The sequence below is a fragment of the Rhineura floridana genome, chromosome 5 (assembly GCF_030035675.1).
Source record: "Rhineura floridana isolate rRhiFlo1 chromosome 5, rRhiFlo1.hap2, whole genome shotgun sequence".
Classification (NCBI taxonomy): Eukaryota; Metazoa; Chordata; class Lepidosauria; order Squamata; family Rhineuridae; genus Rhineura; species Rhineura floridana.
The window spans coordinates 134,090,292-134,234,470 of record NC_084484.1 but is presented as its reverse complement, the minus strand read 5'-3'; the positions used below and the strand labels follow the sequence as shown (position 1 = coordinate 134,234,470).

Below are 144,179 nucleotides of genomic sequence, written 5' to 3'. Positions count from 1 at the left end.
AATAAATCCCAGTAGAATATAAAGATCAAATAAGGAACAGATTTGAGGCTTTAAACTTAGTTGACAGAGAACCAGAAGAACTATGGATTGAAACAGACATTATCAGGGAAGAATGCAAAAAAAATAATACCTCTAGTTAAAAAGAAAGACCTCAGTGGATGACTGACAAAACTCTTAAAATGGTTAAAGAGAGAAGGAAAGCAAAAGGAGACAGAAGCACGGCTAGAACCCTAAATGCAATAACACAGCAACTAGTACTTAGGGACAAAGAGAACTATTACAATAGTTATTGTATAGAAATAGAAGACAATAACAATAAAGTTACAACAAGAGGCCTATTCCAAAAGATTAGAGAAATGAAAGGGAAATTTAAACCAAGAGTAGGGATGTTGAATAATCAACAGGGAAACACACTGACTGACTGAGAAAAAATAAAAGGAAGATGGAAGCAATATACTGAAGAACTCTATAAAAGAGATGCAAGGATGACAAATTCACTCATATGATGAAGAACCAGAAATGTTAGAATATGAGGTAGAAGCTGCTCTTAAAATACTTGGAAGAAACAAATCACCAGGAATAGATGGCTACAAGTTACTGAGACTGAATCTGTCCACATTTTGACAAAAATTTGTCAACAAGTATGGAAAATAAAACAATGGTCCACAGCCTGGAAGTGTTCAATATACATCCCAGTTCCAAAGAAAGGGAATCCCAGGGAATGCAGTAATTATCAAACGATTGCCTTAATATCCCGTGCAGTAAAGTAATGCTCAAGATTCTACAACAAAGGCTGTTACCATATATGGAGTGAGAAATGCCAGATGTCCAAGCTGCATTTAGAAACAGAAGAGGTACCAGAGATCATATCGCAAACATATGTTGGATAATGGAACAGACCAAGGAATTTCAGAAGGAAACCTTGTGATGTCCTTCCCTGGCACCACCTGTGAAGCTCTCACTTTGTGGCTACCAGCAGACAGGAACGTCAGGTTTATTCTTACTCTTTACAGCACTAGCACAGATCTCAACAGATCCCCCTGCTAGGCCTTACTACCCAACACTCTGTATCTCTTATAACCTTTAGACTGTGCCTTAGTCTCTGCCAGGCTATCTTGATACCTTGTGTCTATGGGTATAGGTAATTCCCAAAAACCCCTGCAGCCTCTTGCACTGAAGCTTACAGCCCTGGGTTTCTCTGTGATACTGGCTACAATATCTTTTCCTCCGATCCACTGCTGCCACCATTCGATACAATTACTTTTCAGCCTTGGTTACTGTGCTATTCCCCCTGGTATGTGTATCCCAGCTGAAGGAATCAGGTTTTTATTTAACCAAGAAATATTTATTAAGAAGTAGAAATAACAAGATTACTTAAGGAATGTTTCACAAGCATATGGTTTCATCTTTATTCTGTTATGTATTTGACTTCTTACTAATTGCCATACAACTCCGACTCACTCTCAACAACAACAACAACTTCCAAACACCACCTCACAGCCACCACCTCACAGTCACCACCTCAATTCACCACCAAACCTCCACCCAGATTCAACTGTCATTCTTCCATTTATACTCCCAGCCATTCAAACGCTCAGCCAATCATCCAGCATTCTACTGCTCATGTACTCCCCCTCCTCTTTCACTCCACTTACCATATATCTTCTATATAACCAGCACTTACCATATTTACAATATAAGCAGGAACATCACATCCCCCCCTTAAAATAACAGCAAAGTATTATTCCTGATCTAGGATTCATACGTCGCGTTAATAAAAAAATAACTCCCAGCCACCTGCCTTGAAAGTCCATCGGCCAATACATTGTCCACCTGGTATTCTTGTAAAGCCCAGGACCACCTCTACAACATGGTATTATTATTTCTCATGGTCTCTAACCATAGCAACGCTCAATGATCCATTGTCACTGTGAATCTTTGTCCCCAAATGTGTGGGCACAACTTTCTCAGTCCCCACACAACCACTAGACACTCCTTTTGGACCAATGAATAATTCTTCTCCCGCTATGTCAGCTTGCGACTAAGATACGCCACTGGATGTCTGGTGCCTCCCCTCTCTTGCAGCAAGACCACTCCAAGCGCTAGGTCTGACGTATCCGTAGCCACGATGAATGGTTGCTTGAAATCTGGTGCTATCAATACAGGCCCTTGGCACAAGGCTTGCTTTAGAAGGTCAGAAGCCTTTTGACATTCATCCGTCCACACCACACACTCAGCACACTTTTTCCTTGTTAGCTAATGCAAAGGGGTTGCTATCTCCCCAAAATCTTTTATAAATTTACAGTAGAAACCAGCTACACCTAAAAATGCCCTAACTTGCTTTTTAGTTAAGGGGATGGGCCACGATTGCATTGCTTCAACTTTGCTCCATAAGGGGGTTATTTTCCCACTCCCCACCTTATGTCCTAAATAGATCACTTCATTCAAACCAAACTGGCATTTCTTGGCTTTTATAGTTAGCCCTGCTTTCTTAAATGCCTCTAACACTGTTGTCAGGTGTTGGACATGCTCAGGCACCGACTTGCTGAAAATGGCCACGTCATCTATATAGGCCACAGCAAAGTCTGACATGCCTCGCAACACAGTGTTGATTAGTCTCTGAAAAGAACTTGGTGAGTTCCTTAGTCCCATGGGTAAAGTCACAAACTCATATAACCCATCTGGTGTACTGAAGGCAGTTTTGGCTCTGGATTGCTCGTCTAATTCCATCTGCCAAAATCCTTTACACAGATCTATGGTAGAGATAATGGTTGCTGCTCCCAAAAGCTCTAACATTGCGTCCACCCTAGGCATAGGATACGCATCTGGGACAGTAATTTAATTGATTAATCGATAATCAATACAAAACCTCGTGGTTCCATCTTTTTTCGGAACCAGGACAATACTTGAGGCCCAGGGACTGATGGATTCCCTGATCACCCCTAGTTCCAACATGTCTTCAACCTCCTTTCTAATTTCATTCAGAACTTTCCCATTCACATGGTATGGAACAGATCTGATTGGGGCATGATTTCCAGTATCAATTGAATGTCTGGCTATACTGGTTTGGCCAGGTTTGTTGCTGAAGAGATCCCCATAATTTATTAAAACTCTTAGAATCTCTTTCTTGACTTCTTCCTCCACCTCCTCCAACCATTTAAATTGATCTACCCCTCCTTTTGCTTTGCTTTCCTGTACCAAATCTGGAAGTTCGGGACCACTACCCTCAGGCAACAAGGTGACCTGTAAAACTTTAACATCCCTGGTGTGATATGGTTTGAGCATATTCACATGCACCACCTTCTGTTTAACTGGTTCACATTCATTCTCTCTCTCAGCAGGCATCCACAGTCTGTACAATATCCCATTCTCAAACACAATTTGATCCCTCAGATTGTCAGTAAAAGGAATCCTTTGTATAAGGGCTTGGTCCTTCATTTGCTTCAAACTTTCATCCTTATCCAGCTCTTCTCTGAACTGCTGTGCCTCTGCAGTAGAGACCATTCGAAACAGTGTGTCTCTCTCAGCAGGCCTGCTAGGGGTTGCTATGGTGACCTCAGTCTCAACCACAGATTCTACCCTGTTTTGTTCAGAGCTGGCTAAAATGGCTTCTGCTCCTTTGTTCATTTGGTTTCAGGTCACAACATATATTTTTCCTTGTGCCCCCATAACATCTCTTCCCAGTATCACTGGTTCTTGTTGTTGGGCATTAATACCCACTTTACAGATCTCCTCCTTTCCTCTCCACTTTAATTTTATCAGGGCCATGGGTATGCTTTCTGGTTCACCCCTCACTCCTTGGATTGTCACCATTTCCTGAGGTAATATTTCCTCAGATTTTATCAAATCTGGCCTCAGTAACATCTGAGCAGCACCAGTATCCAGCAATGCCCAATAATTTGCCCCTTGCACACTCACTTCTTCCCTCAGACTTGAATCAAAGTCTTGTATATTTGTCCAGTTTATCTGGCAGAACTGAACTTTCTTTGTTGCTAACTCCCTTGGTTCTGTTTTCACTGCCCTTCCCTGAGCAGGATTACCAATGGGGTTGGCAATCTCACATTGAAAACGTAGGTGCCCCAGTTTACCACATTTGTAAAAGAATTTCTCCTCAATTTTGGGGTACACAGATCAACTCTGGGGTGTCCTGTGCCCTTCCAATTTTATTGGAGGGCTCACTCGCTGTGGTACCACATCCTTTCTGCCACCATTATATGGCCTGGCTTTAAACTCTCTTGTGGTTTTGCTCACCCAGCCAGTTCTATTTGAGGCAAAGTGATCTGCCAACTCTGCGGCCTCTTGAACAGATTTAGGGGGACGGTCTTTGACAAGGAGCCTTATTTCTGGTGGTAACTGATGATATAATTGATCCAGTATCATGAGGCTTTTCACCTCTTCTACTGATTGAGCTTTGGCACTTCCCATTCACTTTCCAAATATGTCCTCCAATTTTGCTCCCAGTTCAACAAAAGAACTCCCTGCCTGGATCTGGCAGTTTTGAAATAACTTTCTGAAATAGTCAGGTCCCAGTCTGAATCTTTTGTACACTGCCTCTCTTTAAACTCGGCATATGTGACGGGCCTGTCTGAGGGGAAATATTGGTATACCTCTGCCAATTCCCCTTTGATAAAATTTGATAAATATTGCATATATTTATCCTCCGGTAGCCCCCACATCTGAGCTGCCTTTTTGAAGGTGTTGAGGTAAATTTGTGGCTCTTGTCCAGGTTCAAACACCGTAAAATCTTTTGATGTAACCTTTATCTTTGTTTCATCCGACTGAAATTTCTCTCTTTCAAATTTTAACTTTTCCACTTGTATTTCAGCATCCACCCTCATTCTTTCAGTATCCATTCTCATTCTCTCAATTTCCAACTCCCGCTGTTTTTCTTTCTCATCAGTCTTCATCCTCAATCTCTCAGTTTCCAACTTTAACTTCTCTCTCAAATACTCTATATAAGCGGGATTGCTTGAATACCCTTCTGGGTTCTCTTCTCTGACAGGTTGTTTGTGTTGGATTGATGTGAATGCTATCAATGCTACCTGCAGTTTATTTACCCCTTTACCCTTGTGAGGTAAATTGAACGTGATCCACTTCTCCACCAGCTCCTCTCTTTTCATCTTTATATATTCAGCCATGTTTTTAGGAGTTCACTCACACTTTGCCACACACTCTTTGCCAGTTACTCTCACAAGTAATCTTTATTTGTTATTTCTTTTAGCCACACCACTTTTAGGGACTCTCTGTTGTTCGTATCCCACTGCTACAGCCACCACATGTGACATCCTTCCCTGGCACCACCTGTGAAGCTCTCACTTTGTGGCTACCAGCAGACAGGAACGTCAGGTTTATTCTTACCCTTTACAGCACTAGCACAGATCTCAACAGATCCCCCTGCTAGGCCTTACTACCCAACACTCTGTATCTCTTATAACCTTTAGACTGTGCCTTAGTCTCTGCCAGGCTATCTCGATACCTTGTGTCTATGGGTATAGGTAATTCCCAAAAACCCCTGCAGCCTCTTGCACTGAAGCTTACAGCCCTGGGTTTCTCTGTGATACTGGCTACAATATCTTTTCCTCCGATCCACTGCTGCCACCATTCGATACAATTACTTTTCAGCCTTGGTTACTGTGCTATTCCCCCTGGTATGTGTATCCCAGCTGAAGGAATCAGGTTTTTATTTAACCAAGAAATATTTATTAAGAAGTAGAAATAACAAGATTACTTAAGGAATGTTTCACAAGCATATGGTTTCATCTTTATTCTGTTATGTATTTGACTTCTTACTAATTGCCATACAACTCCGACTCACTCTCAACAACAACAACAACTTCCAAACACCACCTCACAGCCACCACCTCACAGTCACCACCTCAATTCACCACCAAACCTCCACCCAGATTCAACTGTCATTCTTCCATTTATACTCCCAGCCATTCAAACGCTCAGCCAATCATCCAGCATTCTACTGCTCATGTACTCCCCCTCCTCTTTCACTCCACTTACCATATATCTTCTATATAACCAGCACTTACCATATTTACAATATAAGCAGGAACATCACATCCCCCCCTTAAAATAACAGCAAAGTATTATTCCTGATCTAGGATTCATACGTCGCGTTAATAAAAAAATAACTCCCAGCCACCTGCCTTGAAAGTCCATCGGCCAATACATTGTCCACCTGGTATTCTTGTAAAGCCCAGGACCACCTCTACAACATGGTATTATTATTTCTCATGGTCTCTAACCATAGCAACGCTCAATGATCCATTGTCACTGTGAATCTTTGTCCCCAAATGTGTGGGCACAACTTTCTCAGTCCCCACACAACCACTAGACACTCCTTTTGGACCAATGAATAATTCTTCTCCCGCTATGTCAGCTTGCGACTAAGATACGCCACTGGATGTCTGGTGCCTCCCCTCTCTTGCAGCAAGACCACTCCAAGCGCTAGGTCTGACGTATCCGTAGCCACGATGAATGGTTGCTTGAAATCTGGTGCTATCAATACAGGCCCTTGGCACAAGGCTTGCTTTAGAAGGTCAGAAGCCTTTTGACATTCATCCGTCCACACCACACACTCAGCACACTTTTTCCTTGTTAGCTAATGCAAAGGGGTTGCTATCTCCCCAAAATCTTTTATAAATTTACAGTAGAAACCAGCTACACCTAAAAATGCCCTAACTTGCTTTTTAGTTAAGGGGATGGGCCACGATTGCATTGCTTCAACTTTGCTCCATAAGGGGGTTATTTTCCCACTCCCCACCTTATGTCCTAAATAGATCACTTCATTCAAACCAAACTGGCATTTCTTGGCTTTTATAGTTAGCCCTGCTTTCTTAAATGCCTCTAACACTGTTGTCAGGTGTTGGACATGCTCAGGCACCGACTTGCTGAAAATGGCCACGTCATCTATATAGGCCACAGCAAAGTCTGACATGCCTCGCAACACAGTGTTGATTAGTCTCTGAAAAGAACTTGGTGAGTTCCTTAGTCCCATGGGTAAAGTCACAAACTCATATAACCCATCTGGTGTACTGAAGGCAGTTTTGGCTCTGGATTGCTCGTCTAATTCCATCTGCCAAAATCCTTTACACAGATCTATGGTAGAGATAATGGTTGCTGCTCCCAAAAGCTCTAACATTGCGTCCACCCTAGGCATAGGATACGCATCTGGGACAGTAATTTAATTGATTAATCGATAATCAATACAAAACCTCGTGGTTCCATCTTTTTTCGGAACCAGGACAATACTTGAGGCCCAGGGACTGATGGATTCCCTGATCACCCCTAGTTCCAACATGTCTTCAACCTCCTTTCTAATTTCATTCAGAACTTTCCCATTCACATGGTATGGAACAGATCTGATTGGGGCATGATTTCCAGTATCAATTGAATGTCTGGCTATACTGGTTTGGCCAGGTTTGTTGCTGAAGAGATCCCCATAATTTATTAAAACTCTTAGAATCTCTTTCTTGACTTCTTCCTCCACCTCCTCCAACCATTTAAATTGATCTACCCCTCCTTTTGCTTTGCTTTCCTGTACCAAATCTGGAAGTTCGGGACCACTACCCTCAGGCAACAAGGTGACCTGTAAAACTTTAACATCCCTGGTGTGATATGGTTTGAGCATATTCACATGCACCACCTTCTGTTTAACTGGTTCACATTCATTCTCTCTCTCAGCAGGCATCCACAGTCTGTACAATATCCCATTCTCAAACACAATTTGATCCCTCAGATTGTCAGTAAAAGGAATCCTTTGTATAAGGGCTTGGTCCTTCATTTGCTTCAAACTTTCATCCTTATCCAGCTCTTCTCTGAACTGCTGTGCCTCTGCAGTAGAGACCATTCGAAACAGTGTGTCTCTCTCAGCAGGCCTGCTAGGGGTTGCTATGGTGACCTCAGTCTCAACCACAGATTCTACCCTGTTTTGTTCAGAGCTGGCTAAAATGGCTTCTGCTCCTTTGTTCATTTGGTTTCAGGTCACAACATATATTTTTCCTTGTGCCCCCATAACATCTCTTCCCAGTATCACTGGTTCTTGTTGTTGGGCATTAATACCCACTTTACAGATCTCCTCCTTTCCTCTCCACTTTAATTTTATCAGGGCCATGGGTATGCTTTCTGGTTCACCCCTCACTCCTTGGATTGTCACCATTTCCTGAGGTAATATTTCCTCAGATTTTATCAAATCTGGCCTCAGTAACATCTGAGCAGCACCAGTATCCAGCAATGCCCAATAATTTGCCCCTTGCACACTCACTTCTTCCCTCAGACTTGAATCAAAGTCTTGTATATTTGTCCAGTTTATCTGGCAGAACTGAACTTTCTTTGTTGCTAACTCCCTTGGTTCTGTTTTCACTGCCCTTCCCTGAGCAGGATTACCAATGGGGTTGGCAATCTCACATTGAAAACGTAGGTGCCCCAGTTTACCACATTTGTAAAAGAATTTCTCCTCAATTTTGGGGTACACAGATCAACTCTGGGGTGTCCTGTGCCCTTCCAATTTTATTGGAGGGCTCACTCGCTGTGGTACCACATCCTTTCTGCCACCATTATATGGCCTGGCTTTAAACTCTCTTGTGGTTTTGCTCACCCAGCCAGTTCTATTTGAGGCAAAGTGATCTGCCAACTCTGCGGCCTCTTGAACAGATTTAGGGGGACGGTCTTTGACAAGGAGCCTTATTTCTGGTGGTAACTGATGATATAATTGATCCAGTATCATGAGGCTTTTCACCTCTTCTACTGATTGAGCTTTGGCACTTCCCATTCACTTTCCAAATATGTCCTCCAATTTTGCTCCCAGTTCAACAAAAGAACTCCCTGCCTGGATCTGGCAGTTTTGAAATAACTTTCTGAAATAGTCAGGTCCCAGTCTGAATCTTTTGTACACTGCCTCTCTTTAAACTCGGCATATGTGACGGGCCTGTCTGAGGGGAAATATTGGTATACCTCTGCCAATTCCCCTTTGATAAAATTTGATAAATATTGCATATATTTATCCTCCGGTAGCCCCCACATCTGAGCTGCCTTTTTGAAGGTGTTGAGGTAAATTTGTGGCTCTTGTCCAGGTTCAAACACCGTAAAATCTTTTGATGTAACCTTTATCTTTGTTTCATCCGACTGAAATTTCTCTCTTTCAAATTTTAACTTTTCCACTTGTATTTCAGCATCCACCCTCATTCTTTCAGTATCCATTCTCATTCTCTCAATTTCCAACTCCCGCTGTTTTTCTTTCTCATCAGTCTTCATCCTCAATCTCTCAGTTTCCAACTTTAACTTCTCTCTCAAATACTCTATATAAGCGGGATTGCTTGAATACCCTTCTGGGTTCTCTTCTCTGACAGGTTGTTTGTGTTGGATTGATGTGAATGCTATCAATGCTACCTGCAGTTTATTTACCCCTTTACCCTTGTGAGGTAAATTGAACGTGATCCACTTCTCCACCAGCTCCTCTCTTTTCATCTTTATATATTCAGCCATGTTTTTAGGAGTTCACTCACACTTTGCCACACACTCTTTGCCAGTTACTCTCACAAGTAATCTTTATTTGTTATTTCTTTTAGCCACACCACTTTTAGGGACTCTCTGTTGTTCGTATCCCACTGCTACAGCCACCACATGTGACATCCTTCCCTGGCACCACCTGTGAAGCTCTCACTTTGTGGCTACCAGCAGACAGGAACGTCAGGTTTATTCTTACCCTTTACAGCACTAGCACAGATCTCAACAGATCCCCCTGCTAGGCCTTACTACCCAACACTCTGTATCTCTTATAACCTTTAGACTGTGCCTTAGTCTCTGCCAGGCTATCTCGATACCTTGTGTCTATGGGTATAGGTAATTCCCAAAAACCCCTGCAGCCTCTTGCACTGAAGCTTACAGCCCTGGGTTTCTCTGTGATACTGGCTACAATATCTTTTCCTCCGATCCACTGCTGCCACCATTCGATACAATTACTTTTCAGCCTTGGTTACTGTGCTATTCCCCCTGGTATGTGTATCCCAGCTGAAGGAATCAGGTTTTTATTTAACCAAGAAATATTTATTAAGAAGTAGAAATAACAAGATTACTTAAGGAATGTTTCACAAGCATATGGTTTCATCTTTATTCTGTTATGTATTTGACTTCTTACTAATTGCCATACAACTCCGACTCACTCTCAACAACAACAACAACTTCCAAACACCACCTCACAGCCACCACCTCACAGTCACCACCTCAATTCACCACCAAACCTCCACCCAGATTCAACTGTCATTCTTCCATTTATACTCCCAGCCATTCAAACGCTCAGCCAATCATCCAGCATTCTACTGCTCATGTACTCCCCCTCCTCTTTCACTCCACTTACCATATATCTTCTATATAACCAGCACTTACCATATTTACAATATAAGCAGGAACATCACAAACCTCCTTGTGCTTTATAGATTACAGCAAAGCCTTTGATTGTGGAGATCACAAAAAACTATGGAATGCTTTAAAAGAAATGGGAGTGCCACATCATCTGATGGTTCTGATGCGCAATCTATACTCTGGACAATACTGTAAGGACAGAATATGAGAAACCAATTGGTTTCTCATCTGAAAGGGTGTGAGACAGGGCTGTATGTTATCACCCTATTTCTTTAATCTATATGTAGAACATATACAGTTTAAATTTTTAAATTGTGCTTTAAATTGTTTTTATAAGATCTATTTTAAATTGTATTTGTTTTAATGTTTTTAGTTACTGTAAACCGCCCAGAGAGCTTTGGCTATGGGGCGGTATACAAGTATAATAAAATAAATAAATAAAATAAATAAACATATCATATGGAAAGCAGGATTGGACCAAGATGAAAGAGGTGTGAAAACTGGAGGGAGAAATATCAATAATTTAAATTATACAGACGATACCACACTACTAGCAGAAGCCAGTAATGATTTGAAATGAATGCTGATGAAAGTTAAAGAGGAAAGCACAAAAGCAGGACTACAGCTGAACGTCAAAAAGACTAAAGTAATGACAACAGAAGATTTATGTAACTTTACAATTGACAATGAGGACATTGAACTTGTCAAAGATTATCAATACCTTGTCATAGTCATTAACCAAAATGGAGACAATAGTCAAGAAATAAGAAGAAGGCTAAGACTGGGGAGGGCAGCTATGAGAAAACTAGAAAAGGTCCTGAAATGCAAAGATGTATCACTGAACACTCAAGTCAGGATCATTCAGACCATGGTATTCCCTATCTCTACGTATGGATGTGGAAGTTGGACAGTGAAAAAAACGGACAAGAGAAAAATCAACTCATATGAAATGTGGTGTTGGAGGAGAGCTTTGGCCATACCATGGACTGCGAAAAAGACAAACAATTGGGTGTTAGAACCATTTAAACCAGAACTACCACTAGAAACTAAAATGATGAAACTGAGGTTATCATCCTTTGGACACATCATGAGAAGACATGATTCACTAGAAAAGACAATAATGCTGGGAAAAACAGAAGGGAGTAGAAAAAGAGGAAGGCCAAACAAGAGATGGATTGATTCCATAAAGGAAGCCACAGACCTGAACTTACAAGATCTGAACAGGGTGGTTTTTAACAAATGCTGTTGGAGGTTGCTGATTAATAGGGTTGCCATAAGTCATAATCGACTTGAAGGCACATAACACACACCCATCTTAGGTGCTTGGAAAGGGTTGATACAAGATGAATATATATTAGAAACAGCAAACAAAATGTCTCACTTTGAAAGGTAAAGATGCTACCAGGCTTTCATTCCATCATTAAAAATCCATCATCCCTTTTTTCTCTTTTTGCTAGAGGTGTCCCCTGGAGTATTCAGAGAAGCAAACAGAGTGAGTGGAATAAAATAATGATAGCTGAAAAACATGCATTTTAAACATTAACAAAAACATTCACAAGCAAATTGTTTTGCTGGCCTGCTCAAAATGTCTATTGTACCAATGAAGAAGCATGGTGGCTTATTGTGTCACAAGGACATTTTCTGTTCATTGGGCCATCACAACATATTTCAGAGGATTCCTGAAATGCCATCAACATGACCAGCAAAACGTTTGATTGGGACGCACAAGAGCAAAGACAGCGAATAAGAGGAGTGAGCCAGGGCCTGGGGTTGAGTGGGACAAACCTTACATATTGATGATGGAGCAAAATTGTCCATAGTTGAGGATAAAATAGAGTTAAATGAAGAAACAGCTACATCCAGGGAACCTGGAGAAATAGCAGAGGGAAGAGGCCAATGCTTGAGGAAAAGCCTCATTATTAATAGAATGCAAGTCCTGAAAAGAATGAGAAACAGAACACAAAGGAGGTGGATTATAATCAGCCATAAAAGAAATGAAATGATGATCTGACAAAGGAAATTCAATAACAGAAAAGTAAAAAATGGAGCAATTCTTGGTAAAAACAAAATCAAGACAATGACCAAGAGAATGTGTAGATGAGTTAGACCAAAGCCTGAGATTGAAAGAAGATAAAGAAAGTGTAAAGCAGCAGAATCCAAGAGGTCATCCACATGAATATTAAAATTCCCTAAAATGAGAATGGGAATATTATCGGACAGAAAGAAAGTCAACCATGAATCAAAATAAAAGTTGAAAGTTGGCCAGGTGGATGGTAGATAACTGCAACACGCAAATGTAATGGGGAGAAAAGCTTCACCACGAAAGACAAAAAACAATGTGATGGTGGAGTAGAAAGGGTCTGAAACCAGCATGAACTAGATAATAAAAGGCCTACCCCACCCCCTCAATCCTCAGGATGACTTGTATGAGGAGAAGAAAGGCCTTGAAAGGAGGGGGTAGCTGAAATAGCGGTAAAATGGGCGGGAAGCCAGGTTTCAGTAAGAGCAAGAAGGTAAAAGGATCTAGAAAGAAACAAATTGTGAATAGTGGCAGCTTTTGAGGCATAGAGCAACAATTCCATAAGCAGCAGAAAAAAGGGAGCTGAGAAGGAGGAAGACAACAAATAGGTATAAGATTAGGAGACGGAGTTATGGAGGGAAGGCATTAAGGAACAAAGAGAAACAATAAAGTTAAAAGAAAAGAAATAGCCAAAAAAGAGATAACCAAGACTGAGAAAGAAAAACAAACATATTAAAAAAAAAGAACTCCAGAAGCTCCAGATAGAATGGCACAAAATAGATTAAAATAAGCACTGATGTAAACTATGAATGAGGCTAACTTTATGGTCTTTGATGTCCATCATCATTTTGACATGACTTCACATTAATGATCCATCAATTCTTAGAACCACCCACTTTTAAAAAAAATGGGGGGAAAGAGTCAAGAAAAGTTGTGCCTTCAGAATGTGCAGTAAAGGTGTCATTTCCCCATCATGCCAAAGTTACCAAGTAGCCTATGGACTGACACTTGTATCTCTACAGCTTTCTTATAAACTAGTGAAATGAAGCTGATGGATGCAAGTCAGTTTATCATTCATGGTACCACTCATCAATTTAGCTGTACCAAAATCAGCTTACATGCACTTAAACATATGTAATTGAATAGTACAACTGTTCATTTTTAACAAGAAAAGCACACTCAACATTGAAAGACAATCAAAATGCAAGACCTCAGGCCTCTGTTTGTGTGCAATCAATACAACACTGGCAGAACCAATATCATACTTTTGTTGTTTAGTTTACAAAGGAATGTTGCGGTTGTTATGTGCCTTCAAGTTGATCACGACTTATGGCAACCCTATGAATCAGCAACCTCCAACAGCATCTGTCATGAACCACCCTGTTCAGATCTTGTAAGTTCAGGTCTATGGCTTCCTTTATGGAATCAATCCATCTCGTTTGGCTTTCCTCTTTTTCTACTCCCTTCTGTTTTTCCCAACATCATTGTCTTTTCTAGCGAATCATGTCTTCTCATGATGTGTCCAAAGTATGATAACCTTAGTTTCCTCATTTTAGCTTCTAGTGACAATTCTGGTTTAATTTGTTCTAACACCCAATTGTTTGTCTTTTTCGCAGTCCATGGTATGACCAAAGCTCTCCTCCAACACCACATTTCATATGAGTTGATTTTTCTCATCCGCTTTTTTCACTGTCCAACTTCCACATCCATACATAGAGACAGGGAATACCATGATTTGAATGATCCTGACTTTAGTGTTCAATGATACATCTTTGCATTTGATACATCTTTGCATTTGATACAAAAGAGTATGTTGTAGTTTTCACTCACTGCACTTAGTCAGTCTAATCTAGCCTTTCCCAACTAGTGGGCCACCAGATGTTGTTGGACCACAACTCCCATCAGCCTCAGCCAGCATTGCCAATGGTCAGGAAAGATGGGAATTGTGGTCCAACAACATCTGGTGGCCCACTAGTTGGGAAAGGCTGGTCTAATCCAACACCACTGCATATCTGGAAGTGCCAGTGCACACACAGAACTCCTGCCTGTGTACAAATGTATCTGTTAATTGCAACAGAAAGGGCAGACTCTGCTTATGCATATGCTCCTCTGTTGAAGTGAATAGGTAGCCTTCTTCCATGGGAATTGTGTCTGTCCTTTGGATTTCCCGTAATATTCTAGAAAAGGAAATAGCAGGTGCTACCTATGGAGTTTAATGAGGTGCTTTCTTCTTCTGTAGCTTTGGTGCCAGATTGCATCCTGGTTTGTAATTGCCTAAGAGTGATATAGAGGATGCATGTACTCCAGTATATTTCAGCCAATATCATATGTGTATGTTAGAACTTTGCCTGTCCAGTCCTGCTGCCTCTCTGCCCATTTCCGTTTAATGGCCCTTATCCAGTCAAACCTTTTTTGGGGGGTGTACGTGTGTGAAAAAATCATTGTCTCTACATTGGGTATGAATGGGCACTTAAATACAGCTTAATCGCACAACTGTAAATGTGAACTTTTGCAAGGTATCACTCATTCTTACCATAGACAAAGATTGTTCAAGTAGATGCAAAGAAATGGTGTTGGAGGAGAAGGTAACAGGAGACAGGAAAAATTTATATATATATATATATATATATATATATATATATATATATATATATATATATATATATATATATATATATATATATTTGTTGTTGCACCGTAAAACTAACCAATTCCAGGCAGTAGGACTTAGGAAGGATGATGATGATCATTACATTAATGCACTAAGTGATTCAGACTCAGGATTTAAAGGGAGATGAAGAATCCACAGAGTGGCTAAGAGGTAGGCAGCTCTTCTCTACAGCCTGTGACTTTTGGTTAGAATCCAGGAAACTGCAATTCCTCTTTATTTCTGGCCATCTCTTTTTTAGCTTGCTTTTTCTTTAATGAAAATTACAAAGCTGCAATGCCAGTAAGATGCCAGCACTTAACAAACAAGAAGCCAAAGAAAGAAAGAAAGCTTGAGCCTTGCCACCTTAATGCTTTTGTGGAGGGGAAAAAATCCAGGTTATTTATTTCTTCCACAGAGTTATTAATGTAAAAATTGAAAAGGAGCAGGGGCAATAAAACACTTCAAAATACTTAGAGCACCTTCCCTTACCAGAAGGAAACACTAGGCAATCATCTAGGCCAGTATTTTATTTATTTATTTATTTTATTAAATTTCTATACAGCCCCAAAGCCGAAGCTCTCTGGGTGGTGTACAAACTAAAACTTCCATCTACAATTAAAACACATATTTAAACAATTTTAAAACTACATCCAAATTTCAAAATTGTAAACATTTTAAGACAGACAAAAACACATATTAAAATACTAAATACTAAAATGCTAAAATGCCTGGGAGAAGAGGAAAGTTTTAACCTGGCGCCGAAAGGATAGTAATGTTGGCGCCAGGCGTGCCTCGTCAGGAAGATCATTCCACAATTTGGGGGCCACCACTGAGAAGGCCCTCTTTCTTGTTGTCATCCTCCGAGCCTCCCTCTGAGGAGGCACCCGGAGGAGGGCCTTTGATGTTGAGCGCAGAGTACGGGTAGGTTCATATCGGGAGAGGCATTCCATCAGGTAGTGTGGTCCCAAGCCGTGTAAGGCTTTATAGGTTAAAACCAGCACTTTGAATCGAGCCCAGAAACATATAGGCAGCCAATGCAAGCGGGCCAGAATCGGTGTTATATGTTCGGACTGCCTTGTCCGTGTCAATAGTCTGGCCGCTGCATTTTGCACGAGCTGCAATTTCCGAACTGTCTTCAAAGGCAGCCCCACGTAGAGCGCATTGCAGTAATCTAATTTGGAGGTTACCAGAGCATGGACAACTGCAGCAAGATTTTCCCTGTCCAGATAGGGTACTTAATGTGAGTTAACATTTTTGCTCAAGCAACAGTGAAAAGAAAATCCCTTGCTAGTGCCAGTGTGCCATAGTGGTTAGAGTGTCAGCCTACGACCTGGGAGACCAGGGTTCTAATCCCCACAGAGCCATGAAGCTCACTGAGTGACCTTGGGCCAGTCACTGCCTCTCAGCCTCTGAATACAGTTTACCATGAAAACCCTCTTCATAGGGTCGCCATAAATCGGGATTGACTTGAAGGCAGTCCATTTCCATTTAGTGCCGGCATTAACACAACTGCTTCTGTTGTTGTAAAACAGAAGAGAGCCTTGAAATAACAAAGGTTGTTATTAGATGCTAGTTGAAAACAAGGAATTGTCAGTCCCAGACCCCAGTACATCAGAGTCAGCATTAGGTAGATTGGTCTTGATATTCAGCCTTATTTGTTAACATTCATTCAGTTCCTTGCCATACCCTTGTAAATAATTCCTCCTCTCCAGCTGAGGAACTTACTCTTCAAATATTTGCTTGGCTCAGAGCCAGTCAATCAAGCTCACTATTATCTATGGAGAACAGCTTTTGAAATATTGATAAATGGCTGATGAATTATTAAACCTCTACAAATTATAACATATTTGAGTCAATTTAATAATGAGAAGCTTAATACAATAAAGATTTTCAGAAGCACTATTAGTGTTCACACAAGTGAGGCTAAAAATCAATATCTCTTGTTAATCTTTAAAATAAGGTTAATCAGTGGAACATTCACCAAAAGATCTGGTTCCCCTTGGATGGTACTGACTACCTTGTAAATTTCCTACCCCACTATCTTGCTGCATAAAAAAAAATAAGAGTTTGGCTGCATCTGATGCTGCCAATCAGGTTGTGGATTGTATTGTTCAAGGCTATCTGTTTTGAATAAATGGAATAGTTTTAGTTTTTTTAAATCACACAGTCAGTTCCGTGCACCCAAGAGTGCCTTGAGCCTGTGTTTCTTTAACAAGAGCCTTCTATGGCGCATAGCAACAAGCCTTTTAAGTTGAGACCTATCCCAGTCTGTGTCTGTGTTGGAATTGCTTTTTAATATGTTCTTAAACCTTCTTTTAAAAATGTTTTTAATCTTAGAAGGTTTTTTTTAAAGAAACGTTTTTAAAGATATTTTGTTCTAATGTATTTTAAAGTTTGTTTTTATGATGTTTTAAAGTTTTTAGTGCTTTTGTTTGCCGCCCTGGGCTCCTGCTGGGAGGAAGGGTGAGATATAAGGCAAATAATAAATAAATAAGCAAGCCCCTTTTGATACTGAAGGGATTTTCAAAGGCAATGTGTGATATGGTATGAAGAACTATTTGAAGCATATGTGCGGGGTGGAGGTGGGGGGTTAAAAATCACCCCGGAAACACACATGGAACTCATTAGAGCCATCTCAGTGTGTATTATGCAAGCGCAATCTAAATTTTAGTGAATGCTGATCTTGTGATACATGTTGCATAAATCAGTACTTTTGAGCCATCAGAAGTAACCACAGTCATACAAAGATGTATTCATTTGGGGGCATTTTCTCCCTGCCCTCCCCTTTTATTAAAATCCTTTAATTTCATGTTATAGGGAAAGAAAAGAAAAAGGACTGCCAACTTACTGAGTTGGAAAATGTCCAGCTATATGAATGTGTAAGAGAAAAGGCAAATGAGTGGGGGAAATAATTAGAAGCCTTTAGGTATGAACTTCTAAAATTGTGGATATTAAGGGCTACCCATCTTCATACTCTGATGATGGGTTTGGGCCATTTCTTGATGCAGTTTTGACTGGTAGTTTTTTGCCTCTTGATTTGGTCCTCTTAGGCTTACCTTCCTTCTAGGTTAATATACATTATGGACATATTTTCTGGAGAGCCATTCAGCTATATTAAATCCAAAAGGTGCAGTGGAATAAGGCTACAGTGCTAAACATTAAGTATGAAGGCTCACTGAACATAAGGCTTACTAGACATAGCCAAGGCTAGTCATCAAAAGCCACCACTGGGAAAGGTTGGGAATGAGGAGAGGTTTGTTCTCTCCTCCACAGCATTGTTTCCAGCAAAGTCCTGGGTCACTTTTCCTTGCCTCCCTCATCCTGTCCAGACACTCTCATTGGATACCACATTGACTAATGCTTTCACTACCTCTACAAAGAAGGCTAAGTGCTCCTTGAAATCTTTTCACCAAGATGAAAGTGAGATATTTCATCAAAGTGCATGCTGTGGAAGATGTGTTTAGGATGGTCCAGCAACACAGAGAAAGCCCTTGTGAGAAAAAGCCACCAGAGATACCAGGGTCAGTCTCTGAGAGGAAACTGACACTTACCCTCTTATCTCACCAAGAGGCAGCAGCCAGAAAAACACAGTATATGTCCCTGTAGAATGCATCTAGGGTCACTTGTGCCACCCTCTCTAGCAGCAACTGGATGTTTTCAGCTGTTTCCCTGAAGATGAGACAAGGACAAAATCCCCTCTTTTATATAAGACCACAACAGTGTAGCTAAGGGAGGAGATCCCCGCTCAGAGGCAGCCCACATGTTTGGTCCACAGAAGCCTGTCAGTTCAATTCCAACATCTCAATTTATATAAAGCTTTCCTAGGGCTTGGAAGGACCTTTGTTGTGGGCCTTGAAGAGCTGCTACCCTTCAGAAATGGGCAGTACTAGGCTGAATGGACATGTGCTCTGTCTTGTTCACATGGTCCTGTGCTTCTGGTCACTGGACAGCCAGCCAGAGTGTAGGAGGTTTTAAGTATTACTGAATCTGGATACCTCTCCCCGCCTCCCTCTGCACTTGGGGGGGGCAGTTCTGAATTCAATCAGGGATAAACTGCCCAACTGCTTACTTTAGTGTCTTGGTCTGCAGACTCACTTGGACTCAGGGTGCCAAAGGGTCAAGTGACAGGTCCACCAGCATATGCAGCCTGCAGTTTCTCTGGCACCAGTCCCTGAAAAGCAGATGAGAGGATGCACACATCACCCCAGACAGTGGCGGCTAGCAGCTCCATGTCAGTGGGGCAGTGGAATCCCCTCCAGGTTTTAATCCAAACTTTCAATGAGCTGTCCAAGGCTCTGAAATCTATTCTCACAATAGTTTCAGAACCTTGGACAGCTTCTTGAAAGTTCGGACTAAAGCCCAGGGCAAATTTCACTGCTCCACTGACATGAAGCCATCAGCTGTCACTGCCCACAGAACACCCCCATACTTGGTTGCGAATCACAAAGACTTCAATATATATGTGGATCCCTCTCTCCCCATTTTCAGATCCTGTTTCTGTGACTTGATGGCAGTTGGAATCCTCTTATTATCTTCTTAAAGTTTTTTGAATGAATAGATCATAGTTAACCTTAGCTAGCCATTTCAGATCCATTAAAAATTTATACTTCAAAGATGTGATGGGCTTATTAGCGGATATTAAACAATATCTTACTGCTATGCAAAGCATCTCTTGCACAAGTGCATGAACATTAAAAAGCCATTGTTTTTGCTAGCCATGGGAGAGAGGCAAGGAACACTGCATGGCACAAAAGCCCTGCCCCCTAGATCAAGATGCAAGTTAAAAGACATCAGTGAAAACAATTAGAAACACATTTATTTATGCCCTCAATGCAGAGCGGGGCAAATTGGGAACGCAAGAATAAGAGTAAGAGAGAATATTAGGTTATAAAACCTTTTTTGGTTGAAAGATTTACAAGTGTGCCATGGCCCATAGGGCAAGGATCTATTGCTATGGCAATTGTGAATTGTGGGTAAAATTCCTTTCCAGTCCCATCAAGTGGCAGATAATATCTGTCCATAGCAAGGTGATGGGAACAAAGGGTGCATAAATGTGATTCTAGCAATAATCTTCTTCTTCTTTGCACAGTGCAATTCATTGATTCCAATGTTAATGCACCTACACAAACCAGAAAACTGTGTTAGATTAGTTGCTCCTGCTCCTGCTCCTCCTCCCTTCCACTTCAGTCTATTCCCAGCTGAGTTCACTGCAGGGTCCCAGTCACTAAGACCCATTCCACTTTGGCCAGATTTCACAAGCCATCTGCAAGTGATCTGTTCAGACTACTGGAATGAGTGATCTGTCCCTCCCTGTATAGGACCCCTATGGAAATTTATTCCGCTCACTTTCAAGCAGAACCATTTTTCTACAAGGAGATTATCTATTGTGTCTCTGCTTCACCTTCAAAGATCCCATTACTGAACATCCCTTCAAGAGCAACCAGAGGACTTCCATTCTTAGGGATGTGTGTCTGTATATTGGTCTAATGTTGCTAACCCAAACCTCAGCCAGCAGAGGCATTTGTGCTTGCCATGTCCCACTGCAAACCCTCACAAGCATGACAAGCATAGATATTCTCATCAGTGAGAATGCTGCCTTTCTTATGGATAGAGAGACCATGACAAAGAAAAACATAGCCAACTCCATGAATGGTTCCCTGTTCACTGAGTGAAAAAACAAGCAACACTTCTAGGGACACACATGTTGCACTGAAGGGAGCAAATTGCAGGTTTACCCAAACAGGATAATGACTCCAGCAAGTGTTGAAAAGGCCAGTACTCTGATGGGCAGAACACATCCTGCTACCATAAATCCTCTAGGACAAATCTGGAAACTACACCCTGAAATGCTGTTGGCTGCCCACTAAGAGGAACCCAAAAGTTGTTTAAATTACCACTGAACATGGTGGTCATTCTCCTCCCTTAAGCCTGCTTGCTGTAGAAGTAGGAAAAACTGTTGTATGCAACTCTCTTCACCTCTGACTCCAAATTGTGGTGCTGAATCTAAGATAACAGTCTCAAATGCTAACTTTTTTCTTCTTCTGTATTTGGTTATCTGTGTAGTCGGCTATATCTGTGTTTGGAGTTGTAAGAGGGTTGTTTTTAAAGAAATTTAAAGAACAACAGACAAATTCTGTATACTCTGCACATAATGTGCCAAACATGCTCCATGCTCTTGCTTTTGAGTGAGCAGTGCCTTTGAGGCAGAGAAAGGTTCTTATAAGATCTTGGCAATCATATGGAGCAGCTCCTGGAGGTTGTAAGCATCCCCTGCCAGAATAAAGACTCCAGGGTGCCATTTGGAGGACCCCTGCAAAATTCTGCAAGGTATTCTCTGCTGCCTTCAAAAGAAGAGGACAGAAAGAGTGAGAAGCCCTTGGAGGGAGAATGGCCTCCCCAGCAAGCACCTGACAGTATTCAGTTGGCTGTACCTTTGTTAATTGTTGCTCCACTAGATCCAGGGAATGTGTGATGGAAAGAATGATCCTGATATGGTCTCCAAAACACTGCAACCTGGGAGTGGGCAGTTAGGCTTAGGGAAGACACAACATCTTACAGATGTGGGTCTTCACCTCTGCCACATCTTCATCCTCCACATGCACTAACACCACATTGAGGACTTTGAGGGTTTGACTTTCATCTTCTCAGTGTTCTTGGAGATTGATAAGATCCAGGTAATTTTTTAAGGCTGCCTTCCTGATTTTCACTCTTATGAACAACAAAGAGCAGCACTTATTTTGCTGTAGCCTAATAGTGCTTGTTTGCCTGTCTTCTCTGGGGGATACCCAAAGAGCAGGTCACCTGGGGAAAGTTTGGTTCCCTTCATCTCCAAGTCAAACAGAATTTGGGTGATGGGCCACATCATCCAGTTAGTCATCCGTTCCTACAGGTGGGTTGATGTTGTTATGTGCCTTCAAGTCAATCATGACTTATGGCACCCTATGAATCAGCAACCTCCAACAGCATCTGTTATACACCACCCTGTTCAGATCTTGTAAGTTCAGGTCTGTGGCTTCCTTTATGGAATCAATCCATCTCTTGTTTGGCCTTCCTCTTTTTCTACTCCCTTCTGTTTTTCCCAGCATTAGTGTCTTTTCTAGTGAATCATGTCTTCTCATGATGTGTCCAAAGTATAATAGCCTCAGTTTCATCATTTTAGCTTCTAGTGATAGTTTTAATTTGTTCTAACACCCAATTATTTATCTTTTTTGCAGTCCATGAGCAAAGCTCTCCTCCAACACCACATTTCAAATGAGTTGATTTTTCTCTTACCTGCTTTTTTCACTGTCCAACTTTCACATCTATACTAGAGATAGGGAATACCTTGGTCTGAATGATCCTGACTTTAGTGTTCAATGATACATCTTTGCATTTGAGGACCTTTTCTAGTTCTCTCATAGCTGCCCTCCCCAGTCCTAGCCTTCTTCTGATTTCTTGACTCTTGTCTCCATTTTGGTTAAAGACTGTGACAAGATATTGATAATCCTTGACAAGTTCAATGTCCCCGTTGTCAACTCTAAAGTTTCATAAATCTTCTGTTGTCATTACTTTAGTCTTCTTGACGTTCAGCTGCAGTCCTGCTTTTGTGCTTTCCTCTTTAACTTTCATCAGCATTCGTTTCAAATCATTGCTGGCTTCTGCTAGTAGTATGGTATCATCTTCATATCTTAAATTATTGATATTTCTCCCTCCAGTTTTCACATCTCCTTCATCTTGGTCCAATTCTGTTTTCCGTATCATATGTTCTGCATATAGATTAAACAAATAGGGTGATAAAATGTGAAAATTTGCCTGGGAGAGAGGACTCAGAGCCAAGTGGGGAGATTTGAGGGGGCCCCCATTAGTGTAGTGATGGGTAGAGAGAGATATGGTGTTGTGAGGAGGACTTGCCAGGTAAGGGGAACGCGGCCCAGGCAGTTAATGGCTGTGCCTTGTTCCGGTCCTCCCCACACCCACAGGTTTCTTGGTTGCCCTATCAGCCAGCTCGCAGGCCTCTGGATGCTGCTGCTAAATGCCAAATCGCTGCATAATAAGATCTCCCTCATTCACAATTTAATTGTGGATGAGGCAACCGATCTGGCATGTATAACCGAGATCTGGGTGGGTGAGCAGGGGGGAGTCAGTCTCTCCCAGCTATGTCCACCAAGGTACCGGGTCCAGCATCAGGGTAGACCTGAGGGTCAGGGAGGGGGGGTTGCTGTGGTCTATAGGAGCTCCATCTTCCTCTGCAAGCACCCTGTCCATATGACTACTGGTCTGGAGTGTATGCACCTTATGTTGGGTCAGCAGGACAGACTGGGGATTCTGTTGGTGTACCGCCCACCCTGCTGCCCAACAGACTCCTTAGCTGAGCTGACGGAGGTGGTCTCGGGTGTACTGTTGAGATCTCCCAGACTGTTGGTTCTGGAGGATGTCAACATCCATGCCGAGGCCACCTTACCCGGGGTGGCTCAGGATTTCATGGTCTCCATGACAACCATGGGACTGTCCCAACATGCCATTGGCCCAACACATGTAGCAGGGCATACTCTAGATCTGGTTTTTGCATCTGGACATGGAGTTGGTGATCTGAATGTGGGGGGCCTTACATCAGTCCCTCCATCATGGACAGATCACTGCTTGCTGGAGTTTAGACTTACAGCGGCTTTTCAACCTATTAAGTTGGTCCGCCCTCAGAGACTAATGGATCCGGATGGTTTCCAAAGGGCTCTGGGGAGTTTTCCGGCTGATAGGACTGGCGCTCCTGTCGAAACCCTAGTTGAACTGTGGAATACAGAGATGACCCGGGCGGTTGACATGATTGCTCCTGAGCGCCCTCTCCTGTGTAGAGCTCATACGACTCCATGGTATACCCCAGAGCTGAGAGCGATGAAACAATATAGGAGATGGCTTGAGTGCAGATGGAGGTGAACTCCTAGTGGATGCAATTACATACTGGTAAGTGCCTATGGTAAGCTGTATTTAGGGGCAGTGAGGGCAGCAAAAAAACAGTATTTTGCTCCCACTATCAAATCATCAATCTGCTGCCCAGCGGAGCTCTTCAGAATTGTCCAGGGGCTATTACACGCTGGCCCCAAGGACATGGTAGAACCATATGAGGCCTGCTGAAATGAATTTGCTAGGCACTTCCAGGATAAAATCTTTAGCATCTGCCAGGACTTAGACTCCAGTGTGCAGCAGGTAAATCAAGTGAGGTATCCAGAGCACAGCCTTGTCCCGATTTCTTGGATGAGTTTCAGTTGGTACAGCTTGAGGATGTTGACAAGATGGTTGGACAGGTTCGTGCAACCACTTCTGTGCTGGATCCTTGCCCTTCTTGGCTAATACAAGCTAGCAGGGATGGAACAGCCGGCTGGGCCAGAGAAGTGATTAACGCCTCTCTGCAAGAGAGGGTGGTCCCTGGCTGCCTGAAAGAGGCGGTAGTGAGACCACTCCTGAAGAGGCCCTCCCTGGACCCAGAAAATCTTAATAATTATAGGCCAGTAGCAAATGTTCCATTCCTGGGCAAGGTCCTGGAACGAGTGGTGGCAGGCCAGCTCCAGACACTCTTGGATGAGACCGATTATCTGGATCCATTTCAGTCGGGTTTCAGGCCTGGTTTTGGCACGGAAACAGCCTTGGTTGCCGTGTATGCTGACCTCTGTAGGGAGGGACACAGGGGGAGTGTGACTCTGTTGATTCTCCTTGATCTCTCAGCAGCTTTCAATACCATCGACCATGGTATCCTTCTGGGAAGACTGGCTGAGTTGGGAGTGGGAGGGACTGCATTGCAATGGTTCCGCTCCTACTTGGCAGGTCGCCTCCAGAAGGTGGTGTTTGGGGAACATTGCTCGGCACCCTGGACGGGGTTCTGCAGGGGTCAGTTCTGTCCCCCATGCTGTTCAACATCTACATGAAACCGTTGGGTGCGGTCATCAGGAGCTTTGGAGTGCGCTGCCATCAGTATGCTGATGACACGCAGCTCTATTTCTCCTTTTCATCTTCTTCAGGTGAGACTGTCAATGTGCTGAACCAGTGCCTGGCTGCGACAATGGACTGGATGAGGGCTAATAAACTGAGGCTCAATCCAGATAAGATTGAGATGCTGCTTGTGGGTGGTTCTTCTGACCGGATGGTGGATGTCCAACCTGTCCTGGATGGGGTTGCACTCCCCCTGAAGTAGCAGGTTCATAGCTTGGGGGTTCTCCTAGAACCATCTCTGTCAATTGAGGCTCAGGTAGTCTTGGTGGCACAGAGTGCCTTCTACCAACTTCCAAGCTACACAGAAAGTGGATTGGACTGTGAAAGTCCGACCCAAATTGTGTTTGCATTTTGACAAATTTGTAGGGCAGTACAGTATCTCAGAGAGGAGGTCAGGTCTCCTGCTCCCCTGGTGCATCCACTATAGCTGCCCAATTTCCCTGCTTGTTAAAGTTGGATAGAAATATCTTTGAACTATAGTTACATTCTTACAAGGTTTTTTGCCTATTAGTGAATTTCTCTGCTTTTTAATCTGGGAGGTAAGAAATGGGATCCTGTGCAAGCTTGCCGAGAATGGATTGATCATTTGCATGCTTATTGAGTTCAGTGGGATCTACTCCCCTGCAATCATGCTTACGATATGTGAAACTGACCACAGGGGATGGGGAGGGGAGGGAGGGATGGCTAGAGTGGGCAAGGAAGTAGGAAGTGGGGAGGGGAGGAGGGAGAGGAGAGGGAAAGGTGGGGAAAGCTAGGTCTGATCATTTGCATGCTTATTGATTTCAATGGGATTTACTCCTATGTAATCATGGTTAGGATAGGTAAAACTGACCATGGGGGAGGAGCAGGGGGAGGAGAAAGTGAGGGGAGAGGGCAGAGGAAGGAGGCGATTGGAGGGAGAGGGGAAAGGAAGGGGCAGGGGTGGGCAGGTTTGATCATTGGTATTTACTCCTGTGCAATCATGCTTAAGATAGGTAAAACTGACCTTGGGGAGGGGGAGGAGAGGGGAAGAAGGGGATTAGAGGAGGAGGGGGAGAGAAGAGGCAAGAGTGAGGGGATAGGAAGGAGGAGAAGGGTGGGTGGGTTTGATCAGTTGCATACTTTTTGAGTTCAGTGGGATTTATTTCTGTGCAATCATGTTTGAAAATGGAAATGGACTTCCTTCAAGTTGATCCCGAGTTATGTTGACCCTATGAATAGGGTTTTCATGGTAAATGGTATTCAGTGGTGGTTTTACCATTGCCTTCCTCTGAAGCTGAGAGACAGTGACTGGCCCAAGGTCACCCAGTGAGCTTCATGGCTCTGTGGGGATTCGAACCCTGGTATCCCAGGTCATATCCAACACTGACCTGGGGGAGGGGAAGGGAGGGGAGGTTGAGGGGACAAGTTTGGATGGGTGGGTACTGGACAGAGGGGAAGCCCCTTTCTTTTCCAAAAGGAAAACATTGTGAACAGTATCATTGCTTTTCAGCGTTTCCCCAACCTTTTTATTCTACAGTAGGCACATGTAGATTCCCATACAAATTTAAACCAAAGGTGTCCCTGGCCACATTCGCACCAGACCTTTATTTCACTTTAGAAAGCCATAGCTTCTCCCAAAGAATCCTGGGAAGTGTGGTTAGTGAAAGGTGCTGAGAGTTGCTTGGAGATGCCCTGTTCCCCTCACAGACCTTCAATCAGAGCAGCTGACTGTTAAACCCCTCTGGCCACTGGTCCTTTGTCAGGGGAATAGCAGTCTCCTCTCAGCACCCTTCACAAACTACATTTCCCAGGATTCTCTGTCTCACGTGAAATCAGTCTGGTGTGGGTGTGGCCCCCTGATTAGGGAAGCACAGCAGCTGTGAGTCTGGCTTTTAGAACACTGACAGTTGGTTCTTAAAGCATGCCCGACATTGTCATTCAGTTCAATGCAAAATTTCTTAAATTAATTAAAAATCAACCAGTCATTTTTTAACTTTTAAACTGCAGAAGATGAAGGTCTGAGTATGGGGCAAGGTCCGTAACAGGATTACAGGTACTCTGTGAACATGGGTGATTTTTAATTAATTGCAACAGATTATGAGAACTCTCAGAGAAAAAAAGTCCAAAAGGGGTCTGGGTTTTTTCTCTCTCTTTAGACTTTGAATTCTTGATTCTTTCTGGCTGTTTTGTTTATTGCTATGAAAATTGAGAGGGTTGTTAAGCAAGCGTTTCTGAGTTCAGGACAATAAGTTTTGTAAGGTTTTGTTTTGAAATGAGCTTATGGGAAGCATCAGAATGTCATGGACCAAGTTCAAGGTTCTAGTTTTGGTGTACAAAGCCCTATACAGCTCGGGACCAGGATACTTGAAAGACCGTCTTATCTCTTACATACCCAGTTGATCACTGCGCTCTGCAGGTGAGGGCCTCGTGCAGATACCATTTTATCAGGAGGTTGGTTCTGCACATTATAGGAAATGGACCTTTAGTGTGGCAACACCTACCCTGTGGAATTCCCTCCCCTTGAATATTAGGCAGGCGCCATCTCTGTTATCTTTTTGTGCCTGTTGAAGACTTTCCTCTTTCAACAAGCCTTTTAAGTTGAGACCTATCCCTGTTTGCATCTGTGTGAGAATTGCTTGTTAATATGTTACTTTAATAATATTTTAACCCCTTTAAAAAATGTTTTAAAGCTTTTTAAAATGTTTTTAACATTGTTTTGTTTTAATGTATTTTAAGACCTGTTTTTATGATGTTTTAAAGTGTTTTTAGTGCTTCTGTTTGCTAAATAGATGGGGGGTATTTTCAACTTAACAGTGCAGAATGTGAAAAATCCACGCTGGCTATAGTATACAGCCACTCTCGTGGCTGTATAATCCCAGTCTGTGTCTGTGCTAGAATTGCTTTTTAAGATATTTTTAAAGTTTTTTAAAAGGTATTTTTAAGAACTTTTGTTTTAATATGATTTTAAAGTTGTTTTGTTTCAATGTGTTTTAAAGTCTTTTGGTTTTAAGGTGTTTTAAAGTGCTTTTAGTGTTTTTGTTTGCTGCTCTGGGCTCCTTCTGGGAGGAAGGACGGGATATACATCCAATCAATCAATCAATCATCAGGGATGATGGGAGCTGTAGTCCAACAACCTCTGGGTACCCAAGATTGCAGGAGGCTGGCCTGAGGAACAGAAGCTGCATTTTGTAGTGGGGAAGTATGAGTGGTGAAAGAAATGGAGGTACTGGGCAGTGAAGGATGGTGACTGGGAGGCAGGACGGATGACAGAAGGAGTGGCACCAGGTTTTTCCTTTGGCTCCCCTCCATTTGTGGTAGCAGTCTTGCCCTTTCAGAAGCACAGGTGTCACTGCTGCTATTGAAGAATGGCAAGCTTAGGAGCAAAGATGTGCTAGAATTCAGCCCAGTTTAGATTTGTACCAAATTTTCCATTAATTCGCTTATTCTTTATCATTGCAGATCAGATTTTTATGTAGTGATTTTTCACTGCAATTGTTGGATATTTTTTTTTAAAAAAATGCCTCTAAGATATTGATATTAAACATAATAAATGAAAGGAAATACTGATAAAATTATGAATATTACCTTTAAAATTATTGATATTTCCATTAAAAATATCAATATTCACATCAATAATATTTGAGAGGGGAGAAAACCACATCAGTAAAAGCAATGGCTAGTGGACAAAGAAGGAACTCAAATCGATACTGGTCTGTTCGGTGTATGGAATGCTTTCAAACTGGCACTGGCCAACAGATCCTGTCCTTATTTAGGAGATAACCTGCCCCACTCCAGACAAGGACACACGTTGAAATGGTGGATAGATACTAGGCTGAAAATTGCTGTGAAGAAGAAAAACTGTTGGGCTCTATTTTTATTTATTTTAAAAAAAATCTTTTCCTGGGGGCGGGCTGCCTGCTTGCCTGCCTTCCCGCTTTTCTTTCCTATTCCAGCCAAGACCTTGCTGCCCTCTGCTCCCTGGACTAAGTGCTGCTACCACAATGGCCTTCTACCTCCAGTCTGCTTACCTTGCATCATAAATTCTAAGCACACAGGAAGAGTTTCTGCCATAGCCGGCAAAAACTTTAAAGACAGGAAACATGCTTTCCTGAAAGTTCCTTCCATAAAGGAATTAGAAAAAATAATAAAGACTTTTAAATAGTATCTCTCTTCATAGGAAGCTCATACTATACTTCTAGGGAGTCTAGCTGAGTTGGGAGTGGGAGGTACTGCATTGCAGTGGTTCTGCTCCTACGTGACACATCGCCTCCAGAAGGTGGTGCTTGGGGAACATTGCTCGGCACCCTGGACTCTCCAGTATGGGGTTCCGCAGGGGTCAGTTCTGTCCCCCATGCTGTTCAACATCTACATGAAACCATTGGGTGCGGTCATCCGGAGCTTTGGAGTGTGCTGCTATCAGTATGCTGATGACACGCAGCTCTATTTCTCCTTTTCATCCTCTTCAGGTGAGGCTGTCAATGTGCTGAACCAGTGCCTGGCTGCGATAATGGACTGGATGAGGGCTAAGAAACTGAGGCTCAATCCAGACAAGACTGAGATGCTGCTAGTGGGTGGTTCTTCTGACCGGATGGTGGATGTCCAACCTGTCCTGGATGGGTTGCACTGCCCCTGAAAAAGCAGGTTCATAGCTTGGGGGTTCTCATAAGAACATAAGAAGAGCCTGCTGGATCAGGCCAGTGGCCCATCTATTCCAGCATCCTGTTCTCACAGTGGCCAACCAGGTGCCTGGGGGAAGCCCGCAAGCAGGACCCGAGTGCATTCTCCTAGAATCATCTCTGTCACTTGAGGCTCAGGCAGCCTCGGTGGCATGGAGTGCCTTCTACCAGCTTCGGTAGGTGCCCCAACTATGTCCCTATCTGGACAGGGATAACCTGGCTTCAGTTGTCCATGCTCTGGTAACCTCCAAATTAGATTACTGCAATGCACTCTACGTGGGGCTGCCTTTGAAGACGGTTCAGAAACTGCAGCTTGTGCAAAATGCAGCGGCCAGATTGGTAACAGGGACCAGACAGTCTGAACATATAAAACCGATTCTGGCCCACTTCCACTGCTGCCTGTATGTTTCCGAGCTTGATTCAAGGTGTTCGTTTTGACCTATAAAGCCTTACATGGCTTGGGACCACAATACCTGATGGAACGCCCCTCCCGATACAAACCCACCCGTACACTACGTTCAAGATCAAAGGCCCTCCTCCGGGTGCCTACTCCAAGGGAAGCTCGGAGGATGGCAACAAGGGAGAGGGCCTTCTCAGTGGTGGCCCCCAAATTATGGAATGATCTCCCCGACGAGGTGTACCTTGCACCAACACTGTTATCTTTTTGGCGGCAGGTCAAGACTTTCCTCTTCTCCCAGGCATTTTAGCATGTGTTTTATACTGTTTAAATTTTTAAATTTTTAAATTGTTTTTATAAGATGTTTTAAATTGTGTTTGTTTTAATGTTTTTAGTTACTGTAAACCACCCAGAGAGATTCGGCTATGGGGCGGTATACAAGTATAGTAAAATAAATAAATAATACTATTGCTGTGCTGAGCACCTTTTTACATGTCATTAAAAATATTCATTCCTTGATATACTATGGTGCCATGCTCTCAGTGCTAGTATTCCTGTAGCATTAATATTAGCTTAATAAATCTCAACGTTCAGTTTCCATTTTTTCTCTTATACTAATTGCTCTCTATTTAAAATTAATATAAATATGTTTCATTATGTATTTGTAGCAAACCATCTGGGGACCTAATTTAGGCCTGCAATTCAAGGTGTTACTATGGCAATAGTATAATAAACTGGGAATCTGCAGCCAAATATTTGGATTTTTAGTTCAAATCAAATGTGAATTTTAGACCTCTGGCTCACCCCTTTGGCTGCTCAGCCAAAACCCTACTCTAGAGCTTAATTGCCTTTTCACTCCTTCTACAGTACACAGCTCCTCCTGTAAGGTTTCCTCTAAACTCTCTTCCTCAACTCTATGCCTCTTCCACTCCTGTCTCTCAAGTCTATATGAGCTCTTCCCACTCAGCTTCCTCTCAAACTTCAGTTTCCCTGGTATGTCCCCACCACAACTCTTCTTGTCCCTAAATCCTGTGTTTTGACTTACCACTTTCCTCACAAAAAAGGCAGTTTTGTCAACATTCTATAGTTTCCCCTTTAAATAGCTAAGAATATTTGTGACATCATAGCAGCTCAGCCAATGTTTATGGATGGCTTAGGGATGGGTAACAAGAAGGAATTAGCCAGATATGGGTTTTGTTAAGCACCGTACCTCAATGTTGTGAGAACGGACACAAAAATGTGTTGGCAAATGAGTAGAATTGTCCAGTAACTATATCACCAAGAAGTCTAACACATACTCAGTAGCCATAGTTGTTGGAAGTGGGGCAAGAGCAACTCCTGTTGGGGTTCTTTTGTTTGTATTCCGAAAGGAAGATAGAGTTAGACCTTTACCTGTGCTCTTCTCTACGTAACATCCTTCTGTTGTAAACTGATATGCTCAGGAAGCTGACCTGCTCCTCCTTCCTTTGTCTTCTTCTTTGACTTTCTGAGGAGAGAGGAGACATCTCTGTCTTTGTTCTCCCTCCTGAGCCATGAGGGCAATACCCAAGTCTGGGCATTGCGCCTCCAACTTAGTTAGAACTAGGTATGCCTTTCCTATCTACGATGTATTTCTATAAATAAAGTAGCTTTTCTTATTTTACTAAGTCTTAAGGCTCAATGATCTAAATCCAGGGTAAAAGCCTGCTACCTAGGTAAATACACACACTGGCACACACGCAGCTCAGACCTCTGAGTATCTCTGCATAAATATTTCCATAACAATAGTTAGCTGTTTTTAAATATATATACAACATTTTCCAGATTTGTGCTCAAAGCGGTTTATAAAAAAAAGTCTAAAGACAGCAGCCATAATACATATTTAAAATTATAACATCACTACAACACTAATAGTTCAACAGTTAACAAGCCATTTAAATATATAAGCATAAAGCTTCCCAACAGGTCAATTAATATTCCAAAGTAGCCTTAAAGCTAGTGACAGTAGTAAATAGCAAACCCCCTTCCCACTTTTATTCCTAGACTCAAAATATCAGAAACCCCCTCACACTTCTTCTGACAGCTGCTCCCTTATGAAGGCTCCCAGTACAAGGAGACTGGGGTATGGCAGGTGCAAACAGCTACCCTCTGATGGCAAACACAGCCCCCCTGCCCTTTGAGTTCTTCTGGCAGCTTACACAACATCTTTTTGAGAAACAAGGATGTGAAGGAAATAATAAACAAAGCATCTGTATGAACTTTGTATCTGAACAAACAAGATATTTCACTAAATAGACAAAAGCAGCAATAAATACACCATCAACTTTCTGACGGAAGGCTGTGTGCATAACCCTTGTATTACAGTTATGCAGAGCTCAACAAAGGGGGGAAAGTAGGATGGATCAAGACTTTCTGTGAGCTGAACTTTGCTCCTGGGATGCTCCCACTACTGGAAGGGAGGTGGTGATTTTCACCAATTCTTTCTTTCTCTCCCCACCCAGGCAACCCCAGGCCCCTTGAAAAGCTGGTTTGGAGGGCTGGGGGACCCCCACAAACAGTATGGGATATGGCAATGGGAAGAGGAGGATTGTGACGCCCTTCCCTGGCTCTCCCTGTCAGGTTCCTACCTGCGCATGGCTACTGCCTGTCACTAGGCACCACCAGGGACTCCACCAGTCCGGACTGTCCTTTATTTTATTTTTTCTCTCCCCGCTCTAGCACAGATCTCAACAGATCCCCCTGCTAGGCAACCACCAGTCACGTCCTAATACTAGTATTCCCAGAGACTCTGAATACTGGTATTGTTATTCTCTTCACCGCTGCCACCATTTGTTACAGTTCCCCTTCAGCCTTGGTCATTACCTTACCCTCCCTTCTGGTCTGTGAAACCCCAGCCAAGGATCAGGCCTTTGGTAAACCAAATTAAGTATTTATTAAAGATAACAAAGCTAACAAGATTAACAAGATTTCTTCTTAAGGCACATAAGCATATGGTTTTACTCAATACTAATCCGAACTCCACCCCCCTCCTTCTCCACTCTCTCCTGGCAAACAACTCTCTAAACCCCCACCAAGCAACCCACTCAGTTCACCTCATCCACCACCACTCTCACTCTTCCTTTTATACGTTCAGCCATTTTAAACACTCAGCCAATCATCTAGCATTCTACTGCCCATTCACTCCCCCTCCTCTTTCACTCCACTTACCATGTATCTTCTAAACAACAACACTTACCATATATACATTAATATAGGAACATCACATTTCCCCCCCCTTAAAACAACGGCAGAGTATTATTCCTGTTCCAGGATTTATACGTCGCGTTAACAAATAAAAGTCTCTATGGGGAAAATGTCTTTCTTTGTTCCTCAGTCTGGTCACGTCACTGCAGTCCCAGCCACTTGCCTGGAAAGTCCATCGGCCAGTACATTGTCCTTGCCTTTTATGAACTGGAAGTCCACTTGATAGTCCTGTAGGGCCCAGGACCACCTCTGCAGCATAGTGTTATGGTTTTTCATAGTCTGCAACCATAACAAGGCCCGATGATCCGTAGTCACTGTGAATCTTCATCCCCACATGTATGGGCGCAACTTGTTCAGTCCCCACACGACTGCTAGGCACTCCTTCTGGACCGACGAATAGTTTTTCTCCCTCAGCGTCAGCTTGCGACTCAGGTACGCCACTGGATGTCTGGTGCCTTCTCTCTCCTGTAGCAAGATGACTCCCAGCGCCAGGTCCGACGTATCTGTAGCCACGATGAATGGTTTCTCATAGTCTGGTGATATTAATATGGGTCCTTGGCACAAGGCTTGCTTCAGTAGATCAAAAGCCTTCTGACATTCATCCGTCCATACCACACGCTCAGAACACTTCTTCTTTGTTAATTCATGCAAGGGGGTTGCTATTTCCCCAAAATTTCTCACAAACTTCCTATAAAATCCAGCCACACCCAGAAATGCCCTTACTTGTTTTTTGGTTAAGGGGATTGGCCACGCTTGTATTGCCTCCACCTTCCTCCATAAGGGGGTGGTTTTCCCACTTCCCACCTTATGTCCTAAATAGATTACTTCCTTTAGTCCAAACTGGCATTTCTTAGCTTTTATTGTGAGGCCTGCTTTTCTTAAGGCCTCCAATACTGTTGTCAGGTGTTGGACATGCTCAGGCACCGACTTGCTAAAAATGGCCACGTCATCGATATAGGCCACTGCAAAATCTGACATGCCTCGCAACACAGTATTGATTAGCCTCTGAAATGAACTTGGTGAGTTCCTTAGTCCCATGGGTAAGGTCACAAACTCATATAACCCATCTGGTGTACTGAAGGCAGTTTTGGCTCTGGATTGCTCGTCTAGTTCCATTTGCCAAAATCCTTTACAGAGATCTAGTGTAGAGATAATGGTTGCTGCCCCCAATAACTCTAACATTGCGTCTACCCTAGGCATAGGATACGCATCTGGGACAGTAATTTTATTGATTAGCCGATAATCAATGCAAAACCTTGTCGTTCCATCTTTTTTCGGAACCAGGACAATACTTGAGGCCCAGGGACTGATGGATTCCCTGATCACTCCTAATTCCAGCATATCTTCCACCTCCTTTTTGATCTCATTCAAAACTTTCCCATTCACACGGTACGGCATAGATCTAATTGGGGCATGATCTCCAGTATCAATGGAATGTATAACTATACTGGTTCGGCCAGGTTTGTTGCTAAAGAGATTCCTATAGGTTTTCAAAACTCTCAGAATCTCTTCTTTTACTTCCTCCTTCACCTCCTCTGACCATTCCACTTGATCTACCCCTCCTTTGTCTTTGCTTTCCTGTACCAAATCTGGAAGTTCAGGCCCACTTCCCTCAGGGAATAAGGTAACTTGCAACACCTGTGCATCCCTGGTATGGTAAGGCTTCAACATATTTACATGAACCACTTTGCTTTTGGTTAATTGGTCTGTTGTGATTACATACGTCACTGTGTCAAGCCTTTCTCTGATGGTATATGGTCCTTCCCAGTTAGCCTGTAATTTGTCATGTTTCCTGGGTATGAACTCCATAACCATATCTCCCACATCATACACACGTTCCCTGGCTGTTCTGTCATACCAGTAACGTTGCTTCTGCTGAGCTTGACTCAAATTCTCTTTCACCACTTCCATCATTTGTTTCACTGGTTCACATTCACCCTTTCTCTCAGCAGGCATCCACAGTCTATATAAAATCCCATTCTCACACACAACTTGATTCCTCAGTTTGTCAGTGAAAGGAATCTGTTGGGTCAGAGCTTGTTCCTTTATCTGCTTCAAACTTATATCTTTATGCAGCTCTTCCCTGAATTGATCTGCTTCTTTATTATCAGAGACCACTTGATACAGTTTGTCTCCTTCAGCAGGCCTGCTAGTGGCTGCTATGGTGACCTGAGGCTGGCTAACAGATTCCACCCTGTTTGTTTCAGCCCCCCTTAATATGGCTTCTTTTTCTCTGCCAATTTGCTGTCTGGTCACTACATATATCTTTCCTTGAGCTCCCATTACATCTCTTCCCAGTATTACTGGTTCTTGTTACTGGGCATTAATGCCTACTTTATATCGGCCCTCTCGGCCTCTCCAAGTCATTTCCACCAGGGCCACAGGCAAACTTTCTGGTTGACCCCTCACTCCTTGGATAGTCACAGTTTCCTGAGGTAATATTTCCTTAGATTTTATCAAATCTGGCCTCAGTAATGTCTGAGCGGCACCAGTATCAAGCAATGCCCAATAATTTGCCCCTTGTACACTCACTTCCTCTCTCAGACTTGAATCAAGGTCTGTTACTTCTGTCCAGTTTATCTGGCAGAACTGAACCTTTTTCGCTGTTTCTAAAGCCTTGGGATCTGTTTTCACTGCCCTTGTCTGAGCAGGATTACTAATGGGGTTGGCAACCTCACATTGAAAATGTAGGTGCCCCGGTCTACCACATTTGTAGCATAATTTCTCCTCACTTTTAGGGTACACAGATCCACTCTGGGGTGTCCTGTGCCCTTCAGATTTTACTGGAGGACTCACTCGCTGTGGTACCACATCCCTTCTGCCAGCATTATATGGTCTGGGTTTAAAATCTCTTGATGTTTTCCCCACCCAGCCAGTTCTGTTGGAGGCGAAGTGATCCGCCATCTCTGCGGCCTCCTGCACCGATGTAGGGGAACGGTCTTTGACCAGGAGCCTTATTTCTGGTGGTAACTGATGGTATAATTGATCCAATATCATGAGGTTTTTCACCTCCTCCACAGACTGAGCTTTTGCACTTGTCAGCCATTTCCCAAATATGTCCATCAGTTTTGCCCCCAGCTCCACGAAAGACCTCCCTGTCTGTATCTGGCAGTTTCTGTAAAGCTTTCTAAAATAATCAGGCCCCAGTCTGAATCTTTTAAACACTGCTTCTTTGAATTCAGCATAGGTGACGGGCCTGTCTGAGGGGAAATATTGGTATACCTCTGCCAATTCCCCTTTAATCAGGTTTGATAAATACTGCATGTATTTATCTTCAGGTAGCCCCCACAACTGAACTGCTTTTTCAAAGGTGCTGAGGTAAATTTGAGGATCTTGACCAGGCTCATAGACAGCAAAGTCCTTTGGAGTAATTTTTATTTTTGCTCCATCTCTGTCTTTCCTTGTCTCCTCAGAGTGAAATTTCTCTCTATCAAATTTTAACTTTTCTACTTGTAATTCAGCATCCAATGCTCGTTGCTTCTCCCTCTCCTCAAACCCCAATCTCATTCTCTCAATTTCCAACTCCCTCTGTTTTTCCTTCTCTGCACCTTCCATCCTCAATCTCTCAGCTTCCAACTCCCTCTGCTTGTCTTTCCCATCAGCTTCCATCCTCAATCTCTCAGCTTCCATCTTCAACTTCTCTCTCAAGTACTCTATATAAGCAGGATTGCTTAAATATCCTTCTGGGGTCTCTTCTCTGACAGGTTGTTTTTGCTGGGCAGTTGCAAATCCTATAAGTGCTACCCTCAATTCATCTACCCCTTTACCCTCGTGAGGTAAATTGAATGTTATGCACTTCTCCACCAGCTCCTCTCTTTTCATTTTTATATATTCAGCCATGGTGTTTGAGTTCACTCACTCTTTGCCACACACTCTTTGCCAGTCACTCTCACAAGTAATCTTGTTTTGTTATTTCTGTTTGCCACACCACTGTTAAGGATTCTCTAGTATTCGTACCACTGCTACAGCCAACACCTGTGACGTAGTCTCCTTTGTTCGTATCTGGATTCTCTGTTGTTCGTATCCCACCGCTACTGCCACCACCTGTGATGCCCTTCCCTGGCTCTCCCTGTCAGGTTCCTACCTGCGCGTGGCTACTGCCTGTCACTAGGCACCACCAGGGACTCCACCAGTCCGGACTGTCCTTTATTTTATTTTTTCTCTCCCCGCTCTAGCACAGATCTCAACAGATCCCCCTGCTAGGCAACCACCAGTCACGTCCTAATACTAGTATTCCCAGAGACTCTGAATACTGGTATTGTTATTCTCTTCACCGCTGCCACCATTTGTTACAGTTCCCCTTCAGCCTTGGTCATTACCTTACCCTCCCTTCTGGTCTGTGAAACCCCAGCCAAGGATCAGGCCTTTGGTAAACCAAATTAAGTATTTATTAAAGATAACAAAGCTAACAAGATTAACAAGATTTCTTCTTAAGGCACATAAGCATATGGTTTTACTCAATACTAATCCGAACTCCACCCCCCTCCTTCTCCACTCTCTCCTGGCAAACAACTCTCTAAACCCCCACCAAGCAACCCACTCAGTTCACCTCATCCACCACCACTCTCACTCTTCCTTTTATACGTTCAGCCATTTTAAACACTCAGCCAATCATCTAGCATTCTACTGCCCATTCACTCCCCCTCCTTTCACTCCACTTACCATGTATCTTCTAAACAACAACACTTACCATATATACATTAATATAGGAACATCACAAGGATCATCTAAAATCACCTCTCTTTCCATGAATGGAGGAAGGCCTTCCTTTGACAGAAAGGTAACTCATGATCCAACCCTCAGTGTTTGCATCTGTGACATGACATTTAAGAGTACGTAGGTACAGTTTTCAAGAATAGGTGCCCTTGTTGTGCTGTATTCGAATTTTTCTTCTTCTTCTATTCTTGTAGAAGTAGTTGGCAAACATTTGTGATGAGTGGCATATTTGAAATATAGCTGAGACTTGGCATTGTTAATAAAGTTATACATACTTTGTATAAAAGCAAAGAAAGGTACCAGTGCAAGTAGGTCAAGGAAGAGGAACCTGTCGCCCTTCAGAAGTTGTTGGACTCCAGCTCCTACCAACTGGTTTCCACCCAGCATGACCCATGGTTAGCAATGGTGGGAGCTGAATAGAGTTTCAGTCTGAGAGATTTACAGCGTCCCATTTTCAGATTTCTCTAGTCACTAGGGTGACTTGGAAGGTCTGTGTATCAAATTCCATTCCTAAGGGGAAAGTACCTTAACAATTTTGGGGCATACATTGAGGTCTCCAGTTTGAGGAAATCATTCAATCCCCCCCCCCATTTTTAGGTTTTTCTAGTAATTGGGATGTCTTGGAGCACATTTCAGCTAAGACATACTTAATACCTCCATGTGTGAGTATCAGGCTTCTTTCACACATGGGGCCGATTGCGTTAGTTTAACGGATTTAAAAGGTAGTGCTTCTGTGTCAATTTCTAAAATTCCTTTCACACTGCAATACCTGTTGTGTTAAGGAATAGTAGCTTTTCCAGCCGATATACCAGCATTTTGAGCAACTGTCTTTCACATGGCTGCAATGAATGTCTTGTTTTTGTCCCTCACCCATTATACACATACACACTAGTTCCCCACTGTGTAGGAGGTCTAAGATCTCATCCTGTCGCCATGCAAGCCCTCTCCCTTTAGGATTTGACTTTTAAAATTGTTTTAATTGTATCAACACAGGGCTGTGTGTGTAAAATGCTGCTGCTATCTGCGCCGATGCAGGAATACCGGTAATTTTCATCAGGCAAAAAAAAAAAAACCCTTGTGACTAAAGGGTTGGAATGCACTGTGCATGCTGGGATGCCTGTCACGTGAGTGGCTGCAGCTAGTGAAAAACTCCTGCAATCTTCTGGCTTCCAAGCCTTGCAAATGGATTATTTCTGATAGTTATCATGAAAATTTGCACTAAACTCACACTATATTTCACTAGAATTCCAGGACTAGCTTGTAGTCATGTGAAAGGTCAAATACAAATAATGACAGTATAAAGTGCGGTGTGAAAGCAGCCCCAGTCGGTGAGACATTTGTGTCATCACATTGAGAGAGACCAACCTTTGTCAAGCCTTTGGCTAAAATACAGGCATACCCCACTTTAACGTTCGCAATGGGACCGGAGAGTATACTTTAAGAGAAAATAAACTTTAAGTGAAGCAATTGTCTTCACTTGTACTGCACGCAATCACCACTAGATGGCAGTCGCGTCATGCCAATAAAGTGTACGTTATTGTGAAGCGTGTGAATGTTAAGCAGGGTATGGGGACGTATGGAGCATGTACGTTATAGCGAGGCGACGTTAAGTGAAGCGACATTAAGCAGGGTATGCCTGTATTAAAACACACACTGTTGATGAAGTCTTCAGGCATGTCACTATCACAGCCTTTCCATAAACCAATTAAAAAGTCCCCCACCTCACCCCAGACACTATTACTAGAGAGAAGCTTTAGAAGACAAGACTAGCATCACCCTGTTAGAGAATGAGATACACATTTTAGGCCAGAGCTGGAAATTTATATTTCTACTGTTCTTATTAATGGATTTTCCTCTCAATGCCCTTCTGAAGAGTGGAGAATGGCAAAGTATCAATAGAAACACTGGTTTTGACTTGAACCTCGGGTCACTCCATTATCCTCAGTACCACATTGTCCTCCTAATGGGGGACACTGACACAGAGTATATTGGCACAAGAATTTACAGGTCCAAAAAGCATCGATTTATTGTTACTGATGTAGTATGCGACACTGACATATGCCAGACTTCTGTGATTGCAGCTAACAACTTTCTGCATTCATTATCAGGGGAAGTTATTCAGCAGGCTCGTTTAAAAAAATAAATTCTGCTGTGTCTTATAGCTGCACATACTTCGGTGCAGATTCAGTGACATCAAGGCAAATTTAGCTGTTCATTTTAGCTTGAAGTTAAGTAACAATCCTGTGAATTCTGATAAAAATGTTCTCTGCTGTTCCACAGTTATGATGTATCACTGCAAGTAATAAAATGGTACTTAATTGAGTACCAAGAGATGTGACCTCAATGATCCCTTATGGCAACATTAGGTGGACTGAGTAAGGTTGGGAGGGAGAAATACCACTTTAATATATCATGGTTTTTAAGACAACATCTCCAGAAGGCTTTATAATTTTAACATAATGTTCCAGTATAAGATTTCCTCCTCAGGGAAATGGCGATTAGCAAAGGAATTCAGAATGGATTTGAACATTACTTGATGCAGCACACAAGCTCTGATGAGGCAAGTGTTGAAACTATGAACAATCTATATCTTCATCTCTGTTTTATTTCAATAAGAACAAATAAAGTGTGCATCTAATATGTTCCTTGAGACATCCCTATTGAAATGGGCTGATTGAAAAATGAGAAATTAGTTTCCTTGTTTACTTGAGTCTATTTGATCATTTATGCAATACTACTAAATAAAACTAAACAAATAATTGGGTGTTAGAACAAATTAAACCAGAACTGTCACTAGAAGCTAAAATGATGAAACAGAGGTTATCATACTTTAGACACATAATGAGAAGACCTGATTCACTAGAAAAGATAATAATGCTGGGAAAAACAGAAGGGAGTAGAAGAAGAGGAAGGCCAAACAAGATGGATTGATTCCACGAAGGAAGCCACAGACCTGAACTTACAAGATCTGAACAGGGTGGTTCATGACAGATGCTCTTGGAGGTCACTGATTCATAGGGCCGCCATAAGTCATAATCGACTTGAAGGCACATAACAACAACAAGAAGCTTGCCATTTCAGTATTTGTCCAGATTTTTCTGCAAATCTAAGTTGCCTGTTTCTCAGTGGCTCCATTTCACTAGAGTTTGCCATTAGAGGAAGTGATAAGGTGGTTCTCATAAGCAACAAGATTCCTAGCTGAGATAAATCATTGCCACCTAATTCCTCAAGCTAGTAGTTGCCCTGAATATATAATTCAATTTCTGAGTAATCTAATCTTTGAGATAAACTTCTATTCATCATTGTGTGGAGCATTACTTTAAAAAAAATCACATCCAGTTCTTACACTTGTAACCTAGTTCTCAAAAGCTGTGGGTCATGACTCACAGGAGTGACCTGCTATTTCTGGAATAAGAAAAGTGGTTATAAACACCAGGTGTTTATAAGGTGCCTCCCGCCAAGACTGATCATGCATCAGACTGATCCAATACTGTGCTCTGAAACTGACGCCCTGACTTCCTACTGCTGGATACTGTGGCTTTGGTTTGACATCTAGCAGCTATTCCCCCTTCTACCACACCAATACAAAGTTTGCAAGTAATGAAAAACCAAACTCTACAGTCTCAAACACATCAATGTTGGGAAAAATATGCATCATAGAATAATTCTCAAGTATATAAGGCTTTGGGGGGTTTGTGCGCTTTCTGGAGTGGGAGTCTTCCTTCACACATCTTTCATAGTAGTGTAGTATCTTACTTTTGAATAAGATCAATGGAATATATATGCTCAGATCGCACGTTGTTCCACTATTCACAGAAGGAGATGATTTCCACAATTGCCCTGTCCATCATCACCAGTCCCATGGGTCCCCTGCCCCACACCATCAAGTTTTTGGGAGACATGGGTCTGCAGAGAAAAGGGGAGGCAGGAAGTATCTGTCCTGCACTTCTATTCACAAAAGAAAGTTAGTTGTATCCTGAAAGATTGTCTTACTCCTTATATACTGTCATAAGAAAAGCCTGCTGGGTCAGGCCAATGGCTCATCTAGTTCAGCATCCTGTTCTCTCAGTGACCAACCAGATGCCCATGGGAAGCCCACAAGCAAGACCTAAGTGCAAGGGCAATCTCCCCTCTTGCAGTTTCCAGCCATTAGTATTCAAAAGCATGCTGTCATGAATTTGTCTAATTCGCTTTTAAAGTCATCCAGGTTGGTGGCCATCATTGCCTCCTGTGAGAGCAAATTCCATAGTTTAACTATGCGCTGTGTGAAGAAGTATTTTCTTTTGTCTGTTCTGAACCTTCCAACATTCAGCTTCATTGGAAGTTCATGAGTTCTGGTGTTATAAGGGAGGAAAACTTTTCTCTATCCACTTTCTCCATGCCATGCAAAATTTTACAAACTTCTATCATATCACCTCTGATTTACCTTTTCTCTAAATTAAAAAGCTCCAAATGATGTCATCATAGGGGTCACTCCATCCCCTTGATCATGTTGGTTGCCCTTTTCTGAACTTTTTCCAGCTCTACAATACTCTTTTGGGGGTGAAGCGACCAGAACTGTACACAGTATTCCACATGCAACTGCACCATAGATTTATATAACAGCCTTATGGTATTGGCACTTTTATTTTCAGTACCTTTCCTAATGATCCCTAGCATGGAATTTACCTTTTTCACAGCTGCAGTACACTGGGCAACATCATCTATCTATCCACTATGACTCCAAGGTCTCGCTCCTGGTCAGTCACCGCCAGTTCAAACCCCATGAGCGCATATGTGAAATTAAGATTTCTTCTTTACACTGCATTGCCATTTCACCACCCATTCTCTCAGTTTTGAGAGGTCCTTTTGGAGCTCTTCACAATCCCTTTTTGTTTGAACCCTGAGCAATTTAGTATCATCAGCAAGCTTGGCCACCTCACTACTCACCCCTAACTCGAGATAATTTATGACTAAGTTAAAAAGCACAGGTCCCAATACCAATCCTTGGAGGACTCCACTTTCTACAGCCCTCCATTGGGAGAACTGTGCAGTTACTCCTGCTCTCTGCTTTTGTTTCCTAGCCAGTTCCTGATCCACAAGAGGACCTCTCCTCTTATTCCATGACTGCTAAGCTTACTCAGGAATCTTTCGTGAGGTACCTTGTCGAAAGCTTTGTGATACACTGCGCCCACTGGATCACCTCTATCTATATGCTTGTTGACACTCTGAAAGAACTATAATGGGTTAGTGAGACAGTATTATACAGTCAACCACTGCGCTCTCAAATGAGGGCTTCCTGCTTATACCATCTTATCAGGAGGTCCATTCCGCACAACATAGGAAGCAGATGTTTAGTGTTGTGGCACCTACTCTTTGGAATTCTCTCCCCTTAAATATCAGACAAGTGCCATCTCTGTTATCTTTTTGATGCCTACTGAAGACCTTCCTCTTTCAACAAGCCTTTTAAGTAGAGACCTTATCCAGTCTGTGTCTGTGCTGGAATTGCTTTTTAATATGTTTTTCTAGACTTTCTAGAAATTGTTTTTAAGATGTTTTGTTTTGGGGATGTTTTAAGATGTTTTTGGTGTTTTTCCCGTTTGTTGCTCTGGGCTGCTTCTGGGAGGAAGGGCAGGATAGAAATTTAATAAATAACAACCACCACCCTATTATATCTTTGGGGAGAGAATGAAAGAGAGGGAGAGAGAATACCATTGTAGCATACAAAGTGTGTTAGGGTTGGACCAGGAGCCCTTACTTCAATGGTCAAGATCACTGGTGATTCTGGGCCTATTGGAAGTCTTTTGGCCTAAAATGAATTCCACATATATCTTCTATATGAACTTCCCAGGCACCATATAAGCATGCTATAGGCCATATCTCTCTCCAATCTTCCATCCACGTTATAGGTACTTGGTGGTCAGGTTACTAATTCAGTTTCTTGACTTTCAAAATATTTTCAAAATGTGCTGTTATGTTTTTGCTTTTTTTAGGATTTTATTGTTTTATTTGGTATTGTAGATTTTTTTAGTTTCATTGCTTGGGATATATATATATTAGTTATTTTCTGTAAACAATTTAGAGACTGTTCTGGTATTAAGCAGTATATAAATATATGAACGAATAAATGGATGGGTAAACCCTGAAGGACACAAGGGCAGGATGCTAATGTGGTAGCTAAATGTGTTATCTCCCAAATCCAATAAATAAATAATGTAGTATCAGCAAGCTAATGTTGCATAATACTTGACAAAGGAAAGTAAAGGCAGAAAATGTAAGAAAGTGAAGTGGGAATTCAGAGAAATGCTTTAAACTTAATTGTCTTAAAGCAAGCGGAGGTAGGGGGAGGAAGAGATCCATTAGCAGAAAGATGAAAGCAGGCCAGGCTGAATTTTTATAAATAAAAACACATCAATATACACTTCATTATTTTGTAGCTCTTGCCAGTAAAGAATTTAAAAAATGGCACCAGAATCCTAGCAAGCTTTTGTATTACAAATGCCACTATGCTGGAAAAGTTCATAAAAAATTATCCGTGTTTACCATGTTGCTTAAGTTACAAGGTGTGCCTACACTCCTCATACTTTACATTTTTCATTATACAACATAGCAATAGTTCCATCTCAATGTAGTCTGAAGCATGAGGTGAAACAAATTCTGAATTTTACAGAAATCAGAATTGTAATGGTTGGGATCATCAAGACAGCACTATTGCTACCACCAGGGATTTTACCTTTTAAGGGAAGAGGCCTGCAACCTCCAAATTCAAATTGTCTCCAAAAGGCGTTTGGAAGTATCTAATGATTGTGGTCAATGCTTTGTTGATGGTCTGTTTTGAACTGTAGAAAAGCAGACTGACCTTTGCCATTGGCACAATAATTTTGTGAGGTTCAGACCTTCAATGGGATATCTACAACAGAAAAAAGAAGAGACCCTACTGTTTGACAATTATTGTCCAAATGTATACAATACTAGATGGAAAATAGTCTAATATCTCACTATGTTGAAAAGATCATGCTTCACTCTTCAAAACTGCAGCATAAAACAGTATCAATGCTACAGCATATTTGCAAAATATTGCTCAGCATGGTACTCACTCACTACATGCTGTCTTCACAAATAATAAGACATCTGTTATCTTTTCGGTGCCAGGTCAAGACTTTCCTCTTCTCCCAGGCATTTTAGCATGTGTTTTTAAATTGCTTTTTAAAAATGTGTTTTTAAATTTGTATATTTGTTTTTAATGTTTTTAATTGTTGTAAACCGCCCAGAGAGCTTCGGCTATGGGGCGGTATACAAATGCAATAAATAAATAAATAAAATAAATCTCTCCAATGAACTTTGCACCAACTTTAATGATTGTTTGCATTTGCTTTAATGTGGTGCCCCAAACCTTTAACTTAATACTTGGGATATGAGAAATTACCTTGCTGACTCAAGAGAATTGCCCATTAGAGCTGTCCACAATGATTGATGACCAATGATCACTTTAAGAAGATCACAGCCCTGTAGATGTTTGAATGCTTTTTAAAAACATATGAGTACCTGTAATGTGTCAGTGAACTGAATGCTGGTATATGCTGGCCACTTCCTGTTGGGGGCTACAGTGCCATACAGTCCCCCTCAAATGACTTGGCTTGAAGCACATTCCCAGCAGCAGCAAGTGGTAGTGGAAGAAATTTAGCAAATCACCTCCTTGTACACAGGGATCTCTTTTGCTTGCCCTCCTCCATTTTCCTACCAACAAAGTACGCCTCAGCCTGTTAAGTTGCAGGCACATATACATTACAGACCTCAAAACAAGTTCACAACTTTTTTATATGTCTATATCTATATGAACTCTGCAGGACTTGCCTACACAAATACCTAGGTGTCCCAGGCATAATGCTAAACAAATATGAAGGACTTCCATTTACTTTTATGTAAGAGTGTGTGTGTGTGTTTACATAAAGAAATAATGTGCTGTAAAAGTAATTGCTAAAAAGGTTGAATCTGTCAAGCATCTGATCAGGCAAATTCCTTTTCTTCATAGATTCTACTGATGTTTCTCAGGCCAAATCATTAAAGCAGTTTAAAAACCTCTGAATGCTACAACATGTCTTGAATGACTAATGTACGTATTACAAACTTCAGTAGCTTAAAATGCTCTCCATAGCATAGAAAAAAGAACATTTTACACTTGATAACGTTCATTTCCATTCTATTTCCATTGATAGTTGTAGCTACTAGAAATTTAATGATTTAAGTTTTATTTTCTATGTATGGTTTAAAATAAACTTCTATATTTAGTGTTATTATGTAGTAATTAGACTGTAATATTGAACTCTGTTTCAAACACTGGCTGAAAACCACATCACTGACTTTTTCATTTTGATGCTTATATATCTTCAATGAAAAAAATGACCATTGTTTATGTAGATTGTTAAAATGCAAATTTGCAATGATTTGCAACATATTTTTCAGGGGAACTTTGACAGAAAGGCAGTCTAGCAGAGCTTACAATTTTTGTTAGGAACTGCAACAACTCATGAAGAAACAAAAAAATTAAAACAGTTTTATTTTAATTATATAGTTCATTTACAAAGCTATGTTCAATAAATAAAAACATACTGTTATGTTTAAAAGACTGAGGGGTTTTCCAAATGATAAAATGACAAAGATTTGGCTTTATATTTATACAAAAAATGAATCACAATTATTAAACAGCCATAACCACTTTGGTTTCTTACACATCAGGGGAAACAAAGGACTAGTTTAGGAAAGCAAACTCTTCTTCTTAATGACAGCCATAAGAAATCTAAAGCAGATGACCCTCTTGTACATACTATAACTTTCTCAAAAGGGCATATGCAGAATCCAAGTCTTTTCATTAGACTAAGGAATATTCATTTATAGAAAAGAATTTAGCTTTATCCATTTGGGCTATACAATTGTCATTACTTCTCTTTTATTTTATAAGTTTTAAACAAAATCATATAGTTTTGCAAGGCAAACAGCATGACTAGACTTCAAATTCATAAATAGCATGGGATGAATCCACTGAATTCTCATTTTCTGCATGCTCCAGAAATGAGACATATCAGCAAAGAACCAGCTTACTACAATGCTATGGAACACTTTGACTGATCACCAACAAATGGGATGCACTGAATTTTGATTGCAATCAGGATGGTGGACCTCAAACACATGCACAATATCCTAATTTTTAAAAAAGATCCAAGATCCCAAGCCTTAAGAATTAAAGCCAGCGTACAAGTTTATCACCTAATCCTGCCATCTTTACATGAATGTTCATGATCTTCAAATACCTACCTCAGTAATAAGGGGTGTCAATTCTGAATCCTACTTTATCCATGTAGACATGAGAATGAAGCCCTTTTACCCTGTTTGGTAGTTATTGGAGGATCAAACCACAGTACCCAGGGATCTAGGAATACATTTTGGAAAATGCTGCAGAAATATGTAACTATGCTACCAGTGTAAAAATAAAAATAAAAAAAATAAAAATCGGAGTCAATATATGATATCTGTCAATATATATGATAGTCAACATATGATACATAATATATGATATCCCAGGCAGCACAGCATTCCAAGAATGAGAGCCAAACTGCATCAGGTTTCTCTAATGGGCCTCTTTTTCAAGCCAACTTTTTCTCCATTAACTGCTAGACTCAATGGGATAATGAGTGGGGTGGGGTTTAGGGATATTGTCTTTTGCATCACCAGGCCTTCAGCTATGCAAGAAGTCTATAGGACTGTATTCAACTAAGTCCTACTCACAGTAGACCCACTGAGGTTAATGAACCTAAGACAGACATGTCAATTAACTTCAACAGAACTGTTCTAAGTAGGACTAGCGTTGAATACTCCCCCGCCAAGTACTCAGCCTTCTTTTCTTTTCCTTTTTTGGTTTTAAGGTAGGAAGGGAGCATGAAGTGTATAATGGAACAATTATCTAACTAGATTACAATAAAACACTTTTGGCGGGGCGGAATCAGGAGACTGAGCAAAATTCCACTGATTTTATTATTCTAATAAATAAAGAGCGTTCCATGAAACTGACCTGAACTTACAAAAGGGAGATACCACATTAGTGGCTCAGAACAATACATTTAAAGAATACAGTTAATCTTGCAATATATTGAAAATGGGTATCTTCTCAGTGGAAAGGTGGCAGAAGGCAAGGCTTTTTATGTGATGAACGGATTCTACGCAGAATATTTAAGTTTCTATAAATATGGGATGGACACAGGAATACAGCTCCCTGGGTCCTCTTGCATAAGTCTGGTATAGGTAACTGAAAGGCAAGTTCATGGAAATCATAGTTTCAATTAAAAAATGTAGCTTAATTTGGAATGCTGGCAGCCCATGGTCTAAAAGAGAACAACTCCTGTTTCTATGCATGTTTCTGTTAACTGCAGATGGAAAAGAAACAGGATTTAATTAGCATAAGTGTTATCGGTTGATTCTCAGCTTCATGAACATTAATGGACTACATTCAGCAGTGTAGAAATTGGGTTTTGTGCCACTAAAGCTGAACTTGGTCCTTGATTATAAAGAATAGGAAAAAAGAGAAAATTACTTGGACTACAATACCGATCACCAAAGCACACAAAGAATTACAGTATATACAGAAGGAATACTAACAATGTGGGTGGATGGGACTTTTGTGATCATCTGAATGAGCTGGAAATCAGGCTCTTATTTAGAGGAGACTAATTTACTATAGTTCTTTAAAAATGTTGTATTAGGAACAATAAAGATGTTTTGTTTTAATGTGTTCTTAAAGATGTGTTGTTTTAATGTGTTTTAAGGTCTGTTTTTATGATGTTTTAGAGTGTTTTTGTTTGCCTCCCTGGGCTCCTACTGGGAGGAAGGGCGGGATATAAATTTAATAAATCAATAAATAACTAATATCTGTTCACCCTGTAGTATACCCACTCGTATATTCACACTATATAGGTATGAATAAAGCTTATATAAATAGTTTCTTTATTCTAATATTGTTTCTATGCCATAGAAAATGTCAAAAACATAGATTGGGTTTCAAACTGGTTTTTAGAAAACCATGGCCTGGTTTGCATGTTATGCCAAGCCCAATCATTGCTTAGCATGAATATGAGAGCTCCCAGGAAGACGATCACAGCCACTTCATTGCTCTCTGGTTGTACTGCTGCTGTGCCATTCTGAATGAAGACATGGCTTGGCTTACGATGTCAACTGAACCTGAGCTTGTGGCTTAGCTCTCTTCAGGCTGTAAGCAAAGTTTGTTCTTGGTTTATGGCTCACGTTTTTCTGGGAGAGCTAAACCACAAGCCTGAGTTCAGACAACAGGCTAAGCCAAGCCATGGTTTAACTCAGTGTACCACAGTAGCAAAACAAATGGGGAGGAGCAAAGCGGCTGCAATCTTCTCCCTAGGAACCTGGGCACCCAGTTTGCCAGAAGTCAGGGTTTGGCTTTATGTGCCATGAGAACCAGGCCAGTCAGTACGACCAAGAAAGAAAAATAGTATCATTTATCATGCAATACAAAGATTTGTGTAAGTGGTCCCATAGACGTCTGTTCTGTGACCTTGAGATAACTTTCAAACATACCAATGCTAGCTCAGCTTAACCTCTTCTAAATATGTTGGCCAATTTTCAGGTTACCAGTAAAAACATTAGTATCATAATCAGAGCTTGGAAAAGTTACTTTTTTGAACTACAACTCCCATCAGTCCAATCCAGTGCCATGCTGGCTAGGGCTGATGGGAGTTTTAGTTCAAAAAAGTAACTTTTCCAAGCTCTGACCATAATATAAATCAGCCACTATTAATGTGGCGACCCCCTGATGTTTTGGACCATAAATCCAATCAGCCACAGCCAGCATGGCTGTGTGGTTGGGGCTGGTGGGAATTATAACTCTAAACATCTGGAGGGCACCAAGCTGGGAAAGGCTGATATAAATGGAAAAGCAAATAAATTAGCACTGGACAGTTATCTGTACAAAAAGAAAAAAGAACAAATGAACTGCCGGCCCATGAGCAACTTTTCTGCTTTCCACCTTCAATACCGCTGCCATATTTTAAGGCTGGGAGTGCTACTCTATATAAGATGTAAAGGTAAAGGTGTCCCTACACTTACAGTGCGAGTCGTTTCCGACTCTTAGGGTGACGTCTTGCAACGTTTACTAGGCAGACCGTATATATGGGATGGGATTGCCAGTTCCTTCCCCGGCCTTTCTTTACTCCCCAGTGTATGCCGGGTACTCATTTTACTGACCACGGATGGATGGAAGGCTGAGTGGACCTCGACCCCTTTTACCAGAGTTTTGACTTCCTCCTTCCGTTGGAATCAAACTCCGGCCGTGAGCAGACCTTCGGCTGCATTACCGCCGCTTACCACTCTGCGCCACGGAGATAAGATGTAGCTGCTATGTAATATTACCGAAATTGGCCCAGAGCAGAAGGAAGCTAATGTGCCAAACATTGCTATGTACGAAAGTAGTCCTTCATGAAGTTTGGTCTTTATGCAAAGTGACATTTCAACATTATTCTGAGAAGTGCAGCACTGAAGAGACACAAAACAGTGGGTTAAAAAAAAGAAAGGAGTCCTCTGTATTCTTTCCATCATCTACCCCCAAGGGAGGGGAGACTCACGTGCATACACTGCTCTTTTAAACTCTACTACAGCTCGTGTGACTATAAAGTTACCTCATGTAAGTCATTACAGCACTTTTCCACACATGCAAAACAACTAATTTCCTGATTTTCTTTTTCTTTGAGTAGTGCATCATCAAGGCCACGGTGTATCAACAATAGTCTCTCTCCACTTGTTTCTCTGTCCGTTATCAGATTCATTTAACTTGCATCCCGTGCTGGAAAATAATCACAAAATCATTATTCAAAATCTGAGATGCTTTAAAAACTAACAGTTCAATCTGATAAAGCAACTCAATACCTCAATAACACAAGAAAGGTGACGTGAGACAGCAATAACAGTTATTTGCCATATAAATTATGCAAGATCAGCACAAATTGGTTTTCACAGTCATTTTCAGTTCCATGAACCTATTAGTAGATATGTGAATGCTTTTCTTGTATTTATAACATAAACAAGACTGCATGTATAAAGTCCCAAGTTCAGTCTTCAGCATCTCTGGCTATAGGACATCTGGAAAGCCACTGGCAGCTAAGAGTAGACAATACTGGGGTAGATGGACTAAAGATCTGAGTCAGGCCTGATTTACATGTAATGCTAAGCCATGGTTTGTTTAACTAAGCACGAGTTGTTTCACAAATAATTAAAAAAAATGACTTGCTTTTCCAAATCTTGTTTTGTTAGCAATCATCTAGGTCAAGCAAACCATGATTAAAGACGGTTTCTGGGCTTGCACATAATAACAAGCCATAATTAAAACAAACCAAGATATGTAAGCCAACAATAAATCATGGCTTCAGATTGTGATTTGTTGGTTCTAAACAAACCATACTTAAGGTGGTGGACAGAGTAGATGATCAAACCATGGTTTAATAAACCATAATTTAATTGATCATGGCTTAGTGTTGCATGCAAATCAGACTTCAGAACAAGACAGCATGTCCATGTGGAGAAACACTGACTTTATTAAGTTACGTGACTGTTCTGTTATGAAAACGTTACTTTTTGAATAGTTCTGAATGAGACAAAAAGATTGGCAGTTTACTTCTAACAGAGATCTGAGAGATACACTAACTAAATAACACCTGTGCATTGTAACAAGAAACAAGTATGCTAATATAGTAACTCAAAGGTAGCTATGTGCCTTGTGAGGTTTTCCATTATGTCAGTTAACATCAGAGACCAACTTTTACATGGGATAGTGGAACCAAAATGGTCAAACTGTGATAGATCCTTTAGTGGACATTGCATTTGAACCTAATTGTCCTTAGCTAAAAACCAACAACATGTTCAGGTGACAAAGTGTAAATTCTGATTAGTTAATTGTGTTCTGACTGAAGAGAATAAAAAGGCAGACATATGACTGGAAAGGGGAGGCTGAAAAGAAATCTGAGGGGTGACTGATGAACATTAAGAACAGCCTGATGGACCAGGCCAATGGCCCATCTAGACCAGCATCGTATTCCCTCAGTGCTAACAGATGCCTATGGGAAGCCCACAAGCAGGACCTGAGCACAAACGCACTCTCAGCTTCTGCAGATTCCATCAAGTGGTCAGAAGCATATTGCCTCCAAATGTGGAGAGTATGGAGAAAGTCTGGAGATAGTCAAGAGTCCAGAGACAAGAGTTGACGCAGCAGCAACAGTTGCCAAGGAAGAAGGTGAAGTGGGAGCAGCAATGAGACATCATATTTCGAGGCAAAAGGCAGTGGCTGTCTAAAGGAGAACACCAAGGCTGAAATCACAGAAGGATGAAGATGAGAAGGTCTGCAAGGAGAGCAAGGCTCCAGCAGAACACCTCCAGAACAGCTGAAGCAAGATTGCCAGCTACTGGCAGTTGTCCACAAAATGCAACAAATCCCTAAGTGGAGGGACATGTTAAGGCCACTGTATAACCCATGAGTTAATTTGGGAGGAGAAAATAAGAGCAATTGGCTTAGACCTGAGAAGAGAACTAGGACAAGGAAATGAATGCCAGTTTTAAAGTAACTTTTTAAAAAGCAAAATATTGTTTACCATCTAACATACAAATAATCCTATCATATGATAATATAAACAATACATTTTTGCTAGACTTTAAATTAAATAGGTTAATAAGGGAATAGTTAGAAGGAAATTGCTAACCCTTTTTGGGCGGAAGACTGCATGAATCCATGGTCAACCTCAAAGAGGTTGCAGGCCAAAGTGGATGTGCAGAAGTACAGTAGGGCTCCGCTTTACAGTGGTTCGCTAATACAGCAGTCTCAATTATAATAAATAATAATAAAATAATAAAATTTTATTTTTGAGTCGCCTATCTGGCCGAATTAACGCAATTAGACTGAAGCCCCACTCATACGGCGCTTGTTCCACTTTTCCGGCGGTTTTCCGGCATTGCGCCATTCTATTCAATGGGTTCCGCTTTACAGCGGTTTTCACTTTACAGCGGGGGTCCAGAACGTAACCCGCCATATGAGTGGGGCCCTACTGTATAGAAGTGGGTGTGGTGAAAACTGCAGTTCTCAAGGATGTCTTCGAAAAGGCTTCACCTATGTTACACTATTTTAAATCATTTTTATAATTCATTATTTAATTCAATAAAAACAATTTAAAACAATTTTATTTTATTTTATTAAGCAATAAAAACTACAATTTTGAGAGGCCACAAAAGACCATCTGGCATCACAATGGGGTACCAATAGAAGCAGTCAATAAATCTTCTTTAAAAAATGACCAATTTTGTAGGGGTCTTAGGAAATACAAAAATATTCTGAGGAACCAGATGTAGCCTATGGGCTACCTGTCCCTGTTGTACTGAACCTTTGCTAAGGAAAGAGTCCTGAACTTTTTACTTTTAGATTAAAATCATACATGATGCAACACAGCACTTTTATGGTGTTCTCTAGCAAATGTGGGAGCAATTTTTCCACTCTTATCAATATATTCCAACTGGTTTTATAAATGTGCTGCATTTCCATTATGATACATGACTTCAGTAAGTCACGTTAGCTTTTCAGACTGGGGGGGAGGGTGATGAACCTGTAGTAAATCAGAACCAAGATTTTCATTTGCTAGTTTAAATACCTAAAAATTAAACAACTCCATATATTATAAGTAGGATTTTCAACAGAAACATTGCAGTGTGAAGTGTTCCTATTCAGTGTTTCAGCCATGCCCCTTTTCATGATATTCCACTTCTCCCTCCCTCCAGCACTGAGCTAGCATTCTATGATCTGTCCTTAGTGTGCTGTGTTTGGGTTTTCCTCCCCATTTAGGGTTTGTTTGGTTTTTTTTTTTATTCTGCGAACATTGGAGTTCCCCCAAGCCTACTAGGATCTCTCTCATGTGTAGATGGTGCCATTTTGACTACATAAGAACCAGCACTTAAATAATTGAGTTCGCTATTAGCATATAGGATATTTTTTGAGTAGGGAATATCAACTCCTTTTTTACAGAAGAACCAGGTATATTGGACCCCACTCATTATGAACCATGTTTGCATATAAATCACTTCTGCATATCTCCAGGGATTTTCCCAATTTCAAACTTCACATCACATTAGCTATTTCTCTGGAGGCCATGCCAACCTTCAGGAGGAGCTTTCGCTATGGTGATCTGGAATTTTAAAAGTCTTTGTGTGTATGTGGAACTCATGACCCTCTGGGCCCCACCAAATATATTTATATCAGTACTCCATATTACTACAATATGTGGTATAGCAATTAAAGTGCTGCAATAGGATGTGGGAGACAAGGGTTCTAATCCCCATTCAGCTATGAAGCTCACTGGGTGACCTTGGGCCAGTCACTGTTTTTCAGCCTAACTGATATAAAAGGGTAGTTGTGAAGATAAAATGGAGAGGGGAAACAATGTACGCCACTTTAAACTCCTTGCAGAAAAGGTAGTATTTAAATGTACAAATAAATAAAGTATTCTTTCTTTAAGAACTATTTAACACATTACAAGTTTGGGTTAATGAATTTCACTTACTTTCTAACTGCAACTAATGTAAGATGATGCACAAACAGTTGGAACAACAGAAGGAACACTCATGATTATTTCATTGATGAATTGCTTGAATGACTAAGACCTAATTACTGGCAAATTAGGTTGCAGTCATGGATTAATTAATCTTGATTCCCATGTAACAGACTTAGTTTAAACAGAAGTCAATAAAGTATAAAACAAATAGAAATGCAGTACATAGAGTATGAACATTTAATTATTCTTCCTCAATTCTCTGTGGATCAACAACAAAATTAGTAAAAACCAGTATTTTAAATAAGTGTTAATCAAACAGACTGATCACGTCCACAATCAATACTATTTTGTCTTACTCTATGAAGGAATATTATGTAAAAATCATAAAATGGCAGCTAGAATTGGGGAAAGAACACACACACACTCCAATTGATATCTGGAAAAACGGCCGTAGGGACTATTACATAGTGAAATAATCAAGGTTTGTGTCCTACTAGAATAACTATAGAAGTATTAATGCTTTGCAAGGTATTCCCAGTTTTTAATAATAATAATAATAATAATAATAATGACTGCAAAACAAAAGAAAAAACATCCAAAGGCCATATTGAAAAATAAGACCAGTAAATACAGGCAACCGTACTCACCATCATTCTAACATCACTCCTTTCGCATCTTTGAAAAACCAAGCAAAATGTTAGTTGTTAGACAAGCAAGAGCAGTTTAGTAGCAACAGTGTTAGAATGAATTATAATTCTAGACTACTTTCTGGCATGCCACAATTCTATGTAATATGGTAGAAACCAGAGGCCCTGATGTCTCTCCCCAATCCAAGCATAACCGGCACTTCTCTTGATTTTACATCAGAATTAAGAGGGATCTTTTCCAAGGCCAGTTGGATCAAATGAAGAAATCAGAGACTGAAAGGCAAAAAATACAGAAAGCAAAACTTTGCCTAGAGCCATCCCAGAAACTTGGTGCACCCCATGCAAAAGACAGCTCATCTAGTTTCCAGTAGGAACAAGTCTTTCATTAAGGAACCAATTCCTTTTGGCAAAGCAATTTACAAGATCAAAGTGGTATTTATCCTAAGTTAACCAGCCGAGCATAACAGTGGTCCAGAAAAGCCAAGGATTACAGCGCTGCAAAATATCTTCTAATACCATGATTGCCAGTAGGAGCTCTATGAACAACCAATGCTTTCAACCTAGGAATAACTTTACATTCTCTTGTATAAATTTCTGTGTTTAAACAGCTCCAGCAGCCAATTTCCAGACTGAATGAAAATCAAAGCCAAGCCCCTGAAATATAGTTCAAAATTTCAATTACTACCTACCATTAAGTGGTTCCTCAACAGCTTTCTGTAAAATATTTAAAATATATATATGTATGTGTATATATATATATAAAGCCTTCATGTCTAGTATGGTTCTCTCAAATTAAATAACTCTAGTTGACATATACAGTAAATAGTGATTCTACAAAACAAATACAAGAAACAGCAGAACATTGATAAGACTAATGACAGGTTGTTATTTTTAGGCCTCTAATGATAACATGCAGTTGAGGGTGGAGAAAAAATGTGCCCATAGGTCAGCTCTGCCAGCACACCGCCTCGTCCACCCCAATCTGCAGAATTAGCTATTCCTTAGCTCCTGGAAGAGCTGATTGGGGCGACAGAGTGAGAGAAAAAGTTCCAAATAACTTCTCTTGAAATTGACAAGCACTAGTTGAGAATAGCAACATGTGGAATGCAGAACCAAGTGCAGCTATGAACATGTACTGAGCACTGCATCTGGAGTCTACTGAAGTCACAAGAATATTTTATCAGACCCCAGCTTTCAACAGAGGACCATTATTTTAAGGGTCATAAGTATTAAGTGCTCCCTCTCCCATATTTATATGACTGTGCAACATCTGATAACCCATTCCATTCCCAGCTTCTGATCTCCTCCACCTGCAAACTAAACTCTTACAGATTCTGAACCCTCAAATATGCTTTATAAATACCTTACCAATGAATTGATGTTGACTGTACCTTGACAAACTAACAAGTGAAAAAGCCCTTCTCAATGATTGTCTGTCTTGAAGTTTTTTACTGATCTTATAATTAATAATTTTAACTTAATTAACTAACAATATGAAATACACCCCAAATGATGAATAATCTATTATGAATGAGATTCATTTGATATACTTGATGAACTGACCAATGAGCTGTCCTGGTTTACCCTATTGACTACTACAATGAACCTTCCAGATACTAAACTGATTACTAATAGACTACTACTAATGAGTTGTGAGGTGGGGTGGTGGGTTTTTGTTTGTTTGCATCCTCTGGTTAAAAATGAATGCAGTAATGTGATTGTAATATATACTTTAACTTTATTCTCAACTTAGTCTATTGATACATGGCTTAGCAGGAAGAGGACTTAACTTTGTTCTTTAATAGATGTACATACATCTACATATTGATTTCTTACAGGTTGGTCTTTTCTTAGTTTCTGGCTATTTTAGAATTGAATTAATAACGACTTATGTCCCTCAGCATGATGCGATATTAACATATACTAACGGAAGAGTGTTGCGTTATACGCTGCTATGTATCAGTTATACATACTGATTACCTATGCCCTCAATATTTTTTTAAAAGGAAAATAGTTAAGATAATAGATGCTGATCAGGATAAATTCTTATTGGGGGAGATTTTAATGGGGTAATGAGCTGCAAAACTGACTGATCAAGCATAACTGGATCAAGTGGCACTATGACAAAAACTTTTTTTAATAGTACACAAATTTAACTGATACATGGCAACATCTTCATCCTTTGGAAAATGACTTTTTCAATTTCCTGGAATTTGTATACAACAATAGACTTATTTTGTACATTGCCATATTTCACCCAACTGATTCTAAAAATTAATATAAATATAAGAATATATGGCAATCATGCTCCTATTACAACAGAGTGAATATGTGATAATATCAATCCAGAAACAGATATCAACTCAATAATGAATTACAACAATATCAGATCGTAACTCAGGATTTAACTGTTAAACTGCAGGTGTATTTCTGAATTAACAATTCTTCTACTAAAGTCACTATTTAGGAGGCCTTAAAATCAGTGATGAGGAGTTTGATGATACAATAAGTGGCTTATGTAGTAAATAAAGGGAAAAGGATTTGAATGATCTTAAAAACCAAACAACAATTAGAACATGTTTTTCCCCCAAGACTATTTATAGGAAATTAGAAGTCTTAAAAAAGTAATTTCACCTAATCAAAAAGGTTTACTTTAAAAAATAAGATTTTTCCAAAAGACAACAAGCTAAACAAATTAATGTAAAATAAAAAAAGAATATAATAATAAGGTCCAACAATTGAAGAATGATTATGAAGCTTATTACAAAGCCAAAGGACACTGCATATGAATTCAGGAAATATTATGAGAAGCTGTATTCCTTAAATTCTCCCTCTGGGAACAGAATCAGTTCCTATTCAGAAAAGGCTAAACTGCCCCATTTAATGGCTGTTTCGCCAATGAAAATTTTCAAAGACCAGTTACGGTTACTGAGCTTCACAAAGTTGTTACTGAATTAAATAAGACACCAGGAACAGAAGATTTTGCTGCCAAATATCCTCGACAACCATACTAGGTTATATTTTGGATGTGGAGAAGGCTTTGACTAATTAGAATAGAGCTATTTCTACAACAGTATGGAAAATACTGCTCTAGGAGGGAATTACTAACTCATATGAATCATAGAATCATAGAGTTGGAAGGGGCCTTGTAGGCCATCGAGCCCAACCCCCTGCTCACAGCAGGAAATCCACAGCTAGAGCATCTCCCGCAGATAGCTGTCCAGCCTCTGCTTGAAGACATCCAGCGAAGGGGATCCCACCACCTCCCTAGGCAGTCGGTTCCATTGCCGAACTGCCCTTACTGTCAAGAAGTTCCTTCTAATGTCCAATCTGAATCTGCGCTCCTGCAACTTAAAACTATTAGACCTAGTCCTACCCTCTGGGGCAGCAGAGAACAAATCTGTACCCTCCTCTATGTGACAGCCCTTCAGGGACTTAAAGAGTGCAATCATGTCACCCCTCAGCCTTCTCTTCACCAGACTGAACATGCCAAGTTCCTTCAACCTTTCCTCATAAGACTTGTTCTCCATACCGGCTGTCATCCTCGTCGCCCTCTTCTGAACCCGCTCTAACTTATATGCTACTGTCTCAGTTAATGGGGTAAGTTCAGATATATTTAATCTTAAAAGAGAAATTCAAAAAGGTTACCCCCTTTCTCCATTTTTGTTTGCTCCATCTATTGAGCCTCTAACCAAAGCATCAAGGACTAATAAAGCAATAAACTGTATTAATTTTAAACTCCTCTTGTCTTGTCTTAATTTATAAGCAGATGATGCGGCATTATTTATATGTGATCCAAAGAAGTCTTCTGAGAAGGTATTAACTGGAATTTAATATAATCTCTGGCTACAAAATTAATATTAGAAAATCTTAATTGATGGGTTTAACGTACATAAGACCACAATGGACAAAATAGCAAAACAATATTTTATTCAACTGTGAGACTCCACCAGTAAGTACTTAGGGATATGGATTATTGAAAGTCTGGAAAGGCTAACTGTAATTAATCATGATAAACTCATGCAGGATGTTTAAAAATCTTTTGCATGGGGATAATATCTGACCTAGAAAAGATGGTACTCTAAAAGACACTGCTTTTATTTCTGAATATACCACTGCATCTTACAAAATCATCATTAACTGGCAAAATCTGCTAAAGAACTTTGGGATGAAAAGAAACCAAGGGTTGCAGGGAAAACCTGCTCAGACTTGAAATATACCTTGTAGTAAATCTGACAAGGACCCGCTAAAAACAACCTTCTGTAATAAAGGTTTGTTTATTAACAGGAATGAACTAAGGGGAAAAAATTAAGCCTGGGATTATCACCACTCACAGCAGTTTACAAGGAGGAAAGAGGAAGAAACAATTCTAGGTAATCTGTCATTTTGAAATAATAATGCATTGATGGAGCTAAGAAAACTATATATGCACAGAAATTTTAAATCTTATAATTAAATTATTACTGAAATGCAACATCATCATCCACTTTCTCCCCAATGTTTGCAATTAAGGCATGCAGCTCACAGTTCTTGACAGTAAACAGACTCTGCATTTCAATGTCAAAAGAAAAAAAACCTATTGAGTAACATATGGTATTATAACGGGCATTGGCACGTAAACACATAACATAGATGTGAAAGACAAGGCAGGATACTTCATTAGACATATGGAAATGGTTATTTATTTATTTATTTATTCGATTTATATACCGCCCACAGCCCAAGGGCTCTCAGGGCGGTGCACAACATAGATAAAATACAATAAAATCACAAGAAACAACAAAGTATACATTATTAAACAAGTAAACAACCTGATGTAGATTAAAACACAAATAGATTAAAATGCCTGGGAGAATAAAAAGGTTTTAACCTGGCGCCGAAAGGATAAAAGTGTAGGTGCCAAGCGCACCTCATCGGGGAGACTGTTCCATAAATCGGGGGCAACCACTGAAAAGGCCCTAGATCTTGTTACTACCCTCCAAGCTTCTATGTGACTCGGAGCTCGGAGGAGGGCCTTAGATGTTGAACGTAGTGAACGGGTAGGTTCATATCGGGAGAGGCGTTCCGCTAGGTATTGTGGTCCCGCGCTGTGTAAGGCTTTATAAGTCAAAACTAGCACTTTGAATTTGGCCCGGAAACAAATAGGTAGCCAGTGCAAACGAGCCAGAACAGGTGTTATATGTGCAGACCGCCTAGTCCTCGTCAGCAGTCTAGCAGCTGCGTTTTGCACTAGCTGTAGTTTCCGAACTGTCTTCAAAGGCAGCCCCACATAGAGCGCATTGCAGTAATCCAGTCTAGAGGTTACCAGAGCATGCACAACTGAAGCGAGGTCGTCGCTTTCCAGATAGGGACGTAGCTGGGCTACCAACCGAAGGTGGTAGAACGCATTCCGTGCCACCGAGGCCACCTGCGCCTCAAGAGACAGGAATGGATCGAAAAGAACCCCCAAGCTACGAACCTGTTCCTGTTATGGCATTATGCTCCAGAATGAACTGAGTTCAAAACTTAAAGCAGCGTTTACAAATTCATGTTTCACTGGTTTTTAACTTTCTCAAGGCTCAATCATACTGACACAGAGGAGTAAATAATACATGCTGGAAATATAATGCTGATATGCTCCATATAATTTGGTCCTGCGCTAAAACATGGATTTTCTGGATGGTGGTAATAAATGAAATTAAGAACATTAACAGGGTTATGGTTTATCAGCAGATACATTAGTTATACTGTTTGGTTATATAAATATTTGATTTTGCTAAAGACAGGGAAATAATCATTCATTTATTAACAGAAAAAGAAGAGAACCACATCTCTGGATGACTTGGCGTTTAGGAGTTAGTTCATATGGTGAAGTTAACTAACATAGCAAGGGTGACAGAAGGCAAACAGTTTAATTTATTTAAAATTGAGTCCACTTGTCATGTTTGTGTAATACAGTACAAGAATACATTCACACATTTATCCTACTGGGAACAATGTACAAGCATTATGGAATGATTGTATATCTATCAGTTATAAACTTGTTATGTTTTCTTTTTTATTGCTAAATTTTTCTTCTTTTATTCTTTTGTTGCTCATATTCTTTCGTGTGATTTAGAGTTTAGAGTATCTCTTACTAATAACTGTGGGGAAGAAAGAGACTATATAGATCTGATCTTGTTAATTAATGAACGAGCAGACAAATGGCAGACTCGTTTCATGATTGATTGGACTGTGCATTATGTCCCTAAAAGACTGGACAGAAATTTAATGCCTTCTAGAAGTGCCTTTTTAAAAAAATTCAACGTAATGCTAGCTATATTCCTTTCTAATTTGCTATACGCACATGTTACCAAATTCTTCCAAGCTACACAGCAAGTGGATTGTACTGTGAAAGACCAACCCAAATTGTGTTTGCATTTTGACAAATTTGTAGGGCAGTACAATATCTCAGAGAGGAGGTAGGGTCTCCTGCTCCCCTGGTGCATTCACTATAGCTGCCCAATTTCCCTGCTTTTAAAGTTTGATAGAAAAATCTGTGGGCTATAGGTACGTTCTTAAACCACAAGGTTTTTTGACTATTAGTGAATAATTTTGTTTTCATTATGCATAAAAAGCATTGCAGATCATTTACCAAACCCTGAAGGAGAATGAACCTGGAATAATCAGAGGTCGGAAACAAACATCTATATAATTGCCATTGATCCATTAAATAAAAATATAAGACCATATATATATGCAAGCTTCCCCTACTCACACTTGCATGATAAACATATGGCTATCAGGAGAAGGAAAGGCATGCAACATGATAGGTGGTACCAGTGGTGCAGACTCACTGTCCCTTTGATTGCATAGAGCCTTCTTCACATGAGTAACATGTGATGGAAGATTTTATGAACAAGGAAACTTGTCAAAGGAGGAAGAGGACTAATAACAATATTTTTTGTGGGTGCTCTGGGACAGTTTATCCCACTGGTGTAATGGAAATAACAGTTAAAATAAATTAATGGGACCTAAGGGAATGTCTTCTTGCTTAGAATCTGACAGTGCAATCAGAAGCCCCCCTTTGAGTCCCCCATCAACTAAGGTGAGGTGGGTAGAAAATTGTGAAAAGGCTATCTCTCAACTTTGGTGCCCTTCTAGTCAACTCTTTCCACAGGGATGCTTGCCTATGTTATCTTTTAGGCACAGGACAAAGACCATTTTATTTTCCAAGGATTTTAAATCATGGATATGATTTCTCCCAGGCATTTTACTATGTGTCTTAAATTGTTTTAAATTTTTAAATTGTGTTTTAAATTGTTTTTAAAATATGTGTTTTAAATTGTATATTTGTTTTAATGTTTTTGGTTGCTGTAAACCACTCAGAGAGCTTCGGCTATGGGGCTGTATACAAGTGCAACAAATAAATAAATAAAAGTTTCTTTCTCTGCTGGCTGTTTTTAATGTTGCATTTAACAACACTTTTTAATAGTATATGTTGTGTTTTTCTGTATGATGTTATGAACCTGAAATGCCTTTAACTAAAAGTTTGTGTATAAATCCTTTTCAACAAATAAAACAAACCATGGTTAAAAGGATTGCCTCATAACCAGCTTGAAACCAGACTTTGAAAACTCTGATTATAAAGGCAATGTGGTTAGTGCTTATGAAAGAGAAATTCAAATGGGACAGAGAGAGGAAGTGTGGAAGCCTAAGGTACACTCTTGATCTCCTAACTATTATCAGAAATATTATTGCCTGCACTAGGACATAGTGATGGTGCCTTGTTTGTAACCTGACACCTCCAATAGTGGGAAGTGCAGCTTACATGGAAGATCAAAGGCTGTCTTGCACAGACAGATTTTATACTTGCAGGAAAATGGACTGGAACTCTTCCTTTTAATAGTAGCTATATGGTTAGCAATTTCTCCTACTGCCAGAGGGAAAAAGGAACCTTCAAGCAAGGGCTCAGGTCTGGCAGAGGAAGAAATATTAGAAGCATCTGTGCTTAATTTTATATTTCAATGAGCTTTCAGAAAAAAAATATCACAGATCCATCAGAGAATTCACCCGAGTCAAGAAAAGCTCAGGCCTACATGTCAAACATAGCAAAAGCAGCGGTAAATATATTTATGGATTGTACCACTTGAAGCAGCTAACATAGCTCAATGTTCTTCCATACCTTCTTGCTCCACCATAATCCACCTACAATGAAAACTACCATGTCAGGTAGCGGGTTAGATTAGAACCCTTCTAATTTATTTTTATTTGTGCAGGGTTCTTGTTGTTTAGAAGAGCACTCAATCATGCAAACCCCACCTGCAATCTAAAATGGTACAGTGAATAAATATTGATCGTCCTATCTGCTGTTCATGAGAAATAGTCTTATAACAGACTTCAACAATCTATCTGCCTTCCACTTATATCAAAGAGAGAGAGAGAGTGTGTGTATCTAAATATTTGTGCCTATAAAGGCAGCGTGGATGAAGGATAGAAGAGCTACATTGTCTCCTACCAATACCTCTCTCGGCTGACCTTACATGTTACTGTATAAGATAGGCAACACTGCAGGAGGGGGTGGCGCTTCCCCCCTAAAAACACCAGGAAACAGGGCTTGGCAGCATTGTGCATATCCACATAAATGCTCACTAATCCCATCATAGCAATATGCTGCTATTCCTCAATCCTCAAAGACTCCATAGGGGACAAGCCAAGACAAAAATTTATATAAGGCATTTGCAGTGACTGCATCAATTATAAATATTAAGCAGAGTGAACACCTTAAAAACAAAGTCCATTAAAATTAATGTATTCTTTTAGCCATTTAACATCTGTTCAATAATTAGATTATCAAACATCCAGCAGTATTACTGTCCAAAGCAGCCAAGCCTGAACAAGTCCACTGTAGGGGAATGGATTGGATTCAGATTAACCTCAAATTTAGAGAGACCTGGGACTTGTCTGAGCAGAAGTGGGCTCCCTCTGAATCACCCCAATCAAGTTTTGGAACCTCTTGAACATTTCATCCCAGGCTTGCCATATAAGGAAAACACCAGGGTGGGGAGAAGGTGAGTGTAGCTTTGTGACTGACACATTTAGGTTTTAATTATCTTTACCAGATAATTATCTTTACCAGGGTCTCCAATCACAGTGGTTCGGAGGAGGGATGCTGAAGTAACATATCACCTTGTTCTTGCTTGTTCCATACTCCTTGCTAATTCTGCTAATAGTGTTTGCTTGCCAAATGCTCCACATTCAAGTCCTTCTGCCTCTGGCAATACCCACACACATATCAAATCAGCTTTACACTTAGTTTCTGTGATTTTCTGGGGCCAATTGAGCAGAATACAAACCTAAAGCTGGATTCCCCCCCCCTTCCTAGCTCCTACACCTATCCTTCTGAAATTCTGCAGGTTACTTTCCTACAACGTATGCCATTTTTATACAAAAATAATTGCCCACAAAAGCACAGGGAAAGAAGCAAATCCCTTGTGATTCTTCTGTCCCCAAAAATCAACTTTAAAAGGCACCTAGTATGAAAACCACAACATCTAATCTTTTCTGAAATTTGGCAGGTTTCCTTCTTTAAGGAAGTACATATTTGGTATTTCCCAACAAATTTACCACAACACAACAGGGGAGATTAAATGATTTTTTTAACCATCCCAATACTGTAAAGGTTGCCCTTGCAGGAAAACCATTCCAGCAATCCTTTTGAAATTGGCAGTATTCATCCCCTCAGAAGGGGCTATCATGCCTGCAAATTTCATCCAGTTCTGTCAAAAAGAAAAAAAGATAGCCATTTGTTAATTTCCCCATACTAATCAATGGGGAGGCATTGAACTTTGGATTTTCAGATGGGGATTTGGGCCCAAGGTGAACTGAGCAGACTCTGAAGCAATCAGAGTCAAATTGTGTTGTTTACCAATGTGATGAATCGGGGCCTGAACCTCATCTTGTTGTTAGTGCACATTTATAATCTATTACCATTTCAGCATTCAAAGCTCTAGCATACAAATTAATGGAAATGCATTAACTTGATTTCATTTTTCTAGCTTTTTTTCTAGTTTAATTTTTTAACAGTTATTTTTACTAAAGACTCCAGTTCTTAATTATTCCAGTGGATGACTGGTCAAGCTGGAAGTTAAGTCTCCATGAGGAGGGAAAAGATATTGCTGGAAAAACTTCTTATAGTGTTGAAAGAATAATGAGGCAGGGATGTATGGTCTCATCACTAGAGATAAAAAATAAGTAGCCAATTAACATGGCACAAATTCTTATTGCAGTTATCAATAAATTTACTTGCTACCAACCTGGTCCAACCAATTGTGAAAGGCTCAGCATCTCATTACAACTCCCCTGAGCCATCTAGTCACCCCAAATGCATTAATTTTAAGCTTACCCTTGGAGGCTGATGATCTTTGAAGCTGGTACCTAAGGTTACAGAAAAACATACAGCATATATTTATTACTGGATACTGAAAGCACACAAAACTAATCACCACCATGCACTCTTAAAAAGAAAATCAAGAAAGAATTTCAGCTGTAGCCTTGGACTTGTGCACTCTTCCCTCCTGCTGACTTCCTGCACAGCCCTAGCACATACTTTGTGTCAGTCACTAAGTCTGTCTTATTGTTGCATATGAAACAGAAACTGTGGTTTAAAACATAACCCACGATTTGAAGTTGGCTGGTTTAGAAACTGACCAGGTTGGTTAAGTCACAATCTCCTATGAGATTCTGTGAAACCAAAGTAAATTCTAGCAAACTGTTTCTCCCAATCAGACAGTAGGAGAGGCAAGAGGGGAACATGTGAACCAGAGACTTTGTTCAGTATCATTCCAGTTTGTGTATGTTCTGCTAAATAACAGTTTTAGCATTACCTGCAAATGTAGCCATACTCTAATCTGTTCTTTTCCTTTTTACTGCTTGAATTATGTCTCATTCTTGTTTTTCTCATGCTTGTCCTTTAACCAATGCAGCAGTAGGGCAGAAGCAAAGCTATTCTTCTGGTTGCCCTCATAAAATTCACTTCTTTATCCAGACCTGCATTCTTGCAGCTTTTCAGGACTACATATCCAAGCCTGAACTGTGTTGTATGTTTCCATGTTTAAGTCCTTGATTTCACCCATTTCATGTACATTCTTCCCTTTTCAAGTTTGCTATTCAAATACAAAGGATGAAAATGGCACATGTACAGAACCCTCCACTTCTGCTATGCAAAGTAAAGAAGCAGAGTGCATAGCCATGCACATGCACACACTATAGCAACTTTTTCAGATGTGGAACCCAAACATTCAATGTATGACCCACTTTTTCCACCTTGTATGTCTACACTTTTCATTTGACTCTCTAATTTTTCTTTTCCTCTCCCTTCCTACCTGTTCCTGGTCATTTCTTCTCTTCAGAAACCACATCCTTTAAATGATCTTTCATTACCTCTTTAAGACTTATTTCAACTGCTGGTTCTCAATTTATTTGGCTGTAGCTGTGACTTTTTATCTGCTGGTCTGTCAAATTTATCTATTTCAGAGCAATGGTGGGCAGAAGTTAGACTGAGATCTACTGGTAGATCTCTAGGCAATTTTCAGTAGATTGCAATTGTTTAATAACAGCAATAACAAAACAACATTTCCCATGTAAATTAGGCTACTGAAATGAAGAAAGCTAATGAGGAACCAGGCATGGACCTGTGCCGAAAGACTGTGATCTCATCACTTCTGATATTGAAAATGAATTCCTAGACTCAGAATGTGCTCAAAGGGAACCTATTCTTTAATTCTATGTGGATAGATGTTGGGAGTTATAGTAAAAAAAAAAAGTAGATCCAACAAGTCTGACATCTGCCCGCCCCTGGTTTCTATCATTTTTTCCTGGTCAGTAGAAAATGGATTTTTAAATTTTATATTGTTAGCTGCCTTGGGAATCTTCAGATGGAAAGGCAGGATGCAAGTTTACTAAAAAAAAAAAAGATACATGTACACATGCAAAAACACAGAAATGCAAAACAATGGTCCTGGTGTTGCAGCTCCTGAGCCAAGGGTGAGTCAGGGCAGGGCATAATCCAGTTGTGGAACACTCATGACCTCGCAGCCAAGGCCAGGATGATACAGTACTCCTCCTCTTCCTTCACACCCCTCTCCAGCACCACCTATACATCAGTCTCTCCAAGTCCACTGGGAAGAGAACCGCCTTGCCTGCCGAAGCCCCCATTGTTACTAAAACGGGACTGCTTGTGCTGCTGGACCAAGCCTGCTCCACAAGGATGCACGGATGCACAAGCAACTGTGTGGCACTGGCATAGAGAAGGAAAAACTAGCTACACAAAACACTTTTGGAATACACTGTCTGGATGCAGTCCCATTTTCTTCATGTTTCTTTCACAAGCGTCCTGGAAAGGAAAAGAGCCCTTCTATTTGCCGAATACTAACATCTGAAGCACCCAAAAAGCTTAGGAAAACTTAGAAAGGCTTGACCATTTTTCTTTGAACAGCACTCTGAGGTATAGCTTCAGCAGGAGCTGCTGGGGGGCTAAGAATCAGAAAGCCCAATTATAACCACAGACCAAGTTACATGGTTCGCTGGATAGTTCCCAGCATGTGATAACTATTAATTCAGCTCAAGAACTTTGTGAATTATGAACAAAATATACTATACAACCGTAATATTACTGTCTAGTTCACGAACTCCTCTTTCAAGAATGCTACATTTGTTATTCAGGTGCCTATTAAGCAGAGGAAATCTTCACATATTCATTTATTTAGATAACTTACATACAAAAAATTCAAACCAAATACTTTTCAGATATACATAGATAACAACAGCCCTAGAGTTGGGAGATTTTGTCCCATGTATGCAGTTAACATACAAGTAAAATGTATCTGGAACTCTTATTTGGAAATCACAACTCCCCCCTTCCCCGCTTTCTCTTGGATCAGTAAATTCACCTTCCCTTTGTTTACAATGAAGGCATTCTGCTAAGATACAGTGTTCTTCAGCACTGGATCCCCCAAATGTTACTGGACTACAACTCTCATCCTCCCTAACTTAACCAATGGTCAGATATGATGGGAGTTGTAATCCAGCAGCATCTGGGGACCCAGTGCTGAAGAACAGAGCAGCTACTTGCTATGTACTCTTGACACTATATCAAAAACTAGGGCCAGGACACAAAGAGCTACTTCAAATGTAGGATTACTGACAATTTTCCTTTGATTAGTAGAGCTCCCCCTTGCTCCAATGCCACATGTCTACTAGACCCTTGCCCCTCCTGGCTCATTAAAAGGGCCAGAGAGGGACTGGCCGAGTGGGTGAAGGGAGTGGTCAATGCTTCCTTACAACAAGGCAGAGTTCCAATGTGCCTAAAGAAGGCAGTTGTAAGGCCTTTGTTGAAAAAGCCCTCCCTGGACCCTTCTATAATGGATAACTATCGGCCAGTGTCCAATATCCCATTTTTGGGCAAGGTAACAGAACGTGTGGTGGCCTCCCAGCTCCAGGGATTCCTGGATAAAACGGAGTATCTTGATCCATTTCAGTCTGGTTTCAGGCCTGGTTATGGGATGGAGACGGCTTTGGTTGCCTTGGTGGATGACCTATGCAGAGAACTGGACAGGGAGAATGTGTCCCTGTTGGTTCTGCTGGACCTCTCAGCGGCTTTCGATACAATCGACCATTGTATTCTCCTGGGCCACCTTGATGTGATGGGACTTGGGGGCACTGTTTTACAGTGGCTCCACTCCTTCCTGGAGGTACAAACCCAGAAGGTGGTGCTGGGGGATTCCTGTTCAACTCCTTGGCCTTTGGCCTGTGGGGTCCCCCAGGGCTCAGTTTTGTCCCCCATGCTATTTAACATCTACATGAAACCGCTGGGAGAGGTTGTCCAGGGGTTTGGGGTCTGGTGCCATCAGTATGCTGATGACACCCAACTCTATCTCCCCTTTCCACCTAACTCCAAGGAAGCTGTCTTGGTCCTAAACTGGTGTCTGGCATCAGCGGTGGATTGGATGAGGGTGAACAAATTGAAGCTTAATCCAGACAAGACAGAGGTGCTCGTGGTCAGTCGAAAGGCAAATCAGGGAATAGGAATTCAGCCTGTGCTAGATGGGGTTACACTCCCCCTGAAGACGCAGGTTCACAGTCTGGGTGTGCTCTTGGACTCAGCTTTAAACTTGGAGGCCCAGGTTTCTACGATAGCCAGGAGTGCTTTTGCACAGTTAAGATTAGTGCGCCAACTGCGCCCATTCCTTGAGCCGTCTGATCTGGCCACAGTGACACATGCCTAGGTTACATCCCGTTTAGATTATTGTAACGTGCTCTACGTGGGGCTGCCTCTGAAGACTATTTGGAAACTTCGACTGGTGCAACGAGCTGCGGCCAGAATGCTAACTGGGGCTGGATACAGGGATCATACAACTCCCCTGCTGCAGCAGCTCCACTGGCTGCCAGTTTGTTTCCGGACACAATTCAAAGTGCTGGTTATGACCTATAAAGCCCTATACGGCTTAGGTCCAGGCTATCTGTCAGACCGTATCTCCCTATATGAGCCTGCCAAGGCCCTGAGATCCTCAGGAAAGGCCCTTCTCTCAATCCCCACATCTACACAAGTATGTTTAGTGGGGATGCGAGATAGGGCCTTTTCGGTGGCTGCCCCTAGGCTCTGACATTCCCTTCCTAGGGAGGCAAGAATGGCCCCCTCTTTACAATCCTTCTGTCAGCAGGTAAAGACTTTTTTATTCTAACAGACCTTTGGAGCTGAAGGTTGCTAAGGTCAGGGCTTGAAGAGGGTGCTGCATTGTTATTGTTTAATTGTACTATTTTAAACTGAGGTGATTTATTAAGTGTATGTTTGAACAGTTTTAATATTGGAAATAGCTTAATTCTATTTATTTTAGACTATTGTATGTTCTTAATTATATGTATTTTTATCTGGAAGCCGCCTTGAGTTTCAGTTTGGAAAATAAGGTGGGGTAATAATAATAATAATAATAATAATAATAATAGTGCTACATATATGGAGCATGTAAATTTTCACAACTGGTTCAAGCATGAAATCGGTCAGAAAACATCGTCAGTGTCAGAATGCATTACGTGATGCCTAATAGAATTCTGTCGTTCAATATGGGCCCTCATTGACAAACATCCCCCATTTCCTGGTAAAAACAGATTCAAGCACAACAGGAAGGAGAAGTCTCCAAACTACTTTATGGACAGCAAATTCTTGTACTCATGGTGCAGAACTTAAAACAGCCCACTATAACCCTGACAAATAGAGGCAAAGAAGCAGAGGGACACATCTTGTCAACTTCCATTCCTCCTTCAAAACAATGTTACATCATGCCCAAAATTCTATCTTATGCACCAGAGCAGTACCCAACAAGGTAGTTTCATTTCATTTGCGCAACAGAACTTTCCCTCCCTCTCCTCTCCCCACATCTGTTCCCAAGGTTTAGATGAACTAACAGAATTACTTTGTTGGACACCACCCCACAGGTGGAGAATCTCATGGGCAACCTTCTGGGGGCTGGTGGTAGGTGGGACCACAGATGGAGCAATGGATGTACAGTAGGCTGTACTCCAGTTACACAAAAGCCACTGGTTTCTTTCTACACTCACCACACATATATCCTCCATTCAGGCAAGCAAAAGGCATTATCATAGCTCAAGAACACATCCCTCTGTGTGACATCTCTGCAAGAGAAGGCAGCTTAGCTTGCCTGCCCCTGTCTCACACCACATATTAATTAAAGCAAATAGCGTTTAAACCCACAGGAGCCATGAAACATTTACAACCTCTAGCAAAGAAATGACCTCAGACTTCCTTGGAGCTAAAGAAAAAACATTAATTACCTACTCTACACCTAGAATACCAGTGGCTGAAATTGACCAGGTGGAAGATGTGATAGGGCCTACAATAGCTGGGAAAACAGCTCACATTTCAAAAGGCAACTCAGACCCTGTGGCGGACTTAATAATATATCTTAAAAAGGACTTAATGACTGAATGGGCAATTACAATCTCTCCCTCAAAAGATGAGATTAAAGGAATGGCTGAAAAGCTGATCAACTTTAGCAAAACACGCTCAGCTTTTTACATGAGCCTAAAACACAAATCCACCATTTTGGCACTTAAAAAAGCAAGCAAAAAATATCATAATGGGAGGATTGATCAAGAAGGACAAATCTCAGAGTTTGGGGGGGGGGGTCACAGAGGATCTACCAGGGGTCCCCAATTTCCTCACATTTTTTTACTGACTGGATGAAGAAATTGCTTCCAGATTGGCACTTACACCCAAAAGACAGTGAAAGGATTCATAGGGCTACCATACCACAGCTCACTCTGGGACAATGTCCTAGAGATACAATAATCAAATTTCACCACTATATAGTAAAAGACATCATAATGAAAAGGACAACATCTAAGCTCCACTTAGAATGCATAGGAAGCAAAGTGTGTATCTTCCAAGACTTAACAGTAAAACTCTACAGAAACAGAGAGACTTTAAACAATTCACAGAAGTGCTTAGAAAAGCAGAAACCAAACAGTGTTGGGGTTTTCCTTTCAAATTAATTGTGGTGAAAGAGGGCAAAACACTGACAGTGGTGAACATAGAAGAGGCACGTGAATTGATGTTAACACTGAAGCTTTAAAATGGGCAAGAGATCAGCAACACAGGAGAATCTGGAATTGATGGGATTGCCAATCATAGATTTTGTCATGTTTTCTGTCAAACAAAGAAAAAGGAGAAAAAGAAAGAAAAGGTGCATAAAGAAAGAGACAGATGGGACAAAAGGCAAAAGGAGAAAAGAAGAAAAGATCTTAACTCTTTACTCAAAATGAAAGACATCTCAGAAAACACGATTAAGTTTTGCAATGTGGAGAATTTGGTTTTAAAAGTCAATGAACTTTGTATATACGTTACAAAAATCTTGCTGTTCAATTTAATAGTTCACAGCTTTCTAAAAAACAAGGAGTTTGGAGGCGAATCTACAAACATTTACAATAAAGTGCAATACAGGAGATGTCCCCTAATTTTTTATACAGGTCCCTTACTTGCATCTTTTCTGGGGAAGAGATGTGTTGCTGCCATCTAGTAGCTAGCCATGCAGAGGGGACCCAGTTGGGAGTTCTGTTGGTATTGTTGGTTTTGGTTGGGAATTTTAGGAGGGGGTTATTCTTGGGCAACCTGATGGTAGGAGACTATAAGGAACAGAAGCTAGACTTGGAAATCTGGTTCTACTTCATCTTACCTTTTGTTCTTTTAACAAGAGGCATAAACATTATAGGTCTGAAATTTCTAGCTGTTTTTACATTGTGGTTTTTTGAATTTACTTGGAATGTTTTAAATTTATGCTACAATCTCTCATCAGCAAGAGATACCATCTGGAAACATATTAGATACTTATTGCACGTGGTCTGATCATGATAATTGGGAGTATTCACTTTATATATCTTCATCTTTCAAGGCCACACAATACCCATCTATATATCTTTAAAGCTGGAAAATGTTTCCTCCCTCTACAGGTATGTGTGAGATCTCTTAGCAACTTATGCTATCAAACCCACAGCAACTCAGATGTAAGGACATATTGGTTTCTTTCCCCCTTTATATCACAACTTTTGTTATCAACATAAAATTCCAACATTGTCATGGGAATAAAATTTATATGCTCTTGTAATGGTTGAGGAGATCCTGATAAGTGAACAAGAATTTGGTTATCTCTGAAAAAAGAGGGGCTGATATTATTACATTACAAAAGACTCAAAAAAATTCAGAGAGCTTAAACTTGTACTTCCAAGCTTACATGGGGACTGGTTTATGGCACCAGGGAGTAGTGATCTGGTTTTCACATACCCTAGATTTTCGGGTATAAGGCAACAGCTTTGTCAAAATCAAGATACAAAAATGACTCAGACTGTGTTTCTAGTCCTAATAAGGACTGAGACAATTTTCTAACTCAGGTCATGAATAAATTAACACAAACTGCAGAAGGTGGCATAATATTAGGAGGAGACTTAAATTGGACCAGAGACAAACAAAGAGACAGAGAAAGTAAAATGATCTAAAATAAGGAAAACTATGACTAAAATGGATGATTTCAGTTTAAAAACTGTTAGACACTTGGAAGGAAACAAATCCAAATTATTCCAATTATACCTTCTTTTCAGTCAGTCAGTCAGGCATGACATGTACGCACACATTGATTTTATTCTGTTGTCAGATAATTGGGCTGGACAGATTCACTCATCCTAATTTGGACTATTGGGCATCTGATCGTGTACGAGTTTACACGACCATGCAAATAATTAAAAAGCAAGCAAAATCATTTAATTGGAGACTAAACCAATCCTACTTAACCAGAAACATATTGTGGATAAAGTTTTTTAAAAAACTAATTACCTTACTCTCAATTTAACAGAAGAAATTCCACAAGCAATAGTTTGGGATTCAATGAAAGCAGTTCTATGAAGAAAACTAATTAGTGAATATAGCCACCTAAAAGGGGGGGGGAATGCAAGCAAAAATAAACTGAATCTAGAGATCAAAGCTCTTGGAGATGACCATAAAAAGGAAGCAAACACACTTACAGAAAATGAATATAAAAAAGAGCAGAATTAGGACTTATCCATGCAGGAACCTAACTTCATACTAAAGAAGCTGCTTTTACCATCACAACAGCTTTTCAAGGTCCACACTTCTAGCTCAATGGTAGCTTCCAATTCAGTTTTCCTTTCACACAAGTAGGTGTTCCTCTGGAAAGGTTTAGGACTGCTGTTTCCTTATGGCCCCACCCCCAATTTTACACGTTTATTCCCTCCGGAGTATCAATATTGCTAATGGGGAAGGGGAGGTTTTTATTGTCAGTTTCATTATTTCTTGTAAATTGCATGCTTCAGCCAGGAGAGTGTTGGGGTGCAACTGACATGAAGCTATATGAAACTGATTAGAGGGGGAGGTGAGTGAAAGGTAAAGTAGGCAGCAGCTGCCGCAGCTTTTACAAGCAGCAGAAAGAAAGCGAGCGGGTGATGGGGCATAAGAGAACCCACCCACTAAAAAAAATCCAAGCAAAGCATCTACACGGAGGAGCACAGCGAAGCTGAGATAGTTTTTCCTTTCCTTTCACATTATAATTGGATTGGGTTGATTCTGACTTAAAAGGCAGAAACTGCGTTATAGCTTCTGCTTGCCTGCAACGTCATGTAACCATGCAAATTACAAAGGGATGCAAGTAGCATCAGACACACACTAAATCACTGTGTGGATGAGCCCTCTGTCAGCTTAGAAATAGATAACAATCACAATTCTTCAATATGTCAACCAAAAAAACTATGAACATGGTGACTGCAATTGCAAACGATTGGCTTATAAACTGAAGAAAACCACTGTTAGAAACAGAATATCAGCTATTAAAATCCTTGGGGTGGGGAAATGTTTCAAAAATTTTACAGAGTTATACAATGCTAAACCAACAAATTTAGATCAAATTGCATCATATTTGAATTCAACAGAACTATCAACCTTAGCCATGGACAAAAAACATTACTCAACCAGTCACATAAGAGATGAAGAACTTAATTTTTTTTAAAAAAAAAAATCAAGCCATCCAAAGCACCAGGCCTAGAGGGCTTTGTGGGACAATTTTATATAACTTTTGGGGAAATTCTGGCTCTGGGAAGCTTAGATGGCTTTATGTGACAATTTTATATAACATTTAGGGAAACTCTGGTCCTACATTTGAACATTTTATTTAACAATATTATGGACGACGGGCAAATTCCACATACATGGAAAGAATCCAGATTGATAGTACTGTTAGACCTACTGCCCTGATTAATCAGCATGCAAACTATTTACAAATATCCTGTTAGATAGATTGGCCTTAATATTGTTGAAGCCAACAGGTCAAGATCAACTGGCATTTACAAGAGGCCATCATATAGCAGATCCTATTAGAAGGCTACTCAACGTACTATACCATGGGTAAAAAACAAATATACCATTAGCAATTGTCTCCTTGGATGCAAGCAAGGCCTTTGATAAACTAAGCTGGGGATTCTTAAACTTGTTACTGAAAAAAAAATGATAAATTTACCAAACTTATAGCAACTTTATATAAAGACAGTGTACCTTCAATTAGAATAAACAGATTGGACACACAATGATTTGGTATAGGAAGGGGCATGAATCTCGCCCCTGCTGTTTGCCCTTTCAATGGAGCCACTTGCAAACTTAGTAATGGAAATAATCTAATAAAGGGATTAGCAATCGAAGGAGTGACTCACAAGATCGACCTGTTTGTGGATGAAGTTGCCCTTATGTTCACAAATCCATTAAATTTCCCTTTTAGAAACTCTCAAAGTGGTAACCATCCATGGAACAACGGCATGAACGGAAATAAATTACTTAAAAAATCAGATTTATTATATCTCAACATACCTTCATCAGATGAACTGCAATTGCAAAAAATATCTAAATTTAATTAATTTTAACCCTTTATTAAAGTCCATTAGAAAATATTTAAAATTATGGAATAACTCTCAACTGTCTTAGCTTGGAAGAATTGCAGCCATAAAATATTTACCCAAACTAAACTTATTTCAAGTCCTACCTATCAAAATTTAAATTCAGTCTTTAAACAAAGAGCAAAAATTATTGAACGACTTTATTCATCTTCAAAGAAAAGCTAGATTAAGGAAAAAATCTTATATAAATCAACAAAGGAGGGTTGGGTATCCCTAATATAAGCTGGTTAGAAGTACTTTCATTCTTAACCCACCAACCAATAGTTCTGCATAACATCCACAACTTATTTGCCCAGGCCAACCTATATATGTGGAATAAATGATACCATCACTGTCTCCCATAATTCCAATTCAACATTATTCACTGTTTTACCAAAGGAATAGCGGTACAGAAGAAACGGAAACAAAAAGACATCTATCATATAAAATATTTCTATGCAGGGATTATTCCATTTTCTGGAGAACAAATTAAAACTAAACTTGGGGAAATGGAGACAAATTGACTAATTATCCATCAAATCACAGAATTTTCATTTGATATGACTATAATAGCTCAAGCTACTTGACCCTTACAAACTCTGAAAAATCTAATTTTAAACTCTGTACATCAAAAAATCTTTTATCCACAATTTACAAAATTATGGACGATACTACGTCAGACAATTTGGAAACTTTAAAGCAGATATGGGAAAAATATCTGCAATATAAAATAGAAGGGGAAGAATGCAGCAAAAGTTGGAACAAAAAGCCATTTATGAGTGCAATCCAACTCAGAGGAGGCTGGCGGGAATGGAGCCAGCCAAAGCAGAGCTGGCGGAAGGGGCCGCCACATCCATTCTCCAATCAAGTGCCACTGGGAGAGGAGGCCGCTGGCTTGCTAGCAGTGCTCAGAAAAAGGAACGAAATGCATGTTTCCTTCCACCACCCCTTTTCCTAGCATAGCAGCTGCCGGGATGGAGGGTCACAAGATCAAGCCGATTCGGCAGAAGTCCCCCCCCCCCGGTTCTGCCCCAATACATCCTCAGAATGCCCATTTCTTGGGACTTCCACTGCACTGGTCCTGGGCAGAGCCAGCTGGGCCCTAGCTGGGCCTGACTGGTGGCAGAATTCTCCGGCTGCACTGCAGCTGCGCTGTGGGAACTATTGCTAGTAGAGGCTAGCAGCACCGACACCCTTCCTTCTCCGCCACAGCTCCACCACATCCTGAAGCCCCTCAGCCCCAAGTGGATTGCACCCTAAGTCAGTTTCTGCAAAAATAAAGGGAAATTTTTTAAAAATCATTCATAGATGGTACTACACTTCCTTAAAATCAACATGGAGGCAAGTCCACGCTGTTGGAGGTGATGCAATGAATTGGCAAAAAATTTTTCACGTGGTGTACAAAAATTAAACAATTTGGGAATTAGTGTGCAAGAAGATCATTGTAATAACAGACCAAAGAATAGCATGTGATCCAAAACTAGCACTGCTAACATTGACAGGCGATCAAAAGGACTTGATCACACTATTATTTGTGGGCATACCAGACAATATCTCAACAATGGAAAGTTGCAAATAATCTCTCTCTAGAACAATGATTACCAAGAGTATGGAATTCTGCTTTAATGGAAAAATTAACACAATGTCTGAAATCAGTCAATAAGAAAATGGACTATGACAATTGCATAAATGACTGGTATTGTTTTATTCCATACATAAAAAGCAAAGAACTGGATCCACCTTCCATTCATCTCTTAAGATAACCTGTGGATTGAAGAAAAATAAAAAACAGGAAAAAGAAGGAAATATATTGGTCAAGAAATATATTGGAACCCAAGTGGGAACCATACTACAGGAATACCCCGCATTAACATACGTAATGGGTCCAGAGCGAGTACGTAAACCCAAAATGTACTTAAAGTGAAGCACTACCTTTTTTCACTTGTGCTGCCACTGTGCCACCTCTCCTTCACGCGTAGCCTCAAAGCCCTGCGCTGCAGCACCTCTGCTGCTACGCCGCCGCACCTCTCAGCTGATCGTGATCACGCCTCCCAGCTGATTTGCAGTCGCATCTCTTTCCACCCCCCCATGCACCGAAAGAACAGGCCACAACCAAAGGTTAAGTGTCCATTCTTGCGAAGCGAGCGTACATAAACAGGGGAATGGTGCTACTGTAAGTATGTCCATACTCGCGAGTGTCCTTAAAGTGAAGGTCCGTATAGCGGGGTATTCCTGTATACCATTTCAGACACATGAGTTGCCTAATGTTTTTGTGGGGGAGAGGGTGGGAGGGTTGTTAAAATGTTTTCTTATAGTTTTGATATAGAATGGCCTGATTATATACTTGTAACTATGAAAAACTGATAATGTTTTAAACACTCAAAGAGGGTGCACAGCAGGATCAGTGAGGGGTACAGCCCGGGGAGAGTCCTGAGGTGGGCAGAGTGGAACCAAGAGGGTTGTATTTGGCCCCTGGGCCTTAGGTACTCCACCCTTGTTATATATAAAGCGTGTTGTGTATCTTGCATTTGTAATCTTATGGACAATCATTGCCAGAACACACTAAACAAGAATTTTGTCTGAATTTTCATTTGATTTTAAAAGAAATCATTCCAAGTATACTTTAAATAAAAAGTACTTACCAATAACAATCATATAAACTAAAGCAATTGCTGCTATAACGTCAATCAATCCTACGCCTGCAATCATAACAGAAGCCCGTTTTGGTGGACAAGCTGTTGGGGGGAAATGGGGTATTTAGGTTAGCATTTTTGTTTCTATTTTCTTAGTTTAAAGATAATTTGTGAAAAGAGGGCAGTTGCACTTCCTAAATGAAAACTTAGTAGTATGAGGAGAGGTTTCTCCCCTATCCCCACCTGGCTAATCAGTACACAGAATTTCCAGAAGCCACTGCTTTTTCCATTTAGCACTATGCAGAAATAGCACTGGAAAGTGCAAAGGGAACTTGATGCTACACCAAGATCCTTACTTTTATCACTTGCATTTATGTACCACATAACAAATCAAGCTAAGTAACACCTCATAAGTTAAATGTTTCAAGTGTTTGTGCATGAGTATGCTTAACCACTACAAAACAACAACCAAACCTGTCTGAGATACTAACTCTTACAAACGGTGACAACATCCTTGTTTGGACACAATGATAAAATATGATAGATCATTATAACAGGTGAGCCTCCCCCCCCCCCTCCAGTGAGGCCATGAGTACACTGGAAGCTTTTAATTCCTTTTTTTTTGCTAACTGCAATTAAGTGTTATGTCCAAACCCAAACAAACAAAGTCTTAAGTATGATTTATTGAAACAAGCCAATTTCAAACCATCATTTCTGAAGTTTTGGCTTGTAGTTAACTGTAGTTAAAATTAACCATAGTTTGTTCAGGTTTGGACATAATGCTAAACTGTGGTGCTAAAAATGGAAGCTGTGCTGTAAAAGGAAAGGATACATGATCCTGAGACTTTCTTCAAGTTATTTTCATAACAATAAACCATAATTTATTGTTATTTCCAAAAAAAGGCCTGAAGATAAACCAGTACTGTTTAGACAGTGAAAAATATAACGAGGGGTTATCCCATCATGCCTCAACCAGCATTCTTGTGGAAGAGAGCAACTGCATCCAGAACTGGCCTGTCTACACTAGACTTATAATATGCTGAAGAAATACCATAGCCTTGGCAACAAATGAAAAAGACAGCTACTGGGATCTCTTGAATCATCATGATATAGTTTCTCACAGATGGGTGAACACTTGAGAGATGAGAAGCAGAAGTCCCAAGTTTCCCTAGACAGACCTTGGCTACATTGTGGGTTTTTGAAGTGAAACAAACCATGACTTCCAGTTTGGACAGAACATTAAGTGAGGGATTGTGGCTTGATTCTCCCACACACAAGTGGAGAGGAGCAAAGTGATTACCATGACAAGTCATCCAGGCCCATATTGGCTGCTATTGCTGGTGCTGCGTGAAGCTGAAAGGTCAGAAGGTCCTCAAACTCCAAGAGAGTTTCTGCTTCAGACAACACTGTTCCTGAGTGTGCTGCAGAAGGCTTCTTGAGAGACATTAATTTGTTGGGTTTTGTCTTTGAGGAACATCTCAGCTATATGCAATATCTGACAGAGGCTATAATGTAGAAAAACAACACTGCCACTGCATCATCCATATTTCTGTGACATAGTGAAGGAATCTGTCTCACGTTTAAATGCAGAAGGCAGTACAGATTAAGGTTTTTAATATATACCTACTCTACTGTAATGTATGAAGTGGTATGGCAGTGCAAACACCACAGTTAAGAAACGAGCTACAACTGTAACCCAGAACATCTTGCTTCTGTATGCACATCCACTACTAAAGAAAGTGACAGGCCTTCTTGTACCCTTTATATTATAAACCACTGATACTCAGGACAAGGAGAGAAGCATGGCCTCTTACTAACAGTGTAAGAAATATGCAGAAACATCTTCTTAATGTATTGGTCGAAAATCAAGAGTAAACAAAGACATTTGGTAATATTTTCATTTTCTGTAAGCACTGGTATAAGAACTTTTCAATAATTAAGTGGCTTTATGTTAAAATTCGCATCACAAATATCTATGATAATCTGCAGATTGGTGTACTTAAAAGTGTTATTAACAAACAATGAAGTACTTGATGAGAAACCAAAGAAAAAAAATTAGTTTGATCAGGACAGAAAAAGATTCAACTCAACACAATGAACTTTTAGTTAACTAGTCCTAGTCATAGCCAGTTTCCTCTTTGCTAAACAGACACCCAGATACTGTGTGTGGTGGAGGATTTCTCTTTAATGCAAAAGGAAAAAGGACTAGAAATTGTATAGCAGGAACAGAACTCCCCTCAGATCTTTTGTGACCTCAAACGGACCTTTGGAATTCACAGGAGCCACTGCAACTCTGAACTGGCCATTATCTAGTAAGAGCTGAGCTTACAGAGCCTAAGTCCTGCCTTATTTGCCAAATGCTGAATATTGCTTTAGAGCAATGGCACAAACTGATGACTGGATCACTGCAGTAAAAGACAATTTATATAATGTGGCTCCACTTTTTAAAAATGAATTGTGTTTTTAAACAGCCCTCCTTATTTTATACATTTTGTTCATTTTAAAAGGTTTGCAGCACAAAAGTTGTTCTTTTGTTTCGTAAAGGGCTGCAATAAATATAATGGCACAGAGGCATCTTTTTCAAAACTCAAATTCAAGAATAAAACTTTTTCCAAAAGAGCAGAGAGAATACAGATGTCCAACATGCCATTATTATTTTAGGATAGCCCCTTAAAAAAATAACCTTTAAATATTTGAAAGCCATTTGTTTCACACGATGTACTATCTTGCTAAAGCTTAATACTGTTAGATTTTTAAAAATGCATGTAAATGTAAAAGATGAGTGTTCACAATTTTCTCTATTGCAGTATCAGAAAATTATGTGTGTGCGCATCCAGATGCAAACGTGTGGTATACACACAAAGATTGTGGGCACAAATCAAAATAATTACAAAAAAGGTCAGCAGTAGCTTTGCGTTAATCTTTAGGATATGCAGCATTACCAAGTTAGTAATTTAATGCAAACCCTTTAGGTTCTATTTACAAAACGCAGCAATGTATGGCATAGCCATTCTAATGAAAACACCACCTTCAAGCAATTATTTGTTCATGAGATAAAACAGTAGTGAGAATCCTCAAAGATTCTGTTCTACGAAGTCTTTTGTGGATTTCACAAATCATCTGTGTACTTCATAATGCAGAAAAGCTGTTTTGTAGAATATTTGTTAAATGTACTCGCAGATTGATTCCCCTTGATAATATAAAAGGTAAATAACTGCTTTACAACAAAAATGTAAGAAATATTAATAAAATATATTGCTTACCTGATACACACACAGCAAAACCTGCCACAGCAATTAAATATCCAAGTGCTTTCAGAGCTACTAGAATAATTGCAAAGAGAGGCGGTTTCTCGAAAACTGGGGAAATAATCATATATTGAGAAAAGAATGACAAAACCCAACAGATCCATAAATAAAAAACAGAACAAAATGAGGATCCTCTTAAAAATGCAATTTAAACCTGTGCAAATGTGTGTCCTACGTGGAATGTAAAGTAAGCAAAAACAAAAACCCTCCCAGACCTAGACCTTCTAATCTAATTTATCATATTACACCATAATAGATACAATATATTAAATTCACTAATAGGCAAAAGAACCCTTGCAGTTTAAGAGCATACCTATAACCAATAGATATTTCTATCAAACTTTAAAAAGCAGGGAAATTGGGCAGCTATAGTGAATGCACCAGGGGAGCAGGAGACCTGACCTCCTCTCTGAGATATTGTACTGCCCTACACATTTGTAAAAATGTAAACACCATTTGGGTTGGTCTTTCACAGTCCAATCCACTTCCTGTGTAGCTTGGAAGAATTTGGTAACATGCGCCTTTGAGCATATGGTGAGTGGTGGCCTGCCATCAGCCCAAATAACAGAAACAAGATATATGCATCTGTGGTAGAATTGTTTTTAATATGTTTTCTTTAATATGTTTTTAACCCCCCCTTTTTTAAAAAAGATGTTTTTAAAGCTTTTTTAAAAAATGTTTTTAACATTGTTTTGTTTTGATGTATTTTAAGGTCTTTTTATGATGTTTTAAAGTGTTTTTTTTAACGTTTGTTTGCTGCCCTGGGCTTCTGCTGGGAGGACTAGCTATTGCTAGTCGGGCGGTATATAAATTTAATAAATAAAATAAAAATAAATAAAATAAATAATAAATAAATAAAATATGGCGCTGATCTTGTTTTAGCAGGGAGGAAGCAACAATATTAAGACAGTTGATACACTTCAGATAGTCACTTCAAATATGTTTGATTTACTTTGCAATTTCAGTGAAGTTTTTCATTTTCATGCATAATTTACACTGGAAAAAACTCCAAAAACAATTGTGGAATAATGATACTGACTTTTCTGCAGAATAGTCTCCAGTGGACAGAGTCTCAGTTTGTACAAGATAAAACAGTGGGAGGTGAAATATATTCTAGGAAATTTCTAGATGGCTCTATATTTTTAATTGACCATGCCCACCCTCCCTTAAGTGGAGTGGTTTAAACATAGAAGGCTGAACACATGCATCTTGGGCAGGCCAAGTTTGTTTTTTCCAACAGCTAGATTCAGTGCTTTAGTAGCAACATATTGTAATCAACCTAATTTTACGTCAAACTGCAGTTTCAGATTCAACTGTTAATGCACCAAAAATAGAAACAGAACCTCCAGTTTGAAACACAAGTCTATCTTCATCATCATATGACATTGACCAATAAAAAGGCTTTGAAATTAATAAATAATAAATTTGACACAGTTTTCTAGGATGAATAATGAGAGAAATATAATTTCCTAGGTTATTGGTGAATTTCTCTGCTTTTTAATCCAGGAGGTACGAAATGAGATCCTATGCAAGTTTGCTGAGAACGGATGGATGATTTGCATGCTTATTGAGTTCAATGGGATTTACTCCCCTGCAATCATGCTCTGTGAACTTCGCTGACTTTTAATAAATTTCAACAAATTATGAGACCACTGACAGAAAAAAGTCCAACAGAGGTCTGGGTTTTTCTCTCTCTTGTTTTACACTTTGAACTCTAGATTCTCTCTGAGTGTTTTGTGTATTGCCATGAAAACATACAGGCTTGTTAAGCAAGTGTTTCTGAGTTCAGGACTGTTAAGTTTTGTAAGGTTTTGTTTTGAAATGTGCTTATGGGAAGCATCAGAATGGCATGGGGGTATTTTCAATCTAACATGGCGGAATGTGAAAAATCCTGTATGCTGAGAATAGCATACAGCCACTCTCCTGGCTGTATAAACAGAAATGACATACCAAAGACAGGCAGCCACATTCCATGAACCAGCAGGCTTTCTGCACTTCATGTGCACACCTGTTTATATCAGAGCTAAACAGAGCCTTGGATTCATACATGTGTCCTTACTGGGTTAAACAATCTTTCGAGCTTAGTTTCAGGACAGTAACAGATGAGACCAACATTACCTCTGAACTTCAAGTAAAACCACATTTTAATGAACAGCAAAGAAGAAAACAAACATCTTCCTTTAAAGTCCCAAGTGAAATGCCACAATCCAAAGACATGCTATACCTCAGTAATGCTGAGGTTCCTCTGTTTTTCCCAGAAGTTGTCCAATACAGAGCCGGGACTAATACTATACAAAACTTCCACATTCCTACAAATCTAAGGGGTTCTTTCCATTTTGCCTCCCCTACCCAACCCATACCACATTACATTTTGAGCACAATTTCATGAGTTAGTAATTCAACAGATTCTCACCTGATCCAAACAGAAAGTAGAGAGGGGGCACTAAAAGGACGACAGGTAATACAACTAAACCAAGACCAGCTTGATTTGATGGTTTATATCCCTCTGTAAAAAGTCAAAAATAGAAAACAAAGAATATATGCCATTGAGAAAAAGGAAGCCAAAAGTTACTTTGATCTATGTTTTTATGAGCGTCTCAAGTTCATTGCAGCTGTTTCCCTAACTAGGTTACCCCTTACTCTTAAATCCTGCAACCTGTGATGCTACTGTTATAGAGAAACAAACATCACAACACATTTGAGCCCTTAACGTATCTAGTTAACAGATATTTTATTGTATTCTTATAAGTCATTTATTACTAGTTCTCAGGAAAGAAACTACATTAAGGACCTTAATTTTAAGGTCCTTTTATGATGTTTTAAAGTGTTTTTAGTGTTTCTGTTTGCCCCTCTGGGCTCCTGCTGGAAGGAATGGCGGGGTATAAATAAAATAATAAATAAATTAATACTGGATAGGCTCTAGGAAAACAAAGGAACCTTGTCCCTTAAGATAACATGTGTTTATTATATTCAAAAAGAAGCAGAAAATTATGAAGGTGACCTACTTAAATGCCCCTGCAGGGGAAAACCAGCACAACATCCCATTTCCATAACAGAATGTATTAAATACCACTACTCCAGAACCATCCAAGTTACTAACAGAACACAAAAGTATTCATATTAAAACTGCTAAATAAGGGGAAAAATGTGCTTTTGCTTGAAAAACTAGCTTTCAGGTTAAGATTTTAACTGTTCCCAACTTTTCTATGTTGATTGCAGGCTATCCTTGCAAGGACCGCATGTTCCCACCCACCCCAGGTTTTACTCACATTATTATTGATCTTTTACAGACAACGCTTGCACAGCAAAAGAAAGCAAACAAAAACATACACTAAGAATGAGAGAGCACATGACCAATTAGTTCCTGAACTTAATCCCAAAATGATGTCTATATTCTGAACAATGCCTGGCACAGTGTTAATGACATAAATAAATATTTATAGTAGCAGCAGAAACATTTGCCAAAGATTTGAGGTCCAATGTAACTGGATGTGTCAATTTTGGGGCAAGGCATCTGCTTGACCAAACAACCCACTTTTGCAATCCCAGAAAGACAGGCAACCAGGATTCCGTGTATCGCTTGTGGGCTGACTCAGCTTGATAGGTCACAAGGTATACGACACGTCCAACAAAATTCTTTGATCTGTTTCTCCCTTCTGTACTAAAATTGTAGTATTCAGTAGTTTCTATTCATGTTGCCACTCCCACTTATTTTTGGCATGGCAAGTTTGGTGCTTTTATAGTGAATAAGACAAGGATTAATAATACAGACTGAAGGTGAGTGAATGCAAACAATAAAAAGCCAATTCTTTCCCTCGAAATCCCCCACTGAGATTAAAAGGAGTTGCACAAAAGCACCATTTAGTGAATTATGCTCACAGTTCACAATCTGTTATCTTCACAGATTGTTCAAATTTGAGAACTGAAGATTATTTTTTCCAGATTTTTTCATGCTAGGAAACAATTCTCTCTGATTCACAGCTCTTTGGGCATGCTAAAATTAGTCTGTAGCAATTTTCAGTGCCTTTATGTGTTAATTTTTTAAAAAAATGCAAGTTATTGAACCGCCACGAATAACATAAAATAAAATAAAGCAAAGCAAAGCTTTGGACTTGTTTGAATGCAACTTTTAAATTATGTTAAGTGTGCTTTATTAACTTTTCCCCCCTAACCAAATACTTCAGTTCAAATATTTGGCTACTATAAAAATATTTATATAGCATATAACAATTAGTAATTTTTTCCTTCAATTTAGTAAATAAAAGTAAAATAAACACATTAAATCAGATCCAAATAAATTTAGGGCACCAAACAACATGTATCAGTACTCCTTGGTCTGTGCATAGAAATCTAAGTCCTAAAGGTTATACTTGTCCCTCTCACTTCTACTTGGAGTAAGATTTTGGGGGGGCCTGAAGCTCACAAGCTTCCTTCCCTGCCCCCGTCACTATGTGTGGAACATCATGGGTTCTCAGTTTCCTTTATTTATCTGAGCAGATTTCTCTTCTCCTGTACACAAAATATAGAACCTACTTCATGCATTATCAAGCCATTGACTGGCAGTTTGTCACAAAGAAAAGTCCTCCCTTATTTTAAGAACTGCCAATTATGTCAAGATACCCTAGCACATCATGACAGATAAAAGCTTGCCAGGATGGACTGACAGGGTAGCTCCAGGGAGTAGTTATCGCCTCATTTAAGGAGGGGGCACTTCCAATTATTCTGAAGGAAGCAGTGAGGAAGCTCCATGTCAAGAGGCCCTCCCTGGACCTGAGGTACTGGATAGCTACTACTCAGTAGAAAGCATCCCTTTTGGTGCCAAGATCACTGAGAGGGTGGTAGCCAACCAGCCCCAAGTGGATCTGGATGAAGCTATTTATCTAGACTCATTTCAGTCTGCCAAAGTTGGAAACCTTGAGGAACAGCTGCAGCACTAGGGGGACTGGAGAAGACCTGCCCTGGGAGTATCTGAGCATCTGGGTGCTTGCTGCTTGCTCCTTTGGGCTGCTGTCTTTTGAGACAGCTGAAGTCCCTGGTAAGTGCTGCAAGGACTGGGACCCCCTACCTGACCCTGGCTCGAGAGAGAGGCTGCAGTTAATCAACCAGCCTCTTGCATCAGCTCCTGGCTGGGTCAGAAGGCATACAAGCCCAGCTGCCCTTGGGCAGCAGGTCTGCCTCCAGTGGGGTCACCACCAAAGGGGAAACACCAAAGGAGAATGTCCCTTGGGGAGTCCCTTAGGGAGTCTTGAGGGTGAGGGCACTACCCTCTTCTATTTCTTTCTTTTGTTTCTCAAACCAATCTGGAGAAGATTGGGTAGTAGGGAGGGCATGTGGCGCATGTGTAGTTCCTCCCAGAGCTTGGAAAAGTTACTTTTTTGAACTACAACTCCCATCAGCCCTAGGCAACATGGCCACTGGATTAGGCTGATGGGAGCTGTAGTTCAAAAAAGTAACTTTTCCAAGCTCTGGTTCCTCCACAGGGTGACAGCCTGTGCAGTGAACTGAATGACAGGAGAAAGTCATCAGATGCCTTCAGAGTGAGAGTCTGTAACTGGCAAAGGCTGGCCCTCCCTGGGTGTGAGACAGAGGGGGACTAGATGTGCCCTGTGTGAAAGATATTGAGTGGGTTCCTAATTCTCACAGAGGCCTACTGGAATAATTGGCTCACGTAGGTTTTGTTGGTGGACTCTTGTTAAGTCCATATCAGGCGTTTAGGAGGAGTCTTAGTAAGGAGGGACATGGGTGATGCCACCCCAATTTCGGTGATCACGGGTAGAGGAAAGTACAGCCATGAGGAAGTGGTGAATTACCATAGAAGACGAGGGCAAGGATATCTACACCTTGTTCCTTGCTGCCATTCCTTTCATGGATGGGTTCCTCATTGCTCATCTGCTGTGCCCACTGGCCTGTGTGTGTTGTTGTTTAACGCCAGATCAGTACACAATAAGACCACACTCATCCATTATTTGATTGTGGATGAAGGTGCCGATTTGGTGTGCATTACCAAGACCTGGGAGGGTAAGCTGGGAGAAGTTGATCTGACCCAGTTTTGCCCACCGGAATACTTGGTGCAACACCAGCACAGGCTGCAGGGACAGGTGGGGGGGGAGTTGCTATGGTCTACAGAACTTCCATCTCTGTCACCAGGAAACCACTCTGTCTTGGAGCTGGCTGTGAGGGCCTGCACCTGGTGTTGGGCCAAGGAGACAATAAACTAGGGTTGCTGCTGGTGTACCGTCCACCCTGCTGCCCAGCAGCTTCTCTGACTGAGCTGGCGGAGGCCATCTCTGCTGTGGTATTGGAAGAGCCCAGAACGATACTGCTGGGTGATTTCAGTGTTCTGGCTCGAGACTTCATGGCCTACATGACAACCATAGGGCTGTCTCAAGTTGTCACTGGCCTAATGCATAGGACAGGGCACACCCTCCAGATGGAGGAAGGGGTGGCCTGCAGATGGGGGGTAGATGTTGTTGTATGCTCAGAAGCAATGCATTTCCACAAGGACAGTAAAACAGGCAATTGTGGGGTTAAGCCAGCAATGTGTTCGTGCCAAGGCCAAACTGCAGATGTTGCTGAGCAAGGGCACGGAATGAGATAAAAGCGCTGGGCAAACCGAAAGCAAGTGTGGGGGTTGTTTTTGGAGCTAGTGATTCTTGTAGCTGTATGTCTTTTGGAATAAAGACTCTTAAACCTATTAACGTGTCTGAATCTCTACCGGACCTGAAATCCTTTAACCGGGATACTCTTAGCAATCTTTTGTGCCAACTGGGTTCGCTGCATCACACAGAACAACAGGGGTTATGGGCCCAGCCTATGCAGCGTAATGCAGAGGTTGCAGGTTCGAGAAGACGTGTAAAGACTGTGGCCGGGAGTTGGAGAGGTGAGCAGAAGCGTGCTGATGAGTATGGCTGTGGCAATGTCAGCAGGATTACCTCTGGAGCGGCTAACAGAGAAGAATTACAGTAGCTGGAAACTACGGATGAAAGCATTTTTGACTAAAGAAGACCTCTGGGTTGTCATTGATACAGCCCCACCGGCAGCTCCGCAGAATGAATGGCTCCACAAAGATGATAAGGCAAGAGCGTTTATTATTCTGTCATTGTCAGACTCTCAATTGCTATATGTGCAGAATGAGCCCACTACTAAAAGGATGTGGACAGTGTTAAATGGGATCCATGTGAGACAGACAGCGGGATCTAAGATATTTCTGACTCAGAAGTTATATCAGATGAGACTGGAAGAAGGCTGTTCCATGTCTGAGCATCTGACGGAATTCAGACGGCTGTTCGCGGAATTAGAGGAGAGAAACGTGGCACATTCTAGGCTTCAAAGAGTGTTTATAATCTTGTCGTCTCTTGATAAATCCTGGGATTCCCTTGTGACGTCGATCGAAGCGATGCCTGAAGCCGGTCTTAATGAGGAATATATTACGTCTAAACTTCTTCAGGAATGGCAGAGAAGAGAAGAATCAGCAAAGACGGAGCAAGAAAGAAGCAAGAAGCAGAACTTCAAAGACACAGTGAATGGGCAGAAAGCATGTTATTCCTGTGGAGATACAACGCACTTACAGCGAGACTGTGCAGCCAAGCATGGCAGACGAGGCTGGCAGCAATCTAGTGTTAAACTGGTGAGTGAAAGAGCTCATAAATCAGAACCGTGTGAGTGGATTTGTGATTCGGGAGCGTCTCATTGTTTAATAAAAGATCCAGAACTGTTTCATACATCAAGATCCATGTCAGAGACTGTGATATTAGCGGATGGATCAAGAAGAGACGTGATGGCTAGGGGTACATTGAAAGTAGGTTTGCTGAAAACAATAATTACAGATGTATTGTTTCTTCCACAATTGGATTGTAATATATTATCTGTAAAGAAACTGAATGAAATGGGTTATTCTGTATTATTTGACAAAGGGAAATGTAAAGTGATTAAGAACAATGAGGTCTGTATGGAGGGGTGCCTTAAAGACGCTCAATATGTGATTCAAACCAAACATGCAGGGTGTGCAGCACTAAAAGCAAACAGGCAAACACATGAGAGTTGCGTGCACACATGGCACAGGAATCTAGGGCATGCTAATTATGAAACCATTATGAAAACTCCAGAACATAGTGAAGATTTGAAAATAAAGGAGTGTGGGCAATTTGTGGATTGCGAAGCATGTCATAGGGCTAAAGACACTGTAGCACCGAAGAACAGAGAGGCTGAGTGTAGCACTGACGCACCATACCAATTAATACATGTAGACTTGTCAGGACCATTTCAAAGTTCAAAAGGAGGTGCGAAATACTTTATGATGATTGTTGATGACTTTACGAGGTATTGCAATGTTTATTTGCTTAAGAGCAAAGATGAGGCAGAGAAGAAACTGCGTTTGTTCATTGAGAAAGTGAAAGTGCAACATGGTGTCACCATTAGGAGAATACGCTCAGATCAGGGGGGTGAGTTCACTGGAAAAGCATTAAAGGAATACCTAGAAAGTAAAGGAATAGAGGAAAACTTTACTGCCCCATTTTCCGCGTTTCAGAACGGGGTTGCTGCGAGGAAAAACAGGTCCCTTCAGGAGGCCACGAGAGCAATGCTGGGGGATTCTGAGCTGGGAAACATGTTTTGGGGAGAATGCATCATATATGCTGCTTACATCCAGAACAGGTTGATACATAGAGCCCTTGGTGTATCTCCATATGAGAAACTAACAGGGAAGAAGCCAAGGGTGGCTCACATTAAACAATTTGGGGCGAAGTGCTGGGTGCACATAGATAAAGGGAAACAACATGGAAAGTTAGCCCCAAGAGCTCAGAAAGGAAATGTTCTTGGATTTGAGAATACATATTACAGAGTATGGGTTCCAGAACTAAAACAAGTTGTGCTAAGTAGGAGTGTAAAGGTTCCAGAACAAGAGTGGGAACAAAACACATTGGTTTTCTTAAATGGTTCACAAGTAAATGAACAGGTTAAAGAAGAAGAGGATGATCTATCTAGCTCAAATGGCACTAGTTCAAATAGTGAAAATACAGAGGAAGAGGAGCCCGTACCACCAGTGAGGCGATCTAAAAGAGCTAATTTAGGGAAGCCTCCAGTGCGATTTACAGTGAGCAAAGTCATGGGCCAAGGGTCACAAACAAGCACATTAACAGATGAGGATACTTTATACATGACATGTATGGAACCTAAATTCATGTGAATAAAGAAACTGGTTGTGTGTAAACTGATGAAATTGAAATGTACTGAAATGAAATGAAATGCGATGTAATGTAAAATTGTCTACTGTCTTGTGGGGTGGGGGCTGTTGTATGCTCAGAAGCAATGCATTTCCACAAGGACAGTAAAACAGGCAATTGTGGGGTTAAGCCAGCAACGTGTTCGTGCCAAGGCCAAACTGCAGATGTTGCTGAGCAAGGGCACGGAATGAGATAAAAGTGCTCAGCAAACCAAAAGCAAGTGTGGGGGTTGTTTTTGGAGCTAGTGATTCTTGTAGCTGTATGTCTTTTGGAATAAAGACTCTTAAACCTATTAACGCGTCTGAATCTCTACCAGACCTGAAATACTTTAACCGGGATACTCTTAGCAATCTCTTGTGCCAACTAGGTTCGCTGCATCACACAGAACAACAGATGTCACTCCATTGTCATGGTCAGACTACTTTCCAGTGAAGTTTAGACTTATGGCTCGGACCCTTCCCTGCGGGGGTGGTGGTGGACAGATTGTCTGCCCCCAGAGACATAGAATCCACTGGATTCCTGAATGCCCTGGGGGAGTTCCCAGTAGATAGAGCAGGTGACCCTGCTGAAGCCCTTGTCACGCTGTGGAACAGCAAAGCACGTTGGGCTCTTGACACAGTTGCCCCCGAGTGCCCTCTCCAGCATATTGGAGCCCAGTTTGCACCTTGGTACACCAGTGAGTTAAGGGCAATGAAACAGGCTGGACGACAGCTACAGCGCAAATGGCGAAAGACGTGCTGTGAGGCCGATCAGGCACGAGTAAAACATCATAACCATGCCTACTGTGTGGCGGTGAGGGCAGCAAAGAAGGCCCACTTCTCTGCCTCCATCGAATCCTCAAGTTGCTGCCCACTGGAGCTTTTCCGTATTGTCTGGGATCTGTTGACATCAACTCCAGGAAATGGAGTTTTAGACCCTTTGGAGGCACACTGTGAATTGTTTGCAAGGCACTTTGAGGGTAAAGTTGCTTGCCTCCAAAGCAGTCTTGATGCCCCATCCACATCTACTGTAGTCCCCAATGAGGTGCCTAGTGCAATGTCTGCTGCAAAGTCGTGGGAACGGTTTCAGTTGATGCAGCTTGATGACTGATGACATAGGCAAGGTGCTTGCAATGATGAGGCCAGCAACATTTCCCCTCGACCCTTGCCCTTCTTGACTTATTAAAGCTTGCCGAGGGGGTTTGACCGAGTGGATCCAGGGTGTGGTCCACGCATCATTGCGGGAGGGAGTGGTTCCAGCCACCGTAAAAGAGGTGGGGATCTGACCGCTCCCAAAAAAGCCCACCCTGGACCCATTGGTCTGTGACAATTACCGACCGGTTGTAAATACCCCCTTCTTAGGGAAGGTGATGGAGAGGGTTGTGGCCCAACAATTGCAAGTACTCTTGGATGAAACAGATTATCTTGACCCATTCCAGTCTGGGTTCAGGCCTGGCTATGAGACTGAATCAGGATTGGTCGCCCTGATCTTTATGACCTTTATCGGGAGAAGTGCGACCCTGTTGTTCTTACTTGATCTCTCAGCAGGTTTTGATACCATTGACCATGGTATCCTTCTGGGCTGACTTGGTGAGATGGTATTAGAGGCACTTTTTTAGAGTTTTCAGAGAATAGCATTGGGTGATTGTCTTTCAGCCCCCTGGCAGTTGTGCTGTGGGGTGACGCATGGTACCATCTTGTCCCCCATGCTGTCTAACTTCTATATGAAGCCCTTGGGAGCAGTCATCAGGAGATTTGGGGCGAGATGTCAGCAGTACACTGATGATACCCAGCTCTATTTCTCTGTAACATCTGAATCAGGAGACTGTGTAAGTCCTGGATTGCTGCCTGCACTCGGTGGTGAGCTGAATGAGGGCCAACAAAATGAGTCTGAATCCTAACAAGATGGAGGTGCTGTGGGTTGGTGGTTCCCAAGTTCAAATAACTGGTCTGGGGGTACTCCTGGATCTATCTTTGTCACTAGAGGCCCAGGTGACCTCAGTGGCTAGGAGTGTCTTTTATCAGCTTTGGCTGGTAAGACAGCTGTGGCTGCTTCTGGACCAGGATAGCATGACCACTGATGTCCATGCACTGGTAACCTCTAGGCTCGATTACTGTAATGCACTCTATGTTGGGCTGCCCTTGAGGTGGATCGAGAAGCTGCAGCTGCTGCAAAATGCAATGGCGAGACTGCTCACTGGGGTAGGGTATTCCCAACATGACACCCTGCTGCTGAGAGAACTGCACTGGCTGCCCATTTGCTACCGTGCCAAGTTCAAGGTTCTAGTCTTGGTGTACAAAGCCCTATACAGCTTGGGACCAGGATACCTAAAAGACGGTCTTATCCCTTATATATCCAGTTGATCACTGCGCTCTGCAGGTGAGGGCCTCCTGCAGATACCATCTTATCAGGAGGTCCATTCCGCACAACATAGGAAATGGACCTTTAGTGTGGCGGCACCTACTCTGTGGAATTCCCTCCCCTTAAATATTAGACAGGTGCCATCTTTGTTATTTTTGATGCCTATTGAAGACCTTCCTCTTCCAACAAGCCTTTTAAGTTGAGACCTTATTCCAGTCTGCATCGGTGTTGGAATTGCTTTTTAATATGTTTTTAAACCTTTTTTCTTTTTTAAAACAATACGTTTTTAACCTTTTTTTAACGATGTCTTGAAAGCTTTTTTAAAGATGTTTTGTTTTAATGCATTTCAAAGTCTGCTTTTATGATGTTTTAAAGTGTTTTTAGTGCTTTTGTTTGCTGCCCTGGGCTCCTGCTGGGAGGAAGGGTGGGATATAAATCAAATAATAAATAAATAGAATAAATATGGTGTGGCACGAAATCTGCTTTGGTTGCTCCAACTGATTACCTTTATCAGAAGATCACAGGGGAGTGCAACCCTGTTGGTTCTCCTTGATCTCTCTGATACCACTGACCATGTTATCCCTCCTGGATCAGCTCTGCAGGTTGGGAGCTGGAGGTACCATATTACAGTGGTTCCATTCTTATCTGCAGGACCAACACCATTCTAGATCCCTTGTTAGTTGTGCTGTGGGGTTTCTCATGGTACCAAATTGTCCCCAATGCTTTTTAAACATCTATATGAAGGCTTTGAGAACTGTCACCCAGAGATTTTGAGTGCAATGGAGTACACTATGCTGATGACACATGCTATAACTCTATCTCTCTATTCCATTTGAATCAGGAAAAGCCATTCAGGTGCCTGACTGGTTTCTGGAGGCAGAAACGGGCGGGATGAGAGCCAGTAACCTGAAGCTGGATCCTGATAAAATGGAGGTACTACTGGTGAGTAACTCACCAGTGGTTTCTGGGTCCAGGACATGGGTAAATGACCTAATTCTTGATGGAGCCGCACTTGCCCAGAAGAAGCAGTTTCACAGCTTGAGGAGTGCTCTTGAATCCAAACTAATTTCAGCAGCAAGGAACACTTATGCCTAGCTCTATTTGATTCACCAGATCCATCCCAGTCTGGACTGGGATAGCTTACCTACAGTATTGCATGCTCTGGTAACCTCTCCATTAGGCAGTTGCAACACACTTCACATGGGGCTGCCCTTAAAAATGGTCCACAAGCTGCAGATGGTTCAGAGTGTGGCAGCCAGGTTATTGCTGCAAAGTGGGATCATGTTACACCTGTCCTCAAGGATATGCACTGGGTGCCTACTTGCTACTGGGCCCTATTTCAGATGTAGATACTGGTGTGCCAAGCTCTATGTGTCTTAGTACCTAACTATCTGAAGGACCGACTCCCTTATTACCAGTCAGCCTATGCTTTAAGATCTGCAGGAGGGGCTGTGCTAATAGTTCCACTGATATCTATACCTCATGGTAGATCAATGTGGCACACCACAGATTTGGCATTCCCTCCCCACAGAGATATGGGTGTCTCCTACAGTAATTACCTGAGTGTCAGCTCAAGACTTTTCTGTTTTCCCAGGCCCACAGGCTGAGAGGTACTGGCTATCTGCTTGTTTGTAATTTTAATTTTTCTAGTTTTTAAATATTTGGCTTATATTGTTGTTTCATGGTCTTGGTATTCTATATTCTGTATTGAGTGATGTGCCACCCTAGGAGCCTTCAGACTTAAGGGTGGAATATATTTTTATTAATAATATTAATATTAATAGTAGTACCAGTTTTTGACACTTACCTTGGACTAAAAGAATGCCACCAACCACAGCAACAATTGTGACTATTAGCCCGGCAACACCAAAGCCGATCATCTTATGAAGCATCATGTCAAATTTTATTGCTTTAAGAAAAATGAAACGGGGGAATTAAACACTAAAGTACTTAAAAACAAATATGCATCTTTTAAATTGCACCTATTGGAAGAAGATCAAGAGAATATTAATGCTGAACATTTTTGTAAGCTATTTGGGACTGCAGTGATTATAAATGAGAGCACATAAGAGTGCTTACGCTTCTGTGTTCTTTACATGCCACACTTACAGTGGTGCTGTGGTATAGGGTCATGCAAGGATGAAGCACAATCACTTATTTTACAACAGAGACTATGATGATCTTCTGGGGTGCTGTTTGCCAGTCTTCTACATGCCAAATAAATAAGCTTTCCTCAAAGAAAAACCCACCAAGCAAGCTAACCAGAGGAAGGGTAGGTTACATTAGTATGCATGTCTAACAGTCAAAATGCTACTTCTTTTTTGAAAAATCCCCAAATTCCTTTATTATGACCAACCAAATTGTCACAAAATACTGTGCAAGTTTTTGGGTCCACTGCAACTTTTAATCAGGCTGGAGTTAAGCAAAAGGGGGGAGAGGGGTATGAGGAAAAATATATCTTGTTTATGAAAACATAAATGTTTGCATAGATAAAGGGTTTATTTTTGAAATATAGCCTCAGAAGGTGCAGGACTATGTGGGTTCTCATGAAGAGCACCTGCACTTCAGTATTTACCATTACACCACTGTATACATATTTGAAAAGTGCAGAAGAACTGCATGATCTAAAGCATGTGTGTACTTGCCGAGAGGCGCTGATGCTCCAGGTGCAAATTGGTTGCACTCGACCCAAGGTGTTTAAAGTGGCAAGACCAAAAGTGAGAGGAGAACCAAACAGACTAAGATAGTGGAAATGGTATTTGCAATTCTAAGAGTGTGTAAAATGCATTTTTAGCCTTGTGGAAACACTTTGATTTCCTTCTGCTATTATATGCAATTAGAAGTGGACAGATCCATTAAAGTCCAGTTTGTCTGAGTCTGTCCCATTTCTGGGAAGAATATTAATGGAAAATTCTTAAACACCCATGTGTAAACACATTTTTTAACAAAAGGGAATACTTATGAGGTGGTCTGAAGGTTGTGTGCTGCCTCAGTTCTTAATTTTTTTTTCTTTTAAACTTTTTTTAAAATAGGGCATCCGGTCACACACACCCTGAGCAGTTAGCACTAGGGCTCCTTGAATGTACACACAAAGTCCTCCTGGCAGCAATGGAGCAATGTTTTTCCACTGCTCTAGGGATTATCCACACTGTGATTTACTGTGTATCTGGTGCTACTTGCATCCTCTTTTAATTTGCATGGTTCACATGACGTTGCAGGCAAGCAGAAGCTTTCCCCTTTAAATCCATACTAACCCAATCCTGATATAATCCAAAAAACGAAGGGAAAAACATCTCCACTTCATATCTCTAGAGCTTGCAGACGCTTTGCTCTGATGCTCTTAGGCGGATGTGTCAATCGTTCCCCTCTCCATGCCCACTCCCTCCTCCTCCCTTCATTCATTTCATATCCTCTGGGCTGAAGAGCAACTTCCGCTGCTCTCTCCCGTTTTCAAAGTAAGCTCTGGACAAGAAAGGGGGGGGCAGTGGAGAGAGAACATTGGGGGACACACAGAAGTCTAAATCACTCAGGAAACAGAAGGATCGCCATGCAAATCAATCCCAGCCACCGGGGCTGGGGAAACTGAATGAACGCAACAGGTTGTTGTGGGGCTCTGTCCCAAGCTACAGGGCTGCTCACCTAGACTTGCCTGGTACAGGAAGCTGCAGAAGAAGGGAGTAGGTGTGGGCAAACAAAAAACCCAATCGCACCTCTCCCCCTTTCCCGTCAAGAACTTATGTCAGCACCACTTTGTTCCATAATAATATTCAATAGCTTTTAACAGAACTTTGTGTTTGCTGCAGACCTCCTTTCTTTCCCCCCTTTCTCCTCCAGTAAAACTTCCTTCCTTCATTCCTTTTAATCAGTGATGGGCTCCGTTTCCAGAGTATCTAATCACTGTGATAAGGGGAGGGGGTGTTCTCGTCAGTTTCACTGTTTCTTGTCAATTAGGCAGTCTCCCGGCTTCAGCCTTGAAGGTTGAACAACCAGAAGGAGTAAACATGTAAAATTAGAGGGCAGGGCCACAAGGAAACAGTGACACTAATCCTTCCCAGAGGATCCTACTTGCATCCTACTTGTGTGAATGGAAAATAGTTGATTGGAAGCTACCATTGAGCAGTAAGTGTGGGCCTTGAAAATCTATTACAATGGTAAAAGCAGCATCTTTAGTACGAAGTTAGGCTCCCATGTGGATAAGCCTGAAATGTTACAGAAAAAACATGGCTGTCTCCATATGAACACCGCTCCCCTTCTTGCTCCTCTGCAATTATGTCCTGCTATAAATATTCTCATTTGCTTTAGTGTGTATGGTGGTGGTAGTTTTTTAAAAAATGTGAGGATTTTGTTTACCCCTTTCTACCACTGGTACACATTTTCCCTCCATCATAGGTTCCCAAATGAAATAAGACTCCTAACGTCTCCACTTAGTTTATACAATTGCATGATTGCAAAGAATGAACTTTAGCAGTGTGCAATCTCTACAATCATCTAATACCAGTGTTCCGCAATCTTGGGTCCCCAAATACTGTTGGACTCCCAACTCTCATTATCCTTGACCTTTGGCTAAGCTGGCCAGGGATGGAAGCTGGAGTCCAACAACATCTAACAACCCAAGGTTGAATAATACTGACCTATATAATCTGTTGACAGTTGGTATAGCACAGTGGAGAGGAGAGCCTGGCTGGGAGTCCAGAGTCTGCGAGTTCAAATCCCTGCTCGTGTCTCCTGGGTATCAAGGGCCAGCTAAAGATCATCCCAAGGTGAGTGGCTCAGGGGTTACATGCTCTGCCACCTGTGCAGCCATGGACAAGCTGCATAGTCCCAAGGAGCCCAGTTGCTCCCCAGCTGGCAGTTGCAGACAAGGAAGGGGCTGGCTTGTGCAGCTGTAGCCAGCTGAGCAGGCCCTAGCCAGCTGGGGAGGACTAGCCTCAGAGGGAGGCAATGGTAAACCCCCATTGAATACCACTTACCATGAAAACTCTATTCATAGAGTAGCCATAAGTCAGGATCAACTTGGAGGCAGTCCATTTCCATTTTTTCCCATATAGTCTGTTAAACTGCAAGCAAGTTTCATATTGGCAAAATGAAAGCCACAACTACAACCTCTAAGCCTTCCTTCCCACACACTTACTTTCTGCCATGCCAATGCAAGACCACTTCAGAAGAACTACATTCCAGAAATCTCTCTCCCCGCCAACCCCCCCCCCGCCTCTGCCATACAATACTGGCCACAAGCAAAATTTACAGCTCTGTCTACATGTCAACAGTATTGTATGTGAGCCAGTGTGGTGTAGTGGTTAAGGTGCTTGACTACAACCTGGGAGTCCAGGGTTCGAATCCCCACACAACCATGAAGCTCACTGGGTGACCTTGGGCCAGTCACTGCCTCTCAGCCTCAGAGGAAGGCAATGGTAAACCCCCTCTGAATACTGCTTACCATGAAAACCCTATTCATAGGGTCATCATAAGTCGGAATCGACTTGAAGGCAGTCCATTTCCATTTCATTTCCAATTAGAAGTACTCTGCATAGAGTTCAATATGTCTGCTATCAGCTTCATGTGGGAGACAGATCAGATCCTAAATTCTTCTTTCCTCTTCAATTGAACATGCTAAACTTTTTTTTAAAAAATGCAGTTAAATTAACAGCATTACATCAGAAGTGGTTCATTTCAAAAACTGATGGTTCATAGGTTTATATAGCACTTTGGGAGCCTTCCAAACAGAGGACGTTGGAAACATTGTATGCTCAGTATCACCAGCTGTACTCTCTTCTGCCCTAGGCACTGTTAACAAACCGCCAGGTATATTTTGCTGTTCCAGAATCTTCTTGGTAGATGTTGCAGAACATTAAAAAAAAGACAGCATGATTTTTTAGTTCAAAAAACGAGAGAGGAAGAGAGAATTCTCCTAAGAAGAATTCTACAGACCAGCATTTAAAAGTAGTTTCCTCTCACTATAGTTGTTTTCAGATATATTAATGCTGCAGTTGGCTTTCAGTTTACCTTTGCAGCACAGTAATAAATTGGAAATACTCAGCTTTGCTACTATGTTAAATGTTTACTTAATCAGTATGCCACATGAAATAATGCCTACCGGCATTAGGTTAGCATTCCCAAGAAACATTACATCACACAGATGTAAGTATTCTCTAACACAATAGGACTGTTTTTAGCTTAATAACAGATACTGTATCCAATGTGATGTCTAAAGTGATTAGTAGGCTTTGAAGGTCTACATCTAGCATTACAAGTGCCTTCAGTGTTCACAATGCCCACTACAACAACCATTGGCCCATGAATGGCATTTTAAATTATACAGTATTATAAATAACACTTTGCGTTCTCAAGTGCTCATATGTACCAACTGCATGTGGAATTTTTGGAAGCAAATTGGACAAAAATATTACCTATTGAATCCTGAAAATAAAAGACATATGCTACTTCCAGACAGATGGCTACTAGCAGCACCACCCAATCATAGCTCTTCTTTGTAAGCTACAAACATTACAACTGGCTTTTCACATTATTGAGAGTATTATATTTCTCCTATGTGTACATCCTGCTATATTCTGTCCACACCAGTGGGCATGACACAGTTCCTATCACTGGGGCCATTTGAACCTCAGCACACATTCACTTTAACCATTGTGGTGGGTACCATTTTATGAACTCCATTTATTGTTTACAGCTAATCATTTAATTATCATGAATATATATATGTGAATATACACAAATATATGTTAATGAAACAGACGTATAGCATTATAAACACCATACTGTTATAATGCTCATTTATTAAGGGGATATACTGCTGTAACACCCATTACAATAAAATTGTTACAGCAGTATGGTACATGGAATATTCCTCTTTCATTAAAAAAAAGGCAGAAAAGCACAAAAGCGATAAATGGCAGATTTTAAAAAACAGATTTTAAAAAACAGTGTCTTAAAATGGCGCTCAGCACAAATGTTATCATAAATGTGTGCCGAGCTTTGTAAGATTTACTTTTCCTGCATGCCACGGCAAAACTATATCCTTTAAAAAATAGCACTAAAGGCATATACATCTGCGGAGACTCAAGTACTCTTCTATCCTAAAAATAGTAGACAGAAGAACCCCAGTGAAAATGGGTGACAATGAGTGGATGACGATGTTGAGTGGATGCCTCGTAAAAAGTGAGAAATGAAGCGGGATAATTCCACACTAAATACTAATGTGGGAGCACCCTCAGGCTCATTCAGACAACATATGCTGATGAACACAACAATGGCTAAATAGAGAATAAGAACCATTTTAGATGACTGTTCAGCAAGTTTTCACCTCAAACAAAATCTACTCCACTATCTGGGATTGAGAATTGGCCTTGGCTTTGCCCACCTGTTCCCCAGCTATTTTACTGGACAGTACCTAGAATGGTATAGAAGGATGCTAGTCATTTTTCAAAATTAATGATACATTTTTAATGGAATTCTCAAAGCAGTTTACAATACAATTTAACTAAAATAAAAACTAACAACAAAGAGGCAAAATTTCTAGATACCCTAAGTGGCTATGCCCTAGAACAGTTAATCATGGAACCAACCAGAGGGACAATGACCCTGGACTTAATCTTAAGTGGTGCCCAGGACCTGGTGCAAGATGTAAGTGTTGTTGAACTAATTGGGAACAATGACTATAGTGCTATTAAATTTTGAAAAACTGGAGGCCAGTTTTCAGCACAGCTGAAATGGAAAAAGACTGGGAGTCAATGCAACTGATGTAGTACAGGCATGATGCGAATATAGTGCCAAGCCCCAGTTAGTGACTTAGTAGGAGCATTCTAATTTCCAAACCATCTTCACAAGCAGCCAAAAGTATTAGAGTAATCTAACCTGGAAATTACGAGTGCAAGGCTATCTCTGCTTGTATAGGACTACAGGTGACACATCAGCCTAAACATTCTGTGGCACAAACGCAACTGGTGTTTGACAACAATGGATCATGAAAACCTCAAAGACTGCAACCATGATTCTTCAGAGGGGACAAATCCCAGTCCAGCACAAAATGAGCACTATTCCCATGGGCAGGCAAATCAGCCACCCACAATACTTCAGTCTTGTCTGGATTGAGCTTCAAGTTATTGGCCCTTATCCAGTTCATTATCACAGTGAGACGCCGATTTATTATTTAAAATATTTCTGTCCTGTCCCTTTGCCCTAAAATAGGGCATCCAGGGTAGCTCACAATAAAATCATATACTGTACAATAAAATCACACACAAAAAACAAAATAGATACAAATACATAAAATACATAAAATACAGTTAAGAAATCTAGGAGAGTTATATTAAAAGGGTAATAAAGAGATAAAACTAAAAGGGGGGAATAAAATCCGTTTCAGGCTCAGCCTTCAGTCCTTCCCAAAGGCTCTCCAGAACAGGATGGTTTTCAAAAGTCTCCTGAATGCCATCAGGGAGGGAGCAGAGCTTGGGGGCCATGGCTGAAAAGGCTCTCTCCCACATGCCTGCCAGTCTTGACATCTTTGATTCCAGGCACTCAGAGGAGACGAGAGGCAGATGATCTTGTCTCAGTAACCTATTAGAATTCTTTGAGAGTGTCAACAAGCATATAGATAGAGATGATCCAGTGGACATAGTGTACTTAGACTTTCAAAAAGCGTTTGACAAGGTACCTCACCAAAGACTTCTGAGGAAGCTTAGCAGTTATGGAATAAGAGGAGAGGTCCTCTTGTGGATAAGGAATTGGTTAAGAAGCAGAAAGCAGAGAGTAGGAATAAACGGACAGTTCTCCCAATGGAGGGCTGTAGAAAGTGGAGTCCCTCAAGGATCGGTATTGGGACCTGTACTTTTCAACTTGTTCATTAATGACCTAGAATTAGGAGTGAGCAGTGAAGTGGCCAAGTTTGCTGACAATACTAAATTCTTCAGGGTTGTTAAAACAAAAAGGGATTGCGAAGAGCTCCAGAAAAACCTCTCCAAACTGTGTGAATGGGCAGAAAAATGGCAAATGCAATTCAATATAAACAAGTGTAAAATTATGCATATTGGAGTAAAAAATCTTAATTTCACATATACGCTCATGGGGTCTGAACTGGCGGTGACCGACCAGGAGAGAGACCTCGGGGTTGTAGTGGACAGCATGATGAAAATGTCGACCCAGTGTGCGGCAGCTGTGAAAAAGGCAAATTCCATGCTAGCGATAATTAGGAAAGGTATTGAAAATAAAACAGCTGATATCATAATGCCGTTGTATAAATCTATGGTGTGGCCGCATTTGGAATACTGTGTACAGTTCTGGTCGCCTCATCTCAAAAAGGATATTATAGAGTTGGAAAAGGTTCAGAAGAGGGCAACCAGAATGATCAAGGGGATGGAGCGACTCCCTTACGAGGAAAGGTTGCAGCATTTGGGGCTTTTTAGTTTAGAGAAAAGGCGGGTCAGAGGAGACATGACAGAAGTGTATAAAATTATGCATGGCACTGAGAAAGTGGATAGAGAAAAGATTTTCTCCCTCTCTCATAATACTAGAACTCGTGGACATACAAAGAAGCTGAATGTTGGAAGGTTCAGGACAGACAAAAGGAAGTACTTCTTTACCCAGTGCAGTTAAACTATGGAATTTGCTCCCACAAGATGCAGTAATGGCCCCCACTTGGATGGCTTTAAAAGAAGATTAGACAAACTCATGGAGGACAGGGCTATCAATGGCTACTAGACATGATGGCTGTGCTCTGCCACCCTAGTCAGAGGCAGCATGCTTCTGAAAACCAGTTGCCGGAAGCCTCAGGAGGGGAGAGTGTTCTTGCACTCGGGTCCTGCTTGCGGGCTTCCCCCAGGCACCTGGTTGGCCACTGTGAGAACAGGATGCTGGACTAGATGGGCCACTGGCCTGATCCAGCAGGCTCTTCTTATGTTCTTATCTTAAATCATGGGCAGGTACATATGGGCATAAGCGGTCCCTCAGGTGCATTGGGCCAAGGTCGTTTAGGGCTTTAAAGGTCAAAAACAGCACTTTGAATTAGGCCTGGAAACAAATCGGAAGCCAGTGGAATTGATAAAGCACAGTGGTGATATGATCCCCATGCCACGATCCAGTTAACATTCTGGCTGCTGCATTTTGAACCAACTGCAATTTCTGAACCATTTTCAAAGGCAGCCCCATGTAGAGAGTGTTACAGTAATTTATTTATTATATATTTATTATTTGATTTATATTCTATCCTTCATCCCAGTAGGAGCCCAATACAGACGTAGACTGGGATAAGGGCTCAACTTAGAAGGCTTCTTAAAAGAGGAAGGTCTTCAATAGGCCGAAAAGATAACAGAGATGGCACCTATCTAATATTTAAGGGGAGGGAATTCCAAAGGGTAGGTGCCACTACACTAAAGGTCCATTTCCTATGTTGTGCGGAATGGACCTCCTGATAAGATGGTATCTGCAGGAGGCTCTCACTTGCAGAGCGCAGTGAACGAATGGGTATATTAGGGGCAAGACTGTCTTTCAGGTATCCTGGTCCCAAGCTGTATAGGGCTTTGTGCACCAAGACTAGAACCTTGAAGTTGGCCCGGTAGCAAATGGGCCGCCAGTGCAGTTCCACCCCAGTGAGCAGTCTCGCCGCCGCATTTTGGAGCAGATGCAGCTTCTCGAACCACCTCAAGGGCAGCCCAACATACAGTGCATTATAGCAATCAAGCCTAGAAGTTACCAGTGCATGGACATCAGTGGTCATGCTATCCTGGTCCAGAAGCAGCCACAGCTGTCTTACCAGCCGAAGCTGGTAAAAGGCACTCCTAGCCACTGAGGTCACCTGGGCCTCTAGTGACAAAGATAGATCCAGGAGCACCCCTAGACCAATTATCTGAACTTGGGAACCACCAACCCACAACACCTCCACCTTGTTAGGATTCAGACTCAGTTTATTGGTCCTCATCCAGCTCACAACAGAGTCCAGGCAGCAGTCCAGGGCTTGCACAGCCTCTCCTGATTCAGATGTTACAGAGAAATAGAGCTGGGTGTACTGCTGACACCTTGCCCCAAATCTCCTGATGACCGCTCCCAAGGGCTTCATATAGATGCTAAACAGCATGGGGGACAAGATGGTACCATGTGTCACCCCACAGCACAACTGCCAGGGGGCCGAAAGGCAATCACCCAATGCTATTCTCTGAAAACGACCTTGGAGATAGGATCGGAACCACTCTAAAACAGTGCTTTCAATACCCATTTCACCAAGTCAGCCCAGAAGGATACCATGGTTAATGGTATCAAAAGCCATTGAGAGATCAAGTAAGAGTAACAGGGTCGCACTCCCGCCCTTCTCCCAATAACGATCATCCATCAGGACGACCAACGCCGATTCAGTCCCATAACCAGGCCTGAACCCAGACTGGAATGGGTCAAGATAATGTTTCATCCAAGAGTACTTGCAATTGTTGCGCCACAACCCTCTCCATCACCTTCCGTAAGCAGGGAGTATTTACGACCGGTCAGTAATTGTCGCAGACCAATGGGTCCAGGGTGGGCTTTTTCAGGAGCGGTTGGATATCCACCTCTTTCACGGTGCCTGGAACCACTTCCTCACGCAATGATGTGTTGACCACACCCTGGATCCACTCAGGCAACCCCCTTCGGCAAGCTTCGATAAGCCAAGGGCAAGGGTCGAGGGGACACATTGCTGGCCGCATCATCACAAGCACCTTGCCTACGTCATCAGTCAGTTGAATAGAGGGAGGTAACCCAGAATGACGAAAAAGCTTAAGTAAAAAGTCACAGTTTTATTCCATTTGCATAAATTAAAATCACTAGATTCAGCCTGACGAACGTGCTGCTGATAATCTACAATCTTTTGAATAAAATCTGAATCATCATTACTTTGAATGAAGAATTTAAAATAAGCATGTGAGTAAAGAAATCCCCTGATGAAGGCTATATAAGATCACCCGAAACGAGATTGGGCTTTTCTATACAATTTTAATTTACGCAAATGGAATAAAACTGTGACTTTTTACTTAAGCTTTTTCGTCATTCTGGGTTACCTCCCTCTATTCAACTGTCTCATTGAATGACATCCACTCTCTACCTACCTCCTCCGTCATCAGTCATCATGCTGCATCAACTGAAACTGTTCCCAAGAAGTTGCAGCAGACACTGCACTAGACACCTCACTGGAGACTATAGTCGATGTGGATGGGACATCAAGATTGCTATGGAGGCAAGCAACTTTACCCTCAAAGTGCCTTGCAAACAATTCACAGTGCGCCTCCAAAGGGTCTAAAACTCCATTTTCTGGAGTCGATGCCAACAGATCCCAGACAATACGGAAAAGCTCCACTGGATGACAACTTGAGGATGCGATGGAGGCAGAGAAGTGGGCCTTCTTTGCCGCCCTCACTGCCACACAGTAGGCACGGTTATGATGTTTTACTCATGCCTGATCAGCCTCACAGCACGTCTTTCGCCATTTGCGCTCTAGCTGTGGTCCAGCCTGTTTCACTGCCCTTAACTCACTGATGTACCAAGGTGCAAACCGGGCTCCAAAATGCCGGAGAGGGCACTCGGGGGCAACCGTATCAAGAGCCCAACGCACCTTTCTGTTCCACAGCGTGACAAGGGCTTCAACAGGGTCACCTGCTCTATCTACTGGGAACTCCCCCAGGGCATTCAGGAATCCAGTGGATTCTATGTCTCCGGGGGCAGACAATCTGTCCACCACCACCCCCGCAGAGAAGGATCCGAGCCACAAGTCTAAACTTCACTGGGAAGTAGTCTGACCATGACAATGGGGTGACATCCACCTCCCCTATCTTCAGACCACCCCTTTCTCAATCTGGAGAAAACCCAAATCGAGGGTGTGCCCTGTCCTATGCGTTAGGCCAGTGACAACTTGAGACAGCCCTATGGCCATGAAGTCCCAAGCCGGAACACTAGAGGCAGCCTCAGCGGGGACACTGAAATCACCCAGCAGTATCGTTCTGGGCTCTTCCAATACCACAGTGGAGATGGCCTCCTCCAACTTGGTTAGAGAAGTTGCCAGGCAGCAGGGTGGACGGTACACCAGCAGCAACCCTAGTTTATTGTCTCCTTGGCCCAACACCAGGTGCAGGCCCTCACAGCCAGCTCCAAGACAGAGTGGTTTCCTGGTGACAGAGATGGAAGTTCTGTAGACCACAGCAACTACTCCCCCCCCATCCCTGCAGCCTGTGCTGGTGTTGCACCAAGTATCCAGGTGGGCAAAGGTGGGTCAGATCAACTCCTCCCAGCTCACTCACCCAGGTCTTGGTAATGCACACCAAATCAGCACCTTCATCCACGATCAAATCATGGATGAGTGTGGTGTTATTGTGTACCTATCTGGCGTTAAACAATAACACACACAGGCCAGTGGGCACAGAAATGAGCAATGAGGAACCTATCCATGAGAGGAGTGGCAGCAAGGAACAAGGCGTAGATAGCTTTGATGTAATCAAGCCTTGGTGTCACCAATGCATGTATCACTGGCCAGATCAATCACTTCCAGGAATGCGCACAGCTGGTAGACCAGTTTGAGCTGGCCAAAAGCACTCCTGGCTACCACAGCTGCCTGATATTCAAGCAGCAAGGCAGGATCCAGGAGTACTCCCAAACTACAGACCTACTCCTTCAAGGGAAGTCCAACCCCATCCAGAACAGGTTGCAGCCATATCCCTGATGCAGCTTTCCCCTTGACTGGCAACACTTCCATCTTGTCTGGATTAAGTTTCAGTATGTTAGCCCACATCCAGCCCTTCACAACCTCCTTCACAGCCTGCAAGCACCAGTTTTGGATTAGCACTCCCTCCCTGCATCGAGATGGTAGGGAGAGACAGAGTTGTGTGTCATCAGCATATTGCTGACATTGTGCTCCAAATCTCAGGATGACCTCTCCCAGCAGTTTCATATAGATGTTAAAGAGCATGGGAGATAGAATGGAATCCTGCGGTACCGCAGAAGCCAGCAGCCAGGGGGTCATGCAGTAGTCCCCCAATACTACTTTCTGGGACCCGTCTACCAGGTAAGACCAGATCCACTGTAAAACGGTGCCTCTCAATCCCATCCCAGCTAGACCGCCCAGCAGGATGATATCGATGTTCGATGGTATCAAAAGCCACCAAGAGGTCCAGCAGCACCAACAAGGATGCACTCCCTCTATCTGATACCAAGTGTAGGTCATCAATAAAAGCAACCAAGGCAGTCTCTGTCCCATGACCAGGCCTGAAGCCTGATTAGAAAGGGTTCCGATTTATCCAGGAAAACTTGAAGCTGAGCAGCTGCTACCTTCTCAATCACCTTGTCCCAAAAGGGGAGATTATAGAGACTGGTCAGAAGTCATTAAGATCCACAGGATCTAACGAAGGCTTCTCTAACAACAGCCTTATCACAGTCTCCTTCAACCATTTTGGCATAGAACCATCCCTTTTATTTAGCATTTCCTCTGCTTCACCTGAACCAGACAACAAGAAATAAGAGTTCCGTGTCATCGGCATATTGATAATACTTTACCAAGACCTTCAAGAGACCTTACTCAATGTTATTATTCTAAGGCATCTCTGTGCTACTTTAGGGTGGGTGTGCATGAGAGTAATGTGGGCTGCTCTTGGGCAACTTTTCTATCTTGCTTTCTCAAGCACATACCTGCACAGACTGTTACTTACACAGGGCATTTTGTGGGTGGTGTCACTGAGGTCTCTTCCAGGGACTACAAAATCAGAATTTGTGCACATATCAGTTCTTTCCACTCCCTCCCCCATGCTACAATACTGGATCTTGTTCCTGGGATTCAATTTTTATCATTTATTATTTATTTATACAGCGTTATCAGATGGACATGGTGTTGTACATAAAAAGATGCATCACTGAAATAGAGAATAGCCCACAAGAAATTGCTGAAGAAGAAAAAAAAAAACCTGCCTTCCCCCTTAGATTGCTATAGCATAAAATACTGAGTTCTGGAATTAGATGTGTAGTAAATAGCTGCTGCTGAATCAACTGGTACCCTCATGACACATCTTGCCCTTTTCTAGTGCTGCCTGAGCCTTCTACAAAGTTGTGCATAACTGAAGCACATCAGAACATAACAAGTGCCCTGCGGGATCAGACGAAATGCCTATCAAGTCAAACATCCTATTTCCCATGGTGGCCAACTAAATGCCTCCAGGAATTCCACAAGCAAGACCTAAATGCCCGTTTGCAGGGTTTTTTTTTCTTACTATATAATAAAAAGGTAAGACAAGCAGCGTGACGTCACAATCAGGGCCAAGCACCAGGGCGGCAAGACACAAAGAGGGCTGACCAGGTATAGGGTGTCCTGGGTGGCAGCGCAACACTTGAGGCAAGCAGGTTGGGGACTGTGAGTGCCTGGAGGTGGCAGTGAATGAGCAGGCAGGTGGGCTATGCAGTGGCTGCAGCCTGGGTAGCTGGATGGACGGCTGGCAGCAGCTCAACAGCCAAGGCAACTGGAGTAGGGTGGGGAGTGTGAGTGCCTAGAGGGTTATGGGGGGCTAGCAAGTAAGTGAATGAGCAAGCAGGCAGGCTATGCAGCAGTGGCAATAGCCTGGGTGGGTCGGTGGGAGGCCGGCAGTGGCACAACAGCCAAGGCAGATGGGCTGGGGTGGAGAATGTGAGTGCCTGGGGGCGTGAGGGGGAGGGGGTGGTGAGTGAACAAACAAGTACTTCAAATTTCAGCAGATCTGAGTGAGGGTAGGAGACCGAGCAGATATCCACAAGAACATGTGAGTATCAGTGGGCAGCGATAGCCTGGCCGACCTACTTCATGGAAGGCCTCGGAAGGTACAAGGCCTCCCAGCAGCCTGATCCATAGCTTGCCCAAGCCACCACTGCTGCTGCTCCACTCACTCGCCTCACCCTGGTCATTCACTCAATCCCTAGGCCATGTGGTCTAAAGGTCTACAGAGGGGAAGGGAGGAGGCTTAGCAAGGTGTAAAGGGGGGAAAGGGAAGGGGCTTACCAAGGTCTACAGTGGGGAGGGGGAGAGGGCTTAGCGAGGTCAAAAGAGGGGAAAGGGGGGCTTAGTGAGTTTGAAAGGGAGCGGGATTAGCGAGGTCGAAAGGGCAGAAAGGAAGATGGCTTAGTAACTTCAGGAGGTGAAAGGGAAGGTCTAAGGGGTTACCATGGGGGGAGTTAGAGTTGGTGAGGAGAATTTGGTGAGGATAGGTAGAGTTGGCAAGCAAAGTGAGGAGAGGCAGCAGCCCCTTGTTTTGTTTTGTCTTTTAAAAAAATCTGGTTGTTCACAGCAGCACTGATGTGTAGGCATGCGTCAGGGATAACAACCCTCCTACAAAAAAGATTAAATGACTAAGCTGGGGAATGTCAGGAAAGGAAGGAGCAGTTGCCTATTTCTTGTTTGCACAGCCAATACCCGCCCCCTTCCCCGGGTTCCAAATCTGTTCTGCAGGCTAATACCACTGCAGTGTTCAAGTGTAAACATTAATGGGTCACATTTGCACTGTAAATACTACACAAAAGACAGAAAAATTGTCAGAAATTAGATTAGGAAAAGAAAACAGAAGGTGGTGGCGGAAATTACAGGAACACCAGGACAATACTGTGTCATGTGGCTTACAAGTCAGCAAGATGTTACAACAGGGATGTAACAGTTGAAGACAAGTGAAGGTAAAAAGTGATTGCACTATCAGAAATCTCTGCATATTGTTTTTACATTTTAATTTGACCCCAGATGAAGGCCTAAAAGAACCAAAGGCCGAAATACATTGAGCTATTTCTAGAAATAAATTATTTTAAAGTATATTGAGATTTTATCTCTCTTTACTTTGGGTTGTTTTGGGTGCTTGCTGCTTTTTGCATTTCTTGACACCAAAGGGGATAACCCTTTTGGGACACCACTTTGGGGTCATGAGAGGGCAGGCACCATTCCCTTTTTAATTTGTTGTTCTTGGGGGATTATTGTTCTTTAAGAGAATTAGATTATTTTTATTTGTATCTGATTGACTAGGATGTTCCCTGTGAGGTGGTGTGCGTCAGGTATGCTGGTGACGGTGCTCATCTCCTCACTGGGTGAGAGTCTGTTGGTAGTGAAGTCCTTAAAGAGAGGCTGTCTATATTGGCCCAGGTGAGAGAGAGATGGGGTGGAAATGACTGGGGATGTGTGTTCTGCTGTTACTGGATTGCTCTTATTCAGCAGACCTATTCTTCTGTATAGTGATCCAAAGACACAAATGGAGGTAAAATTTTCTGGTACAACGGAACAGATATATTTCTGTTAAAAGGAAGAAAAGCTTTCTATAGTATGATAGTATACTGTACCCTCTTATTGTTCATTGTACCACTAAGTTTAGTGTATTACTAAGATGTTGAACTAACAGCCATAGATAACCACACACTTCCTTTATATTGGAGATTATAAAAGGTATTAATTACCATTCATAGAAGTCATAGAATAAAGGGTAACAGACTTCAAATTAATTATAATACAAACTTTTTTTTTCTGGAAAATGTTAGTTAGTGATTATATAAGCCACCCAAAATGTGAAACCTTACACATTTTTAAATTATGTAAGGCATTAATTTTTTACTCCATTGTTACATATATGTAAAGCATTTCACTATAGAACAATATTCAGCATTTGTTAAGAATAAGGAATTGAGTACTTACCAACAAAACCAAACTGTAGCAAAAACAAAACAGCAGCCGTTATCACGGTAGCAATTATGAAGAATTTTTCCACTGGTTCAAACCAAGTTTCTGTAAGTAAAAAATAAATAATCACAAAATCTTAGTTCAATGTACAAGACAAACAAAACTTACTGTAAAAATTATTACAGCTGCATTCGTGGCTACAAATTTTGACCCCCCTCTTGGGTCTGGGATATATTTTGGCGGACCTCAGTAGGAAACAAGCCACTCAAAGTCCATACCGTCAGTATGCAATGTTTCTTTTTCAAGGTGATAGCAGGGTTGCATATTTTTACCCTACTCCCTTGGATGCTCCCCTACACCCAGTATCTTTAAGACTAACAGGTTCTCCATCTAAATACATTGGCTCACTCTCAAGGGAACACAAAAACATTAAATGCTAGAAGACTATTCTCTAGTTTTATTTTTGACAGTCCATAAGCCGCTCACATAGAAGTGACTATGAGCAGATATCAAAACTCTATGCCATCCACAAGTACCTTCAAGTACAGTTACTAAATATAAGCACACAAATTAAAAATATGGATGTATAATTTTAGATTGCCTTCAAGTATAAAAACAATTTAGAAAGCTGTTTAATAGTTCTTGAGCCAAAACTCTGTTATTTTTTTTGTTGATCTACTACAAAATTAATTAATTCGTGCTTAATTCTGGATCAATATACTTACAAATTAGGACTCTGATGTTTCACTACAGTGGCTTCTTATCCATCCCAAATACTCATGGAATCTTTACTACCACAATCATTTACTTAGAACTTCATAATCTAACATTAATATATCTCCTTTGAAAAACCAAGTAAAACTATCTGGCCAAGAAGAGCAAGACTCTAGATTAAAAAACCACTGCTATTATTATTATTATTATTATTATTATTATTAATAATAATAATAATAATAATAATAATAATAATAATAATAATATTTAATTTGTGTGTCGCCTATCTGGCAGATAGCCACTCTAGGCGACGTACATTAAAATGAGATAAAATACAATAATATCAAATGCAGTCACACTAGTCTCAATAAATAAAACACTGGACAGTCATCAATACATTTATAAAATATTTACATTTGCAGCATATAATAGATGACAAAATCATGGAGATTAACCCATCCCAAGGATCTCAAAGGCCTGTTGAAATAGCCACGTCTTCAGGGCCTTGCGGAATACATCCAGGGAAGGGGCGTGTTGAAGATCAAACGGGAGGGAGTTCCAGAGAGTGGGGGCCACCACAGAAAAAGCCCTCTCCCTAGTACCCACCAACCTAGCTGTTTTGGTTGGTGGGATTGAGAGAAGGCCTTGCGTGGCTGATCTGGTCAGGCGGCATAATTGGTGGCGGTGGAGGCGCTCTTTCAGGTAAACTGGGCCGAAACCGTACAGGGTTTTAAAGGTTAATACCAACACCTTGAATCGGGCCCGGAAAACAACCGGCAGCCAGTGTAGATCAAATAACACCGGCGTAATGTGATCACGGCGGCAGCTGTTGGTAAGTAAGCGCGCCGCTGCATTCTGTATAAGTTGCAATTTCCGGGTCGTTTTCAAGGGTAACCCCACGTAGAGCGCATTACAGTAGTCCAATCGAGAGGTGACCAGGGCATGTACCACGAGTGGGAGCTGTTGAACAGGGAGGTAGGGTTGCAGCCTACGTATAAGATGTAATTGATACCAAGCTGCCTGGCTCACAGCCGAAATCTGAGCCTCCATGGACAGCTTGGAATCAAGAATGACCCCGAGGCTGCGGACCTGGTCCTGTAGGGGCAACCTCACCCCGCCAAACACCAGGTCAACATCTCCCAACCCTCCCTTGTCTCCCACAAGTAGTACCTCGGTCTTATCAGGGTACAGTTTCAGCCTGTTCCTACCCATCCATCCACTCACGGATTCCAGGCACTTGGATACGGTCTCCACAGCCCCCTCGGTGAAGATTTAAATGAGAGATAGAGCTGAGTGTCATCAGCATATTGGTGGCACTGCAGCCCAAATCTCCTGATGATCGCTCCCAGCGGCTTTACATAGATGTTAAATAGCATGGGAGAGAGGATAGAACCCTGTGGCACACCACAATTGAGAGGCCAAGGGTCTGAAACCTCATCACCCAATGCTACTTGTTGATGCCTATCGGAGAGAAAGGAATGGAACCACCGTAAAACCGTGCCTCCCAAACCCAAACTCTCCAGGCAATCTAAAAGGATACCGTGGTCAACGGTATCAAAAGCCGCTGAGAGATCCAGGAGGACAAGGAAGGTGAATTCTCCCCTATCCAATGCCCTCCTCATATCATCTACCAGAGCGACCAAGGCTGTTTCAGTTCCATGTCCAGTCCTGAAACCCGATTGGTATGGATCTAGATAATCCGTTTCATCCAAGTGTGTCTTCAACTGATTTGCCACCACTCGCTCAATGACCTTGCCCAAGAATGGTAAATTCGAAATTGGGCGAAAGTTGTTTAAAATTTGGGGATCCAAGGAGGACTTCTTTAAGATGGGTTTTATAATAGCCTCCTTCAGGGCTAGTGGCATAACACCCTCTTGCAAGGATGTATTAACCATAGCCTTGATCCCCTCTCCCAATCTCTCTTTGCAGCTCATAAGGAGCTACAACGGGCAAGGATCAAGTAGACAAGTGGTAGGCCTTACAGATGAGAGCACCTTGTCCACATCCTCAGATGGAAGAGGCCGAAATCGCTCCCAATTGACCGGTTTGCAACTGGCCAACTCTAGCTCACTCACTGTATCCACGGCGCGTGGAATCGAGCTCCTCAGGTGCTCGATTTTATCAGCAAAGTGCTTTGCCAATTTGTCACAGGAGGCCTTGGACTGTTCCAAGGGTTCCTGAGCAACTGGACCGACCAGGCTTCGGACCACCTGGAACAACCTCCTGGGACAGCACTCTGCTGATCCAATAGAGGCAGCAAAGAATTCCCTCTTTGCTGCCCTTACTGCCACCTGGTAGGCAGCTATTGCTGCTCTAACCTGTGTCCGAGCATCTTCGGAGCGCGACTTCCGCCACCGGCGCTCTAGTCGTCTCACCTCCTGTCTCAAAGTACGCAACCATGGTGTGTACCATGGTGCTACCTGAGTTCTGTTCAGGGGGAGAGGACGTTTCGAAGCCACTCGGTCTAACCTCTCATTCCACTCCGTCACCAGGGCTTCGACCAGGCGACCTTCAGCAGGTTCCAATTCCCCAAGCGCCGTCAGGAAACCATCTGGATCCATCAGGCGCCTGGGGCGGACCATTCTAATAGGACCTTTACCCCTGCGGAGGGCGTGTGGCATCGAGAGATCCATCTTTACCAGATAGTGGTCTGACCATGCTTACTTTTAAAAATGACTCCTGATCAGATCATTCCTTGAAACATAAGACTATTGCATAGAACCCAATGATTAATGCAATAAACTCAACCATGGCTATTCCCAGATCACGATGACTACTTCATTCAGATGGAAGAAATCTAGGCATGCTAAAAAGCAGGGAAGAACCAATTTCCTTGAATGGAGCAAACTGACTAGACAGTTTGTACATTCAGCTTGCATATTTCAACAGATTGTCAGTTACCCACTAGTTACAAATATTACTGTTTGTGACATGAAATTTTTAATACAAGCTCAATGGCTCCATCCCCTACTGTTCATGTTCTAGGAGGACACATCTGTAGAGGAAAGTCTGCTTTACACATCTGCAAGATCTGGGACTAGGAGTATGTCCTCTTCTGGATGGGCTTGTATACCCTTGGAATTATGAGATCCCCAGGCTGGGAGTCTTCTGGACCCAGCCTTACTCCTGAACACTCAGGTAGCAGCCACTGCTAGGAATGCTATTGCACAGCTTCAGCAGATGTATCCCTTCCGGGACAAAACAAATCAGCCACTGTCACACATGCCTTGGTCACACCCGACTGGATTACTGTAACACACTCTACACGGGGGCCACCTGTGAAAAGCATTCAAAAACTTCCGCAAAACGCAGCAGCTAGAAAGATTTCTGAAGCCCACATTGTTGAACATTTCACCACAGGTTTGTTTCATTTGCATTGCCTTCTAGTTTGTTTCTGGGATTCAACTAAAAGTGTTGAATCTTACCTAGAAAGCCCTAAACAATTTGGGACCATGGCACTTGAAGATGGCATCCTACCACTGCATTCAGCATCTAAGGTAATGCTATGCATCACACCACATTCAGAAGCACAAGTGGCTTTGGTGTGAGACAGGGCCTATTCTATTATGCCACCCAAGAACTTGTGGAACTTTCTCTCTACAGACTTGGTTGGCTTCCTCTCTCTGGAGCTTCAGGCAAGCTATCAAGACCTTTTTATTTTGCCAAGCTTTCAATGTAGGTTAAAGTTCTATCTCCCTGTTTTTGATGTCAAATTGCCTTTGGGTTTCTGTACTGCATGTGACTGATTTTAGCAACTGAACTGTTTTTACTGTGTTTGGGGTATTTTATGAACTTTTTTGTAAGCTACTGAGTTTATTTTTAAAAAAGTGAGGTATAATTTGTTAAAATAACTAAATAAGAGCCTACGGCCATACTACCCTAAACACGCCCAATCTCGTCTGATCTCTGAAGTTAAGCAGGATCAGGCCTGGTTAGTACTTGGACGGGAGACCGCCTGGGAATACCAGGTGCTGTAGGCTTAGAGGAAGGTAATGGTAAACCACCTCTGAATACCTCTTACCATGAAAACCCTATGAATAGATATATAAAGATTCATAGGGTCGCCATAAGTCATAATCGACTTGAAGCCATATAACAACAACAATACTAAGTAAGGGGCAGATCCAGCTGAAATCTGAGCTCTTCGTTCTTGTCAGTTCCTGCTGGCAATTTAGTGGTGATATGATCTCTCAAAAACCGTTCAAAAGAAGTATCAGCAGTTCCCTGGCTCCCTGTAGAACAAGGGCCTGTGAAGCCTTTGAGTGGCTGGCCAGCCCACTAACATTGATTGGTGGCAGTGGTGTGAACAAAAAGCCCACTGCGTAGAGTCCATTGCAGTGGTATTTACAGCACTGCTGCTGGGGAAAAAAACAAACCATAGAGTCTTGCAGAGTTTAGAGTATAGATGGGGAACCTGTGACCCTCCAGATGTTATTGGACTCCAAATCCCATCAGGCCCACCATCATGGGCAATGATAAGGCATTATGAGAGTTGTAGTTCATATATAATTTGAATTAGGACAGGCAACAACACTGATGGCATTTCAGCTTCTGCTAAAACTTTATTCTCTCTGGCCTTAGCCAACATTGATACCAGTTGACCACAATAACATCATATTTATTTATATTTATTTAGAAGAATATTTATAAATTGTGAACATAAAAAATTACAAGCCTGTAATATGTCTGTTTTGGCCTAATGTTGGTTGCTATTTTATTTGTTCCATAAGTAATATAATTTTAATGGGATGTAGTCAACTAAATCCTACTCAGAGTAGACCCATTGAAATTAACAAACCTAAGTCTATTACCTTCAATGAGACTATTCTGAGTAAGACTAGCACTGATTACCACCCCAAGCATTTTTATTTATTTATTATTTATTGTACTTTTAGACCGCCCTATAGCGAAAAGCTCTCAGGGTGGTGTACAGCAGAATAAAACCACATTAAAATACAGGTGAGTGTGGGTACAATGCAACTATAAAAACATTTTAAAAACACAGTTAAGACAGAAATTACAGTAAAATTACAATTACAATTAAAATTACAATTAAAATGCCTGGGCAAAGAGGTAGGTCTTTACCTGGCGCCGAAACGATAACAAAGAAGGCGCCAAGCGTATCTCGTCAGGGAGGGCGTTCCATAATTCGGGGGCCACCACTGAGAAGGCCCTAGATCTAGTTATTGCTCTCCGGGCCTCCCTATGAGTTGGGACCCGGAGAAGGGCCTTCGACGTCGAGCGTAGCGAACGGGTAGGTACATAGCGGGAGAGGCGTTCCATCAGGTATTGCGGTCCGATGCCATTAAGGGCTTTATAGGTAAGAACCAACACTTTGAATCTGGCCTGGAAACATATTGGTAGCCAGTGCAGTTGGGCCAGGACAGCTGTTATATGGTCAGATTTTTTAGTCCAAGTAAGAACTCTGGCCGCAGCATTCTGCACTAGCTGAAGTTTCCGAACCGTCTTCAAAGGTAACCCTACGTAGAGTGCATTACAGTAGTCCAATCTAGAGGTTACCAGAGCATGGATAACTGTGGCGAGGTTCTCCCTGTCCAGATAGGGTCGTAGTTGGGCTACCAGCCGAAGCTGGTAGAACGCATTCCGTGCTACCGAGGCTACCTGAGCCTCCAGTGACAGGAGCGGATCTAATAAGACCCCCAAACTACGGACCTGGTCCTTTAGGGGGAATGTAACCCCATCTAGGGTAGGTCGGACATCAGCGCTCTAGAACCTTGCCCAGGAATGGAACATTTGCTACCGGTCTATAGTTGTCAAGGTTGTCAGGGTCCAAGGAGGGTTTTTTTAGGAGTGGTCTCACCACTGCCTGTTTCAGGCAGAGTGGTACCACTCCCTCTCGTAAAGAGGCATTGATCACCTCCTTGGCCCAGCCGGCTGTTCCATTCCTGCTAGCTTTTATTAGCCACGAGGGGCAAGGATCCAGAGCAGAAGTGGTCGCCCGCAGCTGTCCAAGCACCTTGTCCACATCCTCGAGCTGTACCAACTGAAATTCATCCAATAAAACAGGACAAGACTGTGCTCTGGACACCTCATTAGGTTCAACTGCTACAATGTTGGAGTCGAGGTCCCGGCGGATGTTCATGATCTTATCTTGGAAGTGTCTCGCAAACTCATTACAGCGGGCTATTGATGGTATTATTGCATTCTGAGGACCAGAGTGTAAAAGTCCTCGAACAACTTTATAAAGTTCCGCTGGGCGGTTAGAAGATGACTGAATGGAGGCAGCAAAGTACTGCTTCTTTGCTGCCTTCACTGCCTTCACATAGAGTTTGGTAGAGACCTTCACATGTGCATGGTTACAGCCGTCGGGAGTTCGTCTCCATTTGCACTCAAGCCGTCTCCTTTCTTGCTTCATTACTCTTAGCTCCGGGGTGAACCAAGGAGCTAATTGAGCTCTGCAAAGGAGAGGGCGCACCGGGGCGATCGCGTCAGCTGCCCGGGTCATTTCCGTATTCCACAGAGTGACCAGGGTTTCAACAGGAGCGTCAGTTTTATCAGCCAGAAAACTCCCTAGAGCCTTCTGAAAACCCTCAGGATTCATTAGTCTCCGGGGACGGACCATCTTAATTGGTCCTCCACCCTTGCAGAGGGAAGAAAACATTGTGAGTCTAAACCTCAACAGGCGGTGATCTGTCCATGACAAAGGAATAGATGTAAAATCCCTCACTCCCAGATCACCATCCCCTAATCCAGAGGCAAAAATCAAGTCTAGAGTGTGCCCCAAAATGTGCGTAGGGCCAGTAACAAATTGAGACAGCCCCATGGCTGTCATGGAGGTCATGAAGTCCTGAGCCGCTCTAGACAAAGCAGTCTCGGCATGAATGTTGAGATCCCCCAATACCAAAAGCTTGGGGGATCGCAACAATAAATCCGCGACCACCTCTGTCAGCTCAGTTAGGGAGGCTGTTGGGCAGCAGGGTGGACGGTACACCAACAGTATTCCCAGTCTGTCTCGCTGACCCAACGCAATGTGGAGACACTCCAGACCATTAGCCACCTGGATAGGGTGCCTAACAAGAGGGATGGAACTTCTATAGACCACAGCGGTTCCCCCTCCCCGACCCTCGGATCTACCCAGATGCTGAACCGAGTACCCAGGTGGGCATAGCTGGGAGAGATTAATACCTCCCAGATCGCTCACCCAGGTCTCGGTAATAAACGCCAGATCGGCCGCCTCATCCACAATTAAATCATGGATGAGGGAAGTTTTGTTATTTGCCATTATTTATCATGAATACGCAAAAAACCTTGCGGTTTAAGAATGTACCTATAGCCTACAGATATTTCTATCAAACTTTAAAAAGCAGGGAAATTGGGCAGCTATAGTGAATGCACCAGGGGAGCAGGAAACCTGACCTCCTCTCTGAGATACTGTACTGCCCTACAAATTTGTCAAAATGCAAACACAATTTGGGTTGGACTTTCACAGTCCAATCCACTTCCTGTGTAGCTTGGAAGAATTTGGTAACAAAGGGGAGGGGGGAGGGGGAAGTGGAAAGAGGGGATTGGAAGGGGATGGGGAGGGAGGGGCAAAGGAAAGGGGAGGGAAGGGGTAAGAGGGAGGGGATAGGAGGGAGGAGAAGGGAGGGTGGGTTTGATCACTTGCACACTCTTTGAGTTCAATGGGATTTATTTCTGTGCAATCATGTTTAAAAGTGGAAATGGACTGCCTTCAAGTTGATCCCGACTTATGGTGACCTTATGAATAGGGTTTTCATGCTAAACAGTATTCAGAGGTGGTTTACCATTCCCTTCCTCTGAGGCTGAGAGGCAGTAACTGGCCCAAGGTCACCCAGTGAGCTTCATGGCTGTGTTCAGACTCGAACCCTGGTCTCCCAAGTAGTAGTCAAACACTGATCCAGGGGAGGGGCAGGGAGGGTGGGAGGATGGGAAGAGGAGGATATTGGATGGGTGGGCACTGGACTGAGGGGAAGCCCCTTTCCTTTCCAAAAAGAAAACATTGTGAACAGTATCATTGCTTTTCAACGTTTTCCCCCACCTTTTGATTCTACAGCAGCCACATGTAGCCTCCCACCCAAATTTAAACTAAAGCAGTCCCTGGCCACATCCACACAAGACCTTTATTTCACTTTGGACAGTCATGGTTTCCCCCAAAGAATCCTGGGGAGTGTAGTTAGTGAAGGGTGCTGAGAGTTGCTAGGAGATGCCCTGTTCCGCTCACAGACCTTTAATCACAGTGGCTGACTGTTCAACCAGTCTGGCCACTGGTGCTCTGTCAGGGGAATAGGAGTCTTCTCTCAGCACCCTTCACAAACTACACTTCCCAGGATTCTCTGGGGGAAGCCATGAAGTCTGATGTGTGTGTGGCTTTCTAATGAGCCAAGCGAAGCATCTGTGAGTCTGGCTTTCAGAACACTGACAATCGGTTCTTACTGAGCATGCACGACACTATCATTGAGTTCAATGCAAAATTTCTTAAATTAAAAATCAGTAAGGCATTTTTTTTAACTTTTAAACTGCAGAAGATGAAGGTCAGAGTATGGGGCAAGGTCAGTAATAGGATTATAGGTACTCTGTGAACATGGCTGATTTCTAATGAATTTCAACAGATTATGAGAACTCTGAGAGGAAAAAAGTCCGAAAGGGATCTGGGTTTTTTTTCTCTCTTTTTAGACTTTGAACTCTCTATTCTCTCTGACTGTTTTGTGTATCACCATGAAAATTTAGAGGGTTGTTAAGCAAGCGTTTCTGAGTTCAGACTGTAAGTTTTGTAAGGTTTTGTTTTGAAATGAGCTTATAGGAAGCATCAAGACGGCACGTGGGGTATTTTCAATTTAACATTGTGGAATCGGAAAAATCCACGCTAGCTACAGTATACAGCCACCCTTGTGGCTGTATAATACACCATCTTGTAATTACACACAGTATAGAAATAGTTTTAAACTAACATCTGGAGGGCTTCAGATTAGCCACCTTTGGTCTAGAACAGCCTTTCCCAACCACTGTGCCTCCAGATGTGTTGGACTACAACTCCCATCAGCCTCAGCCAGCATTGCCAATGGTCAGGAAATATGGGAGTTGTGGTCCAACAACATCTGGAGGCACACTGGTTGGGAAAGGCTGGTCTAGAAGATGACCACTAGGGTTACAAAGGGGTTTTTAGTCTGTTGAAATCAGAAACCACACTGGATTCTATCCAAGAACCGGACATCCAGAAGGAATGAATGGAGGCTTGAAACCCATGGTACTGCCGCACACTATTAACTGACCCCAAAATAACTAATATCTGTGGTTTAGGAACTGGTGCCTGAGTTTGCCTTTTCCACTTTTCCCTCCTCATCTCTTTTTTCCCCTCTTTTGTGTCATGTCTCTTATGCTTGTGAGAAGGGATTGTGTTGTCTTGCTTAACCTTGCTATTATAGTAACCACTCTTTTTGGCTTAAAAGGGGGGATAAAAATGCTTTAAAGATACCCAGTCACTGTTATCAGCATCTAGGAGTCCACTAGTACAGTGTTTCCCAACCTTTGGGTCCCTAGATGTTCCTGGACTACAATTCTCATCATCCCTGACTTGGCAGTGGTGGCTGGGGATAATGGAAGTTGTAGTCCAACAACATCTGGAGACCCAAAGGTGGGGAAAGGCTGCACTAGTACATAAATGATTCAATTATCATGGCTAGTTACACTACCGTTAGAGAGACCCAAATAGTATTTTCTGCCCCAAATAGGCGCCAGCACTTAACTATGGTTTCAGTTTCCACTCAGACGTATTGTGACTCAACAATGTCAACTGTTAAGGTAAACCAGGGTATGATCTTAGTCAGCTAAATTGCTTATCTTTCTGCAGTTTATATAGCTACATTATACAAATGCAGGCAATTAAAGACTATCCAAATATGAAATAATACTGTGCGTTCAGATAGATCAAATTATCCCTAAGAGTTCTTTAAACAGAATTCTTTTGAAATTTGCCTCTGGCCTTACTTTTTAAGTAGTGGTTACAAACAAGCTGCAGACCAAATGTAAACTGACTTTTAGAGTCAATTCAATCTCAAGAATTGATTACAGAAGTATTAAGAATTCTATCATTACTTGATCATTCTTGAAATGGAACAAACTGATATTAACATGGTTTCAGGAACTCCATTTGCATTACTGGTGTTTCCTTTCTTACCAAAAGGTGGTGTCATGTTTCCTTTGTGAATATAGACAGCTTTAACAATTAATTTTAAAAGATATGTTTTGTGTAAGATTCAAGACAATCATTCCTGAATTATTTCCTTTTCAAGAACTAGAAGTGGAAATGTTTCAACTTTAACTTAATTTTTTTGAAAACAAAAATAAAAATGAATACACATTTCTATAATCACAATGCTATTCAAGGCATTTATCACGAGCAATAATCTAAGATCCCACAATTCTGCAAATGTGCATAATTTTATCTAATAATTCAGTTAAAACTGATGGATAAACAATTTTTTAAAAGTCAAGAATAAAAATAATGTCATCCTATATTTTAATTCCGATTGAAGTATTCCAGTTACATCATATACGTAGCCAAAATGGCAGTATCCATGAACATGAGAAGTAACAACAAAAGAAAAACTACTGATCCATTAACTCAGTACAGATGATATACCCTGTATAGTATAGTCAGCATGGATTTTCCGCATTCTGAAATGTTAAATTGAAAATACCCCCCATGCCATTTTGTTCCTTCCCATAAACTCATTTCAAAACAAAACCTTACAAAATGTATGGTCCTGAACTCAGAAATGCTTAACAACCCTCTAAATTTTTGTGGCAATACAGAAAACAGTCAGAGAGAATAGAGAGTTCAAAGTGTAAAAAGAGAGAGAGAAAAACCAAACCCCTTTTGGACTTTTTTCTTTCCGAGTTCTCATAATTTGTTGAAATTCATTAAAAATCAGCCATGTTCACAGAGTACCTGTAATCCTATTACTGACCTTGCCCCATACTCTGACCTTCATCTTCTGCAGTTTAAAAGTTAAAAAAAATGCCTTACTGATTTTTAATTAATTTAAGAAATTTTGCATTGAACTCAATGATAACATCGGGCATGCTCAGTAAGAACCAGCTGTCAGTGTTCTAAAAGCCAGACTCACAGCTGCTTCGCTTGGCTCATTAGAAAGCCACACACACATCAGACCAGTTTTCACTTGAGACATTCATGGCTTCCCCACAGAATCCTGGGAAGTGTAGTTTGTGAAGAGTGATGAGAGGAGACTCTTATTCCCCTGACAGAGCTCCAGTGGCCAAAGGGGTTCAACAGTCAGCTGCTCTGATTGTAGCTCTGTGAGGGGAACAGGGCATCTCCTAGCAACTCTCAGCACCCTTCAATAAGTACACTTCCCAGGATTCTTTGGGAGAAGCAATGACTATTTAAAGGGAAATAAAGGTCTGGTGTGGATGTGGCCAGGGACAACTTTGGTTTAAATTTGGGTGGGAGGCTACATGTGCCTGCTGTAGAATAAAAAGGTGGGGGAAACTCTGAAAAAGAATGATACTGTCCACAATGTTTTCCTTTTGGAAAGGAAAGGGGCTTCCCTTCTGCCCAGTGCCCACCCATCCAATCTCCTTCCCTTCCCCCCTTCCTCCCTCCCTGCCCTTCCCCAGGTCAGTTTCACCTATCCTAAGCATGACTGCACAGGAGTAAATCCCAATGAACTATAAAATCATGCAAATAATCGAACATTCCTCTCCCTCCTATCCCCTCCCTCTTGCCCCTTCTCTCCCCCTCCTTCCCCCTCCCCCTCCCCATGGTCAGTTTTACTTATCCTAAACATGATTGTATGGGAGTAAATCCCACTAAACTCAATAAGCAGGAAAATGATCAAACCTGCCCTCCCTTCCTCCTCCCTCCCATCACCTCGCTTTTGCCCCTTCCCTCACCCCTTCCCCCTCCACTTCCAATCTCCTCCTTTCCCCTCCCCCTCCTTTTGCTCCCCTCTCCCCCCTCCCTCCTTCCCTCTACTCTCCCTTCCCTCTCCTCCTCCCCCATAGTCAGTTTCACCTATCCTAGCCATGATTGCAGGGGAGTAAGTCCCACTGAACTCAATAAGCATGCAAATGATCAGACCTGCCTTTCCCCTCCTCCCCCTCCTGCCTGCTTCCTTCCCCCTCATCCACTCCCTATCCCCTGTGGTCAGTTTCACCTATCCTAAGCATGATTGCAAAGGAGTAAATCCCACTGAATTCAATAAGCATGCAAATGATCAATCCATTTTCAGCAAACTTGCACAGGATCCCATTTTTTACCTCCCAGATTAAAAAGCAGAGAAATTCACTAATAGGCAAAAAAAAAAAAACTTTGCAGTTTAAGAAAGTACCTATAGCCAACAGATATTTCTATCAAACTTTAAAAAGCAGGGAAATTAGGCAGCTATAGTGAATGCACTAGGGGAGCAGGAGACCTGACTTCCTCTCTGAGATACTCTAGTGCCCTGCAAATTTGTAAAACTGTAAAGACAATTTGGGTTGGTCTTTCACAGTCCAATCCACTTCCTGTGTAGCTTGGAAGAATTTGGTAACATGTTCCTCTGAGCATATGGTGAGTGGTGGCAACATCTGCAATCAGGGTTGTGGAGTCGGAGTCGTGGAGTCGGAGTCGGAAGCAATTTTGGGTGGCGTCGGAGTCGGTAGAAATGTACCGACTCTGGCTTCAAAATAAATTTTGATTGACAAATTTTTTAAAATATGAATTCAAAATGTCAAAGAAGCTTCCCATGAAGTCAGCTGTAGTTGAGCATTTCACCATAACTCAAGGTGGAAAACATTTTGTATGTCAGTGTATGGCACAGGACCCAGATGAAGACAAATACTGTGATGCCAAGATCAGCGCATATTCAGGCAGTGATAAAAATGCTCCTATGAGAGCTTCCAATTTAAAAAGACATTTACAGCCCTTTCCAGGGCTTTGGAGTTGGAAGCAATTTTGGGTGGAGTCGAAGTCGGAGTCAGAGTCGGACAGTAGAAAAATAGAGGAGTCAGAGTCGGAGTTGAAGGTTTGGTGTACCGACTCCTCAGCCCTGCCTGCAATCAGCCCAAATAACAGAAACAAGACATGTGCTGTACTGGTCTTGTTTTAGCATGGTGGAAGCAACAATATTAAAACAGTTGATATAGCTCAGATAGTCACTTTAACATATGTTTGGTTTACTTTGCAATTTTAGTGGAAGTTTCCTATAGTAAATCATTTTCTTTTGCTTCTGTGACTGTGAATATGTGAAGTACAGCAACACTTTGCAACACTAAAAAAAAGCTCCAAAAACAATTGTGGAATAATGGCACTAACTGTTCTGCAGAATAGTTTCCAATGGACGTGAGGAGTGTCTCAGTTTGCACAAGATAAAACAGTTGGAGGTGAAATATATTCTAGCAAAATTCTAGGTGTGCTCTATGTTTTTAATTGACCATGCCCACCTTTCCTTAAGTGAAGTAGTTTAAGCATAGCAGGCTGAAAATATGCATCTTGGAATAAACAAACTTGGCCTGCCCAACAGCTAGAGTCATTGTGTAAGTGGCAACATATTGTAATGTCTGATTTTACATCAAACTTCAGTTTCAGATTCAACTGTTAATGCGCCCAAAATAGAAATAGAGCATAACCTCCAAGTTTGAAACATAAAAGGCTGTCTTCACCATCATATGACATTGACCAATAAAAAGGCTTTGAAATTAATAAAAATAATTTTGACACAGATTTCTAGGATGAAGAATGAGAGAACTATAATTTTCTAGGTTAGATTCTCTGTAGAAACAGTAGTAACACAGAAAAGAAGCAAAGTAAGAAGAACACCAACAAACATACAAAAACATAATTCTCCATCTTTGGAGATTGCAGGAGTTGCCACCACTCACCATATGCTCAGAGGAACATGTTACCAAATTCTTCCAAGCTACACAGGAAGTGGATTGGACTGTGAAAGACCAACCCAAATTGTCTTTACAGTTTTACAAATTTGCAGGGCACTAGAGTATCTCAGAGAGGAAGTCAGGTCTCCTGCTCCCCTAGTGCATTCACTATAGCTGCCTAATTTCCCTGCTTTTTAAAGTTTGATAGAAATATTTGTGGGCTATAGGTATGTTCTTAAACTGGAAGGTTTTTTTTCCCTATTAGTGAATTATAGCCAATACTGCAGTCTAGCACAGCATTCCACATTTCACAATCCTTGGCTCTTTTTATCTGATTTTAGGGTATGCCTACTTTTTATATTGTTTGCACACCTTTATGCTGAAAATTCACCCAGCAGCCTACAGGTCTTGTTGTATATTTGAACATAGCAAACTGGTAAGTTAAACCATTGATTGATCCATTAAAACAACTATTGTGAACAAAAACACCTGATACTGGAAAAGGCCTCTGACTGAGACCTTGGAGAGCTGTTGCCAGGAGTTCGAGTAGACCAGGGATAGTCAACTTGATGGCCTCCATATCTTGTCCAATTCCCATCAGCCTCAGCTAGCATGGTAAGGGGTGATGAGAGGTATAGTCCAACAACCTATGGAGGCCACCATGTTAGCTACCCTTGGTCTACATAGACGATTGGCATCAGCTCTCCAAGGTCTCAGTCAGAGGCCTTTTCCAGTATCAGGAGTTTTGGCTCAACTGCACCTGTTAAAAGCATTTGTAAGGCTGCTACCTGGGTTTCTGCATCTACCCTTACAGAACACAACAAAATTGAGATTTTTACCTTTGTTAATGCTACTTTTGGCAGGAAGACCCTTCAACAGCTATTGTGTTCTTATCCAAACATGGATGACCCACTCAGGATGTCAAAGAACATTGCTACAGTACACCCCTCTGCAGGATGTCCTCCCATTCCAAGGATAATACAACACTGGACTTCATATGAGTATTCATTCTACCCACAACTGTTTGGCAGGGCTATCCCTCACAGAAGACTATGGATGCCTCTCTTATCATGATCTGAATTGTGTTTCCGCAACTAAAGAGAGATTATCCTTATTTTGCCTAAATCTACTTCATATTGCAAGTTATTAGTTTTCCTTGTTGGGTGTTTTAGTGAAGTTAAAGATTCTTCTAAGAAGTAGAGTTGGCCGGATCAATCTATTTCAGTCTGTGACCGTTTCAGATGTGTTCATTCCTAAATCCATTCTGCCCCATTTCCAAATAAATCTGTCATTTTTTAAACAAAAAATCTGTATTTAATTACCTATTTAATTACCTATTTTATCTCAGCATGGATTTCTAAACATATATTATACATTATGCATTTTTAATTAATTTTTGCGCTTTTTTGAGCCAAACACTGTACTGCGAAATTCAGAAAGGTACGAAATCTAAATGATAATTATGTTTCAGTCCTTATAGGAGCTACAAATTAAGTCAGTTCACTTAAAAGTACACACCAAACGAAGTTCTCCTCCATTCGGACTTAGCAGTATTTTTCCCCATCTGCTGTTTGTCTCAAACTGGGAGTCTCTGTACCAATGGATACAGGAAATTCATTAAAATCCTGCCTCTGATATATAATCCCCTCATTATCCCTCACTGTGCCCGTCTGTTCCCTGACCTCAACAAAACCGCAGTCTCCAACCCATTGACGTAATAAACCTTAAACAAAACTATGCAGGTAAGAGGCCAGCAGGGGTGTGGGGGCTTTCCAGTGTTTTGCACCGCCTGCAGCATGTACGACTATCTGCCTGTTGGACAGAAGTCGTGGGTGTGCTCTTGGTGCAATGAGCTCCTGGCTCTCCGAGAACGACTTCATTTCCTTGAGGCCAAGGTGGTGGACCTGGAAAAGCTGAGAGAGGCAGAGAGGTGTGTGGAGGGGGCCTTCAGGGACGTTATAGCTGTGTCCCACTCCAACGATGATAGCTCTCCTGCTATCATGGAGAACGATGGTCTCGGGGAAGGAGAGCATCCAGCTGAGGAAGAGGGAAACGATCCCTTAGAAGGGACCCATTCCTTGGCGGATGAGCAGCTATCCTCTCGTGCCGAGGATATATCTCCAGGGGGTGGAGGGATCCTTGTAGTAGGTGATTCGATCATTAGGAACATAGACAGTGGGGTGTGTGATGGGCGTGTAGACCGCAAGGTGTTTTGCCTGCCTGGTGCGAAGGTTGCGGATATCGACCGTCGTTTAGATAGTTTGGTAGACAGTGCTGGGAAGGAGTCAGTGGTCGTGGTGCACGTTGGCACCAATGACATGGGGAAATGCAGCCGTGAGGTCCTGGAAGCAAAATTTAGGTTGCTAGGTAGGATGCTGAAAGCCAGGACCTCCAAGGTGGCTTTCTCTGAAATGCTACCGGTTCCACGCGCAGGACCAGCCAGACAGGCCCAGCTTCGCAGTCTCAATGCGTGGATGAGACGATGGTGTCGGGTGGAAGGGTTCGGATTTGTTAGGCACTGGGGAACATTTGGGGACAAGCCGGGCCTGTACAAAAGGGACGGGCTCCACTTGAACCAGAATGGAACCAGACTGCTGGCACTTAAAATTAAAAAGGTGGCAGAGCAGCTTTTAAACTGACTGAGGGGGGAAACCCGACAGGAGCTGAGAAAGGTCCGGTTCGGAATAAACCTCCCCCCGGGATAAAAACCAAAGAAATGATGAAATTTTAAAAGGGGTAGGCCTAGAAGTAGGCATTGTGAGAGCAGGGGCACAGGATATAAATTCAGAAGAGCAAAATTACCACAGGCCTAACCACAAGTGCCAAAGACACTTGAAGAGAGACACTGCTTACAAGTGCCTGTACGCTAATGCTAGGAGCCTCCAAACCAAGATGGGAGAACTGGAGTGCTTGGTCTTAGAGAAGAGCATTGATATAGTGAGCATAACCGAGACCTGGTGGAATGGAGAAAAACAGTGGGATACAGTTATCCCTGGATATAAACTATATCGGAAGGACAGGGAAGGACGTATTGGTGGCGGAGTCGCTCTATACGTGAAAGAAGGCATTGAATCCAGCAAGCTCGAAACCCCAAAAGAGGCAGACTCCTCCACAGAATCGTTGTGGGTGGTGATACCGTGCCCCAGGAGGGACTTAATACTGGGAACGATCTATCGTCCCCCTGATCAAAATGCTCAGAGAGACCTTGAGATGAGATATGAAATTGAGGAAGCATCCAAACTAGGAAATGTGGTAGTAATGGGTGACTTCAACTACCCGGACATAGACTGGCTGCATATGTGTTCCAGTCATGACAAAGAAGCAAAGTTTCTAGATATTCTAAATGACTATTCCCTAGATCAGTTGGTCATGGAACCGACCAGAGGGACGGCAACCCTGGACTTAATCCTCAGTGGGGACCGGGACCTGGTGCGAGATGTAAGTGTTGTTGAACCGATTGGGAGCAGTGACCACAGTGCTATTAAATTAAACATACATGTAACTGGCCAATTGCCAAGAAAATCCAACACGGTCACATTTGACTTCAAAAGAGGAAACTTCACAAAAATGAGGGGATTGGTAAAAAGAAAGCTGAAAAACAAAGTCCAGAGGGTCACATCACTCAAAAATGCTTGGAAGTTGTTTAAAAACACTATATTAGAAGCTCAACAGGAGTGCATACCGCAGATCAGAAAAGGTACCGCCAGGGCCAAGAAGATACCAGCATGGTTAATGAGCAAAGTCAAGGAAGCTCTTAGAGGCAAAAAGTCTTCCTTCAGAAAATGGAAGTCTTGTCCGAATGAAGAAAATAAAAAAGAACACAAACTCTGGCAAAAGAAATGCAAGAAGACAATAAGGGATGCTAAAAAAGAATTTGAGGAGCACATTGCTAAGAACATAAAAACCAACAACAAAAAATTCTATAAATACATTCAAAGCAGGAGACCATCTAGGGAGACAATTGGACCCTTGGATGATAAGGGAGTCAAAGGTGTACTAAAGAACGATAAGGAGATTGCAGAGAAGCTAAATGAATTCTTTGCATCTGTCTTCACAGTGGAAGATATAGGGCAGATCCCTGAACCTGAACTAACATTTGCAGGAAGGGATTCTGAGGAACTAAGACAAATAGTGGTAACGAGAGAGGAAGTTCTAAGCTTAATGGATAATATAAAAACTGACAAATCACTGGGCCCGGATGGCATCCACCCGAGAGTTCTCAAAGAACTCAAAGGTGAAATTGCTGATCTGCTCACTAAAATATGTAACTTGTCCCTCAGGTCCTCCTCCGTGCCTGAGGACTGGAAAGTGGCAAATGTAACGCCAATCTTCAAAAAGGGATCCAGGGGGGATCCCGGAAATTACAGGCCAGTTAGCTTAACTTCTGTCCCTGGAAAACTGGTAGAAAATATGATTAAAGCTAGATTAACTAAGCACATAGAAGAACAAGCCTTGCTGAAGCAGAGCCAGCATGGCTTCTGCAAGGGAAAGTCCTGTCTCAGTAACCTATTAGAATTCTTTGAAAGTGTCAACAAGCATATAGATAGAGGTGATCCAGTGGACATAGTGTACTTAGACTTTCAAAAAGCGTTTGACAAGGTACCTCACCAAAGGCTTCTGAGGAAGCTTAGCAGTCATGGAATAAGAGGAGAGGTCCTCTTGTGGATAAGGAATTGGTTAAGAAGCAGAAAGCAGAGAGTAGGAATAAACGGACAGTTCTCCCAATGGAGGGCTGTAGAAAGTGGAGTCCCTCAAGGATCAGTACTGGGACCTGTACTTTTCAACTTGTTCATTAATGACCTAGAATTAGGAGTGAGCAGTGAAGTGGCCAAGTTTGCTGACGATACTAAATTCTTCAGGGTTGTTAAAACAAAAAGGGATTGCGAAGAGCTCCAAAAAGACCTCTCCAAACTGTGTGAATGGGCGGAAAAATGGCAAATGCAATTCAATATAAACAAGTGTAAAATTATGCATATTGGAGCAAAAAATCTTAATTTCACATATACGCTCATGGGGTCTGAACTGGCGGTGACCGACCAGGAGAGAGACCTCGGGGTTGTGGTGGACAGCACGATGAAAATGTCGACCCAGTGTGCGGCAGCTGTGAAAAAGGCAAATTCCATGCTAGCAATAATTAGGAAAGGTATTGAAAATAAAACAGCCGATATCATAATGCCGTTGTATAAATCTATGGTGCGACCGCATTTGGAATACTGTGTACAGTTCTGGTCGCCTCATCTCAGAAAGGATATTATAGAGTTGGAAAAGGTTCAGAAGAGGGCAACCAGAATGATCAAGGGGATGGAGCGACTCCCTTACGAAGAAAGGTTGCAGCATTTGGGGCTTTTTAGTTTAGAGAAAAGGCGGGTCAGAGGAGACATGATAGAAGTGTATAAAATTATGCATGGCATTGAGAAAGTGGATAGAGAAAAGTTCTTCTCCCTCTCTCATAATACTAGAACTCGTGGACATTCAAAGAAGCTGAATGTTGGAAGATTCAGGACAGACAAAAGGAAGTACTTCTTTACTCAGCGCATAGTTAAACTATGGAATTTGCTCCCACAAGATGCAGTAATGGCCACCAGCTTGGATGGCTTTAAAAGAAGATTAGACAAATTCATGGAGGACAGGGCTATCAATGGCTACTAGCCATGATGGCTGTGCTCTGCCACCCTAGTCAGAGGCAGCATGCTTCTGAAAACCAGTTGCCGGAAGCCTCAGGAGGGGAGAGTGTTCTTGCACTCGGGTCCTGCTTGCGGGCTTCCCCCAGGCACCTGGTTGGCCACTGTGAGAACAGGATGCTGGACTAGATGGGCCACTGGCCTGATCCAGCAGGCTCTTCTTATGTTCTTATGTTCTTATGTCTCAATGCAAGACACCCATGGGAGTGGCTCACCTAGTGTGCCAGAGGAAGCAGCCTCCTAGCAAGGGCCTCATTTCTGTTTAGAGAGGCAAAGTAGTGGCAACGTTTGGGAAACACACTCGCTGTTCTGCTGGTTCCAGTGCGTTTCTGCTTCTCTCTCTGAAAACGAGGGTATACAACGCTAGTCAAACCTCGGCCCTTTTTACTGTAAAAGCTGGTAGGAGCAGCTTTAGTGTAGTTTTTTTTTTAAATCAGCTTCAAAGAGATTTTGCAACTGATCTGCAGATCAACCTGTTTCCCCTCCAGATGTGGCCAATGGAAACACTTTGCTGTAAGTGACTAGTGTGTTCACAGCCAAGGTCAGGGCTACATGGGCACAGCAGCAGGAGCACCAGATAGGCTCTGCCAGATTGGCTCTGCACAGCCCCGATCTCCCCACCACCTTGCCCCTCCTGATAAGTGCCAGCAATGCCCCGGCAGGAGGCTATTCCTGGAGCCCTAACCCACTGGGCAGGTTGCTCCTGGCCTCATGTTGAACTTTAAATCCATGGGGGGGGGAAGGTGGCACTTCATACTCCTGGATGTTCAGTGCCTGACTTGAATATTGCCACACTTCAGCAAGAGCTTTCTAAGGAAAACCTTCCCCTCTGATGCCATTATCCCAATATGGAATGGCGGCCCCATGGCAACTTCTTTTTTTAAAAAAATCATGCAATTACTAGTTCTGTGAACAACATTTTGTGTTTTGGCAACCACAATTTTCAGCTTAACTACCAAGAACAGTCCAAAACTGTAGCAGACCTGTTTTCAAGAATACCAAAATGCAGAAGCACGGCAGATTTATATAGAGGCATTATTTATTTGTTAGATTTATATCCCACCCTTCCTCCCAGTAGGAGCCCAGGGCAGCATTATGACACAGGAACACAGGAAGTTGCATTATCCTGAGACAGACCATTGGTCTATCTAGCTCAGTATTGTCTTCGCTGGCTGGCAGAGGCTCTCCAGGATATCAGGCAGGATTCTCTCCTAGCCCTATCTGAAGATATCAGGGATTGAACCTGGGATCTTCTGTATGCAAGGCATACAGATACTCTACTGTTGAGCTACAGCCCTTCCCAGATGTATGTGTGTTATGTGCCTTCAAGTTAATTATGACTTATGGCGACCCTATGAATCAGCGACCTACAGTAGCATCTGCTGTAAACCATCCTGTTCAGATCTTGTAAGTTCAGGTCTCTGTGGCTTTCTTTATGGAATCAATCCATCTCTTGTTTGGCCTTCCTCTTTTTCTACTCCCTTTTATTTTTCCCAGCATTATTGTCTTTTCTAGTGAATCATGTCTTCTCATGATGTGTCCAAAGTATGATAACCTCAGTTTCATCATTTTAGCTTCTAATTATAATTCTGGTTTAATTTGTTCTAACACCCAATTATTTGTCTTTTTTGCAGTCCATGGCATGTGCAAAGCTCTCCTCCAACACCACATTTCAAATGAGTGGATTTTTCTCTTATCCGCTTTTTTCACTGTCCAGCTTTCACATCCCTACACAGAGATCAGGAATACCATGGTGTGAATGATCCTGACTTTGGTGTTCAGTGATACATCTTTGCATTTGAGGATCTTTTGTAGTTTTCTCATAGCTGCCCTCCCCAGTCCTAGCCTTCTTCTGATTTCTTTTTTTTTTTTCAATTAATTTTTATTCTAATTTTCAAAACCAAAATAATACAAAAAGAAAACAACACAAATCAATAACTAATACAATACAAAAAAAATACATATATATAAAAATATTGACTTCCGATTTGTCATAGTTCAGCTATAAATCTATAATATATAACAAACCTATCTCTTAATAGATTATAAAATCACCTTCCTCCAGCGGTTATCTTAGTTGGTTTCAAATCTCATTAACATCATATCATTTTAATATTCCACAAAAAGTCAAAGAGAAGTTTCCAATCCTTGAGATATATATCAATCAATTTTTTTTCTAAATAAACATGCCAATTAATCCAGCTCATCAAATCTACTAAATCCAGTAATTTCAAAACACTATAATTCAACTATAAATCTATAATATATAACAGACCTATCTCTTAATAGATTATAAAATCACCTTCCTCCAGCAGTTATCTTAGTTGGTTTCAAATCTCATTAACATCATATCATTTTAATCTTCCACAAAAAGTCAAAGAGAAGTTTCCAATCCTTGAGATATATGTCAATCAATTTTTTTTTCTAAATAAACATGTCAATTAATCCAACTCATCAAATCTACTGAGTCCAGTAGTTTCAAATCGCTCTTCTGTCATTATCCATATTGGGTCCATCTTCCATCTTTACGCACCCAAAAATCTTGCTGTCATAGTCATATAATAAAAGTCTGATAGGAATTTCCTCCATCACAGATATTTTCTTACCATCAAATCCAAACGTAACACTGAAGCATTGTTTCAAAGCCGCATCTCTGCTCCTCTTTTCCACATGATACACTAGTACATTTCTTGAAGGTTTTTCCATTGACACAAAACAGGGATTAATTCTATTAACTTTCTCCATTTCAAGTTCCATGAAATCCTTCCAGTCCAGGAATTTTTTTGAACCGATAATATCTTTATCTCCAATCTCTTCAATTCCTTCAGAGACAGCGCTGTATTCCAAACTGTAATATTTATCTCCAGGATCCGTCACAACCAGGAAATCCAAATCTTTTTTCATGTCCATATTTAAGCCAATCTCCATAGATTGAACCTTGCCTTTAATTTCTCTTTCATCCTTTTTTTGTTTTCCAGATCTATCTTTATTTTCCTTTCTCATAGAATCCTGAGTTTCTTTCAGCTCCTGTCTCATTTCATGAAATTCAGTTCTCCACGCTTGTCTATTATTTCTCAGTTCTTGTTTTATTGAGTTAATCCCATCCATTATTTTCTGAAGCATGTCTAGAAATAAAGTCCCTTCTTGTACATCCATGATCTTCTTAATTGCCATTCTTAAAACCAAAAGAACAAAACTCCTTCAATTTTCAATGTCCCAAGCAAAGAGCAGTTTATTTCTTTATCCAGTTACAAAGGAGTTAATCTTTCCAACCAACTAACATCACACGCTAGACAGTCCTTATCTCTTAAATGTCCAGAAGTGCAAAAACAGCTTTTAGTTCACAACGTTCAAATAACTAGTAGCAGAGAGAATGAGCAGATTCGTCAACAACAACAAAAAAAAGTAGATCAGAAAAAATAGTCCCTTATATATATTACACAAAAGTCTTGTAAATCAAAAAGATTTCTTATCTCTCCCAATCAGAAAGCTCTCATCCGTTGTAATCTTTAAAACGCAATTTTCCATGTCAGCTTTTTGCAATAAAAAAAAAAAGATAAGCTATTTATATTTTCTTCCCCCTTAGTTCCATAAATAAAGAAGGAAAGTCTTACCTCATCTAGGTTATCTTAATTGCTGTTACTTTGACAAATCTCTTTAGCTATATAGATAAGAAAATGATAAATGTAGACAGGAGGTTTGCCTGCTAGTCCGTTAAAAAAAAACAGGTCACTTATCCAGCTGAGCTAGCATAAAATCCTCGCTCTGTCTGAACTGCTGGAAGACAGACAATTCTGACGAATTCCAGGCTCCAACAATCAAAACAAAACTATGTGGCAGATCTCACGCTTCTTCCTTATCCGGAAGAAATCATCCCCAGTCAGAAAAAACCCTTCTGACTGAATTTAAAACTGGGTAAGTTTCATCCAAGACGGGAGCCCGTCTCAGAGGCAGCACAGGCAGAGGGATCCTCCTGGGAAGTGCCTTCTTCTGATTTCTTGACTGTTGTCTCCATTTTGGTTAATTACTGTGCCAAGGTATTGATAATCCTTGACAAGTTCAATGTCCTCATTATCAACTTTGAAGTTCCCAGATGCCAAGTTTTATTTGTGAACCATTTGCTCAATTGTCTTTTTCACTACACAGCAAACTTGACCCTGACCCAAGATCTCCAAGTAGATACAATCAATGTAGACCGCAACAGTGTACATTTTTGGTTACATTTGTCCCAATGTACATCACTTTTCATTTATTTATTTATGCTGAATGGAAGTTTCCATTTCACTGCCCATTCATCCACTCTGAGGAGATCTCTTTGCAGCTCTTTAAGTATCCCTTGGATTTTACCATCTTAGATAAATCTGCTGTTACCTGCCAATATGGCTACCTGTACCCCACCATTTTTTTTTTGCCAGCTGCAGATGATCCTGGTCCTCTAGCAAACAGAAGACCAAGCAATACATAGATTTCCCCTTCTCCCCCAGAGTTCTCCAAAAGCAGTAGAGAACATGGTGGGAAGTTTCTTATGCTGTACTAAGCAGGTAGAAAAGTCTTCTCCAAAATTCAGTGCAACATGAGACCTTTCCCTGCTTCTCGTACTGTGTCTTGCTGAACTATGGACACTCTGCCTATTCTGAAGCCCTGTATTATATGAAATAAGTCCTCTCCCCTTTCTCTAGCACAGCTTTTCCTAATCTTTGGGTCCCCAGATATTGCTGGACTACAACTCCCAACAGCCCCAGACAGCATGGCCAGTTATCAGAAATAAACTGTAGTCCAGAAACAACTGGGGACCCAAAGGTTGGGAAAGGATTCAGGGGTGGGGAAGCTGGCTACTAAGCCAAGCCAAAATGTGTGGACTCCTGGCTACTTCACTATACACCCCAAAATCCAGATAATTAACATGTGGGACTTTAAAAGCACCAGTCTCAATATGTAACAGAGAAAAACAAGACAAATAACTTACGTGAACCATACAGAAGTTCAATTACGGTCTTTCCTTCTCTATGAAACTCCACTACCACACACGTGTAGTTTCCAGGAATTGCCTCACTTCGTGACAGCTTGATTGAAGCAATACCAGAAGTTAGGCTTTCCAGATTCAGTAAGTTTGTACTCTGAAAAGTACTGTTTCTGAGAAATTTGTGCTCAAAGCCATCAAAAGAAAAAAAATCCTCCCCTTCTAATTTCCACTTCACAAACATGTCTGCTGTGTTTTTCCTTTCTAGATTAGTTGCTATGCAGGGTATAACTATTTCAGTTCCATTACAGGCAGACACTGAAACAGACTCAATCTTCTGAAACGTCAACTGGGCAGAACCTGCAAGAAAGAAAACAGTTATTACTTGTTTGAACAAAAATAATTTAAGTCTAGCATAACACTGCAAACTTTCGAAAGGTACATTCTATTGAGAATTGATCCTGTACAAATTCAAAGGAATGAGGGCCATCTAAGAACAGTTCTGGGTGCACTGTTCCCCTATTTGCTTAAGTAGTGGAAACTTCAGATTTTATTAATTATTCTATCACAGCTGCTACCTCAGAAGAATGTAGAGACAACAGCATAAAAAGGAATAAAAACTAGCTATCAGGTTTTTTCCACTGCATTATTTGCGATTCTAATGTTCAGGATTATCTTCTTTCTTTTTTAAAAAAAAAAATTTGTGGTGATTGCTTTGTTCAAGTACTATTGTTAAACCATCAAGATCATACCATTTAGAAAGTGGTGCCAATAGTTTCTAACTTTTTTTTCTTAGAAATACATCAGTTTTACTATTTTACAGATATCAGCCAATATAAGAACCTTCTCCCACTTTTTCAAGCTTCTGCACTTCAGGGGTTTACATTTCGAGTATTCAACTAACTCGTCCCGTCAGTGCAACGTCCTGTCAGTCCCAGTAGCACAACAGGCCTTTCCTGATATCCTCTTCCCATGAGGGGGGCATGCCCTCCTGAAATCTGCTCCAGAAGGTTGGGGGAACCCCTAGAACAGATTTAGGGGACACACAGGGGGAAGAGAGGGGGGAAGTTTCATTGCTCTAGCAGAAATCCTTCCAATGATGGAACTACTTACTCAACACTGCATTGAATACAATCCTTAGTATTTATTTATTAGCAACTGGAAGACTTATTTGAACTTCATTGGACAAAGAATCATATTGTGGCTTATAATGGTTCTTAAGATGTTGAGCCCCCAAAGCTCTGGTACTGTCACAGGCTTCAGATGGCTTCTTAGCATTTTAATTCCTCAGAAGAAACTTATTTTGAAAGTAAGGCTAACCCCACTTACCCAAGAGTAAACCCCACTGAACTGAATGGGACTTACTTCTGAGTAGACATGATTAGGATTGCAGCCTAATTCTGTTTCTTCTCTTCTCTACAGATAATAGGAATTTTGGATCAGTTTAAAAGTGTACTATTTTAAGACTTCCCTCAACTATCAGCATTTGGAAGCTCTTAAAAACATTTCTTGTTAGAAAAAAGTCCCTGTGAATCTTCATTCTCATCCCAGGAATATCGACGCATGCCAGTGTGTGTACTTGGGATGCAGTCCTAATTCCCAGATATGCCAGCTGGGAGAGGTTAGGTTGTGGCATATCTCTAGCCCCCTGGCTGTACTGGCCTTAACACAGCATAAATGATTTATTCTGAAATATCTACTTACACTGGCTAAGGGTAAACTCTACTGGCATAAATTAAGCCAGTGGAAGTGATGTGGGTGGAAAGGACAAAAAAGGGGTGTGTCAAGGGTGGGGAATGAGCAAGTGGGAGCATGGAAAAGGATAAAGGAAATCAATGTGCAACATAAATCCCTTCATCCACTGTACCCATTCACACCACTTGGCTTACACCACCAAAAACCACAGGTACAACTAAAATTTGCCCCACAGGAGTCAATGAAAGGGGAGAAAATAGGGTTTACATTGCCCCCCCAACCTGCCACCAGGCAGGATGAGTTAGGATGCAGCTTAATTTCCACAAGAAATAAACCAGTATATCCACCTAGTTAGGACTGCTCTGTTAATTTCCTTGTACTTAATGTTTACAAGATTGCTTGTGGAGATGATAAGAACATAAGAAGAACCCTGCTGGATTAGAGCTAAGGCCCATCTAATCCAGCATCATGTTCTCACAACGGCCAACCAGATGTCAACAGGAAGCCCTCAAGCAGGACCTAAGAGCAACTGGAGATGTGAAGAACTGTAAAAAAAGAAAGAAAAATTGTGGGGCTTCCCACCAATTTTTCTGATTTTTCCATTTTCTCCCATTTTTTCCTGAAACAAATGGGAAAATTTGGGAAAGGGGGGTCAGGTTTTGAAGTGGAAGAGCCCTCTCTCCACCTGCAGTTCCCAGCACCTGGTATTCATCCAGTGGAGGTAGAAGATAGCCCTCATGACTAGCAGCCATTGATGGCTTTGTCCTCCATGAATTTGTCTCATTCTTTTAAAGCCATCCAAGTTGGTGGCCATTACTTCATCTTCTGATAGTAGTAATTATTCATCCACAAAAAGCTGACATTATTTGAGGGTGTCCTACACTTTAGAAAGTCCACTAGTGTTTACAGATCTCAGAAGTATCTTTAAAAAAAGATGCAGATCTTTAGTTTGAAACAGTCTGCTCCCCACCCTTTATCTAACCTAGCTAAGCCTTTTCACACTATCTTCAAAACTCTCTCTCATACAAATTATAGACTGCTTGCCGCTTGGTCTTAAAGGTTGACAGATATAATTTATTACATCTGTAGACAATTGGCAGTGGTGTACATTGTGTAATTTGATCATTTGTAATCCCTCTGTAACCCAGCAACTTCAAAGCCTGTAGGCCAACAGATGTGGGTTCTTGAAGGGTCATCAAAACTATAGGCATGCAGCAGAGTACTTCACCTGATGCATCTCATCTCTGCAACTGACGTATGACAAGCAACTGAGCCAACTGAGCCACTAGCATGGTAGCTACAGATGAGAAGAAATTGCATGTAGGCAAATCCACAGAATTCCATGCAGGTGAATGGGGGGGGTGTGCACCCAGAATAAAAATGCAGGAAAAAAGAGACATCCCTCTTCTGCCAGCCCCCAGTAGGTAGCAAAAAAAATTGCAAGCTAGTAATGTTTGTGGACTTCTTTTACAATGCTTATTTAAGCATGTGTTAATCCCACCCCATAACTGACAGAAGGGGTGCAACTACATGCACAACATGGATTATTCAGTTTATATCCACTGGCTTTGGCAAGTGAGCAGCCCAAGGGAAAGGAGTGTTCCCCCCTCCCCACAGTGAGAGCATGAGCAACTGCTGTGCACATGTGCTGCAAAGTTTTAAGGAAACAGGAGCCAAACAGAGGGAGACAGATTACACGCTGTCATAGCAGTTTAGGTGGGTTCTTTCAAGGGCAGCAGCCATCACCAGTAAAGATTAATTGTGAAAACGCAAGCGGGCGACCAACCAACTACAGCCTGGCCCTCCTACAGCAGCCTTAGAGACACAGCTTCGCAAGAACAGGCAGGCGCATATGGGTGAGGGAGGGAGAGTGAGAAAGAGAAAGCCATCTACCTAAATGTCTTCCGTATGGTTCGAGGCACGGCAGGCGCCAGGCTTGCCAGCGCCCAGCTCTCACCTCCCAGTCCCACACAAGCCTGCTGTCGACTCTGCTCACTGCACATTGTGAACAGCAGGAATCCTGAAGCGAAGCTTATGGAAAGCATCAGGCGTTGGAAGGAGAAGCCAATCCCAGAGCGCATCACCCTAAAGCCTGCCTAAATCGCGGGCTAGCTCGAAGGGGAGAGGGGGGGGGACGCGGCGAAAAGCGAAGCCCTGCCCGTCATTGCCCACTTTGGAGGGACGAACGACGACGACTCCCTCTCAAAGGACGGCGCGAGCTTCCCCTCCACCCCCAACCCCGTTTGGAACAGCCGGCCTTGCACCTCTAGCCCCAACACAACCCCCTGCTCGGCCTGGGGCCTCGGAAAACCCAGGGAGGGAGCGAGCGAGGGAGGGAAATTGCACTGCTACTCAGAGCCTGCCACATCTCCCGCGGCCCCAAGAGTGGCGCGGGGCAACCGCTCGCGTTCTGAGAGGAGGAGGAAAGTCAGCGGTTAAGACGGTTGAACAACGATAAACCTCAGTGGAAGGGCGGGGGGAGAAAGAAAAGAAGACGGGGGGGAGGAAGAGGCAAGGAACTCACCGACGCCCAAAGTGCCGAGCAGCACCCACCACACGCGCAGCGCCCACATGTCCAGCCTAGGGGTGGGGGAGCCTCCGCTCTCCGCCGCACTGATTCTCCTCGCACGCCGAAGGAAGGCGGGGGCGAAGGAGAAGCCGGAGCGGGGACCTGGAGTCGCCCAACCCGCAGCCTGACGAGCTTCCGCTGCTCCCTCCAGCCGCAGCGAGCGGGGCGGGGCCACACACGGCTTTTGCTTTCGCTCTCCGCCGCGGGAGGGGAGGGAAAAGGCGTGGGAGAACGGAGTCTCCGCACCCCGGTCCCGAGCGCCGCAACTTGGAATAGAACGATCTGTCTTCTAATTCGGCGTGAGGGCTGTCGGGCGTTCTTCAGGCTTTCCTCTCTTTCGGCTCCGCAAAAAGACGAAAATGGTCGGGCAAGGGCCCGGAGTAGGGCTGAGGGATCATTGGAACCCTCCTCTGAAGACCTCCGGAGCCAGCCCTGTTGATGGCCTCAAAGCCGAAGCGCTATCCTCGATTGCTCCGGTCTTGTAGCTACGAGGCAGTGATTGCGCAAGCTTCGGAGTTAACGCAGAGCGCTTGGCGTGACTGAGGAGAAATTTTGCGTCATGCTGAAACTTATGCCCGTCAGGCGAAGTGGGCGCCGTCAAGGATGCCGCCTCGCCCATCTTATGTATATGCAGTCTGGGGTGATACAGTGCATAGTCCTTATGGGCTTTGGAGCGAAGTAAAGCCACTTTTCGTCGGATCTGCGGAGAGCGTTTTGGTGTGGCCTTGGGCCAGGCGCTGTCTCAGCCTTGCCTACCTCACAGGGATGTAGTGAACCTGGAAAAAAAAGGACTATGGAACATTTCCAGCACTGAAAAACTTGTATGAAAGCCATACACAATAATAATGTGTTTATCCATTTCCTGAATCTTCAGTGGCCGAATCCTAAATATACTATTGTTTATTCTGTGAAAAATAGACTAAATACTCCTCAAATCCATATACCCTTGCTTTCCCTGGTGCCTTGTGATTCTGTCATCTTAAAAAGAGTTGAAATAAATAGTGCTTTTGAAATAATTGCAGTTAAGCCCAAATAATTATGTAAATTGACAAATTTAAAATTCAAATTTATGTTGTACTGGGGAACATCAAAACCAAATTAATTTAAAATCACTGAAATATTTATATTTGTTTTTGTGCGTTTTTCAAATATTTTGTTGCTGTTGTATAATACAAATGCACTCAACTAACTCGTCCCGTCAGTGCAACTAAATTAATTAATCAATTAATTAATCAATTAACTAGGGTAGCCTTGCATTTAAGCACTCACCTGTTAGCCATAGTAGGATGGTATATATATTTTTATGATGGATGGATGGATAGAAGGCAGCAAGGAATTGCGTGCAGGTAAGCGCATGGAATTCCATATTGGCAAGTGACAGTGGTGGTGGAGGAACAACAAATTTCACCATCTGTGCTCTGCACCTACCATAGAAACCTAGTGGGCTACTAGTGGAAGGAGTCCTCTTCCTCTGTTCTCAGCGTAAAAGGTGATGGAGGAGGTGCAATGCTCTTTGTTCCTCCTCTACCATCCCTAACAGGCTAGTAATTTTTGTGGGCTTGTTTGCAAGGCTGAATTAGGGCTCATTTAGATGTCACTCAGCCATGTGGAGACTGTTGGTCATCTGAATGGGAGAAGCTGCAGGCATTTCTAACATTTAAATCCCATTCTCGTAACAAACAAAAAATTGCATAATTCTAGGGTATTTTTCAAAAACGTACAAACAACATTTTCAGCCATAACATAAAATGTAAATTAAGTACACAGAGACAAATTTAATTACCCTGCACAATGTATTCATTGTTAAGCTATCTTCCTTTCCCATCCTTCCAGCCAAGAACATTGGCTATCTGATCAAGTCAACCCAATAGGTCTTAAAGTATTACTGCTGAATGCCAGGTGGATAAAAGCTAATCCACATTTTCCATATCCGGTTTGTCATCTGACAGTCCTCACTTTGTTCGCTCTTTCCCAATAAAAAAACCCGCTTTTTTTGCGCCCACACACGCAGCAAGAGGACCTGTACTTCTTCTCACTTTTTCCTAGCTCCGTCCATAACACTCCCCCCTATCAACCAATTGGTCCGCAAAAATATGACGTATGCTCCTCTCCCCCTTTGCAACAAAGCACAACAAGGCGCATGCACTTGAACGTACCAGCGCGAAAGTTTGAATTTCCTGATAGTTTGGTAGCAGTGACTGTAATGGAGTTCCTTGTAGCTCACCACTCTGGAGCAACGCCAGCCGGTGGGGTGTCTCCAGGTGTCCCTGACCATCCATGGGGATTGTGGCCAGTGCAAGGAATTAGTGCTTGTAATTGCCGGGCGAATCCCCCGTAACCCTTGGGCTCATTCACTGCAGGGTTCAGCCCCGGACCGTTATGCGGCTCGGCGGCAGGAATGCTGCCCCTGAGGGAAGCAAACAGCCCCCCCCATGGGTGGCTACTCTTGGCTCAGGCAGGGAATGCGGGCAAACAGCCCAGCGTGCTGCTGTGTCAATCTGCACTGAAGCGACCAGCACAGGCTTTGTGGTGTTCCCTCTGATAAAAGAAACATGCAAACCACTTATATGCCTATAATTCCTGTATTTTTGTTTGTTTGTATTCGCGATATTTCGCAAAACCAACTGTATGCTTTTCTACCTTTATGCATGTTAACGTTTCTGGAAATACACATAATTGCAATTCCACTTATTTCTCCAGAACAGCAAGTAATGATGTGTCATGTCTAGGAAGGTAGACCACCAGTCTCTATGGTTGTGGGTGGCTAAGACACTCTAGCAAACTGCTTATATGCCAATCATTCCTGTGGGTTTTTTGCTTGCATTTGCCATATTTCACAAAAGCCACTGTATGCTTTTCAGCTCAGCTGGGCTGCAGAGAACCTGCAGGCTGTGGTTGAAATTGACAAGACTCAAAGAGAGTAGCCTTGCAGGCAGGAAAGCGAAATTGACTAAAGGTGTGTGAGTGTCAGTAATCCAAGCCTCTATTTCTCTTCTCCTCCCCCCCTCCACTCTGGATGCCTGGAAGCAAAGACCAATATGTTCAAGAAGGTCATTTGATGCGTGGTGAGGGGTGGGAGGTGGAGGTTAGGCAAAGATAAATATTTTCTCCCTTGAAAAAGTTTCCAAACAACCACAATTGCAGATCTCACCCTGAGTGGCTGCCCAGTTTGCAGGCTGGCTAAAAATTAACCCTGTTGCTGCTTCTGTGCAGTAGAAGTTGCAGGGGGGGGGGCAACACCACACCATTGCTCTGATAGGTTCCTTTTTCCTGAGCTTTCCCCGGACATTTGTGCACATGCGCAACAGTGGAAATACATGATTGGCTGAGAATGAGGGAAGGGATATGGGGAACCGCCCAAGAACCGCCCATCAAACGCCCACAGCTGTAAAGTCCGCAGTATTGCATCCAAGCGCCTGAAGATACAGCGGATGATTCCCGGTTTAAAAAAGCAAATCACATGATTTGCGGTATTGCAGGAGCGGATTCAACCGTGCAAAAAATGTACAAAAGCGTGCGTCGTCATATGGACAACCGAAAAATAATGAAAACACAAAGCGATCATGTCACACATTTTACAGTCGTCTGGATGAGCCCTCAGAAGCTGACTGCTCAGATTTTGCATGTGCAAAGGGCTTTATCAGTTTGTGCATTGGGACTCTTGATGAAGAACAGATTTGTTAGGCAGAATTGTTGCGATCCTCTGTGATTCTAGACAGCAATGACAGGAAAGCACCAAAAATTAAACAGAAACCAAGGGAGGAAAAAACCTCAAGGTGCCAAGGTAAGCAGTAAGCAGTGAAAATATAAACTGTTCCAATGTTTATTCAGGCCTAATGAATTTTGGGTCAACAAGACTCTTCTTCAAGGGCAACCTAAAAACCTTGACAATTACTCCTAGGATATCCAAGC

At 41.9% G+C, this 144,179-nt stretch overlaps 1 protein-coding gene and 1 pseudogene across 5 annotated transcripts; one reads left to right on the top strand and one right to left on the bottom strand.

The window, feature by feature from the left end:
• Positions 1–46,489: 46,489 nt before the first annotated feature.
• CD47 (CD47 molecule) lies at positions 46,490–140,774 on the bottom strand. 5 transcript variants are annotated; one of them, XM_061628116.1, is made up of 11 exons: positions 140,223–140,774; positions 136,010–136,363; positions 110,807–110,896; positions 94,967–95,068; positions 84,012–84,104; positions 81,554–81,649; positions 78,300–78,392; positions 65,561–65,592; positions 55,887–55,911; positions 55,198–55,225; positions 46,490–50,808 (listed from the first exon to the last, which is right to left on the bottom strand). In XM_061628116.1, the coding sequence occupies exons 1-10, from the start codon at positions 140,269–140,271 to the stop codon at positions 55,200–55,202; spliced, it is 960 nt and encodes a 319-aa protein (XP_061484100.1). In that variant the 5' UTR covers positions 140,272–140,774; the 3' UTR covers positions 46,490–50,808; positions 55,198–55,199. The 5 variants fall into 5 exon arrangements, with proteins under 5 accessions (XP_061484100.1, XP_061484101.1, XP_061484102.1 ...); XM_061628117.1 differs by lacking the exon at positions 55,198–55,225; XM_061628118.1 differs by lacking the exons at positions 55,198–55,225; positions 55,887–55,911 and having other exon boundaries at positions 140,223–140,773.
• On the top strand, positions 115,367–115,485 carry LOC133386428 (5S ribosomal RNA; annotated as a pseudogene).
• Positions 140,775–144,179: the final 3,405 nt, after the last annotated feature.

Excerpts from the sequence above, each read along its gene's own strand:
- CD47 (XM_061628116.1), bottom strand. The coding sequence starts at position 140,271 with ATGTGGGCGCTGCGCGTGTGGTGGGTGCTGCTCGGCACTTTGGGCGTC. Across the intron at positions 110,897-136,009 it reads TGAACTTCTGTATGGTTCAC|AAACTTGGTTTGAACCAGTG; the intron begins GTAAGTTATTTG and ends TTTTACTTACAG. Across the intron at positions 95,069-110,806 it reads GCTACAGTTTGGTTTTGTTG|CAATAAAATTTGACATGATG; the intron begins GTAAGTACTCAA and ends TTTTTCTTAAAG.